This window comes from Myiozetetes cayanensis, unplaced genomic scaffold (genome assembly GCF_022539395.1).
Source record: "Myiozetetes cayanensis isolate MyiCay16 unplaced genomic scaffold, myiCay2020 scf10, whole genome shotgun sequence".
NCBI lineage: Eukaryota > Metazoa > Chordata > Aves > Passeriformes > Tyrannidae > Myiozetetes > Myiozetetes cayanensis.
The window spans coordinates 6,963,268-7,064,761 of NW_026086605.1; the positions used below are offsets into that span (position 1 = coordinate 6,963,268).

General features: G+C 39.3%; 3 protein-coding genes across 9 annotated transcripts; 2 read left to right on the forward strand and 1 right to left on the reverse strand.

Annotated features, from left to right (window-relative positions):
• Window positions 1-1,129: 1,129 nt before the first annotated feature.
• CFAP46 (cilia and flagella associated protein 46) lies at window positions 1,130-62,564 on the reverse strand. The gene is given in 60 exon segments (XM_050340828.1): window positions 1,130-1,748; window positions 2,505-2,591; window positions 3,033-3,169; window positions 5,046-5,127; window positions 5,827-5,939; window positions 7,138-7,240; window positions 8,419-8,454; window positions 8,547-8,598; window positions 9,147-9,211; window positions 10,954-11,118; window positions 11,616-11,701; window positions 12,119-12,240; window positions 13,762-13,913; window positions 14,343-14,422; window positions 15,107-15,204; window positions 16,028-16,195; window positions 17,704-17,883; window positions 18,200-18,232; window positions 18,234-18,335; window positions 18,785-18,973; window positions 19,414-19,593; window positions 20,349-20,484; window positions 21,298-21,480; window positions 21,603-21,709; window positions 22,645-22,845; window positions 24,170-24,316; window positions 25,145-25,274; window positions 25,537-25,635; window positions 26,761-26,909; window positions 27,270-27,425; window positions 27,817-27,936; window positions 29,921-30,144; window positions 31,255-31,414; window positions 31,613-31,796; window positions 32,326-32,464; window positions 32,573-32,657; window positions 35,373-35,538; window positions 36,237-36,368; window positions 38,300-38,481; window positions 39,247-39,354; window positions 40,054-40,197; window positions 40,544-40,757; window positions 41,357-41,569; window positions 43,064-43,197; window positions 43,733-43,875; window positions 45,250-45,380; window positions 46,273-46,396; window positions 48,289-48,409; window positions 49,410-49,635; window positions 51,619-51,809; window positions 53,114-53,212; window positions 54,414-54,513; window positions 55,409-55,516; window positions 56,335-56,429; window positions 56,550-56,673; window positions 57,975-58,139; window positions 58,615-58,679; window positions 60,856-60,987; window positions 61,848-61,969; window positions 62,513-62,564. Coding segments are annotated over 60 exon segments (7,878 nt in total). The 3' UTR covers window positions 1,130-1,611.
• A 2,818-nt stretch (window positions 62,565-65,382) lies between these two features.
• TCTN3 (tectonic family member 3) lies at window positions 65,383-76,906 on the forward strand. Of its 3 annotated transcripts, XM_050337239.1 has the most exons (13): window positions 65,383-65,494; window positions 66,125-66,243; window positions 68,001-68,131; window positions 68,580-68,688; window positions 68,759-68,877; window positions 69,989-70,024; window positions 70,429-70,503; window positions 70,594-70,719; window positions 71,755-71,850; window positions 72,015-72,112; window positions 72,666-72,831; window positions 73,493-73,630; window positions 76,063-76,906. In XM_050337239.1, exons 1-13 carry the CDS (start codon window positions 65,397-65,399, stop codon window positions 76,282-76,284), a joined length of 1,533 nt encoding a protein of 510 aa, XP_050193196.1. In that variant the 5' UTR covers window positions 65,383-65,396; the 3' UTR covers window positions 76,285-76,906. The 3 variants fall into 3 exon arrangements, with proteins under 3 accessions (XP_050193196.1, XP_050193205.1, XP_050193215.1); XM_050337248.1 differs by lacking the exon at window positions 68,580-68,688 and having other exon boundaries at window positions 68,001-68,129; XM_050337258.1 differs by lacking the exons at window positions 65,383-65,494; window positions 66,125-66,243 and having other exon boundaries at window positions 68,001-68,129; window positions 68,580-68,877.
• Window positions 76,907-77,045: 139 nt separating this feature from the next.
• ALDH18A1 (aldehyde dehydrogenase 18 family member A1) lies at window positions 77,046-100,681 on the forward strand. Of its 5 annotated transcripts, none has more exons than XM_050337100.1 (18): window positions 77,046-78,226; window positions 83,897-84,020; window positions 86,008-86,231; window positions 87,821-87,970; window positions 88,051-88,155; window positions 89,467-89,625; window positions 90,214-90,304; window positions 91,584-91,708; window positions 92,476-92,620; window positions 93,337-93,410; window positions 94,045-94,144; window positions 95,234-95,454; window positions 95,794-95,931; window positions 96,045-96,240; window positions 96,393-96,514; window positions 97,788-97,974; window positions 98,871-98,966; window positions 99,894-100,681. In XM_050337100.1, exons 1-18 carry the CDS (start codon window positions 77,936-77,938, stop codon window positions 100,073-100,075), a joined length of 2,730 nt encoding a protein of 909 aa, XP_050193057.1. In that variant the 5' UTR covers window positions 77,046-77,935; the 3' UTR covers window positions 100,076-100,681. The 5 variants fall into 5 exon arrangements, with proteins under 5 accessions (XP_050193057.1, XP_050193067.1, XP_050193092.1 ...); XM_050337110.1 differs by having other exon boundaries at window positions 89,467-89,619; XM_050337126.1 differs by lacking the exon at window positions 77,046-78,226 and adding an exon at window positions 80,608-80,634.
• The last annotated feature ends 813 nt before the right edge of the window (window positions 100,682-101,494 follow it).

The window sequence follows — 101,494 nt, forward strand, 5'->3', positions numbered from 1 at the left end:
GTTAAAGAGACAGCACTAAAAAGGTGGCATTCAAGATGAACAACACATTAAGTGCAGGGAAATACAGTTTCACAGCAATGAATGTATTGGAGAATGATGTGAAAATTAATATTGGAAATAAGTAAGAAATTACCAATATAATGGATATTTGCTATGCTGAACAAGTGTGAACACTTGCTTCCTTTAAGGGAAATTGCTTCTTCAAACTCAGGAATCCTTGAACTTTCTAAATACCGTCAATAGGATTTAAGAAAAGCAGCTGTGTCACAGAGATGCAATGAAAAGGTACCTCATAAGACTTAAAAATAAACACATAAATGCCAGAACTGGGGGAAGGGACTCATGCCAGTGTGTGGTAAAACATGGCAAGTTCAGAGACCTGAAAATATCTTACACTGAATCCTTAACTTTCAGACTGGGTAACTTCAGAACAGTCTATGAGCTCCTCTTTACTCACTTGGTATTGTTATTGAATGTCCAAATACATGCCACAAACAATATATGTCCTGTCTAAATTAGGTTATAAAAGGGAATAAAAATAATGCTTTTTATGGAACACAGTTTGACAGAGCAGCTGCAGTTCATATAAGGTCATCTAATTAAACTGTGAGAGCAAGAGGGAAGGAAGCACAAATTTATATTCTGTTTTGTGCATAAGGAAAGTATTTTGCATGTCATTATTTTGTAATTATGGTTTATATAGCCCTGTAACTCTTACCAGGTTCTAACTGTAACTCATCAGGTAGCCAAGATTAGTATCTTTTCAGTGCCATTTTAATGTTCTGTCAGCATTAGACACAAAAAAACTGTCACTGGAAGCAAGACATCATCATTTTACTGGGGAAAAAAAAGACTCTTGAAATGGTTTTAGTTGCAATAACAATCGAAGATTTATACTTTCCATAAGTTCTAAATTATTTTACATCTATTTCTACTGCTATCACTAAAGTTTAGAAGCCTGTAATTTAAAAAACAGACTGCTGTTTAACAGAGCATATTACAAAATCCAAACACATAATAATCTTATTTGGGATTTTGAAATAATTTAATACATTCTCATGTTATTCAGGAAAACCATAGGAAAATAAAGAAAGCATGAAATAATTAAACATTTTATTCAATACTGCCTTGTTCTCTAATTAAACTACGACTACCTCTATATAAAAAGTAAAAATTAGTTCACTCAGAATAAGGTAACTTGGTAAATTTTCCAGCTATGTTCCTAATAAATCTTCCATGTAAAAATAAAGCACATCAAGGAAAATTATTTTCCAAATGGAAGCACTGACATATGTACAGATTAATTCCATTCATGCATCAAGGCTGACAAACAACAGCCCACTTTGCATTAAGGTGTGTTTGTTCTCTCCAAATTCCTTTAAAGGAATCACCAAGTTTAGAAAACCTTCCAGTACCGACTGGAATCTCGAAATTAAATATTCTGTTTTCCTGACACTTACTCCAGTATCACACTGCTTACATCTGAAACAGAAACCAGGAAAAGGTGCATTTTCTTTAGCTCACCTCTCCTTAGGCCATCCAGAAAGAAGCATCTGCAAAGGTTCCCTGTGCACAGTGAAGGTGTCCCCAGCACAGAAAGACTGACACAAATTACACCAAAATGACGTTGGGTAAACCATAGAGCACACAGTTGAAAGATGATGGATGAGCTGCAGGAAGATCTGAGGAGGTGTGAGCAGTCTGTTCTTCTGTTCTGTCTCCAGGAGAGCTGGAAGAATCCACTTCCACTATAAAAATATTGCAAAAAAACATTCTTATTTCTGAATATGGCTGAATAGAAGAATGCTTTTAGTGACATAATTTAACACATCTTCTCTTTGATTAATACTCTTTTATGTTCTTGCCACTATATGCAAGAATCATTTTCAGAAAAAACAGGAAACTAGGGAATGTTTCTGATCTGAATTCTTTCTCTCTTCAATTCTATGACAGTGCAAGTTATAATTAAAATTTCTTTTATTAACCCTTATTTTAAGAGGTAAGTCCCATACACTGAAAAACAGCAATACAATTTTATAGACAGTATATTAAAAGTTGTTTTACTGAAAAATCTCTCCCCCCTCTCCAGCAAGATACCAGGTAAAATTTCTTGCCTCTAGTGTGCCCTTTACCATGCAGACTGCCTGAAATCACTGCTGATCTTCTTGCAGTCTATAATCCATTTATATTGCTTATGTCATGCTCCTGATGTACCTTTTCAGTCCCACTGCTTCATTTTGTAACAGTTCAGTGGAGCACAGACTTTAGCTTTTGGTCAGCTACGACAAAGTGTCCCCCAAAATTTTATTTATGTAAAAACGGCTACTCCAATTATGATATTTTATCAGTTGTCTTCTGACTCTCAATTCTTGTAAGAACAGTCACAGAAAATTGTCACAGTTCACCTGCAAGGTTTCACTTTTACCTGTGAACCACTCACAGATCTACCAGGTTCTAGTTAATTTAATAAAATAGTCTCTTGTACTAAGCCTTTTAATTCTTACTTTCAGTAGAATCCCTTTTCCTGTGAATTCCACTCTTATGAAGAGTATGGACTGTCTGCCCAGTTGTTTGACCAAGGCTCAGCAAATCTGGAAAGAAATGTTAGTTTCTGTGAGTTTTTAATGAAAGTTTTGAAATACAAGGAAGTATCAACCCTAGAGCCTGGTGCTGTCACATTTACAACTCAATGCAAAAGGACACTTTACAGATCCAGTTATGTATTTCTGAGAATGCGAGTTCACCCCTGTTTTTGTTTTCCCCACAGCTGATAGAACTACAGGTTGCCAAATCCTAGGGCACTGCTCCTCACTGGAGAAATCCTACTCTTACCATATGACCATCAACAAACACCCCACTAACACTGTTTTAAGCAGGTCACTGCTCTGCTTGCAAGATCAACCTGTCAACACCACATTGGTCCTGAGCTCCGATGGAAACTCCAGGCAAAGTCTGGTGAGGAGCAAAGGAAGAGCAGCCAGGAGTCAGGGAGATGCACACAGCAGGTGCCTGAAGCAGTAACAAACACTCACTGTGGAACAGGAGCTCCAGCCTCTCTGCATTGTCCTGCAGGCTCGTGTACCACTGGGTGGCCACTACACAGCCAACCCCAGTGAGGCTCAGCAGCATTGCTGTCTCTGTGGGTCTCTCCAGGGCAATATGCAGGCGACTAAAGAAAATCAAAAGTAGTGAGATTAATAAAAGAAAAATGTACATAATGTATTTAAAAATATAACTAAACAAACAATGCTTTTTGAAAGAAGGAGAAAGATGGCATTTTCTTGTATGCTGACCATAAAGTGTTTTCTGACATTCATACAGCACCTTGAATCTCAGGTAATGAATTTAGGTAAGTTTACATCTTTCCACGGTGCAGTTTTTCCAGTAGGATTGCTCTCTGTCATATTATTGTAGTTCTGGGCATCTCAGGAAATGTGGAAGGAGGAGTGACACGCTAACTCTTGCAAAACACTGCAGAATATCTTTTATAAGAGAGTCAAAATGTTGGTAATCACGTGAAAAGACAGGTTTAGACACAGAACATTGCAGGAACTGAAACCCTGCTCTATGTCATAAGTATGATGTTAATTTGGAGGCCTAAAAGCAAATCACTTGTAATGTGGCATTTGATTTTTTTACTGCTGCACATTTAATTAAGTATCTTTCCTTAATTATTGTTTTAGTGATGGGATGGGAGTGATACTCTGTAAGGTTGGAACTGCAGTAAACAGAAGGCTGAAGTTTGTTTTTATTTGGCTCTGCTTTTCATGGTAACTTTTATCAAAAGATGATAATTCAAGTTTTCAGTAATTTTGGGAGGAGATGCTCTGTTTGTCTAAGTAGTTATGTGACTAGTTTTAAACAAATGTTATTCTAAACTTTCAGGAGGCTTTTAGACTCAAACATGTAAATCCTATTGATAAATTCACCAACCTATTACAGTGAAACTTCAAAAGTTTTGAGTTGGAAAAACTAGTCTAAGGAATCACAGTTTGGTTTGGTTTAGGAAATGGCTGTTTAGGGAAGGTGAAAAAGGATACAAAAAGATTCCAGGAGATTGTTATTTATTCAGAGATCTGCATATTTACACATGTAGTGGTGTGTATAACCTATCTTACACACAACTGATTTTAACTTATGCATTGTTGCACTAATTAACAGTATTTTTAGAGATTTTTTTCCCCTCTTTGTGGAATGAATAATTAGAAAAGTCAAAAGATATTTCTGCCCCCAGGATGTGCTCTGCCCTCTGGGTGCCCAGGCACAGCCTCAGGCCCATTTGTGCAGGGCCCTTCCAGCCACCCCTCTCCTGGTTCATAGTGGTGTCCCTGGAGCAGAGTCTCTCATTCGTCTGTGTTAACCTTCATGTTTCTGATGATTGCCCAGTGCTCCACTCCATCTACACCCCTTTGCAAGCTATCCTGGCCCTCAGGAATACAAGCAGGTTATCTGAAAATACAGCATGGACTAAGGAGCTCATGAATAAAATCAGGACACTGAAACTACTCTTCTTGCTTTTAATACCTTTAAACTTATTTGTCACATGCCATCTGTCAAGAATTCCTACTGGACATGCAGTAAAAGGATACAAACCCTGCCACCTGTCAACTTAAAAGCAAGGAAAATACTGAGATGCTTTTAAGGTTAAAAAATCTGCCATTAATAATATTAAAAACTCTGAACAGGTTATTTAACACACCGTAATAATTTATTTAAAAAAAAATCTGTCTGATTGTTAAACCATTCAGTATATGAAAACTCAGAGAGTCTCTTAACAGTTTATCTGTTAAAGGGAAGTTTTATATACTCAATTAGAACATTTTGAGAATCTTTAAGTCAGTTTGGCAGGTAAGTGTAATGTAGCAAGGTTTCTGTGCCTGATTTTCTTATCATTGCCTTGTAACAGAGCTTTCATCCTATTTAGCCCTATAAAGATGCTCTTCTACTTGCAGAAGTAAACGAGAATATTTGTAACTCAAAATTTTAACACTGCTTTGAAATAATCTGCCTTATTGTGGACTTCACTGAAATTAACTTTATCCTACCTTTTGTGGATATCAGACTTTGTAATTCTTTGGTAACTTTGCTGTGATCGTACTAGATCCAGAAGAACCATCAAATTGCATTCTGGAAAAAAATATAACAATGGTATTTGCACTAATAATAATGCCCAGCATAATAAATATAAGTAAATCAAGCCCTTTTGTAAGTTAGTGACTTCCTTGAATGCAGTCTAAACAACTAATATAAAATTTACATATTTCAGCAAAAATTGGCAATTACTATGTAAAGGAACTAATAAAGTTATTTAACATTATTTGATGTGATTTGCTATGGTTTTCCATAGTCTTTTGCAGTTTTTTTGCTCTGCCTCATTAGCACAATTGATAATGAAGTCTATATACCATCTTATTACAGTATTACCTGTATGACTCAATTCTGTAGTTCTAAACTCTTTTGAAAGAGTTTATGCTATGCAGGTATGGAAATGTTTTCTATGCATCTCCTCTCCACCAGTTACAGCCAAGTTACACCTCCAACAGGCCTCATTTTCCTTAAAGGTCTCCAGCAAAATACCTCAGAATACTCTAAGAATTAAAAGGCTTTGCCTACTGTTTGGTTTGCTGTAGTTTTAATCTGTTACTTATTCTCCTGACCTAAGCAGATGAGAAGTAATTTACTTTTCTGTCTGAAAAGCCTTTGACACACTTGACAACTTTTATGATGTCTCCTCTCAATATGTCAGTCTTTCCTCCTAAAGTATGTTTATGCCTGGGAATAAAAGGTGATGTCATTAAATAAGATTTCTCAATTTGCTTATCTTACTTGGGATGTTCATAGCAACCAATCTGTTCAGTACTACATGAGACATGAATCTCTCCATCCCATGGAAGAGAAATGCACTACAGCTTGTCAGCAGCTGCTCCCACTCAGCTTGGCTGAAAGGAAGAAAGAACAAAGAAAGGAAGTGACTTTTATCTTACTATTTACGGGAATACCTTCCAGAAATTATCCACAGCCAGCACTTCAGTTTTATTTACTCCAGAAATAATTACAACAGAAGTCAGCATGCAAAGCAAGGAGATAAATCAGACTGCAGAATTCTATGAAAAAATGTAGTAACTCACAGGGACTATTAACAGCAGCTATTTTAATACAGGGGTATACTAAGTTTAGTAACATCTCTTACTGACAAGAGGCATAGTGTATTTTCAGATAAATACCAGTTTCTCCATAAAATAATTTAAAAAAATTGTGCAGCTTTGAAATCCCAGTCTTTAGTCTTACATATTCAAAGGCAGTATTTGTATATGCACCCATTGCACCCACCAGGGCACAAAGCCATTAAGGTTTGAAAAGAGATGTGGATAATTAGCCCAGCTGGCAGCAAAACCTGCAATTTGATAACAACCATCCTTCTAATTGCTAGGAAGAAATACCAAAGAATCTACTCAGTGACATTAACTAATCAGGGAAGATTCCAAAGGACTGATTCTAAAACAGCAGTTAGGAAGGAAGGTCGAGTGATGGCTATTTTGACTCACAGGACTTGTCACTGCTTGACCTCTCGAGATCCCTTTTATCCCTCTATGGTTTTGATCTTAAAAGTAAAGTAGTTCTATAAAGAATGGTGTGTTTATGAATATACTCCATAAAATGGCACTACCTCCATAATCAATGTCTGAAATTGAGAACTCTGAGATGTACCTTGACTGCTTTGCTTCTGAAATCTGTACTCTGACCTTACAGCTGACTCGAGGTGCATGAAGATGCTACAGGTTTTAACACTTGGATTTACAAGCAGTTATGAGCAAAGCCAGAAATTACACTTAAGCTCACATGCTTATTCATCAAAGACTCCTCCAGGAGACCTTCTGTCAAAATTAGATTATCTGCATATACAGCAACTCTGACAAAACCCACCAGGCTAAATCCCTTTGTGGCACTGTATTTCAGGTCCCTAAAATATTCTGTCTACAAATCTAAATCTGTGTTTGAAACAGTAACAATGGTCTGCTATGTGTTTACCAGCTGAGCAAAACTTGACCCTGTTTTATGACCGAAGACTCTGGGAACAGGCACAACTTTAAACAAGAAACGTGGATAAAACCAGAAAGCAGACAGAATGTTACATACCTTGGAACATGCATGTTGCCAATGACACCTTCCCACTGTACTGTGAACAGGTCATGGTATTTTTCTAGGATTTCCTTTATTTTCTGGGAAGGACTTGAAGCTTCTGTAATGACAGAATTTCATCCTTAAGAGCATAACATGCTACAAACTACACTGGGAAATCTTAATGTCAATAATTTAAAAATTACACTATAATATTTAGAGGTCATCATTAGATTGCATCTTTTTTGAAACCTAAGTCTGGCTTTTAAAATTGAAGTAATTTGTGACATTTTCAGAGTAAAATTGTGATTCCCATATGAAAGGTGTCTCCTATAATGGACAAGAATTATTTAGTGGACAGGTTAAAGACCTTAAAAGCACAAAGCAAAAACTGTAGATACCCTGAGGAAAGGGTAAAGAATTGAAAACCAGTACTGCTCATGCAGTTCTGTTCCAGAGGCTCGGAGAGGACTTCAGTAGGTGGATAAAACAACTGAATTTCCAGAGTCCTGATTTCAGAAAACAAGACTCCAACGCCACCTCTGCTCTCCAAGAACATTGCACATTTAATGACAAATCATTTTCTCTTTTTGACTCTATTTCACACGAGTGTAAATTAAAGATAGATGCTACAGCCAGATACTGAGCACATGAACAGTGGTTTATTTCAATCTGCTGTGAAGGACAAACTGCAAATGCATGAAGCCATTCTCTGTTATGCCACTGATTGTTCAGTAGCTGCTTTTGTGTTGCATTCAGACTTAAAAACTATTTCAACAGCTGAAGGGAGCCAATCAGACAAACAGAGAGGGACTGTTTATGAGGGCCTGGAGTGACAGGACACAGGGAATGGCTTCCCATTGCCAGAGGGCAGGGTTAGATGGGATATTGGGAACAAATCCTTCCTTCCCTGTGAGGGTGGGGAGGCCCTGGCACAGGTTGCCCAGAGAAGCTGTGGCTGCCCCATCCCTGGAAGTGTCCAAGGCCAGGCTGGATGGGGTTTGGAGCAACCTGGGCTAGTGGAAGGTGTCCCTGACCGATGGCAGGAGGGTGGAACTCATGATCTTTAAGGTCCCTCCCAACCCAAACCAGTCTGTGACTCTGTGATTCAATTAAAATCCTCCATTAACTGTTACATTCTTTCACTGATGCTGCACTTCCAGGGGATAAACAGCGCTGTCCTGATGAACAGCTAAGCTTTTTTGCCAACAACTTTACGTCACGGCTTCATTTTGTATTATAAAAATGTCTCAATTCCATGGGTAGATTGTGAAGAAAGTACTATTTAATATATCTTACCTGGTTCACTTCCTTCATTATAGGGGTCCACAATATCTGATAAACAGTTAAGCAGAAAACAATGCAATTTAAACAACAAAAGAAGAAAGTTTAGCTGGTACACCTGGTCATAGTTTGTGAAAGGATACATTTAAAATTACGAGCATCAACACTCAAGGGTAAATCACGATTAACTGTTGCCTACAATTAAAAAGAATACATATTCTATTGCATGTAAAAGTTTCAATCAAATATTAACAGTATTGCATGCCTTCTGTCAAACAACTAACAGGAAGACGTGTCAAAAAGCTAACCAAGCTTTGAAGGCAGGATTAATGAAGATGATACTCAATTGTCAATGGAAATTAAAGGCATAAGTTATTCTGAATAATCTAAAATGCACAGACATCCATTACATATATACACGTGTCTGCACAGGCAAATACAGATATACAATATAGATGAAATCTATTGTTGCATGACATCTTTTAGTAACTTTAAGCAACTCCCTTGGTGGGTCATTAAATATGTCCCATTTACAAAGTACGATTTTTCCAAGAAGCAAAATCAACAGTAAGCAAAATTCTTATGGACTTATATGACATTTATTCCACTTGAGAATTCTAGCACACATAATGAGCTTCTATGCAAGCCACTTGGAACACTTTTCTATGCAAGCTCTCTAACATTTTTAACAAAAAATAAAAGCTATTCCTATTAAGCTTATTTAAAAAATGTGGAAAGTTCACCATTTGAGCATTCTTTTTCTGACGTGATTTTGATTTTGTATCTTTAGATATTTCAACATCTGTTTCTGTGAAATTGAAAAGAAATTTTTTTTAATATTACATATAGGCAGTTTTAGAAAGTAAATGTCCTCAAAGGATTGCATATATATATTGTACTAACTACTAACAAACAACAACAATAATAAACAATTATAACAACAACAGGTTAAAGTGGAAAAATAAAAATTCTTTCAGAACACAGCAAGGCAAGGACATTACTAAAACCGTCTTGCCTAAAAATACTGGCTTAAAAGAGGAAAACAAGCTGGAGATGTGATCCCTTACACATAAAAATGCTTCATTATACTGCCAATTTCAGACAGAGTTGAGCAGTGATTATCAAAGCACTTTCTAGGCCTATTGTCACATTTCTTAATTGTTGATGTTAATGGAGTTACTGATGCTTCTGTGGGACACGCAGATATCAAAAGGAAAAAGAAAGCATCATATTTGAACTGGAATTTTTATTTGTTCGAGAGAATTTTAAAAAGCACAGAAAAGTGACTTCTATTTCTCACTGTATATGTGACCACCACCCAGAGCACACATTTCAGCCATTGTCACTGGGGTGCCCTGAAGGCTGGGGGCAGTTTGAGATCCACATTCACACTCCTCTGGCTCATGTTCCCTCAGTCAGTGGCTGCTGTCAGAATCTCATCAACACTGACTTTGCTCCCTCTCATTTATCTGCTTCAAAAATCAGGCAACCATAAGGAGTTTCACTTTAAACAAGGCAAAAACAGAAATGGAAAAAACCTCATGTGTTCTAAAACTCGTATTTCTGAAAGACCTGTAACAGTGTAGGAGGGTGGATGTAAACCAAAAATATTCTAATCTCAGATTATTTACAATTCTTTCCCTTTAGAAAGAAGAGGTGAAATGAAGGCTGAATACTATTAAATATTACAGATAAGAACACAATACAAGAACCAACCCGGCACAGAATACTTTCATGGTGCAGAGTGAGATTTTCTAAACGTGGTCTACTTTTTAACTTAGTTAGTTTAAGTTAAAAAATACTTTAAATAATTTTATGTGGTTTTACCTATGTATGAGCAAAATGCAACTTCAAATTTTTAACTTCAGTAATAGAAGGTATCTTTGATTTATACAAAAACTACTTAGTCCTTGTGTTTATTACTCACTTCTAGATCTAAGAAATGAGTTTTAAGATGACATGAGGTCAAGTTTACCAACTGTTCAACTACTTCATTTTAACTCATGTTGCTGAAGAGTTTCTGTAGGGTTCAAGTGGCTGCAGTAGGGAAGTTCATAAAGCCTGTGGGGATCTGATTTTGTACATTTGTAGCACAAAAACCAAGAAGAAAGTAGTTCAGAGATTAAAAGCTTTTAACATTTGTTATTTTGAGCAGTCTTACAGTACTGGTAAAGAATATTAACAGAAGTGTAAATTCTTTTTTTTTCAGTGCAGCGGAAAAACTTTAAAAGGTTTAAGACCATACTTGTAAACCTGGCCTGAAACTTTGCAAGCCATTTAAGATTCCACTGAGTTTTACACAATTCTTTAATGTACAGAGGTTATTTTAAATTAGTTACCATTGCATCACCAGCCTGTACATTACTGAAATAAGTCTACTAAACTATACAGTCCACCTAAAATACTGGAAACCTATTGTATGTGTCAGCCTTCCAGTAAAATATACACCACCATTCATATTATTGAAACTTTTAACTATCTAGTTTTCTGCATCATCATGAATATCTTTCATTTATCTTTTATAAATAGATGCTGTTTATCTAACAGTACCTGACTCAGCCAAACGTCGTCGATTGTAGAGAATCTGGAGAGAAAAATCTCTGGATACAGAACTTATTCCTTCCTCTTTAAATATACTCAGAGCTTCCAAAGGCAATTCCATAAGTAATGTATCCCCTAGTAATACCACACACAATTCTGAATCCGTAGGTGTCTCTAAAGAAATGTGACAGAACATGATTTAGTAGTTCTCAGTTCGTATAAAAATAACTGCAGTTAGATGTAAAAACCTAAATTTGCTCTATGACACGTGAACTGCACTGTACTGTGGATCAAGTGCACTATGCAAAAATATTTATTTTGATACCATTACTCCTGAGATGTTCTCAAACTTCTATGCACTTATAAGCACCAATTCTTCAGAGGGAAAAATATCACTGTATTAATGACCAACCATCTCTCCATCCAAGTTTTTCAAACCTGTATGGTTTGGAAAACTCTAAATGAATGCAGAAGGACAGTTCCATCCAGCATATAGATCTTCTCTTCGAGAGTACTCTGAAATGTTTGACTTGATATAGAAAATAAACCAAATAAAACCAAGGCTTTGTCTTCTCCCTGCTTTAAATAAAATTAGAACTAAACTGACTGGATTTTGGTATCTGTCTGTACACACACACACACACACATATTGTACTCTGAGGAGCACATACCCTGCATTCCAGCTTGTTTAGTGTCCTTGTCTTTCAAACTCTTTTTTCCTGATTCAGCTGCTGAAACTGGTACACACTGGGATTCTCTGGGAAGAGGAATTCAGTGAAAATATTACCAGTACTAATACTCGTGGAAGTAAAAACTTTCACAGGAAACACAAAACTGCTTCAATGCTTTCAAAATAAAACTTTACAAAGGATGTGCTCTCTTTGGAGTTCCTGTCCTTTGGAAATCCCATCTTTAAATAGTTTAATTATAATGTTGCATACTGAACTTAAGCATAAGTGTAACTTAAGCTGGAGAACGGTGCTTGTTAGAAATGGCCATTAGTTTACCATGTGGCTCAGTCTCTTAGCCTGGCATATCCTGCATATCCTGTCCTTCAGGATGTAAAACTTTCATTCAGCAGGACATCCTTGCTAAAACCATTCCTTTATTTGAAGGACTTTGAGTCAGAGTTCTGCCTTCACAAATGATAATCAAACAAGTCAACACGTCTTACCTGAGAGCAGAAAAATCAAACTGTGCCAGCACTGGTTTCAGATATTCTTCCATAATTTCCAATATTTCAGAGAAATCTGATGCCAAATCAAGTCCATTATCATCTGTTTTCTCTGTTGGAGTCTAACACACACATCGAAACAAAAATTGGAATACTTTCCCCCTTCATCCTGGTCAAATACCATTATTTATATAAACTTTTTAATGTTAAATCAGAGGGTAAATCAAGTTATTTGAAACAACATAAAATGCAAAATATGAAAGGTCAGTTTCAAAACTACTTTACTTCAAAATTTCCTATCAGCATTTTGAAAAATATTCCAACATAGGAATCAGTACAAGATGTCAATATTTGTTATTTAAGCAATAATACACTTCAGCAATTTCAATGGGGAATGGCAGAAAAGTAGAGTAGAAAGAAAAGATAATGAGAAGAAACTGGGCAAGGACAACTTTGAGAAGTGAGCAGAAACTGCACAATGAACATAGAAGAAGCAAATGAAGAACATTTGAAGAAGAAATGGAAAACATATGGAGAGATCAGTGGAGCCAATTTAGGAACAAAGTAAACAGATGAAGAAAATAGATAAGAAGAGAACAGAACCACGTAGGAGAGGAGGACACTGAAAACTGAAGCATGTAAAATCCAACACAAAACCACTCTCTGGACAAAGGAGTTCAACCAAATGGTGAGGAGTGTTGGCATTCACGACTGGGCTCCTCATTTAGGTTCTGTGGGGTTGGTACAGGCTGCACACAGGACAGGGGGTTGTAACATGTACATTTTAAAAACCTAAGCCACTTGTTCTTGTCATCTGTTCAACCTGATATTATCTCAGCACCTCGGTCTTTACTTACACAACTACAGCAATCTTTACAAACTTGCCAATACAACAAGTATTGGCCATGAGTAAGAGAAAATGATCAATGCTTCACCCATCTACAATAATGGGTGTTTTAACTGGAAGATGCCAACATGATGAATAAAACAGAAATGCAATTCAAGAACCAGATTTGTCAAAGTTGGGTCATTAATGACACAGTGAAAACTGGTACAGAAAATTCAATATGATCTGTATTTTACCTTTATACTAATGATGGAAATAGGCCTATATCAGCTTTTGTTAATGCTATATTTAACAGTGAATTTTCCTCATCATTAGAAAAAACCTAAGTTTTATCTTAGCACAACTTGTGCTCACTGATTGTGACAATGTCCTTAGGGAACTGAGCCTTCCTGCAGTATCAGAAAGCTTTTATCAGCTAGAATTTAAGAGGGTTTTTCAAACTTAAGACTCCAATAAGATGTGCCCTTGAAGCAAAATTTTGTGACTAACAGACTTGGATCAACTGTGTCCAAATAAGGAGCTACAGTGCAGAAGATATTGTGTGCCCTAGAAAAACTTTTCTGTGTTGGAAATCAGTAATAAATCATTGGCTAAGGTAGTTTTATTTTAATTAAAGGGTTGTAATCTATGATCCTGTTTTTTTCCTTGGGACAGCATGGGGTTTCATGTGATATGAAAAGCAATTTACATTTGCAAATGCAAATCTCATAAGTACAGTACTTTTTCAAGTACATTTTCATATTTTTAGCAAGTATTTTTCACCCTATTTTAAATCTGAGGTAATAAAATACATTACCACATCTGTTTTGGAGACAAACTCTTGCAAGTTCTGAACGACATTTTGCTGAAGGTGACTCTTCATTTTTTGCTGCTTGTACAGACGCACTTTTTCCAACAAAACACGGAATGCCTCAGGATTCACAGGAAATCGAGACACTTTGGCCTGCACTGTTATAAGGAGGATAACACCCTCTTAAGACTCCTTCTGAGATATCTGTACTTGAAGAAATGATTGTACAAAGACCACCAGTTTCTAAAGCTGTGGTATTTTTTGAAAATAAATACAAACATATATATAACATATATATACAGAAATGCACAGTGAAAAACACTCAGCAATTATTTATCTATTACAACTTCAGCCTTCAAATATAAACAAAAATTCTGCAAATTGTGACTAGATACACTAGATCTGATAACAAAACATATATTTAGGAATTTACTTTCCTTGATAAGAGGAGAAGAGTTAAAATTATTTGACAAAGTATTTTGAAATTTTACTGACTGCAACAGTGAACGGTATGACTTATGAGAAAGCCTTCTCATAACCTCAGTGCAATGATTTTTATCTCTCAAATAAATATAAGAGGTACTTACCCATGGGTTGGGGGAGTTTTTCTTTTTGCTGTGCAGTGCTTGCTTTGGGCATCTCAATCAATGAACTGTACAGATTTGATCTATGGAAAGAAGGAAAGTGCTGAGTAGATTATTTGACTGTTCAGCCTTGTTTATATCACTCATATTTATTAGATGAGTAATTATTACCCTCTAAAATAATGTGATCACAAATACTCTCAAAATGCAGCATCTACCTCCATCCTGGGTTCAAAACCCTGCAAAGGCTAACTGGAAGATAAGTTCTTTTATTCCTACATAGCAAATAAGGTAGATGTCCACTTGTTCTATAGCAATTGTTTAAGACCTTTTAGAACTGGTGAATGCACTCACAGTCAATTGCTTTAACTTAATTTATGAGTGGTTGCTAATTAGGCTGCAATCATCAGATAACTGGTGGCTTTATAAAGCTAAATATGACCCTTCCTAACATTTGCAGGAGCATAAGCAACAGGGGCTGGAAACTACTAACAGAGTTTAGGAGGATATCAAGAGTGGCCTGAAACCTTTCAAGTGACTTCTGGAGATTTAAGAGAGAATTAGGGAAATTAAAAGTACAGAAAATGTCCAGCTTTGAGCTGCAGGCAGTTTTATTTATATATTAAATTGTTCACTATGCTAAAATTCAAGTCCAGCAAAATTAGAAGTGAAAGGCAATAAATAACCAAAATAGTGATTATTTAACAGGTAAAAAAAGATGACATTTGTAACAAACAATGCTAAACCAAAATGATGATATTTTGTACCTGTCTTCTGAGTGCTGGAGAATAACTATGTAGAAATTGGATGGCAATTCATCCATTATATTAAAATGTTCAACAGGAATACAGAGGTTCCTCCATGCCTGTACAATAGTTCAAAAGTAGCATTATTTTCATGGATTTTATAAACCCCATTCTCAGTTCTTTCATTAGAAAATTGATAGTAATTCTAGGAAAGAAGGTATTAACACACACACACATATACATACATATATATATATATATATATAAATATAAAGGCCCAAACACTCAGCAGATGTTGCAGGACAAGCAACTCTGTCCAAAGAACAGGAAACACTTCCCTTGAGGGAAGTAATCACTGGCACAGCTTGCCCAGGGAGGTTGTGGAACACCCATTCTTGGAGATATTCAGAAGCCATCTGGACACAGTCCTGGATAACTTAGGTGGCTTTGTCTGAGCCAGGGGGTTTTACAAAATGACCTTCAGGGTTTTTTCTAACCTCAACCATCCCATGATTGTGTAATTTTTGTGCAGTGCAGAAGGATGTATAAATATTAAACAAACTAAAACCACTGTAACTTAGTCCACTCTTCATAACAACATGACTTTTTTGGCAACTACACTATTTCTGAAGTTAAAATGTTATCAAATCCTACCAGAATATTAGCAAAAGAAGGGAGTAGGATAATTCATAATAACGTTTGTAAAAGTCCTTCAAAATCTTGCTAAGAACAGGCATGTCACCAACAAGTACTATATACAATTATATTTGGGTTATGTGGCACAACAGAATCACAGAATTGTTCAGGTTGGAAAAGCCCTCTGAAAGCAGAGCCCAGCTGTTCCCCCAGTACTGCCAACCCACCACTGTCCCATGTCCTGTGGCTCTCTGTGCATTTATATTATATATATAGACATTAATAAGAAGATTATCTCAAAGTTACCACTGAAGTAGCAGCCAGCTGCTGTTCCACACGTTTCAGAAGATCACTTGTGTTCCTGGTTTGTTTCAAATGATTCTGCAGATGCAGCAACGCTGCCAGCTGAGAGCTGCTGGTGTTGGAGGTAGCTGTTAGGAGGATACTCTTCATCATCACAGACACTGAACAGCTCTGTAAAATTTTTACATTTATTTTCCCTCATGAAAATTATACAAATACATATATACACTACGTGTGTTATATATCTATGAGGACGAAGAAGTCTCTTGCTTGAAAGGTGAGATGAACTAGCAAAAGCCTGTTGTTTGTGCTTCCAGGCTAATGATAAACAGCCTGGCAATAACTTAGGAAGAGTTCTTAAATATGAATAGCTGGAAATGATTTCTTTGTCTACATCTATCACCTGAGGTTCCTGCATTTAGTCATCAAAGGTCCACGTGGAATGGTAAATACCATGTTCTGAATTTAGCCTTTGAAGTAAGCTGAGTCTTTTCTGTGTTTCTGTGCCTTTACTGTGTAGCCACATCACAAATCTTAATGCACTTCTACAAAGAGCAAAATCATGTAAACTTTTATGTAAACTTTTCTTTCAGCAAACAGAGCAATCCTGTCCTTTGAACCAATGCTAGCTAAGAGCTAAAACACCTTTTTTCTTTCAATGTAGCTGTCACAGAAAAAAAAAAAAAGCAATTCAGGTTACCTAATCAAAAATTCCAAAGGAAGGCTTAATACAAACATTTCTGGGCAGCAGTAACTGAATCATCAGAATTTTTTGCCCAGTAAAAGACATGACTACTCTTGGTTTTGGTGCCTTGATATGCATTCTACTCAGCTTGTTCACTAACAAGTATGACAGCACAGCATAAATAATACAGTGTGCTGCAGGAGTACAGGAATAAAGGACTGAACCACAAAATCCAGTATTAGCTGATTCTGATTTATCAGAAGACCTACCCAGCCCACTCCACCCAGAGGTGCAGATATTTTCCAATTTAAGTGTTGACAGAGAATCAGGTGCTTTCTTCTCGTCATAACTTCCCTTCATTTGTGTTGCTACTGGTAGGAAGGTAAGTAGCATAAAGTGCTTTTCTGTATTTCTATAGCAGAGATGATGGTGTAGGAACTATGAGCTATTCCTTCCTGATATGGGGAATATAAGCCTCAGAGCTACTCCTCATCTTCTCTGGGGTGGAGACACATTTTCACATGAATGCATCACACACCATCAAGCCATCCATGAGACCACACTGTGTACGTGTCAATTTGACAAACTGAATGTAAACCTTTCTCATACACTTCAAAATAATGAATGAACAGATCCAGAGAAACATTTTTAAAGTTATTTCTTAGGGAAGAATGAAACTGTATTTTGTGGTAATGTCTTAGCTTAGCTAATCAAATGATAGTAATTTATTCTTATTAAAATTTTTTCATGTCTGCAATCATCAGTGCAAACATCAGGTCAAACATAACAGACAACACAATTGTTAAAAAGCCACCAATCAAATGATCTGAACTCACCAAACACATCACATATTTGATGACCTGTGTTACCAGTTCTGACATGGGATCCTAGACGTGTTCTGTATGACCAATTCTCAGGTTGTGCCAATACAGTTTGGTTTATGCAACTTCCAACATTCTCTCACTGAAAAGCTGCACAAACATTGCTGCCTTACCTGATGGAGTGCCAAAAACTGGCTTGCTGAAACTGGATCAAACTGTTGAAAGCATTCAGCCATTTCCAAACTAGCAGGAGTCAGTACATCAGTAATGTTCTGACTGAATGCAACCCCCATGCACTGCAGCAAAGCCTCAGTGGACTGAGAAAGGTACTTCTGAGCCATCTTATGTTCCTTCTAGATGATAAAAATAAAAAGGTTTATATTAAAATTAATATTAAATATTTGTTATATGTACACATTGCTTCTTTATGACTAATTTTCAGGCTTCTTTTTAAGGCATTTATTTAACACATGAACAAAATACGCAAATACAGCAGGGCAGGGTTGGAAAGCTCTTTGTTGGAAGGTGTTCTGTAGATTTTTTTCTTTTGTATGTTTGTGTTTCTGACATTGTGTTTCCAATGTCAGTTCAAACAGAACTGATGCATTGCCTGTTATTCCATAAAAAAGCAGCACTCCAATTCTAATGGAAGCTCATATGCTGATGTACCTTTAATTCCTGTATTTTCCTCCTGTACTTATCATTATAGACATTTATTAGTTAGTAAACCACCGTCTGTCCCATCCTGTTCTCTGCATTCTGCTGAAGTCAGGGAAGATTTTCTGATGTCTGATTTAGCTTCTTCCTACCCATCACAGTAAAAAAAAAAAAAGAATAATTAATCATCCCACTAAGTAAGGCTGGCTTCATCTCTTTTGCGAAAGTCTATGTGAAAACAGAGTTCATCTTAATAGAAATCACTACCTTAACTCCTTGATGGTGAGAGATTTACTAATATCATCAGACATAAAAATATCTTTATATGTTACAATGGCAATATGACCATCAGAAACTGAAAAGGCTCCCCATACAAACTCTGAGATTTTAGCTTTCTAATATTTGTCCCCCCTTAATCTCTTCTGAACACTTTAATTCATCACCAAATTTATAACGCCTCAATCAACCTTCCTTTTCTTACATGGGGTTCTTACTACAACAATAAAGAACAGTTTTATACAAACTTATATAGAAAAACATTGGGGCAGATAAACTGTGCACACAGAAATTAATCTAAGTGCAGAAAAGAATGCATACCATGACACTGGGCTTCCAGTAAATCTCTGAATATACAGGATTTACATCAATGGCAAGGAAATGAAGAGTTTTTCCAGTCAGATACAGGCATTTGGATGTGATGTCAGGACAGCCTTTACAGAGATTCTGTACATTTGCTAACTGAGCCAGTGTAATGTGCCCCACAGTGCATTCCAGATGCTTCCAATCCTGGCAAAATACATATTTAGGTTTATCTGCTCATATATACCCACACAGATAGAAATATACTTTAAAAAAAAATGTATCTATTCACATCTATTCACATACCAATATGTATGTTAAATGTGATTACACTTTCAACCACAAATGAGTTGTCTTTAATAGATATACAAATTCATTAACAACTGATTAAAAAAAAGTTCCATGTCAGATCCATAAGCAAAGTACAATCAATGACAAGGAAAACACGGGATAAAGGGAGGGTGCCCAACAAACCATCCCCAGGATTAAAATCACCCACTTGAACCTCCCTTGCTGCAAAAATACAGAAATGGTCTGGAGAACCTCAGTTTCCCTCAGTAGTGGAAGAAGTTGTGCTATGGAAAACTTCTCTGGGAAACTTTGTTATACCTTTTATGCAATTCATAGCACTAAATATTTTGTATTACCTGCTCTGATGCATCCTCTTCAATGATGAATGCCTGCACAATTTCATGAGATGACACCTCTCCCACTTCTTTACGCTTTTTCTCAGTAATAATAAGATGAAAAATATCCAAAAGAATTTCCACAAGATTTATTTTCCTGTTAGCTAATTGCCTCATTAATGGGATACTAATATTTGCATTCTGAAATACAAAAAAAAAAGCAATGTAGAATTTTAATTTCATGTATTTTTGCAAATTTACCTGATAAGAAGTTAGAACGTTGTATTTCTTTTAATTGAAGAAGCAAAGATTTTAGCAATCTCACCTCGATAGAGCAGAAATATTCCAATGAAGATATTTAAGTAATTTAAAAGACAAACTTCAATGTCAAATACATTACAAAGCAATCAAAGTAGTTGCATAGAACAAGAGCAGCTGGGTTTCTCCTTTTCACATTTTAAGTACCTGGTACAAATATCCAGTTCCAAGAGTTACAGTTGGATGCCAGAGCATAATAATGGTACACACTGGAAAAGTAGGCTGGAGGCTTCCATTACCCACAGTACACTGTTTGGAGGACAGACTTTCTTTATTTATAATAATGTTCTGCATAAAATTTTTTTCCTGAGAAGAAACACTTTATGCTGAAGAATTTTAAACTTCTGAGGTATTTAGAGAATCAAAAATATCCCCAAGTTTATACTTTTTCTTTTGTAGCTATTAGATAAATTCCAGAATTAAATAAAATTGATAAAGACCAAACAAATCCTCTCTTCATCCCTTTTTAAACTGTACACTCTTTTGACGTGCAATATTTCTTTCTATATTCAAACAATGCTTAATCATTGCAAGAAGATAATCTCATTTGGGGCTTCCAGGAATTATCCAAGAATGAGTGAATATTATAACTAAACTAGATGTTTTTTCCACGAGTAGGAAAAAAAACCTATCCATACCTCATTATATGCAAATAAACTCCAAACATTCTGAAACACTTCCTCAGTTTTGGATACTGCCCTCTGAGCCAAGTTGTAAGCATCTAAATAATGACTGTGTTTGTCTTTTCTGTTCCTTTCCTGCTTGGCAATCAACCTGAAAAAAAAAAACCACCATATATCCAAAGGAACTAACATAAGAAAATGCTTATTTTTATGGTATAAGCACTACTGAAAATAGATAATAAAAGAATGAGTCTATTAGACTGATTAAACAGATGACTTAATACATAAAAAGATTAACCAAACGTTGTGCAGATGTTTTTTGAAACGTTCAAACAGGAGAAGGGAACATTCACAAGCTATTTTTCCACGGTCTTTCTCCTGGAACTGCCCTGCTGCGGTGCCAAGGAGATGTCAAGACTCAAAGAGAAGAAAGGCAGACAATATTCCAGAGTTCGTCATTCCCAGGAACAAAATGGCCCAGGAACAAACCATGTCCCAGCCGTTTTAAGGGGGTATCTTGGAAGCCTCTGGGATTCCAGGCGCACCACGTTCTGCACTTTTGCTATTGCACCAATTTCTAGAGAAACATTTCAACAGTAAGAATGGTAAAAGCCTGTAAATACTTGGGAATGACTGGTGTGGCTGCTAAAAGACCTTTGCAGATGGCAAGTCAAAACGCTGACTTAAGAGACTTTGATACTTTGCTTTGACCTCAAAACAGAACAAAAATCACTGGTACCACCTAAAATTAACTCTGCCTTCAGTGAAAAGAATGCCTGATTGTACAGTACTTTTCTGAATACAGAACATGTGAAGAATGCAGGCAGGCATGTAACACCAATATAGAAAGCCTCACAATGTTATCTGCTCTTTTCCATCTTTAGTTAGACCACAAAAAATAAACAATGCACTCTGTGGACTAGTTCAACCTAAATAGAATTTTTCCATAGAGGTACAGTCTTACCTCTGAATATTTGCACATTCCAGCAGTATCTCAGCACTGCAGTTTTTATGCCCATAATGAACAAAGTCTTTATCAATTTGAACCAATTCATTGTAAGATTCCTGTAGCACATGTGGCAATTGAGAAGACTCAGCATTAATTGTCATCTGATCTTGGGCAAAATGTACCTGAATAAGTGTTTTCCTAGAAAAAAAATTAATTACAAGACAGCAGTCAGAAAGCACAGGCTATTAAAAGCCCCCTAGTTCTTAAAATGTGTGTTTTACAAAATATATTATAAGTTATATGAATGAAGAGACAGGTACCTGGCCTCAAGGGATGCAATCATAAAGCCCAGCTCTGCCTGCCTGCCAGGCCTCCTCAGTAACGTGGATCGGAGCACGTTCACAGTGCGTCCCAGAATCTCACAAGCCTGCAGGCAACACCACAACTTTCAGAAATCTATTTTAAATGTCTCTATATAACATGAAATGTTCATTCAGAAAGCTTAAATTTTGCACAGAATATGTTAATTCTCTTTCCCCAATATTCCCCAACTGGCTCTTGAAAACCGTAAATAGGTCTAGAAAGTCTGAGTTATGATCTTAGATATTTTGATGATCAAGTGAATGGTGCACATACACACAAGGAAGGAAGATGGAGCCAGACTCATCTTAGAGGTGAAGAACAAAAAATTGTAAATATGAGTTCAGCCCAAATCACAATAATCCCTCCATACAACACAGACTTGCACACCCTATCAATACAGGGTAGATCATCACAGACACAAGATTATATTTATGCTGAAACTCTTGCAAGTTAAGGGCTGAACAGCAAATGGATATTTTAATGTCATAGGTCAAACAGGAAAAGGCTTTTCTAAAAAAATATATATATTATAGTAGTATCTTCCAGGACCCAGAAACAGTATTTGTAAAAGTATTTGGAATACATGAAAAGGAAAAGCATACTAGGAAATAATATTGAAAGGTGTAATTTTTAATAATTATGGAAAATAAATACACCAGTGTTAACAGAACTGTCTGAATACAAAAGCATTCTAATCAAGAGAACAGATCTCTGGGATTTTGTCACACATGCTACATTATAATTGCTCTTATTTCAGTAGAAGGATATAGAGAGATTAGGATATAAGAACATCCTAAATTTCTGTGGGTAAAATCTCGTTCCTAGTGGTCTGCATGTGTTTGGAATCTGTAATTAACATATGTTGAACATACAGAGAAAATAACACTTTAACACCTAATTTTGCTTTTATTGAAATGAAAATGCTATAATATTTCACTGAAAAGGACCATTGCTGAAAAAAACCCAAACCACAACCGCCAAGCCAAAAAACTTCCTTACCATGCTCTGTTTTCCTTCCCCCTCTTCCTCTAGAATTGCTTCTATCAGACTAAGGGTACTGTTGTACCAGAAGTGCTCATTTCCTCCCACAAGCTGGGCTTTCTCCAGGAGTGCTTTAGCTTGTCTGTGGTTCCTTTCCAGGTTGGCCAACACAGCCAGTAAGTACAAGCACCTTGACACATCAGACAGGGCCCCCAATTCCTACACAGAAAGATATGAGATCTATATACCAAATCCACTACTGCTACTCATATTTGTCTGTCTGTATTTTAAACTTAGAGAAATCAAAAATGAATAGTATTTCCCCAGTTAGCTGTTGAATTTCTTAGTTACACCTTATATGACGTTTTTTTTCAAAACCATGAAGTGTCTACTTTATACGAGGAACTTCAAATATACTTAACATTTCTTTATGTTCCCCTATATTCTACCCCACAAGTAAAATAAGCTATTTTTCTGCTATTGTTTAGTATGTACAAATCTGCTAGTGTTTGTCAGCATCTGATGAAGAAATGTGGTGATGAAAGCTGTTTTTATGAACTGGTATGTAGATACATTAGAGATCCAGTGAACCCACAATAGTTATAAGCTATATAACCAGTAGTATATAAGGGACAAATACAGTGCAAGATTTGTATACCAGCACACAGACACACAGGGTACTAGTAAAAAATTATATCATTAAAATTATTGTCCTCCCTAAGGTATTTTGAACTTTTCTCTACATACAATACTTAATTAATGCTTTAAAAAGAGGCATGTATTATTAGTGAATATTACTCATATATTATTGTTCAAAGTATTCATGACTATGCTAAACATACATAGGTGGTTTTTACTGACATGAGAAGTATTATTACACAAAATAACAGATAACAACTACTTTTTTTTTTTTTTTGAAGTAAATAAATACTTTTATTTACTGCTGCAATAATTACGTTTCAGTACCCTGTATAAGGAAGCAAAGTGCTGTAGTGGAGAGTGGTGGATACAGGGAAAGGATCTGAAATGTAAACCCTTCACCATATTGACAGGATGCAGGTTTGTTTGGTGGAACACATGGACACTTTTTTCAGATCTGCCAGAATTCTAAGGCATCATTTCAGTTTTACCAAAACACAGTTAGCAGTAAAACCATAATGAAGTTCAAAATGAAATAAGTAGACTTTCAAGCGATCAAAACATCGAGAGGATGGAGCTGAAAACCCTCTCTCTCCTGAGCAAACCTTGAACGTCCTCAACCTATTCAAACAAACCTGTATCCTTCAAGGCCACTGCAAAGCAGACAGAGATGCTAACACTGCTCCACAAATTTAAATTACCTTCAGGCAACTCCCATGAAGCTGGACTGAGATGCAATATATTTAAATGTATGTACTATACATGTAGAAACTCAAAATGACATTGATTTGGTGTGGGGGGAGAACATTTTTTTTTGTAGTTTGATTATTATTACGAGGACTAACTGCATGAAAATTAACATTTTTTTCTCCATGTTTCTTTTTCCATTGAGCTTTTATTGTACCTGAGTTGCAGCATGGGCCTCTGCAAGCAGAAGTCTTGCTGGTTGATACAAGCCAAGCTGGATGAGTACATCAGCTTTTTCAATCCACAAGGAAGGGAAAGAAAGTGCACTCAGTCCTTTTCCTGTTGCTGCATTTAACTCAAAAACCTGAAAAACAACAAAGGTATCACACCATCATAAAGGTTAAAACTAATCTAGATGGAATAAAAATTGTTATTATCTATTGTATCCCACAGTCCAGCTCTATGTTCCAACTTGGAAGTTCAATGTTATATTACAGCAAAAACAGGTTTATTGTGAGATTTGGATTCTATAATCCTCAAAAGGCATTCAACTAGTAAGCATATACTATCAAAACTAATTTTAGGACAGATTAACTACTTCCAATATGCTACTGTCACAAAAAAAGTTGATTCTTGGTATTTTACATGCAAAGAATGGAAAAAAACAAAAAGAGAGCAAAAGAGTATGACAAAAGTAAGGACAGAATTGCCATAATAGAGAGCAAAGTGGAGGTAAGCTTTAAAAAAATCAGTAAGGTAATTATCTTCCTAAAGAAGAGACAGTAATATTTGCATGCCTTTAAAACAGTATGTAAGAGGAAGCAAAAGAGTTTGTGGTAATGTAGGGGAGAAAGAAAGAAGAGAAAAATTGAGGCAAATAGTGAATACAGTGTCTTTTTTGCTTCTCAGTCTTTTCCCCTGGTTTGCATTAATCCCAAAATCCATTTATAGGAAAGCAGTTTTACTTTGTATGAATAGAGATTCCACTCTTGTTCTTTCTAAATACAAATAAGGTGCCAGGCAATCACAGCTCAGCTTCAGCTGATGCCTGCCAGCAGAATTTAAGTAGCATTCCTTTTTTATCATTTTTGTGTTCATGTATTTCTCAAGTATTACCTAAAAATAACCCAGTAAGTGTATTCTTAAAAAATGAAGAGTAATTTAGTACAGAAACTGAAGCAGAAATAAAAACCTTTTCACTTGAATTAAGGATATTCTCATCCCTATGAACATTCAGCTCAGCATTTCCAAAAGATGGTTTTCTTTCTTCTGTTTCTGTATGTACAGTTTTTGATTTTCTTAGTGCAATCTCTTGCCTACACCTAAATCACAAGAAAGAAAAAGTAAATTCGAGTATATTTTAAAAACATATCATAAAGAAGTATTAGTGTGTTAGGAATCTTCACCACATACTCGTTCTGTGGACAGACACACAACATTCATGCACAGAAGTTTTGGGCACAGTTAATATACCCAAGTTGTGTTCAGAGATCAAATTTTTTAATATTTCTCCCCCAACAGCACTTATCAACTGTAGGGGAAAAAGTCCCAACTAAATATAACCTCTGCAGTGAAAATACATACATTGCTTGTTCCAAGTCACTAATATGTGTTTCTCCAGCAGCTCTCTCATGGTACACAGATGCCTGACTCAGTTTTAAATCCGAACATATCAGGGCAATTCTAAAAAGAAAAAGAAAAAATGTTCAAGAAACAATCAAAATCCTTCATATATTACATTATATAAACCCACTGTATATAAAGAGCACACATTCTACATTTTTCAATCCTACCTTCTCATGTTCTTGGTTAATACTGGCAATAAGACTGTAAATAAAAACAACAGAAATGCTGTAGCTGGAATTACCCATTGACAGAGGTCATCGAATCCCTAATCATAGAGAGGCATCAAGTCATAGATATAAATAAAATACCATGAAATAAAAACAAATCTTGAGGAGTCAACGAAAAAATTTGTCTGGCAAATCTTGGCTGAAAATAATTTCCTATCAGTAAATTCCTTTTAGTCTTGTAAGACAGTAACTCAGTAATAAATTGGCAGTACAGATAAACCCATGTATTTGTATACATGAATATTTATCTATTCTCTTCTGTGGGCTTAGTTTCAAGCATTTTAAATATACATTAAGTGGCATTTTGCAAATGGTCGGAAAATAAGCAAACAATTATTGCTTGTAAATGTAACTTATTAAGCAAACATTATTAAATAAGCACAATAAAGTGTTTTAACTAAAACAACTAAAATTTTCTATTGCATGAATATTAAATATTTTTGAATAAAAACCTTTTAGGGGTGATCATCCATAAAAAATAACATCCTTTTGGTCACAAAAATATCCATAAAAACGCACTTATTAGGGAAACTTCTGTGTGCCCTTCAGCTAGAGACAAGATATTTTTGTTGAAAGAACAGAGCCTGCTTTTGAGCACTTAATAGATAATACTTTTCTTGGAACTCTTTTGGACTTTGTTTTTTTTCAGTTAGGTGACAATAAGTCATTCCAAAAGTTATTCACATGGAAGTGGCCTGGTTTCATAGTCTTGTACACTTTCCACGTGGAGATGATGTTTAGTAACAGATAAACTTAGTGGCTTTTAATTCCACAAACTGAGTCATCAAAATTCTATTAAAACACATTAAAAAAAAATTAAATAAAACCCCACCACAAATATGACACAGTAAGTCACAAAAAGCCTTGTTACTATTTATAGTTAATAGTGAAATGTTAACGGATGGTCCACTCCATTCAGTTTCTCTTCTATTTAAAATAAATGAAGGATACAAACCGAAGGTGATAGAGATCAGACAGACTTCTGCATTCCACAACTTCACTAGCAATAACTTCAGCTAGCTGAAAGATGGGAAGAATCAAGTGGGGGCAAAAAATCTTCTGCAGTTCTTTAGATAAAAGATCCATAAAATACAAAGTGCAAGTCTGAAAAGAAATTTTTATTTCATTCAATCAGTATAAACATAATTTTGTAGAAAATAACTTTTAAATTAATGACTATGGTTTCAGTTCCAAAATAAACCCCAAAAGATCCAAATAAACTTTCAAGCTGCAAGAGCAACAAAGCACAGAGAAAGCCAACAAATTTATTCTGTAAGTTGAGCTGCATTTCATGCAGGGGACAGAATAACACTTTCTGAAGTATTAATGACTCCTATGACACAAAAGTATTTTGGACAGATCTCTGAACATACACAGACAAACAAACTAAAATGCAACACAGTTTTCTGGTACTCATTTTCCCCTAAATAACAAATGATCTAGAATTTTGAGGAGTATACTTACAGGTTTGGGGAAATTATCCCAGTTAATACCATAGCTATTTGTATTCTCTTTAAAAGCATCTCTGATTTCACTGGGACAGTCATACAGGGCCCATTCTTCCACATTTGCTGGTAAGGTATCAACTTTAGGCTTCTCATTTGCAACAAAAACATCAGGCTATAATAAAAACCAAGGACAGTTATGAGGTCAAATTAACAACCTTATTGGTATGAAATATTCAGCTAGAAAATGAACACATTTGTATAATATCCTTTGAAGTTTTATTGGATTTGGGGTTTTTTTTGGATCCCTACACTGTGGGTTTTACAAAACAGCAGAATCTTGAACAATGCAACAATCCACACAAAAGAAAAAGTATTTGTAAATTCCTGACCTGTAAAGTCTGTGTGATCAAGTGTGAAGTTATGATACACAGACTCACAGAGAAATTCTTCACAAGTTGTGAGACTCTGTCCAGGAAAGCATCTAAGTTATTTACCACATGAACCCAGGGAAAATCTCTCAGAAAGAGAGGATTGTTTTTATGCCACAGGAAAGTGGGTCTTACTTGTTTCTTTTTGCCCTTCTCTTTTTTAGTAGGAGATTTTGACTGCAATTTCTCAGGAGCTGTAGGCTGTGAAGACCATGAAGATGCTTTTCTAATAAGTCCTGATGCTGGCAATGATACCTAGACAATCAAATAATTACAGTTAATTATTTTCAACTTGCAATAGTAATGTCACTTTCTGGTAACAGTTATTATCCATCTGCAGCTGTTAACAATTGTCACATACCCTGTTCTGTTTGAATAAGTTTTCTTCAGAAAACAACCATTTCAGAGACTCCTGGTTGCTGTATTATTTGGACAAGCATTTAGGACGATCATGCCAATCCAATTAAGCAACAGAATTATCAAAGATGGCATCATCCCTGTGATAAACTCTTTTTTTAATCTCTGTAGCTGCAAATTCAATTATTTTGTTTTAAACTGCTAGTCTAGATGGCTTCATGTCCTACAAGGAACGGATTTCATATAAAAGTAATCTGCAAGACTACAAAGAGTAATTTTGTTCTCCTTCTGGATTAGTCTTCTCCAATGCTACTAATGAATGTTATAGAAACTTCTAAATATTTAAGCATAAGAAAGAATTGAAAATTTCCCTGTGCATGTAATAGCACAGCTCTGATCTTACCTAAAATAAAAAATAATAAATAAATAAATAAATAAAAACAATAACAAAAACAAAAACCCCACAACACAACAAAACAAACAAACAACAAAACAAAACAAAAACCCAAACAAAAACCAACCAACCAAACAAAAACCCCATTCATTTCAGAAGATGTATATGTATTGCTGGAGGAAGAATCAAGAATAAAATACAAAATAGGAATCAAAAACTAATGCTGGATGCTGCACAAAATATGAACATTTCAGATTAAAGGTAATACGTCTTTTAAAAAGTCAAAGCAGATGATTTGGCTCTGATTATTCAGGTTCTCAGAGAACATTTTTAGATTTTCTACTGTTACTTATGGAGTCCTAACACTTCAGAGAGCCTGCTTTAGAAACAGATGTCAGCAGTCAAGTTTGCTTCACTTTGTACTCCCAAAACAAGGTGTCCTGGAGTACTTTAATTCCTTTCATGCCACATGGCTATTCTTTTTCTCACAATACTGTTCAGCTATAAATATCATTCTTAGAATTACTGTCACTGTCCTATGACTGGCACTGAGAGCAGCAGCAGCTCTTTTAGTTTTAGTCATAACAGCTTATTCAAACTGTAGTACTCCCTTCAGATCATTTTTTCTCTAGAAAGACACTCAGACAAGTGCATTGTCTTGTGTAAATCTGAAAATATCAATATTCAATTTTTATTTTTCAAATTCCTGTCTTCCGTCATGTTAAACTGACCTCCCAATGAAAACTTGACCATAATTACCACAATTAAGTGGTAACATATTGCAGACTTTTACATCTAACTGGAATAAAACTATGCACAAGCTATACCTTACCAATCTAGTTGATATGTCCCAACTAAGATCGTTTCTATAATGATTTGTTGCATTACTATTATCAAGTATATATTTAGTCCCTCCAAAGATTTACTGTATTTAATGTATAATTGTTTTCCTATGACTGCTGTTGTGATTCTGAATAGCTGTTTCAACTGGTTATATCTATGAGAAATGAAATAGATTTCTTTAATGTGGAATGCTGTAACAGTGAGAAAGGAATTGGAGAAATTAATGGGTGAGCACAATCCTTTCAGTCACACGACAGCCCCTCTGATTGAATTTTGTGAAGGCCCATCTGAAATCACTTCAGAATTGCCAGCAATGTCTTCAGCCCATATTCTGCCACTCCTGAGATTCTTTAGCAAATTAAAAATACACAAGTTTAGAACCTATTGCAGAAAACATACGACTGTACTCCAGAGAAACACGGGACCACTGCTTTTATCCCTCCTGTCTCTTCCTTAGTTTCCCAAGAGAAATAATTTTCTTGTTTAATCCCAAAAGCTGAGAAAATACACTAATGACACCATAAGATTGAAAACTCTAAAGACACATTTAAAACATCAAAAGAGTGGCTGGAATCACGATTACATGAGAAAACCTGAAACAGTGACCACAAACCCAACCCATCATCTGATCTCTCACGGTCTCACCTGCCAGATCCGGACGATGCAGGCACACGCCAGCAAACAGTGCTGCTGATGGCAAGGAGAGCCAGGACCAGAAATCACAGCCAGTAATGTCTGTGCTCTGAACAAAGCTTCCAACTGTTTAATATTACTCAAATCCTCCAAATTAATTTGGGGCACAGTATTGTTTGTTCCACTGTCCATCTTTATATTTTCCGTAGGCAAAAATTCCGGTCCAGCCATTTTTTCTGTTAAAACAAACAAAACAAAAAAAAGCTCACAATGGCAGCATGGCAAAAATAGATTCAAAAGTTAAAATTTCTGAATTGAAAATGAAAATATTAAGGGAAAAAAAAGAAAAATGGAAATCCATCTACTGAAGATGTTCTCACTATTATGATGCAGTGCTACTTGCACCGTGCTTTCAATCAATAATGTAACAGTTATGTTTATTAAATGATGTAAGCCTGACAGAGAAAAGAAATCCACATAAGCTTGGACCAGATGATCTTTTGAGGTTCCTTCTAACCTGGGCTGTTCTATATTTGAATCTAGTTTTCCTGATTGTATTATTTCAGTTTCCATTAAAAGCTTTGTAAAAACTTCCTTGGAACTTAAGTGGTGTAAGAAGGCCAGTGATCAAAAGCAACCAGGTGAAACTGGATGGGAAGATCATTACAGAGCTAATACAAAGTTTAAATCAGCATAGGACTGTAAAAAAAATCCCAACAAAACCACTAACAGAAAAGTGTGAACAGAATATTGCTACTGTGACTTCAATCAAATGTGTGATACTGGAGACACTGCACATTTCTCTTTCTCAATGCAAACACCAGAAGTACTGGTCTGAATGATTTCATCTATCCACACAAATATAAGAGCAGTGCAGATGTTCATCAGTGCCACACAGGACAATGTTGTTCCAGAAAGCACACTTCCCTTTGAAAGTCAGTTTTGAAAAACCAATGCTAAGATACCTGACAAAGTCAGTCAAGAGCAATGAATTCTGGTACCCAAATCTTGGGACAGAAACTGTTTCCTGCAGTTCCATCTGTCCCTCCATGAAGATGTATTTGCAACAAACTGCCCAGCACTGCTTTCTGGAAGCATCTCACAGCTCAGGAACCCCCATATCAGGTGGGAGCAGTATTTTACACCACCAACAGACTGAGGGGAGGTCCCCATGGCACAGCAAGAATCCACGGATAACTGAAACAGCACTGATTAATGACAGTGAACATAAGAGAAAATACAGGCCAGCTGGTGCCATTCTTTGTGATAACTACACTGTCAATTTAAAATGCCCCTTGCATTTGCTGCTGAGAAATTCCTCTGGAGGAGAAACACCTATTACATACCTTCCTCTTGTGAGGATTGCATAGGGAATTTCAAACGTAGCAGGAGATCTACTGCCCAGTGCAGAGGTTTAATAGCATCGTTGAGGGGAAACTGATTACAATATAACCATTCAGCAAATTCCATCAGGTAATCAACACTCTGCAATTCATCTCCTTGTTTCTATAAAAGTATTAAAGGAGGAGTTAATTTATAGTTGTTAATGTAAACCTTTAAAATTATATTCTAAAGTTTAACGTAGTCTGAACAGAAGCAAAAAAACCTCACAAAGTTCTATACCTCACACAACTTGCAATCTCATGAATCACTTGAGAAACATCCTTCCATCAGCATGGAAACAAACAGCAAGAACTGACAAACCTGTGAAGCACTGATTGCATTTTGGAAACAGCTCAACTGTCCAGCAGTACTTCTGGAGACTGTGGCCAAGTGACGCCACATCTGTGGCAAATACTCTTCATTTTCACGACTGATTTTCTGAATGGCCACCATAAAACTGCATCCCAATCCTGCCCTCACTGTAGCCATGTGTTTGAAAATCAGGCTAGAAAAAGATCCAACAAATCATAAATAACTTGCACCTGTACCTGCCAAGTAACTTTGTGAATAAGATAGGTATACTGGTTCATCTCAGTATAGTACAAAGATGCAAAGCTTGTAAACTCTCATGAAAGGGCATAAAACCCTGAACCTAGGTAAGATTATGTAAACAGAACCCTGGATAATTCAGTTTTCATTTAATGTAAATGGCTTTGCAGTTAGGAAAATTAAAGCTTGTGCTATACATAGCCATATTTCATGCATCAATTTCCTTGGAAAGTAAGATACTACTTATATCCTTATAAGTTTTTAAAAAATTAAAATTACAAATACTAACAGATTAATAACAGGAAGCTCTGCCTATGCATGTCTTTTTCATTGAAAAGACACAACAGTGTTTTCTGTTGGAAGAACAGACAGGCTGATAAAAAGTAGTAATATTTTCCCAAAGTTAAATAAAAAAATAATCAAGAGCTTTATACTTCTCAAGAATCAAGATGCTTAATTTAATAAAAATAAGTCAACCAACTTACAGCTTGTGTCTTGTCTGAGGCAAAACTTGATTAGCTTCATTCAGGACTTTTAATGCTGTCTCCCAGTCAGTTTTATCAGCATATATGTGGAATAATAACCCATATAAGGAGATTCTTAATGTCAGATCTTCCTCAGCACCTTTGAATTATATTCAAATGATTTATTAATATACTGCAGAATTAGAATAATGGTATTACAAAATACTGGAGTTTCTTCTATTACCAGATCAAAAAAGGAAGAACATGCCTGGGAGAGAGCATTCAACTGATGACCCAATACTTTGAAAATCCTTTGTAATCCACTGGTGCAAAGGCCACATAGCTTTCTCTTCCTAAAGAGACATTTAAAAAAAAGAAAAAAAAGAAAAAAAAAAAGCACCTTTATCTTTCAGTTATATCTTTGAGGGTTATTGAACTTCTGATTCATCTGTAAACCAATGCATACAATTAATATGAACTAATAACCTGCAACTTAAATAGCTGCTTGAGCACATGAAAGTCACAGGCATTTCTCCAGAGTGAGTCCTATAATAGAAACTCAATACAACAATAACCAGACTCAGTAATATTCAATCAGTTACACTGATTAAATAACATGAAATCTTGAAGCACTCTCAGAGAATCAGAGCAGCTGAGGCTGGCAGAGACCCTCTGGATCTCTCTAGCCTACACCACTGCTCCAGGCTTTACCTGTGAAAATCTGATTATCACAACTCTCACCCAAAGGCAGGAGACTTGTTAACTGTTTCACTCTGCTCTACAGCACAGTTTTCCATCTTCAAAGATAAATTCATTATCTTGTTTCAAAAACAGATCCATATATGACATGCTGACCATAAAGGATGATGCTAATAAGTTAACTGAGCTACAGCCACAACCTTTGGATAAATATGACATTAGCATCATCAAAGATTTATCAGATTTGATCAAAACAGCATTTACTTCCATAAAGGCACAAAGTATGACTGATTTTGTGCCCTTCTGCAGTGGAGTGACTCCATCAGTGGACAAGGAAAGGACTATGGATGTCATGCACCTGGATTTCTGTGAGGCCTTTGATACAGGGCCCCATAACCTTGCTGCTGCTGAATTGGACAGATAGAGGATTGCTGGATGAACTGTTAGATGGACAAGGAAGTGGCTGGATGGCTGCACCCAAAGAGTTCCAGTCACTGGCTCAGTGTCAAAAGAGGAAACCAGTACCACATGGTATCCCCCACAGGTTCTTACTGGGACCAACACTGCTCAGTTCATCGCTGATGTTGTCAAGGGGGTGAGAGCACTCTCAGCAAATCTGCTGGTGACGCCAAGGTGAGTGGTGGGTTCATTGACTAGAGGGAAGGGATGTCACCCAGAGGGACCCTGACAGGCCTCAGCATGGGCATAAGGAACCTGCTAATCAACAAGGTCCTGCAGCTGAGTCAGGGCAAACCCCACTATCAGAGCAGACCGGGGAATGAACGGAGAGCAGTCCTGCGGTGAAGGATTTGGGGATATTTGTGGATGAAAATCTGGACATCTGCTGGTATATGCTTCTCCAGGTGGGACTGCATTTTAAAGTTGCCTAGTTAGCCTAATCAAGGATCACCGGAGAGCAGTTCCTGCCCCTTACAAGGATTACTACAGTATACATATAATTAAAAAATTTGGTAACTCCAGAAACAAATATTGAACACTCTGTTTATAGAAAATATTTTTCTAAACTATTATCTGGAGTTATTCACTTCTAACTCATTAGAATTACTAACATTTTCAGACATAAAAGATCTATACTACCTATAATTGTAAACTTTCATTGTCTACATTAAAGTTTTGCTTTTTACTACAACTTACTAAGGATTCACACCGAAAATACTCTGTGGCGGTGAGTTAACTATATACACATAATTCCTTTTTATTGGTTTTAAATATATCCCTAGAAATAAATGAAACTTTAGGACTGTGCTTATGGGCAGTTGCTGTTACATACTCTAAACACTGCCAAAGTTCCATTGAGCTTCCAACCTTCCCTGTGCTTCCATGTACACATTGTACTCATCACTTTCTGCACACCCAGAATAAGGAGAGCAGTCATCATCTCTGACTATTTTTGATTTATATATGGCTTGAGGAAAAATCAATATGAACTTTTCTATCCTTGTACTACACTGCTTGATGATCTAAGATACAGACCACTTGTACCATTTGTACCCCTGGGCTTGGATGTGAAGTCATCAACAATCCCCTCAAGCTCTAATTGAAATTGTGACCATGGAAATGCACAGGAAAACTCACATGGACCTCACTGACATGTAAATCAAATCTAGGAGGAGAAATGGATCAGCTCCATGGAGTTCTGAAGGAAGAAAAGTTGTACAAGTGCATGGATGTTTCAGTGTGCAGAAGAAAGTCCACACAGTGAGATGTGTTATACAACATAAATTACTTACAGAATGCTTCAGGGGGATTACATCTTTGGATTACACACACTGTTCATAACCAACAAGTATTTAACTTTACCACAGGCTCTTAGCACAGTCTAAATTATAACTTCTTCCTACTGCCTAGGTGCTAATAGTCTGTTAAAAACCTGAAGATATGAGAAGTAAAAATCCCTTTTACACATAGAAGAAATCTGAGTCTGCAGGTAGGGGAAATTTTAATTTAGTAACTTTTTTTCCCTAAGTTAGTGTTTTAGCATCTATTATCATACTTCCTGGAAGTGACTTTTTTTTTTCCTGGATTTTCAGTATTTTCTAAACATTCTCTTCTGCAAGCTTCACAAAGTAAAACCCTACAGTGAAAATCAGAGAGCAAATTACTTTGCAGAAAACTGTTGTGAGCTTGACAATTGCCTAAAACCCTAAGAACCATCAAATGCAGTAAAAGAGCACGTGAGTCCCTGAATGTGTAACGTGTGGTATGTGAATGCAGGTAAGAAACCATAAATGAGTTTATGGCAAATAAGTCTCTTTCCCCTTTTAGGAAAGGTACCTTTAAGTTTCTTTACCATCAGCACCAATCACTAAACACAAGCACAGTTAACAATACCTATTAGAAATTCTTACCTCTTTATTTTTAGATTCTGCTTTAATTATACTCTTAAGAATTATTTCAGTAGGTTCTTTAAGATGTTCTCTGTCATGTGGAGAGCCCAGCAAAGGTAAACATGCATTCCAGAAGTGCCTGGCTGCAAACATTACTAGGGAATAATTTCCCGCTTCACCTGCATACCTGAAGAAAGAAAAGTACAGCTTAATGCAGGGAAACCAATCCTACTTTAGCCAAAATAAAAGATTTTATTTCTACAAATATTGGGGTTTACCTGATCTACACACCACCATATGTAATCTCAGCAGGGAGGAGTTAGCATGTGAGCTTCATACAAAAGCTATTTTCCATTTTTATATACCAAACACCTTCACACATTCAGAAGCAGCAATAAGTATCATATTAATGACTTTACTGTAATTCTGTATAATTTTAGATCAAGAGCATTCATTAAAAAATAGCAGAAATCTACTTAAGATGTTGTCATTGGAATAATATACATTCTTGTCTTCCTATTATGTTAATTTCTCATTCTAAAAAACATTAAAAAATAGAACAAAAAATTCTTAGCATGCCATTGATTTTGCTTAGCATTGTACCACTGTAACACATGAACGTGCCCCAAGGAGTCTGGACTAGATCCTTTCTGAGGTCCTGCCAACCATGCTCTCCTATCATCCTATGACACTACAAGATCAGCTACGTGGAAAGTAGTTGATAAATTTACTGAAGTGTAAAAGTTTCCCAAATCCTTTGTTAAACATTTCAACTCATAACTATTTTGCTTTTTATCAGTGTTGGGAGAAAATATGCTGATCCCCAAATCTGTAATCAAATTTTAGATCTGTTTTATATTAACCTTGTCTCAAAATAAAACATACCTGGCACTCTGAGCAAAGGCATTTGATGCTGCTACACGCAGATGTTTTCTTCCAGCCAAATTTTCCATTATGCTCTGTCCTTGCATCCAGGCAGTAATGCTTAACATTTCTTGTTTCACTCTGTTACCTGGCCTGCATAAAGGCAAATACTTCAAGAAGTGCTAAGTCTTCCAGTCTAAGACCATCCCATTTCCTATTAATGATGTTTTCAAGTTTCTACCATATAGATGTCCCTTGCTTTGGAAGTTACAAATGCTTCTACTGAGTTTTCTTTTACAATCACGACACATTTCAAAAACTGAACATTTTGTGAAAATATAGAATAAAATATCTTTTTCATGCCTCTAATGATTATAACTGTGAAATCAGATGTAAAAAAACTATTATCTATATTTAGCAAGAGAAGAAAATAGATTTGTAGTTTTCTCCCCATGTTTCACTATTGTACATCAAACAAAATATTAGTCTAAAACTGAACTTAAACAGTAAGCAATTAAAAACAGAGTTCAGGAAAATTAGACGATTTTTGATAGTTTCTTTCAGAATTTGTAATGCTTATGTCTGGTAAATTATGCACAGGGCTCTGGAGAAAATGATAAGAATCCTATTCTACTACATTTAAAAGAAAACAATGTAGGTTGCAATGCTACAGTTAATCAGTTAAAAATTAATAAGCAAATAAATTTGATACCTTTGGTTAATAGTGACTTTGTAAGAAAAGAAGAAATACAATTTGCAGGATTTTTTTAAGGTCTTAGTTACAAACGCAGCCACGACCAGACGTGCACACTCCAGCTGCTCTGTTCTACCCTGTGTGAGAACCGACAGCCACGGTCTGTGTGCACCAGAGGGCACCAATGCCCACAGCACAGCTCGGCAACACCGTCAAAATCGACCTCTCCGTCCCCAGGCTGTGCTTTACCTGGAAACACTGAGCCTCTCTTCCCTTTCTGGAAACAGCACTGACAGTGCATGACTACATTTCTTTGTCAAAGAATCAAACATTTTATGATTCATTACTTCGCAGATTGCTGGATGTGCAGCAGGTATACTCTCAATTTCTGTAAAGTTCTGAAACTATGTATTTCATATTAAGATATCTTACTTGGTTTTACATGTTTGTTTGTTTGTTTTTCCCCAGGCAGAAAACAACCACGAGTTTCAAAGAGCAGAACACTGTTTTTAAAAGAGAAATTATTTTGCAGAGAAAAAAAGGAACAATACATTGTATCCAAACTCTTTCACAGGTTTATTTCAAACTTCCTACAGTCCAAAAAATTGCTACTAAATGGAGTTGACTCTCTCCTCTTCTGATAAAATTAAATCCTGCTTTTGGAGGAAATGATATAAAAAAGGAAGGATCAAAGGATATCACCTTTTTATAATAAAGAACTCCACCAATAGATCCATTTATATACGAAATCTTTTTGTGGTTTTTTTGTTTGTTTGTTTGTTTTTCTTTGGAATCAAAGTTTCAAATAATCAGTTAAGTAAGATACTGGTTTTTAAAGAAATGAGCTACATTCCTATTGCACCCATATGTATAGTGGCAGTAAGACCATACAGGTACCTGACAGCAGAACCTGGAATAAAGGAGCTGCTGTCACCTTTCATCACCTCCAGACCCATCCTGGCCCAGGAACTGTGCAGACCCTTGGTGTACTAGAGGCAGGTTGGCAGCATTGGAAGCAATTTGCATCAGCAAAAGAACTTGAATCACCTATTTTCTGCCTGGAGATTATAAAAGGGTCAAAATAGCAAGATTGTCAGAGACCATTTCAGAAGAGCAATGCTCCCTGGGAAGACACCCAAACACATGGATGGATGACCTGCTGACTTTCTTGGATAACAAACTTCATCTGTCTTCCTGAACTGGGTCCGGTGCCACAATCTGGATCTCCCACTGCTTTTTACTTTCACTTTCATCTCTAACTGTACAAGTGTTTTGTAAAAAAGATTCTTTCATTGCTGGTTATGTGATCAGATGCATTTACCCTCTATACTCTTTCTTCAAACCTTAGTTCAGGTATACCACTGCATCGTGCAAAATGCCACATACTTACACATCATATTTCTTAGTATCTCTCTTCTTGACAGAATTCCCATCTGATTCCAAGATCCTTTTGGAACAAGCTGTCACTATTTCATAGTCGTGTGATACGTATGCAAAATACGTAAGTCGTGTCAGTGTCTGCAGCTCCACTAAGGAATCTGACCAACTGCATTCTAAAGCACATTGCACTAACTAGGAGGGGAAAAAGAAAAAAAGAAAAAAATTGGAAAAAAAGGAAGAAAAAAAGAGTTTAAATTCCAGGGGTTTAAATGTTCTTTTCTACAGCACTTACATGCTTCACAGCTGTGACTTCCTTACAACCCATCTGGGCATGGAACAAGTACTTAATAAAACCATCTAGAAAACTAAAGAGCTGCAATTACAACCAAAATATCCAGTAGAGAGGCATCATTCATCTTGTAGTAAGTATTACTATAGTGTATGCAAATCCAGCTCTAAGCATGCATATATAAATGTCTTCTTATATACACAGAAGCTTGGACTCATAATCTTAGAGGTCTTTTCCAACCTAAACACACACACATATATATATATGTATGTTGTTTCATATCTAGGTTCATTCATAAGGACCCAGATCCTAGTCTTCTGGAAGAAGGACTTCTACACAAGTGCTGGCCAATGTCACCAGACTCCCAGCTAAATGGGGAAATACATCTCAGACAAGAAAGCTCTTTACCCAAGTTAGAAATTATAAATACAGTAATCAAACAGGTGAGGCTGCCTTACCTCACCCTGTTTTGAAAATATGAGGTGTAAAGCTTTCTACGCTACCCCTATTGCTCTTGAACAGCCTGGTAATGAACAGGATCACAGGAAAACTGTGGCACTCAAAAGTGTGAGTAATTAGAGAAGACTGACCAAAAGCAAGCACTTTAAGAAAATACACATCATGTAAGACTTAATTTTTAAATCTCAAGAACTAATTAGAAAAAATACCTCAGATAAGCTAGGAACAGTGAAATCCATGAGACCCAAGCCGTTACATGAATACATTTCCAGACCAACAAGAATTCTTTCCATAGGATTTTGTGCTTCGTCATTATTCTAAGCAGAAACAAAAGATTCACATTGAGATTTTTTTTTGTAAGTCAATAATATTAAGAACATTAGTTGAGATGACAAGGTATTTATAATAATAATACTTGAAAACCTCGATTTGCTTTAAGCAAGTCCTTAAAAAGGGGATTTTATGTATTTATATATTTTTAATTAACATTGTGAACTCTGAGCTACTACAGTTTCAACACTAAAAATCCCCAACAACAATACAATGAAGGTAGATTTCATATTTCATTGGAGGATTCCAGTTTTATAGACTGGAAATTATAAAATAAAAATATAGGAATAAAATATTGCTTTCCAACTTACTAGGCCTGTAATCTATTGATGAAGAGGCCATAGTAAATGTTGATATAAATATAGATGACTTTTCTTAAAATTGTTAATGTAGCCATTTTATTATTTTACATGTATGAATTCAAGATCAACTCTGCTCAACAGTCATTATATAACAAACACCACAACGGCAGCAAACAACAGATTGAAAAAATGTAGACTCATTGCTACGTCCAATGTGAAAAATTTGCCATGTTCCTATTAGAACTACAGCCAAAATTTATTTTCACATTGTATTCAAATATACAAAATATACATTGATAATTTCAGTCATTATTAAATGAACATACGACTGTAACTTTTCTCTGGGAAATTTCATTATTATGGAGGATTTCAGGGAAATCATACCTCGTCCTGAGTTCCAAGATTGATCTGCTGCTGATTTAACTGCTTTGCTTTCACCCAGGTAGCAATGACCTGTTGTTGGGCAGCGACAGGGACTGTTCCCTTAGGTGTGGTTCCATTCATCACATTTAGGGCAAATTCACAAATCTAAACACAAAAGATGAGGAGAAAAAAAAAGAAACCTTAAACACAGAGAGAAACGTGGAAAGCTCCTTGTATGGAACATGCCATCCATTAGTTATTTTTAAATGATTGCACACACATCTCCAAGCCTGACAACACCTCTTGGAGGTGAATTCACAAGGCAAATGGAAGTTACAGCCCTCAGCCCCAAGCTGGTAAAGAGCTCCAGTGTGCCCCTAGGGAGGATCTGTGTGGCAGAACTGTAAAAGATGGTAAGCTTTTTTTTGCAAAAAATTCTACTCTCGAATTTACAGGAATTGTAATATATGACAGCAGAACAAAAGGAACTACAGAAATAAGGGGGTTGTACCTCTAGGGCAGCTTTGATGTCAGAAAGTCCACTAGGGTCTACTAAAAGAGACTGGGTGACAGTTGCCTTTTCCTGTTTCTTTCCTCCAGCTTTTCTGCCATTGTCCACTGCTGTATCTTCTTCTTTCTCCTCAGCAGGTTTTGGCTCTGGAATCCAAGGAATAATGAGGCCCCGAGCCAAAGCATTACATAACATCAGCAAAATCTCAGTACTTCTGCAGAAAAAAACAAAAATCAAAAGTGCATACTGCATCAGATCAAAGGCAGGAATAAAGTTTATTGTTTTCAAGTAATAAGTATTGCTTGAAAATCTAGTTTTTTCTTAGAAAGCAGAATTACAGATGTTGCAAAAAAAATTTGGTCATTGGAAAAGCAGTTTAAATGGTTAAAACTACAAAACCCACAATCAATTTTCATAGTTTACATCCATTTTTAAAGCTCTTTCTCTAATTGAAGCTTCTCTTTCATCACAGGAAAAAAACCCTAAAATTCATATTTATGTCAAACATTAAACCATAACTTTTTATTAGTAAGGCTGCTATACATGAAAATAATAACTACTTTCCAAACAATTACCCTAAGCCAAACAAAGTATAGTAACAAAGAACAAACAGAAAGGATTCAAGTGTAATTTTCACACCGGAAAATTAAATTTACCTTCTGAACTACTCTAATAATACCAAAGTCCTTCCACTACTAATGAAAGCCATCAAGAAATGTCTTTCACAGCACAAAGTGATTTACAATATTTGCAAAAATATTTCTTATGCTTTAGGGAAAAAAACCCTGTTCATATGCAAACATCTAAATTTACCCATTGTATCCAACAGTCTTGATGGCTCCAAGCAGAGTCTGCAGATACTCCAAGATTTCCCTCTGTCTTGCTGAAGAAATCAGATGCCTGTTGTAATTTAAGATATAGACCACAGCATTGTGAACAATCCAGGCTTCATTCAGTTGTTCTCCTATTTCAGCTGCACGCTGGAAGTTTTCCATAGCATATTGAGATAAGGAGTCTATCCATAAACTGTAAAATTATTATAAAGAAGCTGTTATTCCAAAGCTTCAACATTAGAAGGAATTACATGGTAAGGTTAAATATGCAGTAGTACATCTCAATCAACTACAAGAACAAAAATTTAATTTCTTTTCAGTTTTAGGTATTAAGTCCTCATCCACTGACTGACATTTGACTTGGATGAGATGATGATTGAGGAAAGGAAACAGTATCAACATAAAATGAATCATCTGTGACACTCAAATGTTATTTAGCTTCAGAAACAGTGTCTATGGTTCACGCTTCACCCACATGGGTTTTTTTTTTAAATGCTTGTGTGGCCATGTGATGGCTCTGCCCCCAGCAGTGCCAGAAATCATTAAACATCCATGACAGGGCTCTCCTTGGATATAGATAAAAGTACATTCCAAGTTCCACTCAGGAGCCAAGGACACACCTTTTGGACTTACAACTGCATGTGTTCTTGCACTCAAAGGCATTTTCAGATGCTCTGAAATGTTGTATTCATTTTTAATAGAGTAAACATCCTTTTCACAGCCTATGTGATAACTTTCTTTCGATAACTTTCTTTTTTTTTTTTTTAGTTATTATCAAATTGTACCACTACTTAGACAAAGCAATATTAAAAATACAGTCTTGAATGACCCCACAGAATGGCCATAGTTAAAATGTCACAAAGCCAAAAGCACAAACTGACACTGGGTATTACTGTGCCAACAATGGCACAGGACACAGTAGAGCAAAGTGATTTTTTTCTTATGGGTTTTTAAACTATTTGGGTAAACTCAAAAGCTGGTGGTAAATTTTGGAACAGAATTCTCATCTTCTTTGCCCCTTGGCTCTGATCAGTTTATGATTTTTCCTGCTGTCTCAGGACATGACCACTGCCACAGCAAGCCAAGCATCAGCACAAATGTGAACAGCGGAGAGTCAAAGTGTCATCTCAGAATTCTCCTTTGCTCTTCTCCTTGCTCTTCTCCTTTGCAAGAAATAATTGTGTGAGATCAGAAAAAAACAATACTTGCTATATTCTACTCTCCCAGATTCATTTCAGCTGATTGGATGGAATAGAAAAGATCTGCAAACTGAAATAACGCATTGTATGCATTCAGTAGTATGAAATCATTGTAGTTATAAGAGCTATAAAGCAAGACAAAGAGGTTTTTGATTTGGGAAAACATTTTTAAATATAAAATTCAATTATCTAAATGTTTATATAGACAGATTTAATAGTTTTTAAGCTTGGACTACTAACCTCTATTTCCAGAGAAATAAATGTTAAATGAAAAAGAAAATCCACACTCCAGAATGAAAGCAAACAAAAGAAAGACTATTTCAAACTATTTTCTTAGATCCTTTTTCCATTACCATGACTACCCACAAAAATGAAGAATATGGTGACAATGAATTTTACTAAGGAGCAACAGCTTCTGTAATTATCTGTCTGATAAATAATGGTCTGTCAGAGCTCCTGGGTCTTGACATATATTAAGGAAATAGCACCTGTATGTTTTCCATTCTGGATCATTTTCCAGAAGATATGAAACATCTCCTGGATGATACTGGTTTGTGTCTTCTGGAGGTACAGCACGATCATTCAGTTCAATTCCCTGCAATCTTAAGAAATGAACAGTTGCCTGGAAAGACACAGAGAAATAAATTATCTACAGAGGTTATCACTGTGAAAACAGACTATGACTCAGTATCAAAGTTACCTCTTCACAAATAAGAAAATACAAAATGCTTTTTCAGATGTTGTACAGGTATGTACAGCTGTGTGAAATACAATGCAAAATACTTCATAATCTTACAATTGTCTACAGCCAATTTTACTAAATAATTACATTGAGAAAAAAAACATATTTTATGTATATAATTTTTTTAATCATGCTGGAACTTTAGGGATCAAGAAATGTAATGTCACATGTCAAACATTTACAGCAGAATCTCTTGTAAAAAAGTGTTATCACCATCTGCAGTGAAACTACTGCAATAGTTACATTCACACAGTATTTTGATAAGATGCTTCATGAAACTACTTCATCCTCTAGTTCCTAGGGAGACAGAAAATAACTAAACATAATACCAGTGCTTTAAGATGTATACATAAAATTATACATAAAACAAAACTAAATGAGAGAAATATGAATTACAGTCACGTAATTTATTTACCTCTGCATTAATGAATCTTATTTCTGCTAGTATTCTGAGTAAATTTCTTTCAAAAGAGAAGGAATGAGCAGGTAGCAATGATTCTCCTGAGGTGTCACCTTGACCATCAACCATCATAGCTGCACCAGCTTTGCTCTTCCGTGCTAAAAATAAATAAATAACCCCATTATTATTTTCATGCAAATCATTACCCTCAATTTAAAATTTACAAATCCCCCCCCACATTCTTAAATCCCCAAGGAAGAGTTTGTAGGAAAAGATTTCAAATTATTTCACATAATTTTTCTCACTGGTAGCATTCATTGCACTCAAAGCCTGTTCTTAGGCAGTGCTGAGACATTGGTTACCTGTGATTTTTGCTGCATTTGTGCAGAAACTTCAATATTTGCAGCAAATAACTTGCTCCAGTCATAACATGCACACTGAAATTACATCAGTGTGAATAGACCCCATGGGCTCTAGTTAATTACTGCACTCATGGAAGTGGAGGACTGAACATTCTGTAGTGGCTGAAATCTTCATGTGGGTAAACCATGGACAGGGCTGACTTTCTGGTAACACACACATCAGTAAAGACAAAACAAGCAGTATTTTTCTTTGGTTTAATAATGAAGAGAAAAGACTCAGTTATTTGACTATAAACACAAAGTTTGGAAGAACACACCAGTTTTCTATTCGTGATGCTTTTGGTGCATGGTTGCCTTCAGTTTCTGGTAAAAACTTATTTTTCCCTTTCGTTTGGAAAAAAAGTCAAAAGATTACCCATGGCCCGTCTGGAGATACAAAACTTGAAAAAGAAAACAGGCAAATTCATGCCCTATTTTAAGAAGACATTGTAAATAATGTAGAGAAGAAAGGTGGAATAGGTTCAATTAACACTTGCAACTGAAAAATGTTGCATTTCACCTGTTCCTAAAGGTGAGTTTTATGAACTCCCTGGCAAAGCCAACTTCACTGGACACATGTAAAAGCCAGCAAGCAGCTGGGGATTTAAAAAGTGCTTTTACCAAGCTAAGAACTCTTTTAACATGTATGGTGGGTTTCCAGCAGACCCCCAAGGAATAAGGCCCAATGTTGGATACCTCAGGGAAACGACAAATAAGGGAAAAGGGTAAAAATTATTACCACGTGAGCCTCATACAAAGTGACTGACAACCCATTTTTCTTCAGGTTCCTCAGGCACTGATAATATGGACCTGGATGATCATTAGGGAAAGTACCTGTTTTCCTAAGACAGGTAGATTTATTTCATACAAGTGCTTTCCTGCAGTACTGATGAAACATTTCTGAAGCTATGGCTTCAACAAAAAATGTATTGACTGATTTCTAGATTGGGAGGCAGAAAGAATATTCCATGTATGCCAACACACAGACAAGTGTCAAGAGCGACAGACAAGATGCTCAGGGAACTTTGGGAATGGGAAGAAAGAAAAGAGGATTGTCTGACTCCTTCAAGTAGCTCTAATAAATGAGGAAAAAGTTCCTCTTACAACATTCAAAATAAATTGTTCACTTACTTTTTTGGGGCTTTGATACCTTCCTAAACAAGTTATCTTCATACAAGAGGCAGAATCTACATGCTGCACGGCAGACATCCCAGACTTCCTGTTTACATGCAACTTTTGCCAAATCTGCCCAAAGTGTAATTCTACCAAAGAGAAAAAAACATAAATAAAAGTAGTTTATAAGCAAGATTATCTTCCACAGTTCAGGATCGACAAAAAGATCATGCCAATAATGATGGCCATCAGGAAAACACAATTAAATCTACTCAAAATTAATAAATAGATGACTTTTTGTCAGTAGTAAAGATAACACTATTAATTTATTAATTAAAAAGAATCTCCTCAGCATATCAAGAGTGGATTTCTTGGTTTGGATGGTAACTATATTGAAATGTGATGACCCTAATTTTCTGCCTTAGAAAGTAAACTAAATACTTAAAAACAGATGTTGAGAATTTAAAGATATGTCTTCAAAACAAGTTTGGATTCAGAATATTTTAGAAAACAAACGACTTTAAATTTCATCACAGGAATTTTTAGTGCAGCAAAAAATGAAACACCTCCTTTTACATAAAGAATGACAAAATGATTAATAGTCAAAATGAAACCTGGCATTTTTCTACAGGTTAATCTTTCTGACTTTCAGAATGTACACCTGAATTTTTTACCAAGAAAGGTGTAGCATATGGTGTGGTACAAGGACCTAAAAGGACAGGACACTTCCAAGTTTCAATTGTACATAAAGTACAAGTTTTAATCAACTCATCCTTCTGTGTGTTGAGCTTCTATCAACAGACCAGGTGAGTTAGGTGTGCATGTGAGAGCAGATTAGGAACAGGGAAAGAACAGTTCTGCACAGCAACATATCAGAGCCTGTCAGGAGTTAAACACACACTGCAGTGCTTTTCCAGGGCTGATTCAAGTACTCAGCCTCTTCCACGGTACCATCCAGAAACTGAACCTCTGCAATAGAAACTTTCCCCTCAGACACTTCCACACAAGACAAAAGAGACACTTCTGGCCTGCAGTAATTACCTCTCACTGTCATTTTCATTTCTTGAGTGTTTCAAATGCTCATCAACTTTCTGCACACTCTTAGTGTGATGCTGGGCTTTTGCACAGAGGAAGCTTATTTGGCTCGTACTTTTACCTGAAGAAACTTTGCAAAGAAACAAGAATATAAAGTAGTTTTTAAGTAACACAGATTAAAAAATCCACATGAAGGGCAAGCCATTTCACTCATAATTACTTGTTGAAACATTCAAAATCGAGTCCTTTCCTCACTCCTTCAAGCTTATCCCAAACCAACCAACCAACATGAAAGATCTGTATCCCACCAGCACCTACTCTGCTTTTTTCTAGATCTTCAGATATAGCTGTCCCACACAAAAATTGATCTATGTTTGTTTGACCCCAAATATCTCAAGTACACTTCTTTCCTGACAGGACATGTGCTCTAGTACATAAAAAGTGCTTCTGATTTTAAAATACACACATAACCAGGTTCAGTTACAGCAACAAGAGGAAGGCACAGTGTCTTACCATTCTTGCTAAGTATCTTTGGCAATGCACTGTCCATGTGGTACCTCTGTGCTACCCAACCATGCACAGAGCACTGACAGAACCTGTCCAGTACAATGCACACTGACAGTAGAATTATGTTGGAAATAACACCAGGTTGGAAAGAATTATGGATTGAAGGACATTGTTCTCTGGGTCTGTGGGTACTGCTCTCACTAAATTAGCCAGCCATACACGTCAAAATAGAATGAAAGGTTTTTATACAACTGAAAAAAACCCACTACAAATCTGGTGTCATATGTATATTTTAACAATAGAATTACATATATATTTTACTCCTTCAATAAACACGTGTAAGCTTGTTGCAATTAAAGTGTCACGGAAAAAGCAAAAAACTCACTGCTTAGATGACAGCCTCATGACAAAATGGAATTTTTCACAACAAAATTTTATAAAGTGTTGTATCAAATGAAGTCCTGTGACAGCTGTAATGTTGTAATAATCTCACTCGTTTTAATGACTCATCTTGGAAGATGTGTACTAAGATTTACTCTGAGAAACTTCAGAATTAATTTTACAGTTGTCAACTGAAAATTTAAAAGCAAGGAGACGTGCATGCTTATAATTCTCTTAATTTCACAAACACAACGCATTTTATCTCTTTAAATCATGTATGAAAATGATACATATGAAAAGGACTGCACAGAGTGGAATAGCTGATCTGTAAATAAGACTCTGGCTTGTAAGTGATCAGTTGATCAAGTTTGAAATGGGGATGTGCAGGGTCAGCGTTGTGCCCTGGCTGAACAGATGGCACGAGAGAACTGCTGGGTCTTCCACAGCACAAACAGGATCCTTTGGGAGCTACAGGATTCCTCCTGCAGCATTCCCTTCCTCCAGCACAATCTCTACCACGGGATGACACCAGGGTACACTCAAAGTCAGTGACATTAGTCACACACTTGCTTTATGACCATGGTAATTAAAAAACAGCTCAAACAATCTGGAAAGTCTCTCCATTTGTCTTCAACCAGGGGCTGTACAGTCACAAACCAAAGCTGTGTGGGGCAGAAGGAACACGCCTATTTGTGTTCCATGTTTTAGAAGGTAAATAATGAATGAATGCCTCAATCTCTGTACAGAACTCGAGCTCTCAAAAGTAAGATTTTAGAACAGAAAGACAAGTACAATATAGAACGAAAATGCAATGTAATTAACACAGGGTGTTATGGGGTGAAATTTCTGAAAACACCACTTAAAAATGACCTCAGGAGTTGCTCATAGTGAAAATGAATTAGAACTACTTCCAGCCCACTATAGCACAACATGAAGGTTTAGACAAATCTGGAGGGGAAAACAACACCCTTTCCAGTATCACAGTACAACTTTATCAATGACATTGATAGGAACTGTGCCACAGAATTCAGCAGAACTGTCACTTCACCTGTACTGCAACACACTCCGTGTTGCTGTGTCCAGCCTTTAAGAAGACAAAGTGCAGTACCTTTTAGTCACAGAAATGAACTTTACCTTTAGCTTCATTTTCACTGTCAAGGACTATTCGAAATGTATCAGGAGCCAGTGCAAGACCTGCGTTTACCAGAAGGGATCTCTTTTTCCTCACATTGTCCTTTTGTTTTCCCCTTTTAGCCTATGTAAAGAAAAGAACTCGTTAGTATAAGGCTCATTTTATATTCCAAGTACACCTTATTAACTCAATGTAACAGAATGCAGATCATATAACTTGCTACTACCAACAAAATACCTATAGGAATCGGGTATCTTCATGTATCTTACACATCTTTCTGAAGTCTTATTGTCACTGAAAGTGACTGTGGAACTTCTGTTGATATTCACAGGAATACAGCAAGGATAATTTAATATGAAGTACCATTCACGCTTCCCATGAAACTCTACAGTGTATTCCTCAGTATATAACCTGTCATTATAATATACTTTCTTAAACAAAGAACATTATTTATTTAAAAATCAACAATAACACATCCATTATGCAATAACAAGGAGTTGCTACAAAATATAAAAAAATTCCTGGTCTTCTCAGAATGAATCAAAAGTCAGAAGAGGTGCAAGTGCTTTTTTTTAGGTAACATTTAAACAGAGTAAGCTTGCATATGGAAAAGCATTAAAACCACACAAAAAATTGGTTGCCAGCATGATTTTTGTTCAGGTGCTGAGGCAGCAGAACAGAATTAGATGCAGTAACTCTTGACAGTGACTACACTGTGACTTTAGATTATATTATTTAGCAGCATTTGTAAGTGCCTCATAATACTGATTTATCTCGAAGCCAGCCAGGACGTTCAGCTATTTGGACACCGCTCTTCTCATTAAACAAAACACTCTTTCGTGCAATAAAATCCTAATTGCTGACAATTGCTAATAAGCTTCTTTTTTGCTGATATTTTTGCTAATTAACAACTCCCTCCCCCCACGAAATAAGTATTTAATGTAAGTGGGAGAAAAATCCTCTAATCACAACCTTCAGGCTGTGAAGCAGCACAACCACTTCAGTGACAGTTTGCTGAAAGCAAGCCAATGCTGGCTCTGCTAACACTCAGTTCTACTAAACAGCTGCATGGAATTTAACAAACAAATCTGTTCCAGCTGCAGCCCTTGTTCGTCCTGGTCACCTGTTCAATCATCACGGCCGCCCGGTCCTCCTGACGCTCAGGTGCCTGGTACAGCACCGAGCACCAATATACGCGGTTCAAAGCCAGTCTCAGATGTTCCTGGTACTGCCCACTGCTGTCCAGATGAAGAGCTTTTTGCAGATGTCCCACGGCAGCCTCCAGCCTGTCCCCATCTTCTTCAATACGAGCTATTTCCATGTGAACTTGGCAACGCAGTGTCAGCGTGCTGAGGAACACACAACAAATTTAAGCGTAAACTGTTGAAATGAGGCACACTAAAATTCTTGGACCTAGAACTCACAAAAAGGTGAAACTCAATAATTAAAGGAACTCTAGTACGAAAATTGATACTCCCTTTATAACTGACTTGTTTCTTTCATTTTCACTATCATGCCTTTTTAATAGAAATTACTAAGAAAATTTAACTGCATATTACTTTTATTAACCCTGCAGGATAAAGTAACACATCTTGTGGACAAACTGATATTTGTATATTAATAGAACTCTCTTTCAGTACTGCTTAGGTGTGCAAACCAAGTGCATAGGTTTTCAAAAGCAGTTAACTGCCAGAGAAAGGATAATGTACTGGATAGTGGCCACTTTTGATAGAAGTCCACTGTCTGTTCCTAACATTTAAGTAGAAGGTAACACTCCTGTAAGTCTAGCCCTGGTTGTACCAGCTGGCTCACCTCAGGCACACACAGTCACTGTCAGTAGTGCCCCTGCCCAGGTGTTGCTCACACCACTCCATGAAACCAGAATGTTTTCCCCAAAACCTGCACGTTCTCCAGCCTCAGGTACACTGGGCTCCCTCTCCATCACCTGCCCTAGGAAGCTGTTCATGCCAGCTGAGAGCTCTACATGCTACTTTAGATTATTTTCAGGAAGAAAAAAAACCACAAAAAATGAGACAAATGAAAGCAATGTTCTGAGAAAGAGGAGAGAAGGTTTTCAAGCCTATCAAACATCTGCCACAGAACTCATGTATGGCCACATCAGAGCCCATCTGACTGATGGGCCCTCCTCCTGTGGGCCAAAGTAGCTACAATTAATGCTGCAATCCAACCGAAAATTAGGACAGGCAAACTAATAGTGGTAAATGATTTCAATCAGTCTCTAGTGACAGTATCACGTCAGACCTGAGCTTGAGTCAACTGGATTGCTAAGAATACAGAGGGTAACAAAGGCCAAAACCCTGACCCCAAAAAATCTAACCTGCAAGCTTTTAGAGAAAAATAGTCACTACTGACATTGAGCATAAACATCAAAGTTGCCTGTGCTGATCTGGCACTCTTTATATTCAAGCATATTCAAATGCTTGAATAACAGCACAGTAATACAATATACTGATTTTATACATCTGTGTTTCCACTTCTTCAGGTTCCTGTTTCCTCTTTGTGCGACAAAAAAAATGACATTTTAGAAACACCGAAAATAGATTCCTCACCTTCCTCTGCAATACTTCCATCAGAAACCACCCTGCTTCCTGCTCAAGAGGCAGACTGTGTCAATTGTAACTCACTCCATACAGGAATTCTGATCTCTGCTCTCAGCAGTCAGCCTATTCACAGGTCCAAACTCAATTAAGCACCACATGGTAAGGTCTACTTGTTTGACTCAACAAAAAAGGTGAAAATACTTAGGTGCTTAGGGTTAAGTACAGCATACATACATACGTACATACAGAACAGATCTAAAAAAAATACTAAATTTTCTTAATACAGTAGCTTTTTCAATTAAAAAGTACCACAAAAGATGCAATAGTAGTATCTTGCAAGAAGTGTCTTATTTGATATGTAATACAGAAACCATGATGCTTTATTTAAAACTAATTTTTCAGTGTTATGTTTTTAACCAACAAAAGTGATGTTAATGCAAGAATCTAAACCACAGTCCAACACATCCACTCATACTGCAGCTTTGGAATTTTCTCACATAATTCTGATTAACAAGAGTATTATTCAGTTCCTAAAGTATTTCAATATTTGATGTAGATCATTAAACAGTGTGAGATTTTGCTTGAAAGGAACCTATATTTCAGTGATTAATGGGGAATTATATGCAACATGCAGACAGACATTCATGTATTATAAGGTAGTGGAAAATTTTCAAAGACACTTATTTATCAGAGAACTTGAGCTTTTAAACGAGTTTGATGCCAAGACCTTCCAAAGTAACAAATAAAAAAGTTCACAGCATAGAAAATTACCTGTCAATCTCTTCAAGGGCATCAGCAACTGAGATCAAGGGCTTTCGCACGTGCTGGTGCAAGTTGTGCTGTAGCAGCGGCAAGCACAGATTCCACTGGGTTGCACAAACAACCTGAATCACGTCAGGATCTCCCAGCTGAACTGCACGTTTTAAGCTTGAGTCAAGGTTTTTTATCAATTCCAGCTGGCCCTACATAAATGAAACATTAATTAGCATATACTGCATTTAATGAATACAACTTCTTACACATTCCTCCAAATTTTAACAGCCAGCAGATTTTGGAAACTTGTTTTTTAATAATTCCTTTAATAAAAGCTTCTTTTGTAAGTAGGTATTGATAACTCAGGAGTGTTTTTTTAGATACTCCAGGCTGCCACTACATATTTCAGGCAGAAGTCTGTCAGCTATTCCCCTTCCTCATGATAAACAGAAATTGATAATTGTGAAGACTGGTGAATTCAGAAGGCATAGCTTTCTGTTTTTTCATACTAAGGTACCAGTGTTGTACAAGAGAGAAAAAACCCAAATATTATGAACAGGATTTGCCATACTGTCAATTAAATTTGGTTAATTTAATCAAATCTAAAAGCAAATCCTTACCTACAGCAACAGACATTTGCCATTTATTATGTTATTTTTAGAGGTATGCAATTTAAAAAAAAAAATCAAACAAAAAACTTCTCCAACTGCAGACACTGCAGCCCAAAATTTTAGAAATACCTAAATATCCTATTTTACATTTTAGCATTAGTTATGTTTCATATTATGAGGAATTACTGAACTTTTTCTCAAAAGGCGAATGGAATTTTTGCACTCCAAAATGAGCACAGCCATGGACAGGAGTAAGTTCATGCACTCCCAGTTCCATTAAACATATTCCTACTTCTCATTTTAGAAACTTTAGGTGACTCTAACAGCTATTCTAAACTCACTGCAGGCATCTCTCTAATCCCACTGACAACACTGATATTTAGGCTTCTACTTTTGATGGTCTGAATCATAACTGAGTCAACTGACCACAGAAATCTCAGAAAATCCTCCCCAGTGTAACAATTTATCAGGAATACTCTGTATTTCTCTGACAGAAGAATTTGCATGAGACTGCCCAGAACTTGCAATCAGAGTTGAGATGGACTGGACAATCCTTAGTGGTCCCTTCCAACTCAGGATATTCTATGAAAACGTCTCCCATAAAGGCAAAATATGAAAACATGAGACAGTTGCCTTTCCATGCCTCAGTGCTGACATCTTTGCTCTTGGAAAGTAATGTATTACGAACCTCTATAGCCACACAGAAGACTGAAAGGAAGAATAAACAACTGTGGTTTATTTTTCCCTGTCTCTTTCTTGGCAGCCCAGTTTAAAAGAATATAAAGCTTAAAAAAATTTCTGATCAGTTTAATGTAATTAAGACACACAGTCAAATGCAGTTTTCCACAATTAACACATTAAAACTTTTACTTTCCTCTCAAAGTGACTGTTACAGAACATACCTCAACAACTCCTTTGGTGTAAGTCACAATTTTAGTGCCATTTATTTTTCTTTCATATTCACATTCCAGGCATTCTATTTCAATAAGTTTCCCTGGTTCCTATAAAGTATTAATACACAAAATGCTAATTTTAATAATTAAAAGGAAATATGATAAAGATGAAACCCTTATAAATGTTATTAAAAAGGTACATGCTTGGAATAAACAAGCACTAGTCAAGACAGAATTCAGCTGGATGGGTAGTGAAACATTTAAGTGAAAAAAGAGGCTAGACTTTCAACTCTTCAGGAGAGATCTGACTATTACATCATATAATTTATATGTATGGATCATAGAAACATCTAAGATAAATTGTATTTGGTATAAATGGTTGGAGTAGGGAAATTCAGACAGCATCTCCATTCCTCAATCATTACAATGTTATCAAATCCCTCAGCATGATCTGTGTTAATTTAACATCCCCATGACTGCAAAACAGACAAGATCGTGGAAAACTGAGACGAACCCAGAACTGTCCCAGTCATGGTGTGACAAATACACAGAGATGGAATTCATGTTATGGCTGAGAAATTTGTCAGTGCTTGGCAAAAGCCAAGGAACTGGAACTCAGATGCAGATTTCCCTCACTCTGCTATGAAGAGGTTGCTGTCAAACCATGCTGGGCAGTCTGAAGGTGGTCACTTAAACCACACCAACTCCAAAGGAGAAGGTTAAAATAGAAGCAAGGTTTCTCTACTGCTGCCACATAACAGGTACTTGGTACTACTGTCTACACAAATACTCAAATCACTGTAAATCTTTGATCTAGAGGATTTAAACACATCTTCCAATGGAATGCTATGGATTTGTGTATGATTTTAGACATGCAGGAAATGTTCAGAATAACGGGCCTGAATCAGACACCTGGAATAAAAAAAATCAGTAAGTATAAACTAAATTTACAAGTAGCTTAAAGTAGGATCATTATAATAGAAATTTGAATTTCATTTCCAATCAAATTCTTGCACAGATAACATTTTAAAAACATAAGCAAAAATCCACAATTAGCATTTATTTGCCAGAATGAACTGCACTGCATATCATCCTGGTCTACCTACATCCTACCTTCTGACCTTGCATCTTCTCTCTAGTTTAAGGAATAGATCACTTAGCCAAATAATTATTTACATTAATGAATATACAAATAGTACACAGATGGACAGAAGATCCCAGAACCATCAGTACTGGTTTTTAAATATAAGCATAAAAGGGGTGTGTGTACGTAATCAGAAATCCCCAAAGCAGTGTCATTAATACTTACAGTAATCCCAGCACTTTTCAAATCGAGGATACATTGAGATGCCAACTCAGTGCAGTTTACTTTTAAAGAAAAATGAGCTAATTCCAGAATCAAAGGAATCCTTCAAAAATAATAATAAAAAAAATCACTTGAGAGAATTTGATATTGCTCCTCCATGCAATTAAAAAAGCACTACTTGAAAGTAACTGTGTGATATATCTGAAAACCATGAAGCCACCTGAATATTACAGAGCATGTGACTATGCTAGCAATGCTCACAGTTAACAAGGAAAAAGGAAAAGGTTTAAAGCTGGCTATATGAAAAATACAAAAGTTAATCGGTTTATGATTAACATTTTTAATTAGCATACTCCTGTGTAGTCTTGTACAAACAGTTCCTGAAGAAGACAAAAAATAAAGAATTAAATGCATGCACCACAAAGATGGTGAAGGAACAAACTAAGACTGCAAGTAATTTTGGAAATACAATGCAATGAACTGGCACACAAAGCAGTCAAATCCATCAGTCTGCTATCTAGGAACAAAGAACACAGACACACAGATGGAGACTGTGTTCTAATGGTCTGGGACAGAAGTAGTAATAAGATACCTGAATATTTGTCAAAGATGATTCACCATAACAAGTAAAAATACAGTATTACTTCCATATGTAACATCTGTGATATATATATAACTAGAAGAGAGGTCTCTATGTCAAACATGCTGAAGAACTGGGAAGGGCCTCAAGAAAAGCTAAAAATTAACTAGTCTGAAAAGCACTTGTCAATTTTAAGGTCAATTTTAAGACCTTTGAAAAAATCTCATTTTATTTACAAGAAACAGTTATGGAAAGATTTAATCATATTACACAAAGAGATGTATGGAAGAAGATATTTAATCATGGGTTCTTTAATAAAGCCTAATAGGGTTTTGTCTATTTTTAAGATGACCTACATGTTAAAGCAACACAAACTGTTGTAACCAACTTCCATGGGACTATGACAAGTAAAACTCACTTCACACTGAGAACAGATGCTGGAGGTACATCATATTGTTTCAAAAGCACATACAAAGAATTCAGATTTGCGGTGGCATCACTTGGAAATTCATTTGTGTCCCACTGCCTGCAATATATTAGGAAGTGGATCATAATTTTTCATGAGAAATATTATTGCATTAAAAATAACTCTAACTTCAGAATTGATAGCTCAGTCCAAGCAATCAGTAGAATACCTGGGTTTTGAAATATTAAGAAAAAAAAGGTTAGCAAAACTTACTTCAGTATGGCAAGTAAGTTACTCAGAGACAGCCAAATACAAAGCACTAAGAACATTCAAGCATAAGAATTAATATTTCAGATGGTAAATTTTATTCCAGAACAAAACAAACAAACAAACAAACAAACTTGTGTGCAAAACTCCTTTGTTATAATGGCAATATAAATTAATGCTTCTAAAATGGGGAAATGTTGAGACATTGAAAAAAAATGACATGAGATTTTGTTATGAAGTCTAATTTTATTTAATTTATAAAATTTTTTTTATGCCTTTAAAATTTGAAGACTTTAAATAAAAACACCGTGCTTCCTATCCTGTGATTTATGCATTATATTTCAGGTGTGATTTCTCCACTTCATCTTTACTTTCTTGCACATGAACTGTGTATGGAATGACAGTCTGTTGGATATTAATGAAATTCTTTCTCCTGAGATAATCTAACACATTACTCCCCATATCCCCAAAGAACTAGGTCACTTTTTAGCTGAGGCTTTTCCCCTGACAGGCCTGACAGTCACCACCCAAACTTTCATTGTAATTTTCCTTTCAAGAAACTTATCTTTGCAGTAGATTTTTCTACTGACACGTGGGATACCAGAACAGCAATCTGACTCTATAATATGTAGCATCAAAGAACAACTGGAAGGATACATTTTCATACTTACAATTTTAACATCTGCATTTTATAAATAACTAAAAGATGGGTGGAATCTTGTATTTCCTTCTCTACTTCGGAAATATCCATCAGTTTGTGATACACCTGTAAAATAACAATTTAATTATTGACTAAATAAGCAACAATAATTGAATAATCATTGACTAAGTGACTAATAAGTGACAGACAACTCCATGGGGTTTACTGGGAGTTTAAAAGCATTACCATTAGAGAAAATATTTGTGAGTATTTCTCTGGAACTTTTTCCTTAATAAAGACTGCTGCAGTAGATGAAAACTCTTTTGCTTCTTCCAGCTTTGAAGCATCGAGAAAGCACTCGAGTAAATTTCTGCAGATCAAATAAATGCTTGTATTAAATTTTTATTGACATTTTCCATAACAATTCCTATTTATATTTTTTCAACACACTTTCTATTCAAGGTACCACTCCTAAAGGAAGTACAAGCCATTAGCACCGACTCAGCACAAAAGAGATCCTCTCACTTCTACATCTTTGCTTCTTCCAGAAATACAAAGCTGTTAACACTTATTTAGTGCAGATCATAAAGAGAATCTTGGAAAAGGAGAGTTTTTTTGTGAAAACTTTTCTCCACAAGATGTATGGAATTAAAAGGGGTAATTGGTTTAAAATTGTAGGAGAAGAACACTTCTCTAAGATTCTCCCTTAACTACAGGAAAGGCCGGTATTTCACAGCCATCTAGGACAAGAAAATTATTTATATTGGAAACTGGAACTGGATTTTCAATACTTTATTTGCTTTAACTGAGAAAGAGCCTGTGATTCCATTAAATAAATTAACAACAAAAATGATAATCATAATAAAAATATTTTTAAATAAATACAAATGAAATAAAAATAAATGCAACTATTAGTTTTGTAACATAAACACACTATGTGCACTTTCTTGTTCTCATCAACACCTCAGCAAGAGTATCAAAAACTGCATGCATGGTATTCTACATGGTGCTTAGCATGTTTTTGTTGGAATGTTTTTGTTACTTAATTTTTTTATTTCCCTCCAGTTTCAGCTTATAAACAAACTATTGTGCAGCCATAAACCATCAGTCATAGACCAAAAAACTAGAAAAGACCACAAAGAGAAAGGGAAAAACTATGGTAGAAGTGTAAGAGGAACTGGAATGAATGGTCTGTAGAATAGCAGACCAAACATCTCTGAGAAAAGTTTGTGGGACCTTGAAAAATGACATGGACACTCCTCATTTTGCACATAAAACTATTTCTCCCAGGAGAGTTATCCTGAGGTTTATGCTCCAGCTTTGCTCTAGAAATGTGAGAATGGTAATACATTGATAGCAATACACCATTTATTTCCAATTATTATGAATGACTCAAACACTACGTCCAAATGACTGGGCTACTTCAAACTGGATCTAGGGCAAAGTTGTCTCTGCCACTTAAATTTTAACCTCAAATTAAATATTAAAATGAAGATTTTTTAAGTTGAGTACATTCATCTCTCTTTAAGAAGTTATGAATTAAGCTTTCCACAATAAATGTATCTACAACGTTACCAATGAAATACACCTTAATAAAGACTACCTCAGGTGGCAGCCACAATTCCAAGAGGACTACAGAACGCCCATCTGAGAAAATACAATTAAACTTACATCATCAGCTTTGCCCTCCACTCATAGTCTTGCTCTTCAATTTGGTTTAATGCTGTAACAATCTGGGAAAGGCTGGGAATCAGGCAATAGCGGGATCCAGGCTTAAGAAATGGCCTCACAAGTTGCCAATAAAGAACTGAGGCATTATATATCAAAAAATAATATCTGAAAAATAAGAATCAAAAATGTAGTATTTCATGGACTTGAATGGACATAAAATTACAGCTTAAGTATTTTATGACACTTCCAAAGTAAAAATTGAAAAATTTTCATTAGAGTCAATCCTGATCAATAACTGAGAGGGCAAGCACAGCACAAGGATATGGTAACTCTTGCAACCACACTCTACTCAATAATTAACCACTTAAAAATCAGCTAACGTGGTGCTCTCACTCTATAGAGCACAAGTACAGAAAGGTAAGAAATGCTGAGCTGTCTACCAGCCTTACACAGGATTATTCATCCCATCCATTTAAGAGTTCAGTATTCTTGGGTTGTTACAGAAGTTATGAAATGAAAAATCTAAAGGAAAAACCCAAACAACACAACTCCAGGTTACCCAGTGAAAACCTGAGACAACTGAAAATCTACATCAGTCACATTTCCTGGGATTCAGAGTTAACCCATCAGTAGGGCCTACCTTCTATCATGGCTGGCAAAATCTATTGCCTTCATAAAAAACAGCACAAACTTCTCAAACTCTTCCTGGAACAGAACAAAATAAAAGCTAATGCAGTTTGAACGTGGCTTTTATAAATCAGTACATTATTTTCCCAGTTCAGTACGTTCGCATCTCAGAAATTTTATTTTCAGACTAATCTCAACTAAAACATACTGCCATAGCAAGTTGCTGTCATAGAAACAGAATAACTAAAAACTGTTTTCTTCAGAAACAGTTCCAACAAGTCACCTAAAACAGTATGTAGGGGTGCTCTACTGGGGGGAAAGACTGAGAGAGCTGGGACTGCTGAGCCTGAGAAAGGCAGCTCAGGAGAGATCTTACCAGTATATACAAATTCCTAAGGCAGGGTGTAAAGAAGATGGATGAGATAGTCAACAGGGATTTTTGAAAGTCTAGGAGAAAGGTTCAGTGGAAATGGCAAAGCAGAGGTGGATGGAAACGACAAAGCAGGAAGGGGATGACACCAGAGGGGTCTCTGCAGTGTGCTAGAAAAGAGTAAATAAACTCTCCAAGAGAGCTGGAAGTGACTTACTGGGCTCTGGGATGGCATAAGAGGGGTACTGAGCAATAAATGGGAACTATGTAAATAAAGAGAAAACCACAAAAAAGAGCCTGAGATTAAATATGTACTAAAGTAGAGAAGATGCACTTGGCCCCTAAGAACACAAGCATCTTAAATTTAAGAACATCTTATAATTAAGAACATAAGCATCTTAATCAACTGCTTAGGACAGAAACCAAAATAAGGACAAATTTATCTTCACTGAGTGAATGATGATTACTAGTCACACAGTAGGAGATGTTGCACCACACCTATTGTCATAAATTATCTGGAACACAGCTGTGAAAAAATTTTACAACTGATGCAAAGTCTATCACTTTTCAAATTTGCACAAATCTTTAAAGGGACCATTGAACTGTTGTTCTGCCCATGTGCTCCGAGAAAAAACAAAATATAGGTAATATGACAGGGAAAAGATTCTAGCTCAAAAGTTAATTCAAACACATTATTCAAGAAACTACTGCAACATCTGTCAGGGAAATTTGTGAACACAAATAACACTAACTACAAGCTACAAAGATGGTGAAGGGCCTGGAAGGGAAACCATATGAGGAGTAGCTGAGGGCGCTTGGTCTGCTCAGCCTGGAGGAGACTGAGGTCAGAACTCATCGGGGTCTGCAGCTTCCTCACAAAGGGCAGCAGAGGGGCAGCACCAATCTCTGCTCCCTGGGAGCAGTGACAAGACCCAAGGGAATGGCTGGAGCTGAGCCAGGGCAGGGTTAGGCTGGATCTCAGGCAAAGGTTCTTCCCCCAGAGGGTGGTTGGGCACTGAACAGGCTCCCCAGGACACTGGTAACAGCCCCAAAGCTGCCAGAATTTAAGGAGCGCTTGGACAACACTCATGGGCACGGAGTGGGATTGTTGGGGTGTCCTGGGCGGGGCCAGGAGTTGTACTGGATGATCCTTGTGGGTCCTCTCTCACTTAAGATGTTCCATGATTCAAAACATCTGTTAAGGCCATTTTCGGGGTCAGACACCATTAACAGATTATCAAAGCTGACTGACCACAGTACAAGGACAAGTGAAATACTGAAGGCATAAAACAGATCCCACTCCATTCTAAAATGAGAGGAGGTAAACACTTATGGACATGGCATCACCTAAAAGCAACACACAAAAGGAGAAATATCCTGCTGTGTTGCTACCACCTCTTACTACAAAAAGCCACATCCAAAGTACTACATGGAAACATTACTGATGAGTGCTAGAAGCACACTGCCACAGGAAGTAACTGTGCAACCTCTCTTCTTCAGTCCTTCCCTTCCCACAAGCCTGTGAAATGCTTCCTGAATAAAACTGGTAATCACTTTAGGAGTTACAGCTAAATTCGGTCTGAAAGTATCACATTTAAGTGAAAGTATCACATAAAAAGTGAAAAGGTTGACTTCGAAACAATCAACTACTTGAAAACTTCTGCAAGCTTTCTTTTTTATTGTCCTTCCCAAAATATTTGGAATGTTAGTCTTATTCATCTGGTTTTGTTTACTCACAAACTACTCAATATATTTTCCTTTTATTTTTCCCGCAGTTCTGATTGTCCTTGTGTATTTAAAATAGCTGAAAGCAATACATTAAAACCTAGGAATAAATACTCCTAAAAACTGGCTCAATATAAAGCAACCTTTATAACTTCTCACCAAATTATCTGTAGAGTGTAGAGCATGCAACTGGCCTTGGCACAAATAGGCTCTGCCAAGAAACTGGTTCACAGGATATCTTGATTTAAAATACATCTGTAGACAGTCACTGCTCATTTCTGGATATCCCATCTAAGACCCAAAAAAAGCATTTTAATAGTTAAAAAATGCAACAAACAATTAAGAACTATTAGCTTCTAAAAATGCATGCCTAATCAAAGGGTGACATCCAGCTGCACACCAGTATGCAAGCAATATTACACAAAGATGCAGACTTGGACCAGATGTGGTACAAGCCCATTAAAATTTACTAAAATTTGAAGGCATATTTTTGTCATTCCAAACATAAATGTAAAAAGATAGCTGCCTTATTTAACAAAACTCCTCAGTCAATCACATAACTGCTTACAGTATTCAAAAATGTTTCCTTTCTTAACACAATTGTTAATATAGAGACAAAATTCTTAACAGAACTTTTTTAAAAGTATGGATATTAGCTAGCAGGATTTTGTTTGGATGTCATTGCTACACCTCAATTTTCAGACCACAGAATTTGATTGGATTGCAGCTCTGGGGAAAAAAACCAGAAGTTTCAGAATTAGAATGTATTAGAGTCTTCCTTTTTTTTTTGGCTGGTAGGGTCTGTTCACAGACACATTTCCTTCAGTCATAACTAAACTGCTAACTTTAAGTTTTCCATAACAAGAAAAAACAAACATGGCAAACTATTTTATATATACTACGGTATACCTTGCATATTTTGGTCTAATTGCAAACTTCACAAACCACAGTTTGATGACTGACTATAAAAATGTGATACTTTTTAAGGGAAAATGCACATTTAAACAATTGCTCTCCAAAGCCAAAAGAGCATGATACTTCCCTCAGCTAATTCTGGGATTGTTTTTGAGGCAGTAACTTTAACAACTGTAAACACAGTATGTTGTATACATGTTTTTATTCAATACAGATACATTGTTTAAGTTACAAACCTGAAGTGCTTGTTCAGCACATAAAACATACAAGTCGGTGCTGAAGTTATCTGAGTCAAGTGCAAATTTTTCTTCATTGGCTGATTTGATCAACTCGTACGCATTCTTCAAAGCCTGAACATCTGCAGTAAATAAGGAATAAAGAATTTATTCTTCAAGGTGGATTGACTGACTTGATTGCATTCAAATGAGCTATGTGATATGCTGTCTTTCCTTCACAGAATTAAGAATGTTTAAGAAAAATAGTCTCAAACACACGTTGTTCAAAGTCATATGATTCTAGGATGAAGCATTAATAAGTCTTGCTATTTGAAATCACTAAAATTAGCATACTAGAAAGTGAATCTACTACTACTCGGAATCCCTAGTTCACAATTACATAAACTCAACAGTCTTCTTTCTGTTGGCACAGAAATCCTCAAATCTGTTCTACGAAGTGAACTTGACTGGAGGAACGCTAGATCTTGTACACTACAGCACTTACTTCTTTGCCCAGCCAAGAAGCATGCTTAAAAGCATTCGGAGAAAGAATGCTTCCTCCACACGCGCGGCTCACTTAGAAAACAAATTAGGACCAAGCCGTTTTCGCGTTTAAATCGTGACGTTTCCCCCTTTATTTAAAATAAAGACGGGCACCAGGTGGCAGCCGCCGGCCGCCCGCTCACCTCGGCCTCGCTCTGCGGCGCCGAGCCGCTCCCTCACGGCCGGCTCCGCCATCGCGCCCGCTCGGGGCTTCACCCCCGCGGCTGCGGGGCCTGCCCGAGGAGCCCTTCCGAGCGCCGGCCCGGGCAGCCGAAGGGGCTGTCTGCCAGCGCTGCCCGCCGGAGGGCCGGCCCCGGCCGCTCCAGCTCCCGGCTACCGCAGGACGCGCGTATCCCGGCTGCACTCCCACAACACACGCGTATCCCGGCAGCGCTCCCACAGCACACACGCGTATCCCGGCAGCGCTCCCACAGCACACACGCGTATCCCGGCAGCGCTCATACAACACACGCGTATCCCAGCAGCGCTCATACAACACACGAGTACCCCGGCAGCGCTCCCACAGCACACACGCCTATCCCAGCAGCGCTCCCACAACACACGAGGGTATCCCGGCAGCGCTCCCACAGCACACACGAGTATCCCGGCTGCGCTCCCACAACACACAAGGGTATCCCGGCAGCGCTCCCACAACACACGAGGGTATCCCAGCAGCGCTCCCACAGCAGGCGGGCGCACCTCCTGCCCCTCTGGCCTCGCCACCCCCGCGGCCCCGACCCCGGTGAGGCCGGGCCTGCCCCGGTCTCGGGCTGGCGGGTGGCACCGGTAATGACTGGTGGCTTCCCGAGGGTGGAAGCGGCACGAAAAAGTGCTCTCACCGGCAGCTTTTGTCCCCGTCTTGCAAGCTTCTAACGTGAAACTTTTTGAAATAAAGCAAACGCCGCCCGCCGCTGAAGCTTTGGTCTGAAGCAGAACAAAATGCCCAAGGGCATTTGGACCATATCTGCCAGCGCAGGAAGAAGACGTAAAGGATAAATAAACCTGTAGAGAACAACAGTCCAGAAAAGAGGCAGTAAAAGAAAAAAAAGGAAACTGCCTGACTGCACTGACATCAAGACATACCAAATGAAGTGTTTAAACTTTAACCACTGCCTCTCAACTACCTGATCATGCAGGATTCTGAGAGGGAAATCATCATAGTCATGAAGACAATTGAAGGCTTACATATATAAATGCAGTTTTAAACCTGAGCCCTTTGCACTTCGAGCTAAACTGAAATTGTGTACCAGCAGGGCGTTTCCATGCAAGGGTTTGCACAGAATTCAGGAGTAGACTCGTTCTTAAACCTTACCTGTACTACTACCCCTAGGCCACGCAGCCCATTTAAATTAAGTAACTATCTTGCTTCTATAAATGTCAGTGAACACAAATAAAACTTATCTGAAAACTAGGTGGGCAAGGAAGGAGAACCATATGGCAAACCTGTGTCGATTTCTGAAGCAGAAAGCAATATATTGGTCATGTGTAATGATGTTAGGTAGTAATAACAGTGGCTTACTCTGGCTTACCATTATATGAATACAATGTTTGTACCAAACTTTGTACCTCTTGCAGGACTCAGCTACAGGCCAGACACTTCTGGATGTCTATGGTGAAATCCCAGACAGAGGTAGGACTAGTGTGTCCTGACAGAATAATCAATATGTGGAAGCTCTACTGACTCAGGAAGAAGCACTTCTGAAATGTAGATAGTAGTCAAAATGGCACCACCATAATGTAAAGTCTCAAATTATTCCATTTATTATTCATCCTCATTAAATACCTGTGCTAAGAGTCTGGCTGTATTATCCCCAATTTCAATGAAAAATTACTGGCTACATAATGAAAAATGATCACACGGTTTGTGATACAAAAGTGACTATTAACATCTACTAATTATGTCATAGTAAAATGACTAGGAAAATATAGAAAGGAAACAAATGAGACCATGTCAAAATCACCCATTTTAATTAATTTTTAAATAAACTGAAAGGAAATCAAAGAACTGATTTTTTAAAAAGTGTAGATTTGGATGATGGTCATATATTACTTAGCGAAACTTTCTGACTTTTCTTAAATTGTAACCCATTATAGAATGACTGGTACTCAAACCTGGAAACTAAGAAATAGGTATTCATCCTCCCAGTTGTTACCCAACAACAGTTATGACTTGCTGACACTTGATAAAAATCAGTGAGTAATTACTGATAGCTTTTGCTGTGTCCTTTACTGTCACTAAAGTCACCTTTGTTTGTACAAATAAAGAGATTGTCATCATGTTAACCAACATAATAAAAACTTTAAAAATAGAACATCTCCTATAAATGGTCAAACAAAAGTGCATCAGGGAGGTTACTTCACACTCCATTTGCCTTTTATAGGAATTCTTTTACTTTCCTTGAATAGATGAGGTACTGGATAACGTGCCTGATATTCCAGTCCTCCTACAGGCAAGGTGACCCTAGAGAGAATGGGAAATAGTACTAACCTAGGACTCTGTAATGAGAATAGAACAGAATGTCAAAGGAACCACTGGTTTGCTCTGTGTGCTTGCAGATTCAAACATTTCATGTGTTACAAGTTTGTCCTTCTCAGAGGGCTTTTCTGTAATGTGTTTCTTTAACATGTAAGAGAGCACAAAAGTGGTTTTCCATAGCAGTTTCTCGTCTGTTGCTCGTTTCCTTCGGCTCCGCGGTCAGAGAGAGCTTAGGGCCAACTTTACAATCTGTCCTGAGGGTGCTGTCCCATCTCCTTATGCACCCTGAAGATATTTATGTATGACTGTGGAGACAGACACACATCCCCTTTATTCCCAAGCTGCGTACTAACGTAATGCCACGAATCCGTGCTTCCAGGCGGGCTGACCGACGTGGCTGCGATCAAAGGCACTGTCATCGCCTGTCTTTTTATTTTTACGGCCGTAAAGGCCCGCGTGTGGGATAACACGAGCGGCCGGCAGGGCTCCCCCCGCGGCAGGGCCCGCCCGGCGGCGCAGGCGCGCTGGCTCTGCGGGGCCGTGGCGGGGCGATGCGCGGGGCCGGGGCGCTGCTGGCCCTGCCGGCCCTGCTGGCCCTGCTGCCCGCCCGCAGCCCCGCGGGCTCGGCCCGCCGCTCCGCCCGCACCAGGTGGGCACGGGCACGGGCACCCGCCTCCCGGGACACCGGGCCCGGGATGGAACCGCGGCTCGGCCTCCCGCGTTTGGCTGCGCGGAGGCCGCGGCCCCGGGGCACCGGCACAGCGCCGGCGGCTGGGAGGGGACACCCGGGGCCGGCACCGCGACGGGCCGGGAGGAGCGCGGCTCGCTCACTACGCGATGGGAGCTGGGAGGTTCGGTCGTAGTGAAAGGAGCTTTGTACGGTGGGGAGGCGGTCCAGCAAGTACAGACCGCGAGATTTCCGTCAGTGAGGAGGATGGTTTCGGCTACTGCAGAGTAAAATCTGTCTGCAGATTGCGTTTGGGAATGAGGACCGACAGCAGCTATGATGCATGGACACTGAATTTTTTTACCACTTTTTCTTCCAGGGAGTTTCAGAGTGATTTCTGAATATAGTAATAGAAAGCCTCCAGAAAAGTTACTGCAATGACAAGAGAAGCTTTCTGTAATTGACTATGAGTGCAGGTTGTACAACAGCACATCTAAACTGGTGAAAAGTAATACTGTGTTCTGCTGCTGGCATTGAGTAATGTAAAATAGGAAATTTTGCAAGGGTAGCCTTTTTAACAGTTTGCTGGGTGTGGGGGGCTTGTCTTTGCAGGTCTGTGAGTCAAGTGTGTGTGGAAAAGTCACTCATTTTCAGAAGTAACACCCCTTATCCTACAGAGATCATTGCTGTCCCTGGTGGACACGATCTGTTCTGTGTGCAGCTGAATGACTGTAAGTAACCTTCTCATGCATTTCGTTCATAGATTGCCTCTGCTTAGGGAATCTTTTTTTTTTTTTTAAACTGATTATGTTATAATTATTTTGGCTGTTCCAGAGAGAGCTTAATGAATTGGGGTCTGATCACCAAAGGCAAACACAAATAAAGATGATTGCACTCTGTGTAAGGGTAGGGTTTCTGGCTAAGCACAAATCAGCCTTTATCGATTGCTTGTGTATCTGAGATACTTTACTTAGTTTGGTACAGCAGCAAGTAAGGACGTTTGAAACATCTCACTATTATCCTTTTCAGAAAGTGATTTACTGTATTTTGTATTATTTATTATATGTGCTTATTTTGATCTTCTTGTCTGGCAATGATTTTTTCACTGGTAACCATATAGCCTTTTAGGATATGCCATTAACACACTTTTCCTGTTTCCACATTGTATTTCATTTGACTGATTCAACGTCCAACTCTCCAGCGTTCATTATTATTTAGTAGAGTCTTACATTTGAACACACCATTTTCTCTTTTGAGTCATTTTTCTGGGAGTTTTGACCCACAGTCCCAGCTACTTCTGACCTAAACCCACGAGCATTTTAGGTTGGGTAGGGCTCAGGAGGTTAACGGGTGCAGCAGCTGGTCAAAGCAGGGTTAGTTTCATACTATCCAGTGCTGCTTCTCAGCTCTTGACAGATGCTGCCTGAATGTTTTGTGTACATTCAGAGCACAACTACAAATGTTTTCCTTTTCAGTCTAACGATTATACCCTCAAGTGATTGTTAAGCAAGGTGCTCTGTGCACCTACTTTTGTGAACCTTGTAGGAGCTTAATATTCCTTTGACTTCTATCTCCTTCAAAGGTTTACTTGACTGCTTGATTAATGCTGTATTTGGATGTTCAGAAGCTTTTGTTTCTGCTTGCTCCACTGTTCCTCTAAGCATCTGCTCTGCCCTTAAACAGCAGAATTACATTGAAAGCTTCTTTGTTTGGTTTTTTTAATGTATGTTTTTTTCCCCAAAACCTACTGGATTACTTAAATTCTTTTTGGTACTGCTGTAACTGAGAATACTGACACTTGTTGTTGGTAGGATCTCTGGTCCTCGAACCTTGTAAGATGTTTTATTTGGATGTATTGAAAAGTTTTTTGTTTGAACAAGCACGTTGATGAGTCTGCATAGCACATCTTTAATAATTTGCCATTTTATAACAGTGTTTTAGCAGAAATAATTTAATATGTTGCAGCATTGTAACTAAACTACTGAATACCACTGGGTCAAGAGGGAATCACTGTGGAATACCATGCAAAAGTCTGGGTTTTAGGATGCCTATTGTCTATTTATACTTACCTTTGAGTTTTACCAACCTTAATTATTTTGAATCCATTTAATCTTGCTTTTAGTGATCTCATAAATTGGTAGTGCTTTGTAATTAAAATGTCACGTGTGTCTAATTTGGGTATCTCACAGAAATGACAGCACCTATTAAAATAGCTGTAAAGGACTTTTCATGCTTTTTGGAAAGTCATTTTGTGTATTAACATCTGTTAATGAATCATTAACAGTACAAACTACTCATGATGCCATCCTATTCCTAGACCATATTAGCCTGTTAGAAGTGTTAAGTTGGGTTAATTAATATAAGGCACTATCTATCTTACAATTACTGAAGCTGTTTCTTTTAAAAATATTGGCACAATATTTACTTTTACCTTTTGTCGTAATTTGACATTGGAAGATTTCTTTTTTTTTCTCTTTTCAAACTCTAGCAAAGCTGAACTATTTCCAACAGCCCCAGGATATCAAAGAATCTGATTTTATGAAGTTCTTAGAGAAGTATGGCAGACATTCTTTCATAGCACCGTCACAAGTCCAGCCATCGTTCTCTGCTTTTTACCGTGTGAGTTGAAATCGTAATCAGGTTGCACATACACTTCTACTAAAGCTGTCTGATGAGATCTAAGGACAACAGATTGAAGGAGTCTTATTTTTGTACCTATAAACCATATTGTAACAGAATTGTAGCATATCCTGAGTTAGAAGGGACCCACAAGGATCATCCAGCCCAACTCCTGGCCCTGCCCAGGACACCCCAAACATCCCACCCTGTACCTCAGAGTGTTGTCCAAACACTCCTTGAGCTCTGTCAGCCTTGGGGCCGTGCCCACTGCCCTGGGGAGCCTGTTCAGTGCCCAACCACACTCTGGGGGAAGAACCTTTTCCTGAGATCCACCCTAGCCCTGCCTTGGCACAGCTCCAGCCGTTCCCTGATTTGTCTCTCTGCCCTGATGATGACATCACCTTGTATTCCACAGTAACTTTGTGATTTCTCCAAATTGTCTTTTCAGGCTGGAGATCCAATCCTAATCTACTTTGATTCATCATCTGTACTGAGCACGCTCAGACAGCCAGTAAAAATGGGAGCCAGTGGACTTTGTGTTGATGGAAATCCTGCTGGTTAGTAAAGGGGGAAGAACATCTTAGGGTGATTTGCTTCTGTTTGATCTGTTGTCATGTCTTAACTCAGGCTTCCTGGACAGTAAAAGTACAAGCTGTACTCGGATTTTTGCCGATTTGAGCAAGAGCTGCGTGACTGACCCTGCCCTCGATGCTGCCTCTTACTACCAGGATTTCACTGTGCTAAAGGTGCATGTCAGATTTCTTGCTTTTGTGCAAAATCATGGTTGCTTGACTTTGCACTGCTTTCCTCTGAAACTTCAGCTGACTGGAAAACTGAAAGTCGTCTGGTATGTCCTCCCTGATGTCCCAGTTGTTGAGGCCTTCTTGCTGGGACACCTGCTGAAAATGTTGTGATTGGTGATAATCTTTCAAATTACTTTCAAATAAATTTCAGTTATTAGCAAATTCTTAATGGATTTAACAGGTGATTCACTGATACTTCATAGTTTTAATGGTTTATATAGACTCTCTTGCATTTTAAACTGACTATTTTTCAAAGTATTCCTTTCTGTTCCATCAGCTTGATCAACCAAGTAGTGCATGTTCTCAGTAAAGAATGAGGATTTGTTTTACACAGTATGTTACCTCTAAAATCATATTGAAGGCCCCTTATCAATATTAGCTCTGTTTACAGTCATAGATTGAATTCCATATCAATTTCTCCACTCTTTATTTTGATTTAATTTCAGAGTAACGGGTTTACTGTTCTGGGTTCATCGTGCTGGTCTTACTGAATATTTATATGAAAATATCTCCTCTTGCCTTCTAGAGTTTCTCTGATGTTCCATGAGAAAACAACACTGTAGATATGAACTCCTTACTAATGCTGATAACTCTGTTTCCCCTTATATTGGAAATGTAAATCAGCATAACTGCAGTAGAGAGTATTCTATTGATCAGATTTAACTCATGTTTTCAGGGCTTTCTTTGTCATTGTGGCCAAAATTCAGTTTTTCCTTAATTGGAAGCTACAGTAATTACTTGATGGCAGAAGAGGGAATTCCAGGAATGGATCAGAGATACGATACTTCAAAGTATCTGCATTTTGCAGGACGTTAGCAAGGCCAAGATTAAATTTGACTTCTGATGTTCTAAAATGCATTTTGTGGATTAGGTCTGTGATTTATAGATCACAAAATGATGACAAGTTTTATACATCTGGAATAAACCAAGTAATTCTGTCAATACAATATGTAGGTTCTGTTTAGTGATGATTTCATGACTTCAGGCACTTGCAAACACAGAAATTTATTTGGGGTTTTTTGGTGTTATATAGTGGTTTGTTTGTTTTCCCCAGGTCCCAGTTAGTGGCACCATTGTGCAGTCCATGAAGGTCAGTCTCTATTTCCAATGAAAATAATTTCTACTTCTGAAATAAGACATACTTGGAATCTTAAGCATTCATAGAAATGTCCATGGGTTGGGAACTTGGGAGAATGGGAATGTGCTGTGTCTGAGACAAGTTTGTGGGGTTTTTTTTTTGACAAAAGTGTGATATTATAGAAAAAAAATGGGGATATAAGGAAGGATGTACTTTTAAATGAATGGGCTAAAGTCAGGGAGGTAGCTTGTTTTCTTGGGAAAAAATTGGGCCATCTGGAGCAGGGTAATGTGCCCACAGATCACAGCTACAGCAAGGAGGTAAACCTGGCTTGGATGGAAAAATAGTGGAAAAGAGTAAAGAATGCACACTCCTTTTAAACAATTAATAATTGCTCATGTGTTTCCTGTCTCCAGGTAAATGTCACTGCAGTTGCACCACCTGGAGCTCCCCAGATGAGAGACAACACATGTATCAACGTGGTTTCTGAGGTAGGTGAATCTCCTTTGTGCAGCTTAACACAAAGTCATTGCCCTATGACCTTGCTCTGTCTCTGACTTTCCTCTGAATTGGGCTTTCAGGTGATCTATGAGATAGAATACAGTGGCACGAGTGGGATTCAGAGTGTTTCTGTCCAGTTCAAAGTGAGCAACATCTCTGGGAACTCTGGATCCTCTCTGCAGCAGCGCTTCACTTTGCACTTCTGGGTCAGTGCCCCCATCCTCCCTGGGCTTTTACCAAGCTTGTAGTCTGTAGTTCCTGACCGATTTTGATACAGATGAGATCTGAAGATATTGGAGCAGTGTCACTGTCTTAGAGTAGTAACAGAACCCTGGGATGCAGATGGTAGTTGAAGGCAGGAGGGGATGCATTTCTGGTCTTAAGTAAACCATGCTAGTAGAAAAATTCAGGCCCAGTGCAAGCTCAAGTGCAGTCCTGCATTGCACAAATTTCAAGGGGCTGATTGTTTTTATCTGATTTTTTTTTTGCTATTGTTTTGGTTTGGGTGTTTTTGTTTTTTGTGGTTGGTTTTTTTTTTTGGGGGGGTGGAAGGGAGTCACCAGCATGGTTTTGTGAAGGAAAGGGTTGAAGCTATTGCTTTATCTGAGGTGTTCAGTGAACAAAGTTGCTAAATTTATTCCAGGTACTTATTTAACTTTGCCTGTGCAGCAGAAAAGAGAGTTACTTTGGAGGGGGTGGAGATCTCAGAAATGCTAATGTGTGTTAAGTTCACATAAATCTTGTCCCATAGAGGGATGTAAAGTTGGGTAAGTGATGACCTCAGGGGTTGATAAGTATGCAAAGCAACCTTGTTGAAGTTGGCCCCAGAGGCTCTCACCATAAAACAATTTAGAAGTGGAATGTGCCACTAAGAGTCAGGGTCAAGGCAGGGTTTGTTCTGCAGTTCATCTGTAGAATTGCCCAGACTGATTTGTTCACTTCCTCGGACACAAATGCTGAGCAATAGGAATTCATTGTCCTGAGAGCTTTCCTGATAGTATCCTCATTTCAGGTACTGACATTTAGTTTTTACCTCCTGGACTGCAAGTGAACTTTCCGGGTAAGAAAGATACTTTGGAAACAAATAATGGGAGTTTTAGTAGTGCATAATATTCAGTCATTCAAAAAAAGGCTTACACTTAACATTTCTGAGAATATGAATTTGATCTTGGGAGGTGAATGGATTTCATTGGTGCCAATATTTTCCTCTTCTTCTATTTCTTCCCTTTGCATCTTTGCAGACCAAGACCCTCTCTCATATGTTGCCCAGAAGTGGAAACCCTGGCTATATCACTGGAGCACCACTGTTGATTGCAAACAGTGGTGCCATGCAGCATGTATCCTTTCTCTGCTACCAGTTTTTATTTATCACTGAGTTTCTTGACTTCCAGTACTCTCTTGTCAGCCCTCTGATAGGGAAAAGGAGGAATGTGGGCTGAGTGGATTGTCCTATACTGTCTGTTTATGCTTTTATTTGGCTCCTTGACATGCAGTCTGTCAGATGAGCATTTTACAGAGTGAAAGTGATGGGAGTTGCTCACAGTTCCTCAGACACACAGTGCAATTCAGAAGGAACATGAGAACAGGCTGCAACCTCAGGTAACACCCTCTGCACTTGTCCTTCCTGACACACTCAGAAGGTCTGGACTCACTTAGCATGTCTGTTATGCAGTGCTGTGGAGTCAGGGCCCTTCCCTGAGTTTACCAGCGGGTCTCTGCAGATCTTCCATATCCTCCTAAGAGAGCTTGGACATCAGAGAGGTGGGGGACCACTAGAATAACCTGAACGTTGTGAAAGCCTTCTGGGACGTCATGAGGCTGTAGTCTGACAATATGTCTTGGACAGGAGTAGAGTTTATATTTGACGAGTGAATTATTTTGATGATTTCAATTGTTCTTTTGACAGGGCAGGTGTAGGACCACTGGTGTGATAAGGTGGCTGAAGAGCTGTCAGTTTTCCTGATCATGCATTACCTGCCATATTTTTCTCCCTTCTCATTGCAGAGATGATTGAAACTGCATCTGTTTAATAGCAATACTTGTTGACTCATTACATGAGCAGAAGAAATACTCACTACAAGGGCAGGATGTTGATAGTGGGGTTTTTGTCCTGGAAATTACTTTGTCAAAGCTGTTACTTTCTCATTTACAGCCTGTCCCCATTACTGGAAGAGAGTAACTGCAGTTACATCCAGCAGAAGTTATACAAGGCTTTTCAGGGCATGAACAAAACAGGGGACCTTGCTATAATTGGCAGTGCTCATTCAACCCAGCCTGAAGAGTGGACAACCATTCTGGTTCAGAGCTGCAGTGTGCAGGTAATATGAATGCAAGAAGACCAGCTGGGAGTATTTTTCCTTTCATATCTTTGTATTGCCTCAGGGAAGTGTGGGCATCTGGACTTTCTTTGTGTGATGGTCCTCTGACTCTTAGGAGTCTTAATGCCTGTAAGGTTCATACTGTTAGGGTACTTAAAAAAGAAACCCCAACAAACCCTGACAGATTTCATATCTCTTGAATCCTGTTCCTCCTATCTAAATGGGCAAAAAGAGTTTAATGCTGAATCCAGTGTTGTATTACATAGTTTTCGGGCAGCCTTCTAGAACTAATAGTACCTGGTTACTTGCTATTAATTTGATGTTTTTATTGTTATCATCCTTTCTGATTTTCCATTTTCTAGGGATATTTATGTATCACCTAATAAGGTTAAAAGTTTGCAACCAAAGTACTTTTATATTAATAATTATTAATCTGTCAGATGGCCTAATGGAATACAAAATCCAAGTGGTACAGCTGAGACAAATTCTGTTTGAAAGTGAGATGGATATAGCTCCAAAAGGGGTGGTTGACTTGACCAAAAGTTAGGGAGTTAGTGCTGAAGTGACCTCTGCTATCCAAAATATTAGACTTGGACCATAATGGTCCTTTTTCACTTTGAAAAAACTATATTAAGTTGATTGGAGTATATTTTATTTTCAGGCTGTGAATTGCTCTTCCTGTTGCATGGTTCCTGTGACCCTGGAGATTCAGATACTGTGGACTAGAGTGGGCCTCCTGTCCAACCCACAAGCTCAAATACTGGGTGCACGATACTTTTACCAGTGTCAGCCCCTGAAGGTATGGAATTAAAACCCCTCCCTCACACACAGAGGTAATTAAATGGGATTTACAGGTTGCTTAAGAACCAAGGAATCAAATGGTCTTGAGACTCAAGTCTGAATAAGACTTTACATCACTTGTTTTGATGCAACTCATGGTACCTCTTTGTCCTCCCTTCTTGCAAAATACACGAAGAGAACAGGATAGGAAAATGTTCACTGTGTAAAACTCATTGCGTGAGGCAAACTGACACCCATGAAAATACTCTCTAAATCTGAGCTGTTATATGACTTCATTAACAAAACTTCTGTCTGAGGAGAAAGACTTGTGCTGCTAGTAAAAGTGCAGAGTACATATCCCTCTGTAAGGATTAGCTAATTAAGAAGAATGAGATTCTGATTTCATTTGCTTGAGCAACTGATGTAATTCCTTTAGAGCTGTAAGGTGTGTTGCCAATAAAATCAGTCCCAACTTCATCAGTGGTAACTCACAAATTAGGATTGTTAGTAAAGACATTTTAGCAGAGGAGTGAGTTGGTACCATAGGCAGCAGTTGGGAATTGCAGCCATTTGCAAGCACAGCAGTGAGATCACCAATGTGTGCTGCATGTTGCTGGACTTTCAAGTTATGTCACTTCCCAGTTTTAGCCTACATATTCTCTCTGTAAGAACTGTCCTTTAGTTCATTTAACTGTTCTTTGGAGAAAACCTTTTCCTTTAGACCACACTGCATTCACTACAGATGCCTAAGTGACTGACTAGAAAACAGAACCCAGGAAAGACATCCTGATTTCTCCACCCATCCACAGTATCTGGTCACAGTTGTATATTTGGACTCCCTGAAAATACAGGGCGTTCTGTAAGTGATGTAGAGCTCTACAAGAGAATGCTGGAAGTTTCTTGTGGTTGCCTTCTCCCTGCTATTGAGCAGGGGTTGTATATGGGCTTTTTTCCCTGCACTAATCTCTCTGATTTTAAGGCAGATTTTGATGGTCCAGACACAAAATCGATCATCTTGAGGCTTCTCATTCACTAAGGCAATTGGACCTCCTATGTGTTTACTCATTGATAGGAGCACTTAACATTCATCAGAAGGGAGGGGAAAATTCTAATTGTAACTGCTCAGCAGTGGTAGTTTGTAGCCGAGGACTGATCTGGCAGGGAGGGCAAGAAGGGGTTGAGCTGCCAGGAAGCAGGAATGCTAGGACACTTTGCAAGCGAGTGAAGTTTCCAGGTGATGAGATAAGAAACAGCCTCAGCTTTGTATTGTAGCCATTCTGGAATGGGAATGCTCAGGAGCCACCTTTGGACAGCAGAGCTGGGCTGGGGGATGGACTCCCTGGTGCTCCCAGGATTGGTGCTGTTGGTGGAAGTGTACAGAAGGAATCTGCTTGTGATGCATCTCTGCAGACCCCATGTAGATCCATGTGCTGCAGTAGGACTGTACCCAATGCATTGTTCATTCTGGTTTTGTTTTCTGTTTAAGCACACCAGTGTTTTTTAATTTGCTGTGAGAGGTACCACAAAAATTCCCCAAGAGGAGTCTCAGTATTTTTGTCTTAAGAGTCATGAATTCTGCTTTGCAGCTTTTTTGAATGCTTCCTACAGAACTTTGCTCTTAATGCAGTCTTCCAGATTCTTCTCAGGGAAGTGTGGTGATTTCACAGGCTGACTTGAAGTAGTGCAGGCACGGCAGGTGTGCTGCCAGGAGCTTCTGTCTCTATGTTAGCATGCAGGGCTGGGGAATGGGGCAGGGAGCGAGTTTGCTCTTTTGGCAGCAGCATGTTCTTAAATCAGCCCAGGGTAGCCATGAAACTCCCCACAGCTGAAGGAGCGAGTGTATTAGTTGTCTTGCAGCATTCTGTTGAAACAGAAAAGAACTGAGGCCTTAGAAGTTCAGTCCCCTCTTCCATCTTTACCCATCTGCCTCCTTTCTGAAACAACATCCTCAAACGTGAGAAATAAATTTATTGTTGTATTGGGTCCCTGCTTTATTTTATTGATATTTTACTGAAAGGATTTCATCTTGTGGTGGTTCTGTCTGTTTCTGGCAGCAAACACTTGTCCAAAGGGCCAGGTGATCTTATCTTACATACAGTTTATAATTTTATAAAAAATAAAGCTAGCTTTGCTTCTGTTCTTATTACTAGCTAGCTGATATGTCTCACTTCTGAGTAGAAGGCTTGCTCTAGCAGAGCTTGAGTCACTGCTGCCACTTTGGAGATCTGTAACATACAATGCACAGTAGCTACTGGTCTTTCCTGTGCCCTCAATTTACCTGCTAAGTATCAATTTGGGGAAAGGCGGTCACTGAAAACTTTAGACACTTAACTCCTACCATTGTAAAGACATCTTCCTTGCCAGTCATCCGTGGTGGGTGTCCATTAGAAAGTTGAGGGGGGATGTATATTTTGCACTGTCTGCTAAACTGTGCTTTCCCTCTTGTTGCAGCTCCTGAGCACACAGACGGTACCTGTGACAACTGTGGTTACCTTCACTGACATGACAGAGTGGCCAGAACCACCCCGGGGCCAGCCCCAAAGGCACTGGAAACTCCCATTTGACATCTTTTTCCCATTCAAGGTGGCACTGAATTTAGAAAGCAGTTACAGGGTTGATCTGACTGGCTGTTTTTTGTTTATTCTAATAATTTCTAGTATTCTCTGCTTTTGAAAATAGATGGGGCCTGTACTTAAAATCAGTAAGTGAATTGGTACATTCCGAATATGACCCGGATCATAGGCTTTTCTTCTCAGGTTCTTTTACTGTGCCTATAATACCTGTGTGCCTTCTGTTCTTGGATTAAGCCATGGGACCAGCTTCTGTCCTGGGTCCTCTCATGGCCCTGTTCTCTGTATGTGCCACCTGTGAACATCAGTGCAGTGAAACCGAACTGAAAATGACAGCCACTGGAGTTCTCAGTGGCACATCAGAGGGAGTTGTGAATGGTTCTAAAGTTAAAAAATCGACAATTTTAGGAAGAATTTTTAGATGTATTATTAGACTGAAGCTTACCTCTGGCTCAGTCTCTGGGACCAAGTTTATTGCTTTCAAAGTTGAAGGGCATGTCCTGACTTTCTGGTCTGCCCCATTCCATCACACGGGAAAGCTGATCAATTGTTCAAGGAAGTTGTTGGATGAAAGTATGTTTTTTAGCAAAGGATTTATTCTTTATCTTAAATTCTTCAGATGATGGAAAAATCTGCCCCATATGATGCCAAGTACTCCAGTGGAATCAATAGAGGGCAGGATGATCAGAGCTTACCATTAATAAAATGTATTGGTTGCTTTTGTACATGAACTGCGTGTAGCAAATTTGTTACTCTCCCTCATTAGAATCTTTAAAAAAAGAGTGCAAAAATAAACTGAAAACCTTGTAATTAGTCAGGGTATCAAGGGACGTAACACGAATCAAAATAAAACCAAACATGCAGATTTTGGGGTAACTTCACATATTTACCTTTGTGAGTGTTTGCATGGTTTATTAGCTGGGAAAGAATTCCATGCAAGTGTCTGCTGCTTCCATGGATTCTGATTCTGGGGCAGCCCGTGCAGGCTGCTCTGAACACTTTGTGTTCCAGTGTTATGCAGGGCTGCTGCTACCAGCAGCAACAAACTTGGATTTTTAGGTAGATGTGGCTTCTCAGCTGTGCCTTCGCAAAGCTTTTAGTGGAACACATCTGTAGTGTGTCCCCTGTCCTCTGATGCCCCTGATCTGTGGAATCTAGAAAATTAATTTACAGGTGACAGTCACTGAATTAACAAGGGGTTAGCTGGAGAAACTTCCCAAAAGTCACGTTGCAAGTGTGTCAGGATATAGCTTGAATGAAAAGGATCTGGCATCCCTCTTTTCTGCATTATTGAGATAATTGAATTAAGTGTGACTACAGAGATACTGTTCATCTATGAGCTGCAAATACATGAAGTACTGTAAGAATGCATCACCTTATACTGTAATTCTCTGCCATACCCCAACTTCCAACATGTCATATTTTCTAGCTCGTGTTTGGCTCCTCTGACATTTTGTCATTGCAAGAAATGGAGCTGGAAAGAGGCTTGTCCATAACCTGTTCTAACCTGAATTAAGGCCTGTTCAGATTCTAGCCATGTCCTAGCAATGGATGTGCACTTAGAATCTGCAGTTTCCTGTGACAGTGTTTACTTTGTCACGGTTCTATCCCCACTGCCTGCTCTTAAATAGCCTCCTTTGCAATCCAGGGTCAGGCACGGTGTGTCATTGTCACACACCGGGCAGGCTCGTGTGTCGGATGCTCAGGAGGGAGTGTTTGTACTCCGTGGGAAGGGCCGGGACAGCGCTGTGCCAATGTCCCTGCTGCCAGCACTGCCAGCTGTCCAGCGCGCCCTTCTTGCGGCAGTAGGTCTGGTTTTACGCTGTCCGAGTGAAGACGATCTTTACTGGATGATCTTCAAAGTCCCTTCTAAGCTTGACCATCGATTGTTGGAAGATGCATTTTTGGATTTCAAAGCAGGAGCAGCTGCAGAGACCGCGGGCGGGGCCGGAAGCGACGTGAGGCGGCGGCTGAGGCTGAGGCTGAGGCTGAGGGGAGCCGGGCAGGGCAGAGCGGGGCCGAGCCGAGCCGGGGAGAACCGGGCGGTGAGTAGAGCCGGGCCGGGCAGAGCAGAGCTGGGCCGTGCCCGCCGTCCGCCGGTGCTGCCCGTTCCCGACCCGCGCCGGGCCCGGCAGCGGCCGAGGGATGAGGGCTCGGGGGAGAGGAGAGGGGCTCAGCCTTGTCGCTGTCGGCCTGCATCCTCTCCGCCCTTCTCCCGGAGCCCGCAGGCTTCCCGGAGCCGCTGAGGCTCGCGGTCCCGGTGTGTCGCGGTCCCGGTGCTGCAGCAGTGTCCGGGAGTCGCAGTTCGGTCCCCTGCGAGCACCAGACGGGCTGGCTGGAGGTGCAGGGGCCTCCTCCCCCCGGGGCCCTGTGAGAGCAGAGCTGCTCTTCTGGAGGTTTGCTTTCCTTGCTGGTGGTCTCTTGTGACTCCTTATGAGAGTTCTCAGTGCCCAAAGAAAACATTTGAACCCACCTGAGGCTTGCCTGACACCCAAGAGTCACTACCTCGGTTTTGACCTGACTTGGTGATAAGCCTGTGTTCTTCACATAGTGTTCTTCACAGTAGACAGAACAGGATCAGATTAGAGGGGTTTTTAAGTAACCTGATGGCCCTCTGAAAAAACTAATAAAAGTGTAGATAAAGGAGACTTAATGAGCAAAGCTTACACGGTTTACCAAAAGCCTTTGGCAACTGTCTCTGTGCTATGAAGTCAGTTTTATTTTCTTAAATCAATAATATCTCAAATATTTGCATAAATGCTTATACCTGAGCTGACTCTGTACTCTAAAATTGATGGATACTTGGAAGTGTTTACCTTCTTTCTCTTCCCAGATTTGCTTGAGGATACTGAGAGAAGCAATTACAAAGGGTTAAAATAAAGTTTTCTTTTTCCCTGGTCTGTAGTAAAGTATTTATGTTTGGTCACTTCAGAAACTACATTACCTTTTCCATGTTTGTGTCAGTGAATATTTCTGTTGTGCAAACTGCTTTACTGATTTATTTCTGTGTTTGCTGTATTACCTTGCTCTTCTAAACTACTCTGGACTGGATTGTTATAAAAACTGCATTCAATAGCAAACTGAGCATCTTTCAGGCTTAGCTTCAGTAATTTTTCAGCTGTTCTTGTTGCATGTTGTGTTAGTAGGAATATGAAAGCAATGCTATTTTTATGTTTTTCTGCAACATCCAGGGAAGAAAACACCTGAGAGACACTGTGAAAAGTCAGTTCAAGCTGTAGTGAAAGTCAAAAAGCAAACAGAATGGTAGAAATTACCACTTAAGGAATGAATGCAGAATAAAAAAAAAACATGCCACTATATAAATCCTTGTTTTGTCCAAATTTGAGTCCTCTTGTCAGTTCTGTACAGCATATCGGGTGATACGCTGTACTCTATCTGGGCTAATTGGGCAGGTGGAGGAAGAGCAATGGAGGTGATTGTATATATGAAATAGCCTTGATGTGAGGAAAGCTCTGAGGGCAGAGTGTCTGCAGCTTCCTCTCCAGGGGCAGGAGAGGGGCAGCTCCGATTTCTGCTACCTGAGAGCAGTGATAGGGCCAGAGGGAACGGCTGGAGCTGTGACAGGGCAGGTTTAAGTTGAATCTCAGGAAAAGGTTCTTCCCCCAGAGGGTGGCCGGGCACTGAACAGGCTCCCCAGGGCAGGGGGCACGGCCCCAAGGCTGCCAGAGCTCCAGGAGCGTTTGGACAACGCTCTGAGGTACAGGGTGGGATTGTTGGGGTGTCCTGGATAGGGCCATGAGTTGGACTGGATGGTCCTTGTGGGTCCCTTCCAGCTCAGGAGATCCTACAGTTCTAAATGAGTCTGTGATTCTCTTAATTTAGAAGTGAATGCAAAGGGGATAAAGGGAGGTAAAGTGAAGACCAAGGCCAGCGCTCTCGCCCTTGTGGAGGGGTTTGTGCTACAAACCCTCTACAAAGAGGAGCTAAAGCCGCTCTCACAGGTGTGGCTGCACAGCCCTCTCATCTGCTGTCTGCGGACATGTGAGAACAGAGCGAGTCCAGGTGAAGGAGGCTGAGGGAGATGGCTCAGCAGCCCGTGCCCTGGGTAGGGCTGTCTGGACTAGTCCGGGACTAGACAAGACGGCTGTTAACGCTGTAATTTGTACAGCCCAGCATTTTGTGCTGCAACGTGGAGCCGGGTTACATCATCTGCGGCACGGCGGGGGGGGGGCACGGCGGGGCCCGCGGATTGGCTGTGCCGGGACAGCGGGGCCCGCGGATTGGCTGTGCCGGCACGGCGGGGCCGCGGATTGGCTGTGCCGGCACGGCGGGGCCCGCGGATTGGCTGTGCCGGCACGGCGGCGGCCGCGGATTGGCTGTACCGGCACAGGGGGCCCGCGGATTGGCTGCGGTGGCGGAGCGGGGCTGGCCGGGGCCGCTGCCCGGCCGTGCGCGGGCGCTGCTCGGCGAGAGCCGCGGCGGGAGGCGGCGGGTGCGGAGCGCGGGCGGCGCGGGCGGGGTGGGGGGTCCCAGGGAGATTCCCAGCCGATTCCCGGCCGCTGCGGTTCGCGAGCGCCGCGGGAGAGCCGCGCGGCCCGCGGGTTTCACCCCCCGGCAGGGACGCAGCCGAGGGGCCCGGCCCTGCCGCCGGTGCTGCTGCTGCTCCTGTACAGCCCCGGTTTTGCTGCGGCCCCAGCTGACAGAGCCGGGCTGGCACCGCGGAGCAGCACCGAGCGCCCAGGGTGCCTCTCGGAGGCCTGCGGGGCCGGAACACGGGGCGGCCCCGCCGGGCTCCTTCAGGGCAGGAGGAGCCGCGTGGCGCTCTGCTCTGAGTCGCCTCTTCCCTGTGCGCGGAGCTGCTGCAGGACCCGGCCGAGCTGTTCGACAGCTGCTCGAAGGGCCATTTCTTTGAAGGATTCCTTGATTTCAGTCAGCTCTTCTCAACTGGCGCCCCTCTGGAAAGGTTTCTAGGGTGTAAGCTTGCACGAAGAACTGCAGAGGAGTTTTGTTTCTTTCCCCTTTGCAAAAGTTTTAGTTGGTAAGGTGATGAAGCAGTTTAAATAGGAAAAGCTTCTGCTTGTCACAGAGGACTTTTTTGTGTTGTGGTAAAGACTACATAGCAATTGTGTGCATTTCCTTGGAACTTGATTTGTTTCTACTTCTTTATTTAAGTGTAGTACAGAATAGCTCTTTCTATCACTTTGGTTTCCAGATTTTTTTCACCTGTGGAATGTCTTAACACTGAAATATTTGCCTTTATATATAAAACAGTGAGAAAAGTATATTTAGTTTAATTTAATCAACTCACAGCAAATACTTGTAGACATCCTATGGGTTTGCAGCCAACAGACTGAAAAACGAGTGTTACAGGTTGCTGTTGTTCAAGGCACCAGTTCTAGGGCTTCAGATCTCTGATTGCTTTGGAAGGTGACTAAGTCTGTGTACACTGATCTGGAACAGAATAAATGTACTGTGCTACTTAACAGCTGTTTTGAAGATAAAAGTATATGAAAACGAGCCAATAGCATTGCTTTCTGTTAGCAATCATGTAAGGACAACTTTTCGTTATTTAAAGAGATAATAGGAAAATTGTATTTTTTGAAGGTTGTGTTCAGAGGCTAGTTTAGAAGAAGTAGGGTTTTCTGGTAATGAAAAAAAAATGTAAGCTAGGGGAAATAGCTGAATAATGCATTTTGCATTTCTTTCTATTGCTCCCTCTAAGTAAAGCAGAAGTATTTTATAATTGTTTGTATTTTACTCTTAATCATGTAACATTTTTTAGTTTGTTACTGAAGACCAGAACCATTCCAGGCATGAAAATGGTGGAAATGTGGTTGGAATGGAAAATGAGGATTGAAATTAGCTTTAAGTCCTTGATTGAGTGAGAGGAGAGGAAGGAGTTGGACTGGCCTTTAAAGAAAGCTTTTGGCTTACAGCATACCTTGTGCTCTGTCTGTGCTTTCTGGCAGCGTCATTTCCAGTTCACATCTCTCTTTCATTTTCTTGATGTCTGCTGCTGCTTTAAACTTTCTGTTTTCTTGTTAACTTGGTCTCCTTGCCTTTTTTTGAAACTTTGCAAGTTTCAAAACCATGCTTTTTCCCCTAATCTTTTTCCTTCCGAAGATTCACGTGTCTGACACTTCTCCCCCTTCACTGTCTGCTCCCCTTCAGCAAAGGTGTCTCTGGCAAAGGGAAACTGGTAACAGCCTCCCAGCACAGGGTTGCTCTCGGTTGCCAGCAGACCTGTGGTGAGAATGGTGGTTCTCTGACTCGGGATACTTGTGGTGGAAGGGGTTCTGGATGAAGGACCCCTTGTTTGGCAGCTCTGGTTGTCAGGACTTTGAGCATCCCTCTGAGGCACAAGGAAGACCCTGTTGAGAAGACTGATAGTAGGTGTGAAGGTGAACTTCCAGGTGGAGGGCTGGAACAGCCAGACCTATGAACAGTGGGAACTGTGCAGCCCCAGAGGCAGCACATGAGGTGCCTGGTAAGGGCTCAGAGGGAGAATGTCTAGTTAGGGTTGTTTCCCAGCTCCTTGAAGCTTTCCCTGTTATGAGGAGAAAACTGGCTACTTGCTTGGTTTCATCGTCTGCTCAGAGTCCTTTGCCTCATCCTGGCAGAGGTTTTGCCATTTCAGACGAAATGCAGAACTGGAGGGGCACTGCAGATTAATATTGTTAAGGTGGCATGCAGTGTCAGCTTTACTAGAGAACCATTATCTGCTGGTGGCTGCCTTGTCTAATGTAGGGGTGTGGATTTTTATAAGGATTATAATGAGGGATAATGGCAGTATGCTGATGCAGGATAATGTTCACATACACATGTGCCAGAAGTGGCAGTGCTGTAACTGTCCTGGTATGTGTAATAGCAGCCTTCCAATGCAGTTACTGTAAGATCTCTGTGCCCTCTTTTCAATACCTTCTCTGTCCCACAGCTTGTGCAGCGGTGTTTGCTTTATTCCAGTGGTGCAGAGAAATGGATTGAAAGCCAGTAAAGGAAGCAGAATTTTGTAAAAGGGGAAGGATAGGTTTCACAGTTTAAATACTGTCTGGGAGAACTGGATTCTTTTTAATCTCCTTTGGTTCCTCTGTGATAGTGGATACATTACTGCCATTGGAGCTGTCAAAGGAAATTGCTAACTCTCTATCCCTTATTTACTGTGTACTTGCTCTAGTGAATTTTAGAACTCGAAGAATCCTGAGTGTTTACAGGTTCAGTCAAGGGAGACTAATGTCAAGTACCTTGGAAATTCGTGTCCTTACTTGAAGTCATGGATAACATCTTGTAATTTGATAATGCTCAAGGAAAGGTGAACGAGCATCTTGCCTGTATTAAATAGGGCTGAGGTTCATGACCAGTGTAGATGCTCTGTTGTGGTGTGTATGGAGAAGTCTGGATGATGCAACCTCTCTCTGTTTTTTTTTTTCCTTCCAGGCTTCTCTGTGGAAAAAATTAGGACTTTTATCCGTTGTAGTTACATTCACTAATAGTGTTTTCCCTTCTTGGGGAACCATGTGTTTTTCTTTATTTTATAATGATCTTCTGGCAGCAGGTAGGGAACAGGGGCCTTCAGTTCTTCTGTGTCACAGTCTGTGAGCGAATTCTGCAAAATGGAGAGGGGACACAAGGAAATGGTATTAAGACCGTACAGGACAGAGATGAGTTGGAGTGGGGGAGTGGGTGAAGAGAAAAACATAGATGGCAAGTCACTGATATTTAACCAGTTTTCTCCCTTCCTCCCCTTTAACTTGCAGATATCCCTGATTTGCAGAAGGCACCTCAGAATGTTGTGTCACGCCGCTCTGAGCCCCGTTGTCCGTTCCCCGGGATGGTGCTCTGTCTTGTCTCCACGTGCTGTGGCAGCCATTCCCCGTCCATGTATGTATGAGACAGCACACCTTTCTAGTGCTGCTGGTCACTGTGTCTGGGCATGCCTGTGCTCTTTGCTGTGGTGAAAGGAAGATCATCTCATTAACATCATTAAATCTTACAAACTCTGAGTGAACTGTAATTGAAGCTCTACTTTCTTAATGTTACTTGCTCCCTCAACTCAATAATATTCATCTGGGTGTCTGAGTTTGTGGGTTTTTTTTCATTCTGACATGCATTTCAAGCAAAAAAATACCAGTTGTGAAAGTACTGCTACTGTAAAAGTTCTTCATTTCATCCTCATACATTCCTAGAAAACAAGATCTGATTAAGTCTGCTCCCCCATCTGCCTTTTCAGCCCACAGATGTCTTGAGTAAAGCAAGGTGCAAAGCTCAAATTTATTTGGATTAGATAAAAGTGGAAAGATGCTGGGATGCCTTTAAGTCTCTTTGTCTAAAACATGGACTGGTTGGCTCTGTGAGTTCCTAATTGCACACAGAGCAAGTTAATGGGCTTGCATCACCAGAAATGTTTGGCAAATGTAAGGTGGGAGCTGATTTCACATCTCAGTCTGGTGTAAAGTAACTAAAAAAGGCATTTTTTTTGCAGCCACAGAGCAAGATTTGCAATTAGGACTTCATTAGAGATTAATTAAGTTCTCTGCTTGTTCTAGAACTGTTGTCTTTTCCCTTATTTTTCTGAAAAAATTAAGTGGTTTCTTTTCAGATACTGGATAACCCTCAGGAGCTGCCTTCTTGGAACCTTCTAAATCCTGAATCTCTAACTAAGAGAATTAGAAATAAATTTGGCTTACTCCTTTCTGGTTATACTGAGTAGGATAGGCAAATACTAAATAGTAAGGTATAATGCTGGAAAGAACAGTTAAACTGGACTCCTTCCCACAGTTTTTCATAGACCTTATTTATATTCACAAGTATTCCCTGGTGAAAATGAGAGGAAAATGAAACTCCTCTCTAAATTCCATTTTCTACTTTTATTTGTGTGACTTGTTAGTGCAGCCCTCATTTATGATTAATCGTTTAAGCTTCTTCTGTGTGTATCATGGACAAAATATTTATTCAATTGTTAACATTACAAGTTTCTCTCTATGTAGCACAGTGTTCATTCCTGTCTTTCTCCAGGAGGTATAGCATCAAGAATAGTCACTTTTAGGTTATAAATTAAAGCATTTTGCATTATAGAGCATCACAATTAGAGATAGTGAACATATAAAATCAGGTAACTGACCATGGCATAGGATTCAATTTACTGATTGGTGAAGAAGTCTCTGCATCTTCAGATGAGATATTGGTTAGGATTGACTAGAATAAAATCATTCAGTTGTAAGTCATCTAGTCCCACTACCTGACACCTCAGGGCTGCCCAAAAGCTGAAGCACCCTATTGGGGGCATTTCCAAAGGCTTCCTGAACCCTGCCAGGCTTGGGGCACGACTGTGTCTCCTGTCCCAGGCTTTGGACACCACCACGTGACTCTGAGTTCCCGTGTTCATCCCCCTTCAGCTGCCCCTGCTTAAGCAATGTGCAAAAATACCTGACTCAGATGTGTAAAAGCTGTGTTTCTTTTCTTTCCCAACAGTCAACTTTCTTTGCTATTACAGACAGGAAAACTCTCTATAACTGTATCTAATGAGGCAAGGCAAAGGAGATTGTTCTTAGAACTGATGCTTGTGATGTGAGCTGTGTGGGCTCTTCTACAGTGTCCTTCAGTTTGGTCTTCTAGATTCTCAGAGCCAGAGCTCTGTGATGCATGGGATATTGTCTTCTGTACCTTAGGGATGGTTAGTGCTGCTCAGATGATATTGGTTCTCACTTTGTTTTGGTGAATTGAAAGCTACTTCTCATTCCCAGTCACTGGGAGGTGTTGTGAGCTTTAGCCTTGGAAAGGAAGAAAATGTTGCATGACTTCAAGGGCCTAAAGTCTGAACAAAACACTTAAAACTGCTTTTTTTTCCCCTTCCTTTCTTTCTCCACAGACCTCTCTCACCATAACCAAAGATTAAGGAATGAATCCATCCGCGGTTGGAGCAACATTCCGTTTCTCACGGTGCCGCTCAGCCGTGCCCACGGAAAATCCTTCGCGCACCGGAGCGAGCTGAAGCACGCCAAGAGGATCGTGGTGAAGCTGGGCAGTGCTGTTGTGACCCGAGGGGATGAGTGTGGCTTGGCCCTTGGGAGACTGGCTTCGATTGTGGAGCAGGTAATTCTGAGCCTGAACATTTGTTTTAATTTCAGATACTTGGGGATTGTTCAGTGGTACAGAAGGTTGTGGTAAACCCTCTTTTCAGCCCCTTGTGCTGCGGTTCCATAAACTGGATAACTCAGGACATCGTTGTTTGAAGGTGTGCTGCGTTGACCCTGATCACCAGCTAAGCATCCACACAGATTCTCGTTTGCTCCCCACACTTCTGCCCCACCACCAGTGGGATTGGGAAGAAAATGGGAAGAGCAAAAGTAAGAAAACTGGGTTGAAATAAAGACAGTTTAATAAGTGAAGAAGAGGGAAAAAACCCCAAGTGATTCTGAGGCAGTCGCTCACTACATCGGACAAGCAGACCATGCCCTGCTGGTCCTTGAGTGGTGGCCACCTTGGAAGACAAACCCCTGCCTTTTGCTGTTCTGCAACCCCAGTTTTATTGCTGTGCATGACATTACCTGGTTTGAAATATCCCTTTGGCCAGTTCAGGTCAGCTCTCCCAGACGTGTCCTCTCCGAACTTTGTGCCCAGCCCCTCGCCTGCCTGCTGGGATGGGACACAGTGGGAAAAGGAAAGCCTTGATGCTGTGCAAGTGCTGGTCACCATGGGGAAAAGAGAAGGCTTTGATGCTGTGCAAGCACTGTTTAGCAATAGGCAAAACATGGGAGTGTTGTCAAAACTGTTTTAGAACTGAAATCTAAAATACAGTACCATAAACGCCTATAAGGAAAGTTAACTCCATCTGGGCCAGACCTATTGTAGAGTGAGAGGTTTGCACAGTGAGATTTTTATGCCATAGGCAAGACACAACTGGAGCATTAGCTGGCTCTGATGTGAAGGTGGTACTGAAGTTTGTGAACTCTTCAGAAAGAGTCTGCTCTTCTGGATTACTTGCAAATTTGCAGAGTTCTTCCAGGAAAAACCTTGAAACCTCATTACTTGTAGGAAAAACTGATGGGATCAACTGATGTATTTGTTCTCCAAAAAGAAATGGCTACTTTGGCAAGGATTGGACACGTCTCCATGTAAAGTTAACAAGTCAAATTCACGTAAGACATTTTGCTTTAGGGCTTTGAAAGGAATCTGGGCAGATACATGTAAGGAGGAAGTAATCTAAAACTTTTTTTCTAGTTGGCCTCTTCACTTCTAGAATTCAAAGTTACTGTGTAATGGTAGCTGTGGGAGTGGATGGGGAACAAGAAGGTTGGTGGAAGATACAGCTGCTACTTTACATTTCATATCTTTCCTTGTCCATAGCAATGATGGTGGAGGGGTGAGGGAGGTAGTAGAGTCAGCATGTAATACGTGTTCTGAAGATTCAAGGATGATTCTGTCATAAAAGCTGGTATTGTGAAAAGAAGGTTTAGCAGAAGCTGTAGATGGCTTACAGTCCTTGGCATAGCTCCTCAGTGGGTAGGAAGGTGTGCAGAAGTATCCTAAAGGCTGGTTGCCTTGCTTTGTGCATCCATGGATGAAGCACAGCACTTGTGCCAGCAAGAACTGGTGAGCATGAGGTTGTCTATAAGAGCCAGGACTGTTGTGCTGTCAGTGATGGTACACCAGGCCCTATTCCTCATTTTCTGTACTTACAGGTCTCAATGCTGCAAAACCAGGGCCGAGAGATGATGATTGTCACCAGTGGGGCTGTAGCCTTTGGAAAGCAGCGGTTGCGTCATGAGATCTTGCTTTCTCAGAGTGTGAGGCAGGCACTTCATTCAGGCCAGAGTCAGCTGAAAGACATGGTGAGAGGCTGGTGGCACTTGTGCTTTTCCTAAATGTAGTACCTGCTCCAGTCACTGACAGCTGCTCTTTGTCTTTGTAGGCTATTCCAGTGTTGGAGGCCCGAGCCTGTGCAGCAGCAGGCCAGAGTGGACTCATGGCCCTGTACGAGGCCATGTTTACACAGTACAGCATCTGTGCAGCTCAGGTAAGGCATTCCCTGCTTCCCAGACTGACTTGCTACTTTTGAGGCTTATTATTGTCATATAAACGAGTGCCTTGATGAATACTTCTGACATGGAATTATCCATTGTCAAGATAAAACAAATGACCTTTCTCCTGAAGTTCAGGTGTGTCCTGCTCTTATACAGCGGGGAGAGTTTGTTAAGACCTCTTCACAAAAGCTGAATGGTGATCCAAAGTGAGGGTTTAAAATCACAGGTGCTTGAACTACCACACATTCTGTTAAAGGTGGTGGAAGTGCATATCCACACTTCAGAACCTTCTGCCCATCTGCTCCTCAAACCTTTCTAGCTTGTGGATGGTGGTTTCCCTAGCCTGGGTCTTATACTGAAGGCTGCAACTCTATCACTGGAACTACTCTTAAACAAGCTTTGCTTTTCTTAAATACTCTGAGAATACAGAATTGCATTAACTGTAAGGCCTTATTTGTTTAGATACTTTTAACGAGTTTAGGAGCCTAGTATGAAGTCTTTTCTTGGAGGAACTTCTTCCTGTAATGTGGCAGAGCTGATGTGGCTAAAATGTTTCTGTATGGCTAAAAAGCACTATAGGTCCTGCTGGATTAGATCTTGTTCAAGTCTGTAGACAACTATCATTCCTTCAATATAAATGAATTCATTGTCCCTGCCAAAAAGGTCAGAGCACTCACAGATTCCAAGTGCACTGTGCTATTGTGCTGGAGTTGTTTGCTTAGTTCTCAAATGTCCACTTACAGAGTAAAAATAAAAGGCTCAATCACTCCAGAGCAGACATTTAGGTTTTTTGGTCTTAAAATACCAAGAAAAAAGGGATGGTATCTGCATGCAGGAGGCTTTAATGACAAGATTCTTTCAGAAAAGCAAATGAGTTCTAGTGAGCTGAAGAGAAGTCTGGAGATAACGCATCCCTTCTGCTTGCTGCAAGTGGGAACATGAAACTGTGAGGAAAATCAGGAAAGGCAACGTCTTGAGTAGTCTATTGGATTGTTTAGGTCTTGTAGTTATCATCAGCATCTGTGTTCTGATTACAATTTTATTTTTCCAAGTTTGCTCCTGGAGTGTGTGGCCTGTCAGCTTGAGAAAGGCCATTGCTGGCTCCAGTGGAAGTTAAGGCATATAAACCTGTAGGGTTATGGAAAGAATATTTCTCACTTGTGTTCTGTATCCTTGAAATGTAGTTTCTGTTTCTTTAGTGACCCGAAAGGCATGACTGCTCTGTTATGACATGTTAATACATAAGTTTAGGATTCTGTTCTCAGGAAAGGTGGTAGGCTAAGTATTTTTTTTCTTCCTTTTAGATTTTAGTCACCAACCTGGATTTCCACGATGAACAGAAGCGCCGCAACTTAAACGGAACGTTACATGAGCTTTTGAGGATGAATATTGTGCCCATAATTAACACTAATGATGCTGTTGTTCCACCTCCAGAGCCAAACAGTGATCTGCAGGGGGTAAATGTGGGTAAAGTATTGCAAGGGGGTGGCTCCTGCTTGCAGATGGTACAGCTCTAATGTGTACTTGACTATTGCCATAACTGGGGATCTCTGAAGCCTGGAACAGGGAAACACACATCCAGAATTAGTGTGGACAGAAGGCACGAGAAGACTGTGCTGACTTGTCTGTGCCTGGTGTGATGCATTGTTGTGGGCTGAAAGCAGGGCAGACAATGTCTGCTCTGCCAAAACCAAGCGTGCCTAGTTTGTTTTTTTACCGAATAGTAAAGTTGGAAGGGACTTGTGCAGGTCATCTAGTCCAGCACCCCTGCTTAAAGCAGGGTCAGTTAGTGCCCCTTGGCCTGTCCCTGGGCACCGAGGTAGAGAATGCAGGTACTGATCCCACTACTTTGTCATTTTGGTATTGCCTTGCTGCATTCCAAAAGCAGATGTGCTTTGACACAAAGATCACCTTCGAAGTTCCAGTGGGTGTGAACAAAGTAGCTCAGGAGGCCTTGTTAGTGCTGAGGTAACTTGCTTTTGTGTGTTGCCACCAAACATCTCTTAGCTCCTCCTGCTCCCCAGTGCTGCTGATGTGCACGTGCATTGCAGGTGATCAGTGTGAAGGACAACGACAGTCTGGCAGCACGACTGGCTGTGGAAATGAAAACTGACCTCCTGATTGTTCTCTCAGATGTAGAAGGTTTGTGAGTAATTTCTTTAATTTCTTTTTAGTTTTAATGGAGTTTTACAGTGGATTGTCAAGCCAACTTCTTCTCATATTTTACTGAGCTCTTCAGCTCATCCCTTTTACGTTGACAATTGCAACATATCCTTAACTCCTTCGGGCCTGTACCCCCATGATGGTGCTGTGGAATAAGCCAAAGACTTAATAATAATAATAATAGTAATAATAATCATCCAAAGGTGACACTGTTGAATGTAGGTGGGTGAGAATGCCTGTGAGCCTGAAACTTGTTCAAAACCCAGAATACCACATGTACTGTGGTGCTACTCTCAGCTTCTAGAGTGGCATGATAGTCAGGAGCACCCTGCAGGGTAAAGGCTGTGTCTAGAATAAGGATTATAAACCAAATACCATTCTACAATAGTTTGTTTCTTCTGGCAGCAGGTTCTGTCTTTCAGTGGATTATCAGGAGAAGTCCTAGTCATTGCTTTACAGATACCTGGATCTTCTAGGCTTTTTCTCTCCCAGACTTTTGGCTTACACTGCTCAAGTCTTCTGAGCTGTGCTTTTGTGACATAAGCCTGTTAACTGTGGACATTGAACTTTGTTTTCTAGGCAGAGGAGGGTGGTGGGTGCAGTTTCACATCAGCACAGACCACATCACCCATGTCACAGCCTTTTAATCCTCTCCAGATGGGTTTGTTTCAGTGGCAAGAGTTCAATTTTAATGTGTTGGGTAAACTAAAGTGTCATTCAACTCCAAATGCAGTTGCATGAAGTTATTTGACTTTTAAAAATATTAGTAGAGTATATCTCTGTAGTGTTGTGTTCCTTCTTAGCAGAATTTGGGACCCTTTTTCCATGTTTCTGAATTGCCCAGTTTCTCACTGTACAACCCAGCATTCGAGAATATCATCTGAGGCTTTGGTGAGGAGGATTGTCCTGTGTCTTTTCAGCTGGGGGCTTGTGTATGTAAGGCCTGATGTGGAATATATAAAAGCTGTAAACTGTCTCTAACCCCAGCCAAATGTCACCACCTCCCAGCTTGCATGCTGCTATTCAGCATGTGAGGTTTTGCTCTCTTATTTGTTAGGCTTTCAATAAACCTGTACTTCTTGAGACTGCCTGTGAAGTGTTTTGTGCTCAAAAAGCAGGGTTCAGTGGAAATTTTCAATCCTTTAAAGTGGAGGCTTTTTAGCCTCATGTTGCTTGGTTTGTTTTATGTTTTTTTTCTTTTTTCACACGTGAGCTTTGGACATGAGGGTATAGAACTGATTTTTATTGTTTATTTCAGGACTCTTTGACAGCCCTCCAGGATCTGATGATGCAAAGCTCATTGACATATTCTACCCAGGGGACCAGCAGTCTGTAACATTTGGAACCAAATCCCGAGTGGGAATGGGTGGCATGGAAGCCAAGGTAGAAATATGGAACATTTGCTTTGGTTTTGGGAAGGAAAATCTGTTTTTATCGTATCAAATGAGTAAAAAAATCCAATAAGAAGCTGAATAGAAAAACAGTAGGTAAAAACTTGGTGTGGAAACCTGAGTAACCCTTCAGCAAACTTCATAGCTTCACCAGAGGTTTATAAGCAATGACAATACCTCTACATCTTGATCAGACCAGCCAGGAGTGCTTAGAATGATCAGACTTTAAGGGAGTAATGCAGACAGCTGATGGTATTGAATAATATTTTAATATTATATAGTAATGGCCAGCACCTGAGCAAGGACAGTGCTCCACAGTACAAGTAATATCATGTGGTCTCTTAAAGTGGATTAAGCTAATCCATGATACCTAATCTATGTCATAAAAAATGGCAACAGGATATTTTCAGAAAAGAAAATTAGATTTCTTCAAAGAGTAGTAAGAACTTTCAACATAAGGTAATGGTGAGAAATAACATGTGACCAATGTGCCCTTGCAGTAGTCTTGAAAAAAAGCAAACTGTTAGGAAAATTTGAAGTATGCTTATAAAAGTGCAGCTGGTTAAGGAAGGGAAGGTAAAGTGCAAATACATGATCTCATTCAGTGCTACGTTATGGAAATTCCTGAAGTGTGTTGAATGCTCTTTGAAAGCACGAGGGGTGAATCTGGAGATCAGAGTGGGCCAAGAAGTCTTGTTGTGAGTGGTGACTCAAACAACACAAGTGAATTTCTTGAACTGGCTCCATCCATTGCTGTAGGTGAAAGCAGCTCTGTGGGCCCTCCAAGGAGGCACCTCTGTAGTGATTGCAAATGGAACCCACCCAAAGATCTCAGGTCATGTCATCACAGATATTGTGGAAGGGAAAAAAGTTGGAACTTTTTTTTCGGAGGTAAAACCTGCAGGTGAGTACAGATACAATGTGTACATTGAGAGTTGTAGAGATTTCCTGAAAAGTTAAACTTTGTCTAGACCCATGCTATAACTGGGAAACCACACTCTGCTTGAAAAATGGATTTTGAAAGCTATTTTCTAGAGTAAGGATAGAAAATGTTGAATTTCCTGCTTTTGTTCCCTTTGTGACCTTTGCAGAATAGGGTAGGTGTGGAGTGATACTTTTGACTTGCACTTTAAGCCAAGTGAATTTCTTCATGTATAATCCTTAGTGGATTTCTTGTATGAATATGTCAGATTATCCTTTGAACCCACTCTGTGTCACTATGGCCAAGAGCCATTTTGGTTAGTCCCACTATAATAAACTTCTATCAGCAGTAAAGCTTTTAATCTTGTGATCCCACTCTGAGTGCCTTACAAACACTGCAAACAGCAAAAGTCCTGTGGACTGTTGTGGTGTTTACTCCAATCCTCTCTTTGTCTTCCATCTTCCAAGAAACACCCTTTGGAAATTCAAGTAACTTTTAGAAATCAACCATATCTGTTTACATACATATCACTTTTCTCAAAGAATACCAAAAAATGCCATACTTTCTAAAGTACGACATCACTTAAAAAAAAAAATCTTCCTGATCTGAGCAAAGAATGGGAAGATGGAAGGCCTGGTGTTCACTTCTGCATGTGCTGTTACTTTGTCTGCATGGCATGGTTTTGGTTTTTTTTGCAGGCCCTACAGTAGAACAGCAGGCCGAGATGGCTCGAGCTGGTGGCAGGACCTTGGCAGCTCTACAGCCTGAGCAGGTGACAGAACAATACAGTACCTACTTGTTAAGACTCTGCATGTGTAGCAAGTTTTACAACACGGATTTATAACATAAATGGGCCCCTTGGGACAAGAATTTATCCTTTGTGTGCCAGATCCGTCATATGTATGCTCAGAGATGAGAAGAGCAAAAAGAATGTACCTTGGGGCTGTGGAGTAAAAAAACATGCTTTCATGTGGGGTTTATAAAATTCCTGATAGTGTCAAACAGCACAGAGAAATGAATTGTGGTCAGAGCTGCTGAAGAATTGACTGGAGTAACTTGCTCCATTCACGCTGGTGTGGAGTCCAGCATACAACATGTATGCAAAAGCAGAGTTGGAGGCAATTACTGCTCTGCAGCTGGGCAGGCAAGATGTGGCACGAGGAAGAATACGTGAGTTTGGTGAGGAACACGTGGCATGGGAAGCAAGGTAATAAAAAGCAAAGTAAAGGTTGCAGCAGCATTCAGCCTTATTTTTCAATATGATGCAGGCTGGAGAAATCAGCTGAGCCAAGTGTTGGGAGAGTTCACAGTGAGAGGATGCATCAGCATGAATGGATTGTAGGGCCCAGATGTCAGATGGGTGACTTTGTGTGAGAGGTCAGTTCAGAAACTGTTTTCTCTTTCAGAGAGCAGAGATTATTTATCGTCTTGCTGACTTACTAACTGACCAGAGAGAAGAAATTCTCTTGGCAAACAAAAAGGACTTAGAAGAGGCTGAAAATAAAGGTATTATTTCAAATCTTTCTATGGTAATAGTATGTTCTTGAACCTCTCTGGACCTTGAGACAGAAAAACTAGAATCTTCTGTTAGCTGGGACTGGGTACTATGGCTGGCACAGATAGTGAACCTAGGGCTTTGAGAGCTTGTCAGTGTAAACAGCTGCAGCCTCCTTCATTACATAGAACAGATGACTTCATCAGAGAAGATACTGAGACCCTGTAAAATACCCAGTGGTGTATTGTAAAAAAACCAAACAAATACAAAACAAACAAACAAAAAACAACAACAAAAAAAATCTTTGTTTCTGCCATGTGTACAGTGAATATTTTATGGGCTAGTTAAGGTAATGTTTGGCTCCTGAGGGGAAGGCTGTCATCTCTACACTTAAATTGATGTTCTCCAAAGAGAACTGTATCCCCTTCTGATTGAGGAAGGTTCTCTTTAGGTGGCTTGGGTTAAACCCATTCTCCTGTGTTAGATGGATGCATTCACTGAGAAGCTGGAATTGGGACGTGTACACAGTGGCATAGCAAATAGATGAAAAGGGTACATCATGAATTGTAATAATCTGTGGAAGATACCAGGGAACTATTTATTACTGCCCAGAGTACTTGAGGGGACGTTGCTGGGTTAACTTAGTGTCTGAATGTGCTCAGACTAGGAAGTTCAGGCAGTTCTTGCCCACTCTCACAGCAGTGCTGTGCATGTGTCTCTGCTTTGGCATTTCTGTTCGTAAAATAGAAAGATGAAATTACTGCCTAGCCCTTCCAGAAAAGCTGCAGGGATAGAAATCTGTAAGAAATTCAGGCATGCAGCAGTACTTGAAATAGGACAGACCTCATCTTTGTAGATGTTGCTGTTGCTTCACGTACAAAGCACTTAAGCTGCAATAAGTGAAAATGTGGGGGTGAAATCACGGTCATATTTGAGCGGTTTTATAGTGACTACCAAACTCTGTGCATTTTTCGTCTCAGGCAGGTTACTTGGTGCGGGGTGGGAAATACCTGAATTTTCCTGACTAGCTTAAGTCACTTTTGCTTGAGCCTAGGCAGACCAGCACAGACCTCCAGCACAACTTTTTCTGGTTCTTTTAGGGAGGTTGGCTCTTCCTTTGTTGAAGCGCCTGAGCCTGTCCACGTCGAAGCTGAACAGCTTGGCCATCGGGCTGCGCCAGATTGCGGTGTCCTCGCAGGACAGCGTGGGCCGCGTGCTCCGCAGGACACGGATAGCGAAGGCCCTGCACCTGGAGCAGGTGACGGTGCCCATCGGGGTCCTCCTCGTGATCTTCGAGTCTCGGCCGGACTGTCTTCCCCAGGTGGGTAAGGGGGGCAGATGATACTGCTGGGAATTCTCAGATGATGGAAGAAAGGGTCTTTCTGTTGGGGAGCAACTGAGAGACTGCAAGAGGGCTTCTTTCAAAGGGCTCTTGCTTAGATTCTTCTACAATTGATTTTGTTGGCATCCCTGTTTTTTCTGCAGAGATATTTTCAGAATTTGCTTCTGAATTTATTAATGCTGAGTAAATAATAGATTAATATTGAGTAAATCAACGGCACTAAAAATCCTGGTTTTATTTTGTGAGTGTTATTCTGACAGAAGAACCAGATTACATTTAGGGATTTTTTTTTTCCCCTTTAATAAATGCTTTTGACAGGTGTCTGCTTTGGCCATAGCCAGTGGAAATGGCTTACTACTTAAAGGAGGGAAAGAGGCAGCGCACAGCAATCAAATCCTCCATCATCTGACGCAAGAAGCACTCTCCATTCACGGCGTCAAAGATGCAGTGCAGCTGGTAAGTGCCTGGAGTTCAGTCAACCATTCCTTTGCTGTGGTGTATATATATAAAAAGTACAGGCAAAACCTGAGAGTTCAAACTGTAAACTTCTGGTGTTGCAACTCCCACAGGTGAACACGAGAGAGGAAGTAGAGGATCTCTGCCGTTTGGATAAGCTGATAGATCTGATCATTCCACGGGGTTCATCGCAGCTGGTGAGGAATATCCAGAAAGCTGCCAAGGGAATCCCAGTGATGGGACACAGCGAAGGGATCTGCCATGTGTACGTGGACGCGGATGCCAGCGTTGAGAAGGTCACCCGGATAAGTAAGCTGTGAGAGGGTGACTTAAACCTCGTGTGTGTAATGGAACTTCGTGTTTGGAGTATGCGTTGTAGTTATGGTCATTTGTTATGCATATGCTGTTCAAAATCTTCATCATGAATGTTATGTAACCAATTATCTACTCTTAAACCTCAGTCAGAGACTCAAAGTGTGAATATCCTGCTGCCTGTAACGCTCTGGAAACTCTCCTGATTCATCGAGACTTGCTGAGAACCCCGTTGTTTGATCAGATCATAGACATGCTGAGAGTAGAACAGGTTAGTCACTCATACGTGTGTTTTGGTTTTTGGGTTTTGTTTGGTTTTTTTTCTGACAACTTCAGAAGCATTTGGTCTGGCAGGTGTGTAGCCCTGTTTAGTTTTATGATGACATAACACTTTAGTATCCATAAGTGTCTTTGTACATGTAAATGAACTTAGGAAGAACTTTGCTTCTCCACACAAAATCAAGCTTTTCTGTAGAAATTGTCTGAAAGCAGCTTGTACAGGACAGCTACAGGCTGTTACTGGGATACAAATATATATATATATACTTGTATATATAATCTTCTGCCTTTGAATAGCATATATACACAGCCCTTTCAAAGTCTGACTGAATTGTTGTTAACCTCCCAGATGCAAAGCTTTCTCTTCTTAAATCTATTCCTTTAGCTTCTTACCCAGGTGAATTTGCTTCCTCCATGTTTTCTTTTTTTAAATTTTCTTTTTGCATGCCCTTTATTCACACCCATTTTCCCTCCTGGTATGTCCAAGGAACAACAAAAGGCCAGTATTTTAATGAGTTGTCCAGACATGAGCAATGGTTTTTCAGTAAAGGTAGCAGAGATGCACCAAGAGATATCCATTAAATAGTTTGAATTGCACATAAGTCAAGGGTTTTCACATGGCAGGATGTATTTAACAAACAGAATGTACAGGCAGTGATTGATGCAGGTAAAATAGGGAGGCCTTGTGTTTTGATGATGTTAAAAGGGTTATAGTATAAGAAGCTGATAGTCAGGAGCAAGTTCTCAATGGATCTTTTTTAATGTCTGGTTTGGTTGTTTCTTGGGAAGGGTTGAGTGCAGGGTGGATGGTCTTTGGCTTTTGGATGAGAGGAATATGAGTAGTAGTGCATTTCCACCACCCACCCTGCTCCTAATACAGTGGGGAGGATATTAACTCTGTCTAATCTGACCTGACAACAAGAAACACACAAATATTGGGCAGGATTATGCAATTAAAGTAATTTGTAGTTGCACAAGGAAACGCTGTTTTCCAGATACCTTCTTAAAAGCCTTCAGATTTAGTAAAGGCTGGTATCATTTTATAAAATAAAAGGTTAAAAGCTGATCAAGATCTTAGACTGCTGTAGGTGCAAGGTTGGAAGCATTCCTTTCGTTATTCGCTGTCTTAAAACCAGGAGTGGCTGCATTTTATTGAAGCTGTTTTCCCAGCACTAGTGTTGTACTGTCTTCCTGTCCAAGAACTCCACTTTTCACCTGGAAGGCTCTGCTACGGTCAATAGCACTGAGTGTTTCTGGTATTGCAGGTGAAGATTCACGCTGGCCCAAGGTTTGCATCTTACCTGACGTTCAGCCCTTCAGAAGTGAAGTCTCTGCGCACAGAATACGGGGACCTGGAGTGCTGCATCGAGGTGGTGGACAGCGTTCAGGAGGCCATTGAACACATCCACAAGTATGGGAGTTCTCACACGGATGTTATTATCACCGAGAACGGTTAGTGACCACTCTCCTTCCTCAAGCTGCTGTCAGTTTTGGTTTTGGTTTGGCTGTCAGTTCCTGGTTTGAGTGTAACTCATTACATTGTAGTAGTTCTTCTCCTGGGTCTGTGCCAGTTCAAAACCTAACTAGAGCTGTGCCGAGACTCTCCAACCAAAGCAAGCCCAGAACTCCTGAGAATCAGCTGCAGTGAGGTCATGTTGATCTGCGTCTGAACAGCGTGTGAGTCAAGCAGGCTTCTGTTCTGAACCTCCTGCTGAGCTTACATGAGTGTCACTAAAAGGCATGTGTTTGATACCATATAACCCACTGCCACGGGAGCTGGTGCACCAGAGATTTGGAGGGACTGTAGTGGAAATAGAGCTGATCTTGAATGTTTGTCTTGTCACTGAGGGCAACTGAGCTGCAGTTCACAGACTTGCATGTGGTATTTCTGCCTTGTGGTTCCCAAATATTACTTGCAATAGCAATTGAATTTAGGATTTTTCATTATCTAGAACAAATTCCATGTTTAAGACTAATGGAGAGCTGACTGTAGTTTAACAGTTTGACTTGACAGATGTGGTTTGGGGCAGCTGTTTTTTCTCCCCAGTCATACAACTGAATCCCTCTTTGAAGGCTGTAGACTGGATGTATTTAGAATTAGACATTTTTTTGCTTTATTCTAGTCTTCACAAGCTTCTTTTAACATTTGCAGTTGTCTAGTTGGTAAGCATACTGGGAAGGAGGTATAAAAGAGCATGGCTTAGCCCAGGCTGTTTAAATACTCTCTGATCAGGTTGCACATGAAAGTTGTATTGTTACATCTGTTCACTGGTTTATGTTATATTTATTGGAGTACATGACCATTCTGTAGGTAATGGATTTTATTTTTGTCTCTGCCTCTTTCCCAGAGCAAACAGCAGAGTTCTTCCTCCAGCATGTCGACAGCGCTTGTGTATTCTGGAATGCCAGTACCCGATTCTCTGATGGCTACAGATTTGGACTTGGTAAGCCAGAAAATATTGCAGGGATGTGACTGCAGAGTTTGCTGGAGTGTGTGAAAAGTGTGGCACTATGAGCCTGGAAGATAGGATTAGTCTCTTACTGTCTAATAAGAGGTTTTCAGGAAAGGTGCTGTACGAAAAGCTGAAGGTGAGACACACAAAGTTGGTTTGAATCCTTTGGAGCTCTGTTCAATCACAGTAAAGTGTGCTGCATGCATGTGGTGATAGAACAGTGCAACCCAGGATGGGAAACTGATGAACAGTTTTCCCTTTTTCCTCTTCTCAAGGATGCTGTAAAGAATGACATGTTTTGGTCCTGCTTGGCAGACTGAGCTGCTGTCCAGTGTGCCAGCCCTGCAGTGTTGAGGAATGAAGGGCGGCAACCAAACTGACTCTGAGCTGCTTAAATTAACAGGTGCACTTCTGTGAATTGCAGAAGACAAGGGAAACATTCTTTCCTGAGGTAGAAAGTCTAAAATCTCCACTGCAGGCTGTTAATCTGATAACATTCAGAGTTCCATGTGATTAAAAAGTTTTAGTTAAGATCTTGCGATATCTCCTCAGTGTGATAGAAAAAAGATAAAAGTTCATGATCTTGACCAATTTACCTATTGTCTTTTGTTTTAAAGGATTAAACCCTCAGGAAACAAGTCTAAGTTCCATGTAAGAGATACCTCTCTCTCTTTCATCTTTCTTTCTGAAAGTAACTCTGTAGCAGCCAGAAGTATGAACATTACAATTTACAATGTAATAGTTAACCTGCCCTAACTTTTATGTTGGGTAAACAGAACTTCTGGCATTTGGAGAGGAGCAGAGAATGGCAGGTCACTGAAAGGCAGGCGGCTTTTTGACATAAAAGTGCAAAACTGCTTAGTATGAAGTAAATATCATCAGGAGATTAACTTCCCTTATTTTGGGTGTTCCCTACAGGTGCTGAAGTGGGAATTAGTACTTCTCGCATCCATGCACGCGGACCAGTGGGAATTGAAGGACTCTTAACTACAAAGTGGTTGCTGAGGGGGGACAATCATGTTGTTTCTGACTTCTCAGAGCACGGGAGCATGAAGTATCTTCATGAGAGCCTCCCGCTCCCTCAGAGAAATGCCAACTGAGAATGCTGGGGTTGGGGGTAAAACCCAGGGGTATCATTATTTCCTGAAGATGTCCAGGCTTCAGGGCAATCTCTGGTGAAGGAGTTTGTTTTTCATCTCCAGGAGCATTGTCCTTGGTCGTTTGCGGTACAGTTAAAACAAAATGATCGCAGCGATGAGATTCCCCTCCCTGCCTTTCAGTTTCCTTAGACAGTATCTGCAAACTGACCTCACTCCTTCCAGAGACAGACTTTTTCAAATCACACAGGTAACATAAGAAAGGATTTCAACATCCGCTGCATTCTATGCTCCCTATGGCAAATATGCTTGGTGGTGGAGCATCATTTTTTTTTTTTTTCCATAAGTCTTTGTTTTACTCAAGTCTCTGTTCTGGAGAACAGACTTAATAGTTTTGGTTTTGAGCATTTTTTATTTCAGTCTTATGATCATGGCAGCTCTTGAAAGCCAGAAAGCTTTACGCTTAGTTTCTTTGTACTTGATCACTCTTGAGACAGGGGGACAGATGTTCCAAATGTGTAGTAAGCTATTGACCAAGAAACCTTTTATATCTAATTCTTTGTATTGTTGACTATTGTAGATAAATAACATAATTGTCTGCTACATGAATTTTGTTATTTATTTGTACCAAAGGTTTATTTTTCTTTGGTTTTATATAAAACTTAACCTTCCAGAACCCCTCCTCCTACAGCAATTCTACTTCGATGGTGGCTTGTCTAGAATGAAGCTCTGGCTCTGTAGGAACGTTTCCCTTGGCCGCAGAGCGGAGGAGCTCCCTGCTGGGTGCAGCGTGTCCCGCTCTCTGGTTGTCCCTGCTGGGTGCAGGGTGTCCCACTCTCTGGTTGTCCCTGCTGGGTGCAGGGTGTCCCACTCTCTGGTTGTCCCTGCTGGGTGCAGTGTGTCCCACTCTCCAGTTGTCCCTGCTGGGTGCAGTGTGTCCCACTCCCTGGTTCGGCAGGGCCCAGGGTGGTACCGCCCCACCAGGGCGCTGTTTCTTGTCCCACCCACCAGCCTGCAGCTGCACTTCTGAGAGTTCTCTTTCGACAGAGTTGGCTTCTGGGGTTGCATCCCCGTGTCCGTAACAGTCTTATGTCTTAAAGCTCAGCTTCTCACTTGTCCACCATTCTGGCTTTAATGGCAGCGTTCTCTCACAGTCTGCAGTGGTCAACTTTTTTTCCAGGTCTGCTCTAGAGCACCTGCATTGTTGGGCTTCTCTGCTGGTGCCATCTTGCCTGTGGGAGTCACTCTCTCATAGCCTCCTCACATCTCACAGTCACAGTTCTTGCGGTGTTGGTCTGCGTGTCACTGTTGGAGGTGCCCTGTACAGGACTGTAGCTATACCAGAGACAGGGATAGCACAGCTTCAAGGTGGTGTGGTGAAGTGTTGATCTGCCCAGATTCTTTTGGCAAAGACCATATAGT

Coding starts and splice junctions, on each gene's coding strand:
- TCTN3 (XM_050337239.1), top strand. CDS start 65,397: ATGCGCGGGGCCGGGGCGCTGCTGGCCCTGCCGGCCCTGCTGGCCCTG. Junction 65,495..66,124: donor CGCCGCTCCGCCCGCACCAG/GTGGGCACGGGC, acceptor TTGTCTTTGCAG/GTCTGTGAGTCAAGTGTGTG. Junction 70,720..71,754: donor GCTTCACTTTGCACTTCTGG/GTCAGTGCCCCC, acceptor GCATCTTTGCAG/ACCAAGACCCTCTCTCATAT.
- ALDH18A1 (XM_050337100.1), top strand. CDS start 77,936: ATGTCCCTGCTGCCAGCACTGCCAGCTGTCCAGCGCGCCCTTCTTGCG. Junction 88,156..89,466: donor ACAGCATCTGTGCAGCTCAG/GTAAGGCATTCC, acceptor TCTTCCTTTTAG/ATTTTAGTCACCAACCTGGA. Junction 97,975..98,870: donor TGTTATTATCACCGAGAACG/GTTAGTGACCAC, acceptor CCTCTTTCCCAG/AGCAAACAGCAGAGTTCTTC.